Consider the following 144179-nt stretch of genomic DNA (forward strand, 5'->3'; position numbering starts at 1 on the left):
AATTCATTACTTGGAGACATTCTCTTGCCTCCAAACTGGGTGAATAAATTGCAAGATATGTTATGTGATATATTTCTCAGAGGCTGTTGTGTCCACTCAGACTGCATGGCCCGGATGGCACTAATGATTCCCCCAGCGCTGAAATCAGCCTTACTTTCGCAGTAAATATTCCTCTAGGGGTTACCAAATTGGGACGAATATCAGGTGCTACAAGTGTCAGTCGGTAGCAAAACTGTAATTATTTTCCCGATGTCGCACTTTACAGAAACTGTCTGACAGTTTCTGAATGTGGGCAGAATGCAACTTTGCTGCACTTTTTCTGTTCACTGCTGCAACAAATTGCAATCACTTGGCGTAAGTGTTTCACAAGACGCAACAGGAAGAAAAGGTGTTTCCATTCTGTTGATTTAAAGGTTGCTGCCAGAACATTGTCTTTATTTTTAACAGGATATTGAATATAATTTTTTTATTTTAAATTTAATACTTTTAATTCCTAAAAATGCCAAGATCATGTCAGTAAACTGTGCTCAGATTTACAGTGCATCTTAAAAAATAAAAAATCTAACTAACTGCCACCACATTACAGCAACACAGGACAGATGTTTCTGTAAAGCTGTTAATTCATCAAGTTAATAATATACAATAAAATACAAAGCAAGTGCTAAATCTCAGAGCGCAGAGTCGCCCTGTGTTTTATCTCAACTACACAGGCATGGTATATTGATTAGTATTCAGTCTGTAGGAAAGCATCATACAGAAAAAATGTAGATTAAAAGCGGCGACGGGCAAAAAAGTCGACATCCGAGCAAGAAGCAAAGAAGCTGGAAAAAACTAAGCCAGAAAAAAGCAAGAGGTTGAGAAAAAAATAAGAGTAAATTGCAGATGGAAAGGCAGAGAGAATCGGAAGAAGCAGCCCGCTGAGCTGAAAATAGCTTTATTGCCTCTGTGTGCGAGGTAACAACAAAATACGACTCCAGTGTAAATGTCAGAGTGTAGGTGTATGTAATTGGAGAGGAGCAGTCAGGTAAATGAGACACTTTAGCAAGCGAATGTCTGGAGATAGTGATGACAGCGGAGAGCCTTGAGGATCTGCAGAGAAATGAGAGCTTTAATTGTATAATTGAATGATGAGTTTTTTTTTTAAATGTCAGATTGTTCTTACTAATGCACCTCCCAGCAGCAAGCGTCGACACCGCTTTATTAGCAAAGCCCATGAAAATACAACAAAACAACAATGAAGTTATCTAACAAGTATTTGTCTTGATACAGCATGCACCTCATCGCCTTCTTGCAGCATAATTCCTCTACTAAGAAATGCATCAGAGTCAAACTGTTGCATTCGATATTTTTCCATCGGCAACATGAACAGCACAGGAAACTAGCACATCTATAGGAAAAAAAAGGTTGGATGTGACCCTCAGGAAAGGCCGTTCTCCAAACTCTAATCAAAATTGACTTTTGGTGCCAGAGAGTCGAGTTGAACAGATAAAAATGTGACTCTGCAGTTGCCGAGGAAGCTTCTAATGGTAAAGCTGTGAGATAAGAGGACAGACGGTGCTGTGAAAGCATCAAGATGCCTCAGAGGTTGTTTGTCTCTTGTTCGTGTGGTTGAAGGTTGCGTGTTGGTCCATTTTTGGAGCCCGTAACAAGAGCGAAAGCAGAGCAGAAGGAGCCTGATAGAAAGATGAGAGTCCTTCAGCTGTTTGAACGTCAGTAAACATGAGGTGTGATCACTTTATTTATGGAGCCTGAAGATGTAACAGAGCTTCAGCTCCAAATGATCTTTAGTCTCTATCAGATTTAAGTCTTTGCCTGCTTATCAGAGGGATTTAAAGCTGGCATGTTTTTATTTTTGGAGACAAAAGATCTTAATTAATAGTCGAGGTCGTCTGGATTCAGCCGCGTCGCCCTCTTCCTCTTCCTCTTCCTCACAGCTCTCCACCTGCCTGATAAGAGCAGGCAGAGGTGAGGCTGTTATTTGGAAAATCTATTTATTAGTGGATAGCGAGGCTGTGAGGTGGCTCGGCCGTGATAACTGATACGTATCAGGATGAACGCCGACTCCTCCTCGTGGAGGCAGACAGAAAGGAGAGGCTGGAAATGTTTTGGAGGGAGAAGACGAGGAGCGCGAGGATAATCCTTTAAAAGTGAGCGTCGTCTGCAGGCAGCCATGTTTAAAAAGTTGTCCTCCGCCGCTGTTATTTCTGTCACAGATTAGCTCCTTTTCTTCAGGGACTCTTATTTTTCCATTAGAGATTAGACCAGTTTTATCTCCCATTAAGAAGGAAAGGTGGGAAAAGTCAAGGTGCTCTTACACCGAACCTGTAAGACTGTAGAGCAATCTGATAAATATTCTCTGCAGACATACACAACATCAGCTCGATCTGCACCATGATAAACTTAAGTCTCACTGCCTGAGACCTCAGGTAACAGGTGACAGCCATCAGCCGTGGAGGTGTGAAGAAGTTCACCAACAATAAGGAGGATGGAAATAAACTTTTCTTGCCTCTCAGATATTGTCAGAAGCATCTTGGTAGAAACATGCTTCCTGTTTTGTTCAATACAACCCTGTAAGTGTACCATGCCCATTATGAATTCTTGAGTCTGATTGGCTGGCAAGTATACCTTAAACAAGAGAATCAGGGCATCCGATGCAATAGGATGAAGAGTCTTCTGACTTCTGCAATTGAGTTACAGAAAAGCTGGCTTCAGTGGTAGCTACAGTGGAAATGTGTCTATGATTAAGAGTTTGGTGAGCTTGCATTATTCCGAGCACGGTTCAAACCAACTTCAACCTGCAGAGGTCGAATCCAGCAACATATCTGAAAACATGTGAGGGTGCCCAGTTAACCTGAACAATCTACTTAATAGCTTGTTCCAGCTCGTCCAAGTTTGTTCTGCGGAATGGTTTTGTCTTCTGCCCCTTGTGGTCGATAGTGGAACAGTGTTCAGAAACACTGGATTAGGACTAAGGTGCTGGTTTGGCGAATGTACATCAAGTGTAGCCGTATCAGCCAATGCTACCATGAGGGATCGATGTTTTTCAGGTTCTGACTTTAATGTATTTTCTCATGCATTTTTTCTGAACTGAAAACACTCTTCTTCAAACCTGTAATTATTTGTTCATTCTTAATTATTATACCCAACCCCAACCGTCTTAATCCTGCGTGCATTTGGCTCTGACTTGCATGCATGCATGTAAACCTACATACAACGCCACAGGTCGATCAAAAGTTGGTTGTGTGTTTCAGGGTCACGGACATCTCATTCATCAACGTTAATAGATTTTAATGAGCTGGAACCAAATCCAGCAGATGTTCTGAATTAACCAGCCCACACATGAAGTGTTTGTTAGATCATTTGTCAGATAAGAGAAATGAGGAGTGAAGGGGAGTGATGGTGGACTCACTCTGCTCTCGCCTTCTGTGGGCGGGCTCACAATTAGCAGGACAAACACTGCCATCGAATTACTCTTCTGCTCGTGAGAGACATCTCCACATCCGCTCACATTATAAAACTGTAGGTGTGGTGGATAATTACCAACGGGGATCTTTTCTCTCAGAGTGTCGTGACAAAACACTGGGGGCTTCAAGTCGAAGGGGAGACAAACTCCTCTGTTACTCTGCAGCTGTGTAATGAGACAAGATTCTCCTTTAACCCGTCGCTGTCTCGCCATCTCCGTTGACAATGATGACACAGCAAGACAAATTTCCTGTAGCTTTTCCACTGTATCTCATAAAGCATATCATGAAGTGCATTCAGCCATCAGCAGTTGGTTTCTATCATCTCCAGTTGCCTGGCTTCCTCGTCCACCTCTTCAGCCGCGTCGCTTTTCCTCATCAGCACAGCACATACTTAACGGACCCATTCCCGCTCATATTCTGTCAGTTCGTCATGGTTACTCTTTGTTTGTTGCTCTGTGTTTTTCTGTTCATGCTTCGGCTTCCTCAGTGTTAACTCAAACTTGCACCTGCCTGCTAACCGTCAACCTGCCTGCATGTTGTTTTCCTAATTAAACCACAGGAATGATCCTACTGGCTCACCTGTCTGCATGTGGGTCCTTCCCCTGTTGCCATTGAAACATCCTGTTGTTAGTGGCAACGGCTACTGTTCCACAGTTTATTACAGCTGTTTTGTGATTGGTTGTTAATTTAAGTTTACTAATAGCTAGCTGTTGTATTAGCTTTCTGAGGCTATGTGCCAATACAACAAATTCATCCTAAACTGTAATTTACTGCTGGGCCGTTACATATTTTACTCTACTTGCCTGTATTTTTGTGATCCATTGTTTCTACCTATATTTTTGAGTGAGTTTTATTGTTACTTTACGAACTCGTATAACAGTACCTTTGGCCTAACTCTTATTGTAAGTGTGCTTAGGTTGCTGCAGAAAGTTTTATTACACCAGCTACGCTGACTTGACACATTATGAGTTGAACTTTCCAGATATTAAGTTGCAGACCGTATCGCCTGATCCGCCTATCAATCATCTCTAAGCCTAAAAATCCTTCCCCAACTCAACTGCCTCTGTGTGCATCTTCTTCTTTGTGGTCTTAGATTTGATAAGAGAAATCAATATGAGGAAATTTCTTTTACCCACATTCATCTTATCAGCGCATGTAATAAAAAGTATCCCTGGTAGTTTGTGCATCCAGAGTGCATCTCCAACTACTCTGATGCAGTCGGTGCTGGTAGGCTGTTTGGTGCCTGCACAAGGAGCAGTCACTCTAAAGTAGTTTGTAAGCTTTGGTAAATGTCACCATAACCTTCAAGATGACTGAAATAGATCCAGACCGACGGGACACTGGAGGTCTGAGGGCTTAGTTGTGCGTTAGTGAGTTCATCGAGCTGGTTTGCCAAATGTCATGACTCGCACAGCAGGAATCAGCTAATAATACAGCTTAATTACAGCGTGCAGCAAACATTGTGACACAGTCGTCCAGCCAAATCTACTAGCAGTTTTGTATGTTTTAATAATTCCAATTTTTGAGACATGATTTATTAATAAAGCTTGACTTATTTATGGACTTGGCAGCAGATTCAATTCAATTATTATTCTGGAGAGGAGCAATAGATGTGCACAATGTCCACACCTGTATGTCAGAAATAATATCATGTTATGAATGCAACTGTGTAAAAGCAGCAATTATCCTGAAATGGTAACAGGTAGGTCTGTTAATAATTGTAGAGGAACGACGACGAAGGTGAGGCTCTGAAGGGCTCACGAATCAAAACATTTCATTTCACTGGAGTCAACATGCGACGTCATTTTAACTGCCTATGTATCCGCCCTCTTTGTGGGCCATGTTGAGCTGCTGCAAACAGAGGATAGTGAGTTACACTCCAAAATGTTTGTGCGCTCCAAAGAAAAGAAAAGTTGCTGTGGATGGATTGAAAAATTAAAAGTGACAGCACCTGAATTTAAAGTGTTTGGAATCAATTATTTATTCTGTTCATTTATAATAATGCATTTTAAAAAGATGATCTTAATCTGTAAATTGCTTTTAAAGGGGACGTGAGTGATACACCACATCATTCATCAGAGTTATTACAGCACCAGCGGTAAATGTTGGCTATTTAAAATCACTGCAGTGTTAGTCTGCTATATTCATGTGACTCATTGAATTTTCTTCTCCTGCCTCAATGAATAAAGTAACACCAGATCTTAATCTTTAAATTACCTTCATTCTAAGCCTCGCAAATGAAGCCTGTGAATGTACAGCTGTGAATGGGCAGCAGGAGTCCTCTGAGTTCCTGTGTGCAGAGTTGCTGATGAGGGGACAACCTCCTCCAGCTGGACAACAGCATCTGCAGATGGGGGCTGGAGAAGAGTTGCTGATCAGGGTTAGTTGTGAATGCATGTGAAAGGAACAGAGAGAGGCAAAGGACTTCAGGTCTTTTTTACTCTGCTTCATTACCACCAAGCCATCAACACAACTGTTTACTGCATTATCGGCAGGCTGCAGTTAGAGATGCTCTTAAGGAAGAAATGATATCATGGAGTGAGTTAATCAGTTGGGGCCAGTGTTGTTTCTTTCCACTGAATTTCAGTGTATAAATTTAGCAGACACTCGCACCACTCGGCTTGAAAAGTGGCTCTAAAAAGTCTGCTACATCTCAAACCCTGGCTCAAATTACTTGGCTGTATGATGGATACAGAAGATGACACTTACGGCTGAAAATCAACATAGACACTTTCTATCTGCTTGTGAACTTAAACACAACACTCAATGCAATCAGTTGACGGAACTTCTACAATCTAGATAGCACAAATGTTGATGACTGAACCATCTCCATGACAACTGAGCAAGCTCCATTCGTAGAAGGCCATGGGGTTGTGACAAAAAGTTTAAGACATCTACGAGTGTTAAGTTCAGAATATCAAAAAAAACAAACAAACAAAAAAAAAACAAAGGCAGTGAAATTAACTGTTTCCATTTTTAATCACCTTCCTAATATAAGCTTTGAAGCACAACCAGATGTAACGTTTATATTTCTAGATATATATTCACAATATATCCATCCATCATCTATACACCGCTGAATCCTTTGCAGGGTCACGGGGGGGCTGGAGACAACCACTCACACCACTCATTCACACCTACGGGCAATTTAGAATTATCAATTAACCTCAGCATGTTTTCGGACTGTGGGAGGAAGCCGGAGATCCCGGTGAAAACCCACGCTGCACAGGGAGAACATGCAAACTCCACACAGAAAGATCCCAGGCGAGCCGGGGACCTTCGAGCTGTGAGGCGACGCTGCTAACCACCGAGCCACCGCGCAGCCCTTCACAATATATATAAGTAAACTTTCTGTGCTACTTTTACATCTCTGCAGGCAAAGCTGCTGACGTTATACAGCACACTTCAAACAGGCAACTCAAAGTGTTTTACACAGGCAGAGAAAAGCATTAGAATGACATTTAAAAACAATAAGCAATAAAAACCGTATGAAAAAAGAAATAGAAAAAATGAGAGAAATCCAACCAGAAATAAAGGTTGAGTGCAGTGCAGTTACTAAGATGTGAGATGCCCCAAATGAAAGGAAGGGAATAAAAGTGCAGCAGTGAAACCACTCAATCAAAAGCACAGGAGAACAGAGTTTTTTAATTTAGATTTAGAGATCATCAGGAAGTTGGTTCCATCTGCGTGCAGCATCGTAGCTAAAAGCAGTTCCACCCTTTTATATTCCTTCAAGGAGATCAGAGATGCATTTGGGACTGAGATTGAGAGATTTATAAAGCAGCAGCAACATTTCAAGAACTATCCTTTCAGTAACTGGAAGCCAGTTAAAAGTTAGAAGAACAGGAGCACTGTGGTTATTCTCTTGGTTCTCATCAGAACTCTGGCTGCACTGTTCTGGGTGAACTGAAGATGTCTGACAGTCTTTTTGGGGAGTCCAGACTAGATACCTTTATAATAATCCACCCTGCTGGAAATGAAGCCAGAATGAGTGACTGGATATGAGACCTCTAACTCTTGGTCTTTGTTTGAGGTGATAAAATGCTGATTTAGTGAATAAGAAGAAAATGTAATTAAGTTTGTTGATGTTTTACAACTCACTAACTGATATTTATCATCCCAATCAAAGATGAGATGACCTCTAGATGAGAGACAATATTTATCACTTTACGTTCGGCTTTGCAGCAGATTTGTTGATTCTGACCGTGCGTCACATATTGAGGAGTCACTGAAGGCAGCTCAGTCATCAGTTTCACAACTCGTCTTTGCTCAGAAATTATAAGAGGAGATTTGGACGAATCAAGCGGGGATCGCTGAGCTGAGGCAGCGGAATCATCTTGTAACCTCGGGCGTCCGAGTGTTTAAAGAGGCAAAGAGGCTAAGTGACTCTTCAGAGAATCATTTCGATATCCTCTGCTGGACGCATCGCAGCGTTCCCTCGTCCCTGCTCAACAGTGAGACTAATCTTAACAGCCATCAGAAATGTGATGTCATGTGCTCACGCCAAACTGGCGAGCCCTGTATTTTTCTGAAACAATCCAAGCCTATTTTCATTGTATAGCCCAAAATCACAAATCACAATTTGCCTCACAGGGTTTTACTGTACAGCGAATAATGAGCTCTATCCGTAGACTGTCGTTTTGAGCCAGGAAAACCTTCCCTAAAAAAACTTTTAAACCTCAGGGTGAGCAGCAGCGGAGGGATCCCCCTCTCAGGATGGATAGATGTGCAACAGATGTTGTGTGTACTGAACAGGTCAACCAAAAATCACAATTTCTGCAAATTCTGATGACAAAATGAAGCTACAGATACATGTAGTTTGGAAAACATGTGAAAAACATGGATCCAGGAGGGTGTTAAGCTACTGCAGGTGTTGCCAAATAAGCAAGACCTGAGCCACAAAACCTTTTTTTTTCTTTAAATTTTCTCTTTGAGGGCCACACCACCTTCCACTACACTACATTACCACTGGTCAGTAATTTGGTGCCCCCCCTGCTATCAGCCTCGTGCCCCCCTTGGATATTTGTTCTTGTGCTGACACTGCCAGAGCACATAATGAATAAACATTAATATCCCGTTTAAAGGTTAGGTTCGAAGCTGACTTAGTGCAAAACCCTCCCCCTGTGTAGTGGCCAGAAGAAGATGAGAGCTGGTATAGTTAAACCGGGAGACTCCATCAGTAAGGCTACTAGGAGTAATGAGGATCCTTGACTTCATGACGGGCAGACCCCAGGTGGTGAGGGTGGGTGGACACACCTCTTCCACCCTCATCCTTGACAGTGGAGCACCACAGGGCTGCATTTTAATTTGGAAGGTACATGTTGGAAGCCTCTGCTCCAAACTCCAACAGCGTCTCTACTTTCTACACAGACTAAGGCTCTATGGAGCGGAGCAGAGGATCACGTTGCTCTTCTACCGGGCTGCACTAAAGTATCATCAGATACGGCATTGCGGCCTGGTACGGCAACCTGACCGTGCAGTCGAGGTCACAGATTGCCAGTCTGGTGTGGACCGCTGTGAAGATTATAGGGGTCAGGAATCATCCTCCCCTCCAGCTGCTTTATGAGCAGTCCGTTACCAGACTGGCACAGAAAATTGTGTCTGACCCGACATGAGTTCCAGCTCCTACCTTCCGGCAGGAGACTCAGGGTCCCCAGAACCAGGCTGAACCACTAAAAAAACTCATTCCTGCCAACACCCATCAGATTACTAAACAACCAACAGTACCTCTTAGTGCAATAAGATATATGGTGCAATAAGCTCCTATCCGTGCAATATAATCTCTTTATACCTTTCTTGTATATAGGTGTGTATATGTATGTATGTATATACATAAGTGTGTGTATATATATATACGTATGTGTATTTATATATTTTTTGTATATTTTGTTTATATACATATATATATCTACTTCTGTGAAGTATGTCGCTGCTGTACTTTCTTGTTTGGTTCTCTCTTTTCTGTTTACACCTGTAAACTGCAGCTGTACGGAGTCCAGGAAAAATTTCCCCGCAGCGACAATAAAGGTATATCTTATCTTATCTAAAGCCACCTGCTTTCCTCCCTGCACACACACGATTGTGTAGTCACTTTCAACTCCAACACCATCTTCAAGCAGGACAGCTCTGGCTCTGGGAGGAAGCAGGGAAGGAAATACACCCCCCCTTAATATAAACAAGGGCGGCAGAGGGTGGGTGGTTCCTTGGTGTCCACATCACTGATGCCTGATCTGGGTGCTGCATACTGGCTAAGTGATGAGAAAGGCAAGGTAGAAACTGCTTCAAGGATACGCTTGTATCCCCTCAAATGATGAGGAACTTCTCTCCTGCACCGTTGATGGCGTCCTGACAGGGAACGCCACCGCCTGGTGCGGAAACAGCACCAAACAGGCCTGGAAGGCTCTGCAAAGGCTGGTTCATTCAGCTGAACACACCGTAGGCGCACTTTTCACACGTGTACACTTTTGGATTGGAATCCACCAAATAAAATGAAATTCATACTCTGTCTCTGGAAAAAAAATACATTTTATTTTCATCAAACAGGATTTTGTCTGTAACCAAACAACCAGAATGTGGTTAAAATGTTCGTTTTCTATGGCATGTCACTCAAACCCACTGACATCACTGTTATTCACCAATCAACAATACTAAGTACCATTACATTACTACAGTAACACTGAGAGCCGTTTAGCTCCACTACAAACCTTGCCAGAAAAGAAACCAAACAATATCAGCAAAACCTGATAGCTAAAATTTAATGCCAAACATGATTTTAGGTGTACAGGTGCACATATGCAAGTCTAAATTGACACCATTGACAGTTTGACAGATAGTGGGACTCACAGCAACAGCCCAGTTTTCCTCTTTCTTTTTCGTGAGACGCACATGTTCATGTCCTCCAAAGGTACCATTTTTCAACATGACTCAGCTTCAAAACAGAAAATACATGCTTTTAACCGACACTTTCATCACTCCTCTATCAAGCAGGAGATGACGAAGGTAAAGATAATGGGTGATTAGCTGAGTGTGTTGCCACTCGTCCTCCTTTATAGGGCAAAAATTTGCTGACCTACCTCACCATTACCTGCGTATGCATGATTACTTCTTCAGTTTTAAAGTTAGGAGTGATGCAGCAGAGATGCATCAGTTGTGACAGAGACATGGCAGCTAACAATGCCCGCCATCAGCTTTTCACTTGTGGGGTGAAAGAGCAAAAAAAAAAAAAAAAAAAAAAAAAAACACAAAGAAGTAAAAATTTAAAGACACATTTTGAAGTTTAAACAACTTGTCATTAAAAATCCCATCTGTGTTTTGGGGTCTTGCAGAGAGACAAACAGCTGCTGTCGATCCTCTTTCTGCTTCCCGCCTCCCTCAATCAGCAGCGCTCTGCACACATGGAGGGGTTTGCTTCATTTTCAGTGTTAATATCAGAATAGTGTCTGCTTGACTCAGTCTGTCGGATCATCTTCCCGTCTCATTCTGATCGTCTCCCTCCTTTCCACCGAGTCGCGGTCCACCTGTCAGACCGCAGCAGATCAGCATTTCAGAAACGCATTAACTGTCTCTGCGTGCAGTGAGCGATGTGACAGACAGCCACAGTGTTACAGAGTCCGTGCTGCTGTCAGCGTTAAAAGCTCCACTGTTCAGAGACATTTAGCGAGCAGGGAGAGGAAGCTCCCAGCAGGGGGCGTACAGCGGGGAGGAGAAAACTTAAAGTGGGTGTAGAAAGAAAAAAGCTCTGTGAACAAGCTGTGAAGTGATCAAAGTTCATGGATTAGACTGGGTTTCCTGCCAAAGGCTCCGTGTTTAGGAAAGAGAACGAGTAACCTGAAAGAATCAGTCCGCCATTACCCTGATTATGGCTCAGCTGTCTCAAACCTTCACTGAGGAGACATTCACACGATCATTCACATACAAAAGGCTTTAGAAATGAATCCAGACTACAGACCAGGAACCTTGTCTCGCTAGTTGTTTGAGAGTTTCTGTGGAGAAACTGCTCGACTTCCTTCTTCTGAAAATTTTCAGAAAGCACTTTCAGGCTTCATCACATAAGATAAGCCTCAGATAAACCTCTGCAGCTGCAGCTTTTAATGAAACTTTTAGTGGTGACGTGTGCAGCATAAAGGTTAATTAACACAGTCACAGCTTTCTTGTTGACCTTCTCTTGTATTTCTCTGAGATGCCACTGAGATTATTTTTGCTCGAGCAACATTTTAAAGTGTCTGTGGACACTGCTTGGCTTGTAAATTAGTTGATCCTGCCGTTCCCGCCCTGGATTCATATTGCCTCCATACAGTGTAAGTTCATCGTTAGTACGACAGACATCTGCAGCCAAAACAAAGCAGCTGCTCGAGGAGTGTTAACATGCAACAGCTGATTTTTTTGGCCACCCGATACGAGTTCTGATCGCTGTTTTAAGTCGATACAGCTGACTTGTTAGCGAATGATTGCTTATTTACACATCCAGCAGTTACAGAGCAACATTATAATGAATTTGTGTCCCATCCTTCACTGTCCACAAGTGTCTGATTTGGGTCTCGCTGAGGGAAACATCGTGGTGTGGAGCATCCAGCAGCTGGTCACTAACTGTGCAGCAGTGTGGTGCACAGTGGGTTATTAAAGCTGTTGATGCTATGAGAGTGCGGTTCATCCCTACGCGTGACCCCTTTCACATTGTTGTTAGAAAATATTAATTACGCTATAGCTGCTTTAAGGATTGTAATTATAAAGCTTAAGTAAGCTCATAATAATTTTTGGAATATGGTGAATGAAAAATTCTCGCTCACAGTTATTGTCACTTGCAAGATGCTTCAACGTGAAAAGCTCAAATCTTCATGGGTTAAAAACTGTGAGGAAGTGGAGGAATGGTGGAGGCAAAAAAAAAATCAGGGGGTGTGAAACAACATCCTGCCAATAAAGCTCTGTCCTGTCCCTGCATGCTGTATACTCGCTCCGACCACAAGCTTCACATTTTTCCCCAAACATCCACCATAAAAATACTAAAACCTGCATCATCTCCGACATTTCAATATGACAAAGTGACACTAGCCAGAGATTGTTACAAAGACATGAATTAAACATTTACATTTTTTGGAATATTTACAGTTGAAACAAGGATATCAACACCTCATAAGTCCAACACTGTTTGCCCGTTTGTATCGGCATACGCACAATTTACAGTAAAGCAACAAAAAGACAACACTGTGTGAATTGTTCTTTTTTGCCTCCACATGCTGTGAAGCTACTTCCGCCAGCGAAGTCTCTGAGTGGCTCTGAGTGCAGTTTAAAGTCCTGAGGCGTGACAGGACGCCCCCTGTCTGCGGCCTCCGCTACAAAACCCACCAGTTCATCAGGTCATCAGGCCTCCGCTTAAATGAAATACTCCTTTGGGTTTTCACCGGAGGCGTTCTGGGAGTCGGCCTGGTTGTTGAAAGGGAAGTCTTGGCTGTCCTCCTGCTTGACTCCCTTCACTTCCTGGTTTCGATACGTCTCTTTTCTCCGGTAGAGGAATCTGGCGGTTATCGCCAGGCCAGTCACAACCACAAAGATCACCACTGCTATGACACCTGCAAGGCAGACGAGGAACAAGATGTGAAAGGCTGAAATATTAGATAATCGTCTCCAAAATACTCCAAATTCAAACAAAAATATACGCCTATTTTTCCCACTGTGCTGCCAGTCTTGCTAATCTAACTTTTAAGTACATTAAACAGCATTTTAAACCTATTGAATCTTTTGGGATCTTCTGCTTATTGAATCTTTTGGGCTCTTCTGCTGTGCTGAGCACACTTGGGAAGATGAGGACAGGTTTCATTTGATTGGAATTCCAAAAAAACATTTGAAATCAATTCAACACCGCGTTACATTATGAAGAGACGACACTTTTCATAGATAACAGCAGAAAGTTTTCCCATCAGCAAGTCATTCCTGCATTGGTTTAATTAGGTGAGCCGCCCTTTGTGCACTGAGACGGAGTCAGGCCAGTTTAATGGACAGTTTTAAATGACTTTTCTGTCTCTCACCTTTCCTATCTACACGATTATGGATTGAACCTTTTCAGTCTTCACTTTGAATCAATCCGTGCTGGCAGAGCAACAAAGTTTTAAATGAGTTTTAAATGGACTCTTGTCTCTCACTTTACTCTCTCTGGGAGCTCAGCATCTGTACACAACTTTGTTTACTCCAGCAAAAGTGTTGCCCGACCTTTAAACCTGATCTTTGTCACTTTTGTTAAAAAATGCACCAATAAATACATTATTGATATTTGACAGATGAAAATCCTGATGTTAGACCAGTAAAACAAGGCGAGACAGGTTCCTGCTCCAGTACAGTTTAACATGGTGAAAACGTTCAGTACCTCCAATCAGAGCTGAGTCAGTCCTGATGGCATTGACTAAAGGTTGACCTGAACCCACTGAACCAGACTGGTCTACAGCAGAGAAAGAGAAGAGAATAGTGGTGGAGGAAAGGAGGAAGTCAGAGGGGGGGGGGGATAAAAAATGTAAAACCAAACGGTAGCAAAAAATAGACCAACAAGAAAAAGATAGAATAGCTGAATAATTAGCAAAAATAATAAACAGCTCAGGAAGAGACAGACAAGATCAGAGCATCATCATTCAGAGCAGAAAAAAATACATCAGCTCCCCAAATGACTCTAAACTGAGCTGAGAACGAGCCCAGAGGACAGAAATCCCAAAGGAGACTTTCCCCTCTGTGGTCCTAATTAATTAAAGCATTGATCACACTGTCATTAGTCTCCAAGAAACAAGGAGGAGAGTGGATGCGATTAATGGGCTGGAAAAGCAGCTTTCATGCAGTTTTCGACACACAGAAATGGAAAAACAACAGCAAAGGCCGAAAGCGAGCTGGAATATCATGTGTTAACCATTTGTAATTTAAAGCTATCAGGTATAATTAAGCAATGTCATCAGAAGAGAACAGCTTGTGCGGGAAAGTGGTGCAGAGCCACGAACCACAGTGGATTTCAACAAATATGCATTCTCGTTTCGTAATTTTTAGCTATTGTGGTTTCCATGACAACAATATTAGCTGTACCGCTATCCCCCGACCAATAGCACGGTCAGATCAACTCTTTTAGCTGTATGTATGCAAACTGAGGAAGGACACAAAGTGTTATCAGAAGAAAAAAAAGCATAGCAAGGCTGAATGAGTCGAGCAGCGCAGCTTGTCATGCTACATAATAAGGACTGCAGGCTTGATAAGTTAACCAAAGATGCTCTAATGACTCTCAATATGCCAAATAACAATGCACCATTGTTGTCACTGTCGCTGCACTGCCTGTGGCTTCTTCTTTTGTACTTAAAGATGTAGAATCTTTGTTATTGTCAGCAAATCCAACAAAAAGACCAAATACTTAACGCTTTCGGACGCAGCCCCATTCATTCATACTGGAGAAGCAAATCCTTAAAAACTGCTCGGATGCACAGGTTCATCTTTTCAAAAGGCTCACTGATTTTCTGTAGTTTTTCAGAAATGCTCGTGGTGAGTTAATGGAGATGAAGAACATGTCATCCAGGATCAATACACTTGTGGAGGTGGTCTGTTAATGCAATTTAACACAAGAACAACATTATGATCTGCCTTTATAACTGTCAGTTAATTTTCACTTCTAGGATTGACCACATCTGAAGGATCACAGCTGTTAAAAGTCTCGATGCTACAAATAAACACATAATGGGAAATTTCTAACGTCTAACTGACTCCTTCCCTCTCCTACCTGACAGGTGGTGTGTGTTCTCTGCTGCGTAGGGATTGGCTGAAGCCGAGGAGCCGCAGTTGGACTGAAGTAAAGGTCCGGTGATGACGACGGGGCTGGTGTGCGGGTGGAGCAGAGCAGCTTTCAGAGGGCTGATGGAGTTAAAGTGGACCACCGAGAGACAGCCGGTAAAACCGAGAGACGCCAGCCGGGCCAGGTCTGGATCCAGATCATCGGACCCTGACATGAAAGAGGGAGAGAGCTGAATATGTGTCATTGTTGTAAACTGCATAAAAGACCCAAATTACAAAAAGTAAAAAGCACATTTTAAACACTTTCATAATGTTTATCGCAGCATGTTCCAAACATTAAACCAGTCGGCGATTTACTTCTATTTTAATCTTGCCCGTCGTCTCTGTAAATAGCAGCAATTTCATGTAATTTCTTGTGCATTATCTGTAATTGATCTGTTTGGCCTGAGACGTGTTCACTGCATTTCCAAAGTACGAGAGCCTGACTAAACACCCACCTACAGCACGGGCACGCATTGGAAACACTGGCTCTTTTCCATTCATACAGATGAAGAGTGACTGATCAATTATGAGATAAAATAGGCAGAATTACATCATTTTTGTCAGCTGTGAGTTGAATCCTTCAATTCATTAGAGTAAAATACCTTATTTTTTTAATAAAGCATATGTTTTCCCAGATAGACACACATCCTCGGAGGAGAATCAACTTTTAATCTTAGCTCACAGATGAATATCGGTGCCATTAGTGGATCAGACTTAATAAACATATTAATTACATTCATTTAATAAATGCACAGTTAAAGGTAGCTGTAACTGATGGTCATCCGCCATCGTCACATGGGAATGAAGAGAGTGAGATTTTCACATTCACACATTCTAGCTGGACTTCCTGTGATTCTGCAAAGGGTTTTAATCTGGAAAGGTTTTAGTTTCTTGCTCTAAGAAGCTCAGAGTCAGTCGCCCTCTGGAAAACAGTCTGATCTTAAGTCAGGATCTATAATGCTCATTGCCATCCAATCAGAAGCCAAACACACAGACACTCAACAGACAGGCTGTCAATGACTCGGCCTCCAGTCTGCATCTATCACTCCTCAAGACAGATGTGCACTCTCACGCTCAGATCCCTCCATCATTCACCTGCGCTCCTTCACAGCAGCGTAAACAGCAGCTGTGAAAGGCGACATTACCGCTGTAAACAGCTGCATCAGTGTCTGTTCAGATGACTGAGAGGTGACTGCGGTTTCACCAGAACACATCTGCATGTCGATGAGAGCGGCAGGAAACATTGGCGCAGCCTGTAAGAGCCTCTCAGCCGAAGCACTCGTTACTCCATCACCTCCCTCTCCGGCTCTGACTCTCTGTATTCCTTCCAGGTCCATTAGTTAGGCTGATGGATGACAGGGTTGACGGGAAACGACAGAAAATCCACTTTCCTGCTGCTTTTCTGATCCCGATCTGACTCTCCGCCTCGTCCGGTTTGACAGAGGGGAGGTCCGGTCACATGCTGACATGACGGGGTTAAAGCACGCCGAGCTGAGTTACACCACACTGGAGCTTTACATCCAACAAGACAAAAGATCCTGAGAGAATCTGTGTTAGTTACTCCATGGCGTGTGAGTGTGTGCCTCTCATAAAATGTGATTTCTTTACATTAATTATGACATACAGTAGCTTTAAACAGTAAGTTAAATTAGGCAAAAACTGAAAACCACTATGTTTTGAAATTAACTGACAATTGTGCTTGAAATATTACTTAATTTTGATCAATTTCATGCCTAAAAATACAAGTAATTACAGTTTTTGAGCACTGAAAAACGCCTCTGAAACATCAATTACAGCCTGAGTGACCCAAAGTCTTCCTTGAATTTAATCAAAAGAAAAATAATGCTTGCTTGTGTGAGATCCAATGAAAACCACAGCCATGCTGAGCACTTACACAAGAAATATGTAAGTAAACAACCTGCATCAAATCCATGAAAATGGAAAAAAGAATTTGATCGATATGATCTTAACAAGGTTCAAATTTAGTACAAGGTGACATAACAAACTTCTGCATGTTTTCTTAAACTGCACTTTTTCACATGATTCTAGTGAAGGATTTTAAATTAAAAGAGACTCATCTTCTTGCTTGGGATAACTCGATAGTACTGATTTAAGCCATTTAAACAGCTGATTCATGTTTCACTACACGCCAGTGTGTTTCCGTTTCCGTGTCTGTCTTATCAGAGCGCTGTGACTGCAGCCTCCAGCCTCTCGGCCCCTCATGTTATTAACCGCTTATGTCTCAGTCCGTCTCTGATGGAGCCATGACGGAGCCGATTACTGTCTCCACCCAACTCTGTTACAGGTCCCTGTGCAGGACTACATGGATAAAGAATGGCTCTGAACCAACTCAGGTTGGTGACACTTTGCAATAAAGCATCCATTAAATGGACTCTTGTTCACTTTAGGGTCGATCGATTGGACGAGACTATCGATGAGTCCATTGCCGGTCGGTTTGTTGGGCGATTTTTGTCATTTTATTTTGCCATTTTAACCCAGCAGCACCAAGGGGTGGTGATTGTTGGAACAGCGGAACGACTAACCAAGTTGGTGAGCTTCATTTTGTTTCTGTGGTTTCTTCACTCTAAAACCACCCAATCAGCTCACAGTCTCGCCCAGATGTGCAGAACATTCAACTGGTCATACTGCAGTCAGTTTCATGAAAAGTGAACCATCACAAGTGAGGAAATATAATAACTGATGAACTGAAGAATTAGATCACTGTTGTCTGAGCAAATTATTTACAATATATTGTGATATGAAGTTTAGGTCATATCCTCCAGTCCTATCAGTGCCCATATATGTTTGAACGATAGTATTACATCAATCTGTATGTACTGTGTGTACATTTATTTAACCTGGTGATCTGGATGCTGGCGAGAACATAACAGGGTCTAAGATCTGGTTCCTGCAGTGAACGAGCAGGTGCCTGACAGTATTAGCATCAACTCTCCACCTGCTCGCAGCAACAGCTGCTGTTCAAGTCCAAGTGCTCTTTAACTGAAAAGGCCTTGTCTCTGCTTTTACAGCCTCCTCACTTACCGTGCATTTGGCCCAACACCAGCGACTTGATGGCGTTGAATTCTCCATCAGATGTCAGGTTGAAGTCTTCTCTGGCATTCTGGTCGACCTGAAACAACCAACATATTCCTCTAGTTAAATTTGGGTAAAACTTTTTATCATCTCTGTAGAATTAAATTCAAACAGTAACTTTAAACTTTGCACCATTTTTTTTCATTGTTTAGAAGTAAAAAACTGTGTGATATCCAAATTTGGAACGGTATTCGTTTATTGTTGAATTTTAGTAACAGTGTTTCGTTTTCCCATCATGTCTCATCTCAGCAGCTCAGTGGGAGACGTGAGTGACAGGGTCCACACTTTCAGTGAAAAACATTCAGTCATCCGGGGTGAAATTCTCCACTGGAGATTATTTTAATGAGGGCTTCCATACAGGCTCACCATGCGGCTGTGGAGAGGAAAGCCAGTCGGAGCCAAAACTGAAGCTTCACACTAAACTTCAAGCTTTGATGTTAAATGGCCTTTAAACGCTGAAGAGATACTTAATTTTAATCTAAATTTAAAGCCTGTGTTAAAGTCTATTTTTCTTTTAGCCTCATTGACTTTTTAAATATGAGGTTTAAATACTGATTAGTTCATTGAGGTATCAGTTCACTTATTCGCTAATTGTGTAATATTTAGTGCTTTAAAACACACCTGCATGTTTCAAGTACTCTTTACACCCATTTGTCTGTTGCTGAACCCAGCCATGCTTTGAGCTAAAATGCTAACACTGGCATGCTAATATGCTCGCAGTGCTAACAAGCTGGTGTTATGCAGGTGTCCTGTCGACCAGATATTTTAGTTTAACATGTTAGCATGCTAATAGTTGATAATTAGCATTATGTTACTAGCAGCGTGCTACACACAAAAACACAACGTACAGTTGAAGCTGATGAGAGTCATTAGCCTTGCAGGTATTTTATCATGAGTCAAAGTATTAGACAGATTAAAATAAAGATTTAATTGACCTGATGATGAATCACCAAAGTAACAATACAAATGTTAACATGAATTCATCCTGAAATAAATCCACAAATTTGAACCAAATTTCGTGGCAATCCATCCAACAACTGTTAAGACATTTCACTATGAACCATAAGAGTCGACCTGTTGGCAGTACGACAGGAAAAGTCAGAGAACACAGAAATCAGGAGGATTCATCTTCAAACTGTCCAGTCTGGACTTAATGAGTCCCCATATTGAGAGACATAAATATGATAGAGCTGGAGATCGTAAGTTTTCATGTTGAAATTAACTGTTTGCATGTCTGTACAGTAAACACAGACTCAAATTTATGTGTAAAAGGGAGATAAAAAGAAAAATAGTTTTGCATTACATCTGAACACACCTTAAAGAAAAGCTTAACACCACTGGAATATTTTGTTTTTGCTGACCTCCAGTGGTTTGAGTTCTCAGCTTGCTGCATTGATGCAGAAGTGTCCTCTGGGCAGTGAAACGCTGCGTTTCAGCCCAGTTACTCCTTAAGAGCGTGGTTGAAAGTGCTTTGAATGCACATTTGTTAGAACCAAAAAAAGTGTTTCATTTTAAACATTTCTACTTTTTAAAAAATCCTGACACATACACCTAGAAATGGTTCCAAGTAAAACTGAAGAACTACAACAGCACAAGTGAGAACAGGAAGTGGTTTCATTCCTGTGCTGCTCATATTGAAAGATGCGCTCCAGGTAAAGTTTGGTTTTACTTTTAATTGATATGATTTATTTTAGTTTCCACACATCATAACCGTGAGAGTGTCTGAACGGAGTGGACTAACTGGGGCATGCTGTGAGATCAACAGGAAACCCCTGGAGGACGAAGACTGGACACTCTGATAACAGTACGACCAACAGAGGACACAGTGTTTTGGTAGCCCAGAGTGATTTTAGGCTTCAGTGAGTCATTTTTCAACGGGACATCTGCTCAGGGGAGAGGGGACCATGCCGTCCACTTGTGAGACCAATATGGAGACTGCAGGCCGCCGGCCATCAGGAAACAGCCCGCTGAAACTCTCATCGAGGTTCGTCTGACGTCCCAGGAGTGTGTTGTTAACGATATAATGATTCAAGCTGATGGAAACTGGCAATATGAGATGCAGCTCATATTTCACTGGAGCCTCACAACATGGTGAATCGGGAAGCTGCACCCATGCAAGACGCGGTCACCTTGCATTTCATCTCAGATTGCTGATAATTATGAGACGCTCAGGCTGCTGGTTCCTGGTTAGACGAAGTTAACCTCATATATCATCCAATGGTGTTAACGAAATAAGACATTCAGCGGAGTCAGATGCGATTAAGATGCTTCATATTTCATCTGAAGCTCCTCTAATGTGAAGTTTGTCCCTGCTGCCCTGCCGTAGCTGACAGAAACAACACTACTGTAGAAAAATGGTTTGGCTCCTACTTTTTATTGATTAAAATATACCCACACATGTGATCTACCATGTGTATCTGGGTGATCATCAGTTCCAGTATTCTAACTTTTTAGTATCTTTCGCGACAGCAGATGACTCATTATCTCAAAAGTGGGAAAACAAATCATTTTGAACTCCATTTGTCCAAAATTGTAATTTTTTTGGAGGTGAATCAGTAAAATTCTGACAAATAGGACACTGTTAATTAATTCATCTATAAAGAACTAATGGAAGGAGATCATGTACGGCTACATGATTTAAGTTAGCATAAGTGAAAAAACGGGAATTTGACATCAGGTGGCGTCATTATAATATGAAAGTGTCTCAGGACATGGTATGATAACAGCTTTGGCAATTTTAGTACCAGCAGTCAACAGCTGTACACGTGGATGGTGGTTGCTAAAAGTTGGCTACAATCTTCTGAAAGACAGTTCAGCCTGGAGGGAAATCTATGTCAAAATATAGAATAGAGAGCTTTCATTTGTCACTGGTGTGGCTGTTAAAGCTTGTGACCATCGACCAGCCTTGTTTTCGACAGCTCACTGAGTGACAACAGGAAGATTTGCATTTGCAATATTTCGCAGTTGAGTCTTTGGAAAACGCTGAGCGGACGGATGGAGAACTGGATTATGCCGAAGGAGCCTTCATCTCGAAACTGGGTGGAAATCGTCGGAATCTACTGCAACTGACATCAAGTCAAGCTGACTGCTGCTCCATGAGGAGCGAGCCTTCATCATCAGCCTGTTAAAGCCGGATTTTACAGAGCACTTGTGCTCATGTGTTTCTCTGATCTCTCTGTTTTCTTCATGTGTTTTTCACCTGTTCTGAGCAGCTGACAGCATCTTTAACAAACAAGCTGGGACAGGACACATCTGGTCTTTTGGGTCTTTTTGCATGGTAAACGGCTAAATGTACAGTATGTAGTACACACACACGGCAGTAAGGTACCACACAGGGTGCTGGCCTGACCATCACTGACCCACTTTATCTCCTCAGCTGCCCAAAGGCAAGTTCTCCAAAGTTTGCACAGATGGAAACCCTGCAGACCACGTTGCTCTTTGTCTCAGTCCGGCTGCATAGTCATTGGACTGTGTGAGCCCACGGTGTACACGCTGGTGTGTGTGATTGTGTGTGTTGTTACCTGCACAGACACAGAGTCAGTCAGCCTCCTGATGGTAACAGTGTGCAGCTGTCCGTTGGCCAGGCTCCTCACTCTGCTTCTCAACACTTCAGCATCTCTGCTGCTGTCCAGCTTGTACCTCACCTCCAGCTTATCTTCACACATACACACACGCACACACGCACACACACACACACACACACAAACAAAGTTTTTCCAATTTAAACTTTTTTTCTTGATGTAAACATCTAGGTCTTCCTCTCTAATCTTGACTTATCTTCTTTAAGGATGTATTTTTCACTTCAGCGATGAATCTGAATGATGAGTATCTGAGTCAATAATGCTTTCCATATTAAGAGGATTAGCAGTTAATTCCCTATCAATACCACAACTCCAAATCTAATTAATTTTACTAATATTCGGAGGATTAAGAGCAGATTTAATTAAAGCCCTCTGATGTCTTTGGGCTTTTCAGATTGAAATTACACTTTGTCCTTCAAATGCACACATATTAACATTTATTGTACTTTTCAAGTATAGTAACTAATCCCATAAAGAACATTTCATGATTATGATTATGTCCTTTTTATTAGATAGCTGCGTTTTTTGGCGTCAGAGCCCATCCAGTTTGCTGTTGCTTCTGATAATAAATGTATGTTTTCTTGAAAACAGGCCTAAGTGATTGACAAGGATTTTCTGTGTTTCAGCTGAGGAGGTTTAACTGCAGCAGGGGGGGGGGGATAAGAAATGAGCCGAACAAGAGAAAGCTCTCAAGGATTTAATTGGACACTTCAGTATAAGTGCATTTACCTGACGACTCCACGGCCAGCGTGAAAACCTTAATGCCCTGCTGTCCATCAGCGCTCTCTGACTCATTAACACCAAAAACAAATCCATTTGCAGCTAATCTAGCAGCAAAGTGCTGTTATTAGACTCCTGCGTGCTGGAAATGTCATTTTAAATTCAAAGTACTACTCTTAAAAGCCAAACTCACAACATAATTATTTAACACAAAAGTTTCTAAACCACATCTGCAAGTTTTCTGCTGTTTTATTCAGCAGCAGGCTGACCTGCCACCCATTAGCAGCCCACCACACTTTTATTCCCTCAGCATCACTCATCAGGTCTCAGATAAGACCAGTGAACACTTATTTTTCAGCCTGAGACAAAACATAATAGCCGGCCCGGCTGGACGCATTACAAGGCAGTCGAGGCTGACGGGGAGAATCCAGAGAGAGGAAAGGTCTGACAGATCCTGATAGATCTGGTAAAGCTGCAGAGCGCTGCAGAGCACAGCAGAGGAGGAGGAGGAGAGAGGAAGAAGAGCGGAGGAGAGGTCGATATCAGGAGATGTTAGGAAGGAGGGAGGATGAGAGGAAGAGGGGAGAAGAGGTGAGATGAGAGGCCGGTGGAGGAGAGAGAAGTAATTGAAAAAAGTTGAGGGAGGGAGACGTCGAGAAGGAAAAGTCACGACAAGATTTTTGATTTGAGGTTTGAAAATGTGGACAGAATAATATCAAAGAAGGGAAAGACTGAGGGGATGTAATTGAGTAGAAGGGGAGGCAAGGGGAGAGTAAGACTAGGAAAAAGGTGTTAAAGAGGGTGAAATAAAACTGCAAGTGAGAATGAGGCAAACAGGAAAAGAAGCTTATGTGCTGCTTTTTAAAATAACATTCAACCTCAGGTCTGAAGACCTGGAGGAGACAGAAAAAGGGATGTAAAGGCATCAGACAGGAAGGAGGAGGTGAATAGGAGAGGTGTTTAAGAAGCTTTTTATTATAATACCTAATCAAACAAACTCCTTCAAAATAAAAGCCTCGTCCTCCTCACCGTGCTTGTTGATGAGCAGGGCCAGGTACTCTCTGTAGTAGGAGCTGACGTAGAACAGCACAGCCGGACTCTGGTTGGTCCTGAAGCTCAGGGAGACGTTCTCTCCTCTCAGCGTCATGTCGGAGTAGATGGAGGACGGCAGGGCGCTGCTGTTCCTGCTCAACTCGTACGGCTCCTTGAAGGTGTAGCTGACGGACGTCCCCGACTTGAAGCTGGCCGACACGGCTGGAGGCAGAGAAATGACGCAGAGAGGTTACAGTATTGACTTCTGTGTGACTCTCATCAGAAAAGGACAGAAAAATAGATGATTTTGCAAACAATATGCAGTGTTCTTTGAAAACAATGGGGCCAGACGGCAAAACAGGCATCAAATATATGCCCGGAAACCGGAAAAACAAACAGCGCCATGGAGCTTTGGCCAGTGATTCATGCAGATCCTTAAAAGATAAATGCAGGCTTTTTGATGTTTTCAGAGTCTCGCCATTGATTTTTCATCAAGGAGGTAGACTTAAGTACTTTCTCTTTGTTGTTTCTACATCATATTAACATTTTAAGGATTCTACAGCCTCTTATTCACAATGAAAACATAGCTCCACCAGAGTCCAAATGGACCTGGACCAAGACCTTTTCAGGCAGACTCCATCGTCAACAAACGGGTCAGGTATGAAAGCACCTTTAAGAACGTCGAGATAAGCAAAGAATCTTGCTTAGATGCTGAGCTGCTGATAAATAATGACTGAACGTGTGAACCTCTGTGATGGGCCAACCTGCCACTCAGATCAAACAACTTAAATATAACATATTAATTAGAAGAGTGGACTATTGGCCTTGGTGGACGTCTGCTTTCTTAGCCTTTCTATGAAAACTTCCTGGTCAATATCATTGCTTCGAACATTTTTTAATATCTCTGGTGGACTCTATTGCAGACAGTTCACATTAGGATGTGAGTAAGAGTATAATTCATTACATGATATGTGTATTTACATGTCCATAGCCACAAGTTTGAGAAAAAAAAGCAATGGACTGGATCTCCCATGAATCCACTGTCCCTGAGAAACGATTGTTCTGTCACTATTGAGCTTCATGACCATCTACTGGATTTTAACATGTGTGCCATTCTTCCACCAAAGCCAAATGTTCTACAAATGTGCTACACCCTGGCAAGTTTTATGAAAATCAGGCCAGTAGCTTTTCCATAATCATGCTGACAAACGAAGCAACAAACAAACCGAGTTGAACACACAACCTTGTTGCTGGAGGTAATTGGTAGCTGACTTCCACAGCCTCGAAGAGTGGAATCAATGTTTTCATTTGGCTCTCAACAAGAAAACAAATGAGTGTTTTTCCAAAAATTTAGAGCTATTCCCTTAAAAGGACCTGGCTACAAAACAGTCGAGACTAATTAGTGAGCAAGAACACAACAGGTTTTGTGAATGTGTGTGTGGCTCAGTGAGAGAAAGACTCAGTGATTCTGTTGGTGCAGAGGCTTGAAGACCTTTTTGGTAGATGCATGTGTCTGCAGGTGAGCAGCCTTCTCTGGAATGAGTGGGGCATCGACTGTTGCTAATACAGACGGAAAAAAAAACACCACCAGACAACTATCGTGCAAAACAAAGGCTTTGAAATCCGAAGCATTTGAAATCAACACCTCTCTCATATAATCGCGACAAAACCTGAACGGTGAAAGCTTCAGCGAGACTTTTTATTGAAAGGTTGTTGCATTGTTTTGCATATTTGGGATAAATGTTCATAATATTGTGTTCGACCCTTGTAATCCTAAATTGAAGGAATCATTTCTGAACAAAAACCGAAGCTCTGCAGGATTAAAACGCTGCTGTGTTTCGCTGCTGCTTTATTGATAGATTTCTTGGAGGTGGAATGCATTGACTTTTTATCCTGCATGAGCACCATTTATTTTAATTTGCAGCATCTCTTTTGTTTTTCCTCTAGTCAAATAATTATTCAATATCACCAGGAAGAGAATAACTATTTCCCTGGCAGAGCAGAATTCATATATTTAGAGTAACTTTTCACATTCAATAATATAATTAATCGCTCAGGGTTACAGGGCTCAATAAGAGATTTAAAGCTTCTAAACAGCTCTGAGGTTGCAGCAGAGGACTGTTCTCAAAAGACACACACAAAAGTAAAAAAAAAAAACACATTTATGCTGATTACAGAAAACAATATTTAACAAGTTCAGCTCAATTTCCTGACAGCTTTAAACATACAGTTATATGCACGCAGTATTTCACCAGTGCATCAAGTCAATTAAAATTCACTTTCCGTGCCTCAGCCTGCTGACGTAAATGCAGATGAGTACAGTAGATACCGGGAGCTGTTGGGGAGGAGGACAAAGAGGGTCCTCTTAGTTACTGAACATAAAGTTAAATGTGATGACGCACTGGCAGCGCACTGAATTTAACATCAAACAGGCGACTAAAATGGACACATCAAACGCACAGTATTTGCATGAAACCTTTGATGTCACATGGTGGGTAAGTACTTCTGGATGACTTAAGTGCAATGAAAGGTTCACCGGAATGATATAGAGTTTTAACCTTTAAACAGCAGCTGAAAAACACCCACACATGAGCGTTCTGAACAACCGTGTCTGTCTTTTCGTCTTATCTCGTTTTTGCTTGCGTTTGCATCCTTTGAGTTTTGTTGAGTGCATTATGAGAATATATCCCACAGAAATAACTGCCTACATGCACGAAATGACTTATCAGACACCGTCTTTATGGAGACGCAGACGTTCAGGGTTCATCTGCAGAGTGAAGGACTCCGGCTCTTTCATTCTCACTACATCACAACAACTTGAACTCGGGTGCTGAAATATATGAGTCAACTGTAGTAAATGTAAAGCAAGATGGAGAGAGAGGATGGAGGCTTGAAGTGACGCTGTGCATTATGTTGTAAAGTGGTTTGACACGTCTCATCGACGGAGGTCATGGTAGGTGGCACCATGTTGTTTGAGCGGAAGAGAAATGTATGATAAAAGAAAGAGCTGTGATGGCTTTAGCTTCATGAATCCTGCGACAACTTTGTCCTCAGAACTTAATCGCTATAATAATTGCTATAGAGCTTTGTTTTGTTTGTACCGTGAACGTGCACAAGGACACACGTTTATTGCTGTTCCACTTCTTCTACAACTGGTTGTGGTAAGATGCTAAAAAATATATATGTAAACTATATATATATATATATATATATATATATATATATATATATATATATATATATATATATATAGGTTTGCAAATGTAATGCAATGAGGAAGGAAATGCATTGACCACATTTGAACACACAACGCATTTTGGGAAGCGACACTGCAGGTAAACAGTACTTTTGTTTGTCTACAAGATGCCTTTTAAGCTTCTTTTATGGGTTTAACATGTGAGGATCTCAACATAAAAGGGATATTTTCAGCAACTTTTTCTTCAAAATGTATATTCACATATACTCAAAAACCTAAAACATGAACTCCAAATTGAGAAAATTCTCATCTCTCCAGTATGCACATATGTGTACCTGTGTGGCAGAAGACGCCGGTGTACGCTGACAGGCTGCAGTCGCAGTGGAAGCCGCTGGCTCTCTCCACACAGCGGCCCTGGTTCTGGCAGAACGAGCCGTAGCTGCTGCAGTGACCCGGGCAGCCGGGTCGAACCCCGGGCGTGATCCTCGCCCTCTCCTCCAGGTCCAGGGTGACGCCGTTCAGCTGCAGAGAGCGAATGCAGCCCTGGAAGCCCTTCTGCCTGGACGCCGTGCCTCCTGCAAAAGCATAAACGTTGCACGGCATTCAGTATTTTACAGCACAGGTTTGATTGCTTGCGATATGAGCGATGCAGCATACAGAGTCACAGCAAACGGCAGAACAAAGGAGGAGCAAACATTTCTGTGCGCGTCCTCTTTGTCCCGACCGTTCGGTTATTTCTTTGCGTGTCGACAAGTCTCTCTGTTTTCGTTCTCCTCCATATGTCATCTACAGCAGATCCACACGTCGCCTCTTGCTCTCTCAGAGGCCTCAAACTGTCAACACTTGTCTTGTTAAATGACACAACAATGAAACAGGAATGAGGCAACAAGCTGTGGGTAGAAAACAGAATCGGTGGGATAACTTTCATCAGCTGTCTTTAGGTCTGTCTCTATAGCATCATTCTAGCGGTTGACCGCCTTGCTGACTTGCTGTCTTGCCTGTGTGTCTGGTCATACGTCTGTCTGTGTGCAGCAGAGAGGTAGATTTCCCTCCCTTTCACGCAACATATGTCAGATCTTCTTTAAAAATAGCTGCAGACCCGAGGACAGTGAAACAACATGAAAAATACATGCCCGCTTTGCACACCCATACTGAGACCTCATATTAGGCGACACAGCGAGAGTTCAAACCTGACAACCTGCCATTTCTGCAAAGATCACAGGTTGAAATTGTTATTGTCATCAGAGTTCAGACATGCCAGCACTTTGCTCTCAGCCTTCAAAGCTGACAACGTCCTACTGTTCGGCGGCAGCAGCTTTTCACACCAATAAATCACTGAGCTCCGCTCGGTCCCCCTCTCCGCTGTGACGCGCTGTACAAGTCACACACTGTAGATCACTGGAAGCAGGGAGGCTTCAGCAAAGGCAACAACAGCGCAGAGGTAAACACAAAATGACACAATGAGAAAAGGACTTTAATTAAGCTGAGAGCTCAGAGTCACCGTTTCATAGAAAGAGCTGAGAAAACATACCGACTCAGTCAGAGATCACAGAGGGAGTTTTATTCAATGGGATCCCAAATCCTCATGCATTTTTAATAATCTCCAAACAGGTATAAATAAAAGGTGGTAAGCCAGAAGGTAAAATTGATGGGGGTTATGAAAAAAACAAGAAAAAAACAAGAATAGAATAGAATTTGCACATTTATACCTCATATATTTACAATATTTGGTACGTTTGTGCCTTCTGTAACACTGTTGACCAGTATCGCTAATGTATGCAAACTTTAAAAGAGAGTCAGAAAATGTCAATCGACTTCCGCTGTGCAAAGATGATTTAATGAACTACAACGTGCGAGTGACAGCAGTTTCCAGTACTGTGGCTAGTGTTGGCTGCTGCTTGTCTTTAAATACCAGACTCGTGACTACGAGCTACAATCCAAAGAACCAATGACTGACTGCGGCATAACGTAGTGTAGTGGTGAAGTGTTTTCATGTGGAAAAAAAGGTTTGTAATTAATAATTAATTCCACGTAATCCAAGGACACTTTACATACAGAAAACAAGCAAATAATTACGCTTGTGAAAAGTGTGGCTAGTTTGTCGCAAGAAGTTGGTTTCTGGGTTGACTGACGACAACCATTCAGAGTCTGGAAAGTTTGAAGAGCTACACAAGCTGTACAGCTCTACAACCTCACATCAAGCAGCACAGCTACAGCTAAGGCAAGTTCTTACAGGAGTCATGTCTAGGAAGGTAAGACCATGTATAAATTGCGTAATGATGCATCTGTGGATAAAGATTAAAGCAAAGATCAAAGAGTCCAAACGCAGACAAACTCCACCTCTGACCAAACGAGCAAAGCTATCAGTGAGACCTTCAAAATCAGTGGGAATTTCGACCTCCTACACAACCTCGGCCTTAACAAGACGATTACAGCCTCTCAACATGAGATCATACTGTTGAGAGCACACTGATGAAGCGTACAGTCTGAGAGGGAATGGAAAAACAATTAGCGAAATGGAGATCAAAGCAATCATCAAAGTGCGTGGCTCAAAATACAAAGAGCCTCGACCTGCAGCCCCAGAAAGTAAAGTGGAGAAAGACACAATAAAGTCAAATCAAAGAGCGTTTCAACCACTGCAGTGAGGCGAGAGGGGCAGTGCTGACATGAAAACAAGATGTCGTGCAATAAAACACACAGCCGACAGAATTAATCATCAAAGAGTACAACTGGGCTGCAATTAATCATCATTTTTAATTATCATTTAAGTTAAAACATGAAGCTCTAGAGACGGCAGCGACTGTCCATCAGCCCGTTCAAAACTTTTATCTGAACAGAAATATCTGAAATGCTGTTACAAGACATTCATGTTCCCGTAGGATGAATCATAGCGGCTTTAATGACCCCTGACCTTCTGTCTAACACCGTCATCATGTCATTCAGTAAAGCTTTGGTTTGAATACCTGCAGAACTAATCACATTCCCATCAGTCTCAGCTGGACTTTGCTCTATGCGCTAATTAGCATATGTTAGCATGCTACGACGCGAAACATGTTAAACATTGTACCTGCTTGACCTCAGCATGTTACCACTGTAGTTGCGTTAGGATGTTGGCATGCTGACATTAGCATTTAGCCGAAAGCATCGCTGTGCTTTACAGAGATGCTGCTGTGGCTGTAGACTAAGTTATCGACTAACTGACTAATCGTTCAGTCTACAAAATGGTGAAAAGTTGAAGAATCCAAGGCAACGTTATGACCAACAGTCCAGAAACAAAGTGTATTCAGTTTACAGTGATAAAAGCAAATCCTCTGAAACCAGAAAGCTTTGAATGACCCTCCTACTTGTGCACAGAGCACCAAACCACCACACAGACATGCAAAGGAGCTGTCAGAGCACAGCTTGTGCTGGCTGTCGCACCACCACCAGAATAAATAAAGCCCAATATGAAAATGTGATTTTGCCTCTGCATTAGCATTGAGGACTTGTGAAGCTGAAGTCAAACAATAGCTCAGAAACAGTCTAATAACAGCAGGTTTTCTTTTAAATTAAATGGAAATACAGCGTCTTATGGCACCACACGCGGGATGCAGAAAACAAATATCTCAGCGCACCGGGTGACGGGGAGGCCAATGAAGCACCAATAAACTCCAGCTTATCTTTCCAAACCAGGCAATACAGAAGAAGTAATGTGAAATGCTGCTTGCAATGAATGCAGAACTCTTAAATTCAAACTGCTGCGTGTGGATATTTTACACCTACAAATATCAGGCAATAAAGAAACTGGAAAAGCAATCCTATTGTTTATGAACCCATGCGAGGCAATAAAACGGGTTATTAATTGACACAATGCAATTCACTGCCTTATAAATCTGTACAAGGAATAATTAAGGCTCATAAATAGGCTGTTTATGGAATTCTGACTTATGAATTCACAAAACACAACACTGTTCCTTATTAAGGTCTCATAAATGCACCGCAAGCCATAATACATTTATTCAAAATGCATACATGGATTAGAAATCCAAACAAAAGTCAACATTTTTCCGTTTGAATTCATCCAAGGCAGGATTACGGCTCATGAATAAGACGCACACAGCTTGCACAGCAGTGTTGTGGCTTGCGATTGTGTACAAGCTGAGCTGATATCAATTCTTATTCGTACATACATATTGTGTGCGTTACATTTGCATTTCAGGAGTGCAGCCGATGCCCTAAATAGCTTTCTCAAGGACACTTTACAAGAAAATATACTGAACTTGTCGCTATTCTGTCTGAACAAGTGGACAAGTGGAAATTCTTTGTACCTGCACATCAAATTAAGACCAATAAGTTCAATATTTTATTGCAAACATCAAAAACCAAACCAATCTGGGAATAAAAACCAGCACTTTTTCATTAAAACACATAAATCCATTAGACTTATTCCAGTGAGCTGCCTGGATACTTCAGAGGTAAACATATACAGGCTGAGGCTGATGGTGGTGACCTCAGAGCGGATTATCGGCAAAACACCTTCAGCCAATCAATATTCACCTCGATTTCCCTCCAGCTGCCGCTGCCTTCGTCCAATCTCATCACTGTTGGCTGCTTTGTTTTCCCTCCACAGTTTGTGTTTACTGATATGAAGTGACATACATAATATTTGCAGAATGATGAAACCTGATGATAAATGATGGATTTTTTTTGTGCTGCAGGTCTGCAGATGGAGTGAGAGGTCAAACAGAGGGTTTGAATGGTTGATGAGGCTGAGAGTAACAGGGCTGCAGTATCGATGAGTACTAGAGATTTCCAGTGCACCGATGGTTAATTACATGACTGTCTCATGAATCAGGTTCAGCTTCACTTATAGATTACTTGAAGACTTTCTCTGCAAGGAATCGCGCCACACATTAGCGCTCCCTGATGCATGCTTTATTTATTAAGCATGATGATTGTTTAGTGGTCTGAAAGCATCGACTCAGCACTTTCATATTCAGTAGCACAGTGCATCTGATGGCATTTAGCCAATAGCTGTTTAGCACTTTGAAAGGAGTAGTGTTTTTATGAGTATGTAGGGCTGTGTAGGAAGAGCTCAGACTTGCTATTGTCTTGGGATTTGGATCTCAGTCTGTGAAGAGTTAATGCAGTAGGCTCGTGGATAAAGAAGTAGTAGAAGCCCTGCGGTGCAGACTCATCACTTTTGACTTCCAATACAGCTGAGCAGGCAACACGAGTCAGCCAATAGTAGACTAACATGTAAAAAAGAAAAAAAATTTACAGCAGCCCATTTCTGAGGATTTAATCCCAGTCTGATACACAACACTCTGTGGGATCACGTCCTGAACTCCCTGCTCAAGATCTCTAAACTTTTTCCATGAGGTCCGGCTGTCGAGGGAGAGCTGAACTACAGCAAATCTGTTTGCATGTATGAAACAGCCACAGAGATTAAACTGAGAAATATTACTATTTCAGTTAGTCTGCAGTCAATATTTTATCTATTACCCAAGGTTGTTGTGTGTTCCCAGCCTGATGCCTCATCCCAGGTGTGAATAGTTAGATGAAGACAGTTTTTGACCACTAGAAGCTCCATGGAGCATTGTTTTTAAGATTGGGTCCCCATTTTTATGGTATCACATGTGCGCAGGTGACTGGACGCTGTCCTGGTTGCGTGCTGTTCCTGTGATCGACAGTTGGTGGCAGTAATGTGCTAGAAAACACTGCAATGCCTCAATCACACATTGATGCAAACAATGTAGCTTTCAAATTCTTCCAAAAATTGGCTGTGAAACTGTTTTTTGAACTTGAGAAAGAAACAGATTTTCCTGCCAAGGGAGATTTAAAAAAAAAAAAAAAAAAGATCTGTGATCAGGCTGCTGAGCTTGAGGAGCTGCAGGGACAGAAACACTGAACTGCTGATTCTCCAGAGAGCAAAGAGGATATGAGAAACACGGCAAGTGTGAGTGGAAGTTAGTGCCTTGAGAGATGTGGAGACAGAAAGAGACTGTCAGTCCAGTCCCATAAGACTTGAGGAAGGGCATTGAACCCACCAGCACTGAGACTACTGATGCCAAAATTCACTCACATACATTTGTATTGTTATAAGAGGCTGTTTTACATTCATAACAGTCCCTTAAAGAAGCAACAAAATTACCAGATTATAAAGAATTTTGTCTCCTTGCTGAAACAAAAGGAGTGCATGACGCTCCTCACCTATGAACAGCTGGCTGTTGAGTTGCAGGTGGAAGTGTCCGTCAGCAGGGGCTTTCTGTGTGGCGGCAGGAAGTTCATCCAATCGAAGCGACGCCTCCTTGACGTTGCGCTCGGCTCGGACTCTGTGCCACCTGTTGTCGTTCAACGGGACGTTCGACTCCACGCGGACCTCCAGCGGCCCGTTACCCACATCGAAGGAGAAGACCACCTGAGTGGAGGCTGATAGAGGTTGGAGATAGGGGTGAAAGGGAAGGGTGATTGATGCAGTAATGGAAAAATGGATGATGATGGGAAAAGAAGGGGACATAGAAAAGTAGCAGAAGAGAAAAAAGGCATGAGTCATATTTAAATGAATATTCAATTGTCACACCACCCATTTCACTCCACCATGTTTGTCAAAAGTAACGCTACAAAATCTGTTGCCTGATGAAACATATTTTATTTTGTAGAGATATTTTTCAATAATTTCTTTCCAAATCAAAGTAAAGGTTCTGATAATACAGTGCTTTCATTAAAGTGTTTTTTTCCTCCACAGAACTAAATTTAATCAAGAAGAGAAATTCAGCTCTGTCTATCAACCACAATCGTTCTCTCCAAAAAGTGTTCTCTAGGACTAAGCAATTCCAGATCCTAAAAATAACAGCTGAACTTTAAACTTTGCAAAAACAAAACGTGATGGCTCCAAATGATATTGGTTTTGTTTGACTGCTGCTGAGGAGGAGCCCACAGAGCCGACGTATCCAGTGCAAACAGGACACATCTGCAGTGTTAGAATGAAAACTGCTGAAACCTCACTTTGTCATGTATGTTGAAGGAAGCGGCAGTATTTTTTTAACATAAAAAGCTGGTATGAATCTTCACTTTGGGCTGCATATTTTCCCACAGCTCCTGCAGTCTGCCTAAGACCTGCCAATGCCACACATGGGAATAGAAAAGAGGAGCTTTAACAAGCAGGTAGGTTGGACTCAAGTGCATGGAGACCAAACAAGCAGATGGGAGGAATGTAGGGCTCCCTGGAATGTGGATTAATTACTCTTCCACAGCAAAACAACAAACACCAATGCCAGCAGAGCTCCTAGCTAAGCAGTCTGGGTACAGTTCTCACAGGACAACAACAAACAAAAGACTAGAGAGTCTGGCAAGAAGTCATGTACTGATTCTGTGAAGGAACTTAAAGTGTGAAAGGAAAAATGTCAAGCAAGCAACCTCCCAGGTAGCTGCAGATACTATTCTGAGCCTCTCACTTTCAGACACTACATTTATTCCAGTAAATGTACTTCTACATTCTTTAAGTACATACAGTACATACTATACTACCATTACAGTTTCAGCGTCAGAGGGAAATATTGCACGGCCATGGTTACAGCATATAGTAGATGGAGCTTTTACATGTAAAACATGTACACTATGATCTTTAAAATATAATGTGCTGATACAGATTGTTGTCGTTAAAATTATCTGTGCAATTACCAGCCACAACAATAAAATGCAGCACACATGTGCAGGTGTAGTACACCAACCGTGTCTGAAAGGATGAATAATGTGTGCTTTAATACTTACATGCATTTGTAGAATATTTTAAGTGGATGGTGATTTGAACACAGCGTCTTAGTGGTCATGCAAAAATGTTTTATAACACTCTAAAGTGTCCTGATGTGCAAAATAGGTCTCTGCATGGGCATCATGCTGTTCTGGGTACATTACTTCAAATATCAGGCCAACTCTGTGAGTATTACTGCTTACATTAGTACTAGCACTAGCTAACTGTATAGATATATAATCACAACTACAACACTAAAATTCTACTCAAGCCTTTATGAACTGATTGTTTGGAACCTCGACCGAGGAAATAGCAGGTGCCAGGCACCGCCCACAGGTTTTGGCAGTGGAAAACCAAAAAAGCGTGAGCCAAGCCGAGCCGAGATGCAGTGGAGACACAGATTTAAGTTTCCCTCTGAGCTCCAGCAGCGTGAGTCAGGACCACGGCCAGCTCCCTGGCCCTGTTGGCGCTGCCCTGTCTCAGCACCGCGGACAGCACCTCAGTGCTGAATGTCTGCATTTACTCGTCTCACGCTGCTCAGCTCTCTGCTTTCCGTCATCAGCAAAACATGGAGGAGAGTGCAGGCAAGGCAAAGCATCATCCTTCATGCTGAGCCGATGGAAGGTGAGGATGTATTACTATGGGGCTACAGGATGAAACAATATCCCAGCATCCTATAGTAACTTCATTTTTGAAATTGTTCTCAGGCTCAGCCACAGAGTTACACAACGATCTGAGGACGCTGGCAGCAGAGCAGCGGTATTCAGAGCTGGAACAACCACACTGACGATGATTTCCCTGAGGAAAGACACTGTTGGTGCAGCAGTGTCCCTGTGTTTGGTTCTCTGTGTGTCCCTTCAAATCCCATTTCTAAAGCAGCTTCTTCTAAAATGCAACACAAGAAAAACAAAAAAACAGTAAATTAAACCAAACTAAGTAACCTAAAGTGAAAGAGCTTCTAATAACTGATCCAGGCCATTTATACAAACCGCTCTAAATGACCACTGCTGCCCATAAATGTGTACCTCATATCATCCACAATACTGTTATAACCACTTGAGCACAAGGACACCTTGTTGGGTATTACTGATATCTTTTAAATGGCACAATATACGGTAGGCTATAAACATACATCTCACACCCGGCCACATTTCCATGGCACCCATAAACTAAATCACACCCTGTTGGTTATTACTGTCATAATCTCGGTGACACTCTATGGTGACCATTAAACTGTGAATTACACAAGACACAGGAATTAACAGAGGGTCACGGCTAAAATGTCCCTGACACTCCATAAAACTGAAAAACAAGAGTGCAAAAAATAAAAGCTGTAATGGTTATGAGTTCCCTTTAGTATTGATTTCATCTTGGATACATGTTACTTGTGTTGTGAATGCAGTGCTGTCCCATGAAGCCCAGCAGCGTATTCAACTGAGGTCTGTGGGGGGAGAAAATTGATCGCAAAACAGCAAACAATGCAACCTGAAGCTGAACAAAATGTTGGAAACATGCAAGCAGCACAAGGAGAAAACATGAACTCCATGCAAACCAGTCTGTCAATACACAATTTAACTATAACAATTTAACATCCAGCATCAAAAGTTAAGGGGAGAATAGATGGAAAATGTTATCGTTCTCTGCTTGTATGGCAGTTAAAGTGTAAAAATATACAATAGTTACACACAAATAGGAATAAAAGTCTGTTAGTTTTGCTGCCATGCTATAAATAACACGCACACCATAAAGGCCTTAAAAGACCCTCATATTTCCTTCAGCTGTGTTTGATTCGGAGGAAGGATTCACCCTCCAGCTCCTACTCACAGCTCAGTTCGATCCGGATGAAGTCTTTGATGCCCAGGTTTTCCAGGAACACGCCAGAGGAGGCCGTGGTTTTGAACAGGAAGGAGATATCTGCGCTGAGCTCTCCGTGGAAGGTGGGAAAGTGGAGGTACGAGGTCTCCTTGTCGAAAAAGGCAGCGTTCCAGAAGTTCTCTGAGAAACACGATGAGTACTTTGAAAATCTTTACATGGGGATCACATCAGAAACAAATGAGCCAACCTCTTGTGTTAACTACCTGGAAGCTGTACAGCAAAATCTGGCTCTGTTTCCAGCATTTCTTTTATGCTAAGCTAACCAGCTGCTACCTGTAGCTTCAGATCAAGTGGACAAATATCAGAGTATCGATCTTGGCATCTAAGTCTGCACCAAAAGAGCAAATACGTGTATTTCCAAAAGGTTAAAATATTGTTTTAAAAGCGTTCCTTGGCCCAAAATCACTATCACTATCATCATTATAAAAAAAAAAAACTGATGAGGATCGAATGTTTGTTTTTCAAAACCTGCATTAGCTTGACCTGAGCTAAGAACATTTCTGTCATCTCAGCATCTCAGGTAACCAGGTAACTTGAAAACTGGGCGGGACTTACTGTCTCCACGACAACGGAGCGGCCCCACCCTGTAAGCCGCCTCTGACCCCGGCCTCTGGACGTCACCCAGCACCAGAGACCGGACAGGGAGGCTCTCCTTGTGGGTGAGCAGGCCCGAGTCTTCGGCCCTGCAGGCAAAGAACAGAAGAGGAGTGCAAAGAGAGAGGAAGCAAAAATAGGCAAATGAGAAGTCGGAGGAGGAGAGGGAAGGAAAGAAGGAAGTAAGAGAAAATAAGAAGAGGAGGAAGACAAAGTTGAAGAAGAAGTAGGAGGAAGATTAAAGCAATATTAATCCATGGGACATGGAGAGTCATCAAATCCACTCTAATCACAAATCACTTGCATGAATGCATAAATGTGACGGTGTGTTTGTTTTCATCACTCCTGTGGAAATATTACATGTTGTAACCGGCTGATGTAAACATTTCAGTGTGTAGGTGCATCTCATGGGAGCAGAGTGAATTCGAACCATGCTGACAGTCAACACCCATCCCTGTCAGTTTCTGTAGCAGCTACTCCCAAAACAAGACACCTCCTGTCCATCTACGCCCACATGCAGCTTGAGATAATCCGCCTGTTAGCCGTGTTGCTGAGGAAAGTTGTATATAAAAATATATCCAGGACTGGCAGGACAGGAAGCGAGGAGCGTAAACAGCACTTTGTGAATCTGATGAAATATTGAAGAGCAGCAGTGGCAGCTCCGGTCTGTAAAAATAGAGTCGTCATTGCACAAACAGTTTGAACCGGGAAAAGACGGAGCGAAGGAGGTGAAGTGCAGGCAGGACGGCTTACAACACCAGGAAAGGTTAAAGCAGTTCTGTTTTTTCCTCTGCTCAATTTATCCCAGCCGATTTGGTGTTTGCTTAACTGCCAGTTCAAGTCAAACGGGGGGACGGTTTGCTAAAAGTGTCTGCAGCCATCAGTCAGGTTTAGCATCCTAACAAAAGGTCAAAAAAAAAAAAAAGCTAAATATGGGAGAGCAGTTTTCTTTTCTTGTATTCTGTAGAAGAAGACCTCTCTTTATCAATTATCTTGCTGATTTAACCTCACAGAGCAGTTTCTTTCTTCTTTTCCGTCCAACGTCCATCAGGAGAAATTCTTACATTCATGATGAGGTTTAACTGCCACAAACGTCTCTTTGTGTACCTTGTAGTTACTTTCTCCTGGTTGAACTGCGATCCTGTCCTTATTTACACACACAAAAATACATTTTTAGGTCTCTTATTGCTTTTTTTTTTTTACCTCAAATCTCCCACAAAACTTGCAAGATCACTTTTTTGTCATTGTTCAAGAAGGCCATCAGTGTATTACAGAAAAAATTACTTATACATCACATTTTATTTCTACTGCCTGACATGCACTTCATTTTTAAAGTGCATGCTGTAGCAGTAATCACAGATAATACCACATCAGATTAAATGGTAAATGGCTGCATTTCTATACAAGTTACTGATTAAATTGTCCTCGATGTGCAAAAGGATAAATAAAATGCACATGGTAGAAATCTGAGGGTAGATGTTAAAACTCAAATGTGTAAAATGTAACTATAAATGCTGAGGAAAATATATATGCAGTATGTATTTATTCATTTCAGTACCACTCCATGCGGTCGGCGTCACAGTTGCAGTAGTGTTGTGGATCCACACAGTCGCCCTGCAGGCCGCAGGCGCACTGCTGGCTGCCCGGCTGAGCGCCACCCCAGTAAGTCTGGACACGCCCGGGACCGGGACCGCCGAGCCACCAGCTGAACGGAGAGCCCTCTAAGGAACACAACCAACACATGTGTCAAACAGATTCAGCCTTTTACACCAGAGTCTTACTATTCTGTTCAACAGTGTGAACTGTGGGTTTCCACTTGTTATTCTCACACACTATGATTTTTTGGTGGGCTCTGAGTTGTTTTGCTGCATAAAACCAAGGAGATATAGACTTCAGACTTCACTTCGCCACACATTAGACCAAAAGAGAAACATATTTATGTAGCAAATGACTATTTAACCAAGTCTGCAATTCATAATGGCCATAAATCAACTACATTACCCATGATGCACCATGGGATGCCCGGAGCAGCAAGCTAACGTTAGTGTCACTCCTAGCAGCTAAGAGCCTGTTAAGCTAATCTTAGCATCAGAAGCAACTCCAACAGCTCCCGCCATTGCAGCCAACTACGACGGTAACGAGCCGACACACGCGCCAACATGTGAATAAGGGGAGTGCTGGTGCTTATTTCTTTTCCACTTCAAGTGCTGCTTACAATCAAACTGAAAACAATTTTTGGAAAAAAACCCAAAAACATTGTGGAAATAAAAATGTCTCCTATTATCAGTTGTGAGCATGATTAATATTTGAACATTGTGAGTTAAGGTCAGGGAAGGTCGATTCATTCCCTCATCCCCCCCCCCAAAAAAAAAAAAATCAATAATATCCCTCCACATTGCTTTTATTTCATGTATATTGCTGGAACCACTGCTGCACCACAACACTACAATATGTCTATAAATACTGCTTTTACATTGTTGCTGTCAGCATGTGCTGCTCTTTTCTTGTCATTTTGATGTACAGACTGAAGATTTTTCAGCAATAACACTTTATTATAAGCCACTAAGGGCCAAGGGAATAAAACACTCCCACCGTCTGTCCATTTCTTTCTTCCCATTCTCTTGTTTTCCTGCTGACTGTCTTCACTGTAACCCAGCAGAGGGCGGAGAACGGATTCTAATGCATAAGATAAATGTTGATTTTGTAAAAAGCCAGTATAAACATTTGTTCTTGGTTGTTTAACTGACTCTCAGCATCATGGTCAATGAATGAGTTCTCCTTGGAGCCTGATTAAGTTTGAAGCAATGAGCGGAACAAGCATTTTGCTTTGTCTGCTGGAGCGAGAAAGTGTGCAGCCGCAGGGAGTTAGATTGTTTTCTCCAGAGCTTTTGTTTTTGTATATAAATGATACGTGCCTTGTAACTCACTCTGATAAAAATTAAAGTCAAAGACAGCACGAAATGTAAAACAGAGGTTTGTACCACTCAGTGCTTGCAACTTTTGTTGTAAGTCCCTGATAGAGAGAAAAACGGTGTATTTCACTGGGTTGAAGACGATCATTTCGTCTGAGTTAAAGCTTGTTTTCCCACCGGAGCTAAATGAAGCAGAGCAGATCGTTCACCTAAAATGCAGTCGAGACCACCAGGCTTCAGTTTTAAAGGAGACTTTTCCAGGTTTGAATCCCTGCAAAGACACACACTGAACAGGCACCCAACTAACAGGCTTCACCTGGAGTGTTGAGGAGGCGGGACTTCCTGCAGTGGTAGGACAGCTCCTGTTCGCAGTGTTCTGATTGGCTGATGGCGGTCAGTAGCTGCTCTTCATCGGTCGAGTAGTCAAAATGGACTGAATGCTGGTTTCCACCTAGAGACGGTCGGACTCTGGTGAGCTCTGTGTTGTTGTGCTGGATCACCATCCATGTTGTCTCCTCTGCAGACGGACAGACAGACACAAGAAACGAAAACACTGCAATCATGCAAATTACTCCATAAGGAAGCATTGGGGGTAGCTAGTTACAATTAATGGTGTTACGTAAATAAATTACAAAATAAATGAATGCAATCTGTTACAGTTGTCACAGGGACAGAATATATTACATTCCATGCAAATATATATTATTTGCTAACAGGGTAACAGGGAGCTGTCTCTACATCAGGCTCAGGCTCCACTCACTGGGCAGGATGCACACATGTTGAGCGTTGCTTTTGATTGGTTCCTTGAATATGCACCACCTCTCGTCAAATCAGTGCACACTGCTCTGTGCAAGCAGCCACAGCGCCTTTCAGTGCTGGACATTCATCAGCATTTTTCTTACGAAATCAGAAAAGGGCTCAAACATCACGCAGCGTAAAGCTCGTTTACCAGCAGTAAAAATACTCCTGAACCTGAGGAGACATCCACAGGTAAGGTAACGTAATCGCCATCAGTCACTCAAAATACAGCATCTCCTGCCCCACCGTGTTATTTCTGTGTCCGAGTCATCATTTAGCTGCCGCTGTTGTGAGGTTTATGCTGCCTGTTTCACATTGTTGTGCCCCAATGTAATAAGTTACATTACTTTGATGAAGTAATTAAAACAGTTACACTACTTATTACCTTTTTAACAGAGCAAATTAACCTCTGCAAGGTGCTATAAGGTCAAAGGTATTTTGACTTCTGCTTTCAACTTGGAGGGCTGGAGATGAAGAAGTTTTCTCTTATTTGTCAAAAGAGTAACTTTTCTGTCCTCTTTCTATTTCACTTTGGGTTTTTTTTTTTTTTTTTGCTTAAACGTTAAAAAACTCTTCCACAAGGTCTCGCTTACTGCTAATAATTTTTACAGTATTTATTTTTTTTAATATTTTGTGGTGCTTAACCTCCATCAGGTATGTGGGCAAACATCACCACAGGTCCATACTGTATATACACATGTATGTGAGCAAAAGTATCCGATCAGAGGACCAGATGTTCCACAATCATATGAGTCTCATGTTCTGGTGTACATTTAGTCATGTATTGTATGTGAGAAACAGACTGAGAGAAAAAAACTGCAGAAGTCAAAATAATAAAAGAAGCATCACTATTCAAATTTATACAATTATTTAAATAATGTAGAAAACTGATATAGATGGTGAGAAAGACGTATGTGATGAAAGCAAAGAAAAATAAAATCAACAAAGTTCTACATCATCATTATACGAATTATGTAAAGCACCAAGACATGTACAGACAGGCGGATGAATGTGGGAGAGAGACACTGAAGTAGAACAGGGAGCAGAGAGAGAGAGAGAGGGAGCTTTGTAGAAAAAAGAGGATGGAGGATAAAGTGGATCAGAGCGTGATGAGAGGAGCATCATCACTTACAATTATGTAAATGTTAATCTTACAAAACGTTGAGTGATGATAGGAGGATGGTTATGTGTGTGTGTGTGTGTGTGTGTGTGCGCGTGTCACCTGTCATGTTGCAGTAGACCAGCTGCGGTTTGATTGGCCCGCTGCCGTCCACGTCGATATAGAAATGTCCCGACGTGTTGCCGTTGTGTTTGTACGCCTCGCAGGACTGTTCGTACACAGCTGGGAGGAAAATAATGAGATCAGCTCCGGCGTGAATCACATCAACATCAACACATCAGCTGGCAGACGCACACGGGAGCTGTGAGGGGATGAAGATTACACACTGTGGAGGATTATGGGTAAGGCTTTGTTCGTACATATGGCCGCTGAATATCTCATCACCAGAGTGAAGTTAAGTGTTATTTCTGCAGCGGCGTCCCATAAAGTAAAGATTAATACTTTAACGGCCCTGCATCCACGAGTCTTCCTCTCCCTCCTCTCTCTGTCCCTCACACACCAAAGAATCAAACCCTTCAAGTCGAGTCATATGGAAAGGTTCCCACACTCTGCTCACCTGTTTGTCTTTCTCCTCTCTCTCTTTGATTCATCACATCCCCTCGGTGTGGTTAGAAAAAGGTTTTTCACAGAAACATGAGCAATAAAAACGAGACCAGAGATGAACCGTGTGGGAAACTCTCCTCTTCTGGTCTCGAGGATTTGACTCGAGAGAATCTGCACAGAACCCGTAAATCTCACCCGTTAGCTCACCTCACTGCTGCAGTCCCATTCATTCATTCAGCATTGGCTACAGTCTCATTAGCTTCCATCATATTGCTCTTCTGCAAACAGCTTTCATAAACATTTCACTAATAACGCACCAAATGAAGCCCACAAAAGGAGTCAGTTTATGGAAATCCAAACGCTCGCCATAGGGGGCGTAAACCTGTACAACTGTAATTACTGAACAATATGGCTGGTGAGTGCATCTATGATTTGCAACCCCAGAATTACAGGTTTTCTGTAATTCTTTCCCGCTTGCAGCTGCCAAAAGTCTCTTCAATACCTCTGACACGACAGAGCCCAACACAGAACATTTGCAGTCCCCCAGCTGCTTTCTTCATTTTTCATTGTTTGCTTGCACGCTCCACTGCTGTCACTTTTATACTGTAAGTCATATTGGTTGATATTTTCTTCCACCTTGCAGAAATTAGTAACTGTAGAGCTGTAAAAGGAAATTCATTATCTGCCTTCCTTGCACTGTTTCTCTCACACTTTGCCCCTCACTCGAATTCCTAATTTCGCTTTCATCCGTCGTAGCTCTCTAACTCGTGCTCTCTCTGTCTGAATCTGTATCCAACCATGTCTGCTACAGATTACATTCACATACCACAAATTTGCAATAGGAAACACATTCAGGAGGAAACATAATGCTGCCTGAATTACATTTCCCATCAACATAATTAAGAAACATTTTTGCACAATGAGCACAGACAGTGTATTTCATTTATCCACTCTTGCGTTACACCATCCCCTCATAGCAACTAAAGCATGATTCGCGTTCTTCATGGTTTTGTTTAGCACCAGGCTACAGTTAGGGAACGACTGTGGACACCACATGTTGACCGGAACCACAGTCTCTTCCTAATCTTAACCAAAGCTCGGTTGTTTCCTGAACTGAACTCAGGATGCAGACTCTGGCCTTCAGTGTCAGAGTCCTGCACTTTGCCACACTGTGTTCTGATGCGCCTGCCTCCTCCCCACCTCCCCATGTTTCCCTCTGTTTTTCCCTTTGTGTCTTATGATTCCTCTACTTGTGGTAATCCTTGTTTGACTGCACAGTTCTTCCAAACATGATTCACCTTCACCAGATCCTCGTGCCAATCAGCCACCACAGCTGCAGCCAATCCACAAATCACCAGCTACAGGATAAATAGCTGCTTCTCCTCACCTCTAGCCTGGTATCAAGTCTCAGCCATTGTATTTTTAAATTGTATTTGAAAAACCAAAATAGTTGTATATAACTTTTTTTGTTGTTACATCAAATGTTGATGCACTGCCTCGTGCCAAAACCTACTTTTATTGGCTTTATTATTTCATTTGACGTTAAAAACATTTAACAGCAAACCAGGACGCTAAATAATGTTTCAGCAGAGGAGTGCTGGTTCGTGGTTGTCCTTAAAGGCAACAGGACACGAAGCAAAGACAGTTGGAGGAACCGGTGGGTTCTTCAGGGGCTGACGGCGCTCTAATGGTTGAACCTGTGCTGCTGTTTGACTGACAGGTGACTTACAGCTGTGGCAGGTCGCGCCGCTGTAGCCGCTGTCGGAGCAGTTGCAGTGGAAGCCGGTCCAGGACTGACTGCACAGGCTGCCATGTTCACAGCGGCTGGGAGAACACCTGAGAGAGAGAGAGAGAGAGAGAGAACAAAGTTTAGCACAAAGTTTTCAAGGATTTCTTTTTCAGTCACCAGCAATATCCTGACAGACGTGTGTACCGAAGGAACTTCAAGGATTCATTTTTGCTGTCAAGACAAAAGAAAAAAAGAGAAAAATGTATTATTACATATTCGTCATATACAGTACGACAGCAGATTTGAAAAATCCATTTGCTTGTTTTGGCAGCTCAAACATTTGGAAACAGTTGTGCAGGTTTTACTGCCAAAAACCTCTCGAAGAGGACAAAAGCAGTCGACGCAACAAACACCTTTCATCCGTTATTGTCAAGAGAAGTAAACTTTTTTTTTGTTAGTTTGTTTGAAAAAAGCAGCAGAAGCATCTTTCATGTTGTAGCTGAGTCATTTATCTTACAGCGAGCGAGCACGCCCAGTCGTTTGTGGAGACTTGTGGCTGTGAGGGTCAAACACTGACCTTTCTGGTTACTTTATAGACGATATTAGTTCGTGATTGGCAGAAAATGCTGTTAAACTCTCGTTAGCATCACAAAAACAAAGTGCGCTTGAGCGTGCAAAATGAGCCTGTTACATAAAGCTTTTCCATTAGACGGGCAGTGGGCATTTCAAATTCTGTTTACTCAAGCTCGTTATTCATTTCATGGCCAAATGTGTGTAGGAGGGTCAGGAATAATGAAACAAACAGAGAGAAAATATTCATTTTTAATATTTGGAGAGGTCATGCTTTCCATTTAGGCAACATGTTGTGGGAGGTTGTTGAATTGAAAAAAAATCTCTGTGAAACATTTGATTTCTAATGTTGACTGGCGAGACGATTCAGCGGCGCTGCCTTCTTCAGGAACACTAGAAATCATTTCACTTCCTTGCAACTTTCTTTCAGTTGATGCTTTTAAGAGAAAACTTCCCTCCTGACAGGGAACATTAAAACTCATTTGGCGTTCTTGATTCCAGTTTATGAGACTTTTGATGTGCGCTCCTCCAGTGTTTGATCCACCAAGAGCTTATGAGGTGATAGAACATGTAGTTTAAGAACGCTGTGCCCTGTGGTTCCGTCAGTTTAACTGATTAAACATAGCTTAGCAGGAGGATAAATAAAGACATGAAGGAGCCTCAGCTGCTGAACTGCATATACATATACGTAGCAAGCAAAGAGCATGCAGCTGGTTAAGTGATGCTCTGCCTGAAACCTGTTACCTGTCTGCATGTTCCACTACAGCCACTCACTCTGTGTGCACCTCTGTTGACTCATGGGCACCAGGAGCTACATAAATATTGCATTATTTTGAAGGCAGTGTGCTTCAGACCGTCTTTATATCAATCCGGCTATTGCCTCTGTTGAAATCTTTATGATCTGACTCAGACAACATGGTCCTTCAGCAGGGTTCACTCCAATCCAGTGTATTTCTCAGTGAGTGAGTACGGTGCATTTGTGTGTTGGTATTTGGAGGGCTGGTAATCTGCATGTTTCTGTTTACATCGTGATAGTGAGAAATGCATGTTTTCAGCACCAAATGTAATCTTATGTGAGGCTGTTTGAGTGTGTGTTCGCAAACCACAGTGACAATATTGAAAAGGAAAAAGATGAGTGCACAGAATCTGCAGCTTTCCCCTTTATTTAGCAAAAGAGCCCTGAATCAGCAGCCTGTCAGCCTGCTACAGTCAGAGTTTTACCTCCATTTATCTCAATGCTGCTTTGATCTAAAGTGAGCTAGTTAGCATTCACATCAAATATTAACCTAAACCACCGCTGCCTGCTGCGAGTTTTAGTGACACCTTTCTGCTAGGAACATCAACAGATATGGTTCTTGGGGCGGGGTTCATTCGTTTGTTCAGCCTGACGATGATGATGACAAAGCTGAAAAAGGTCCATTTGAGGAAAAGGAAAAGGAGAGGAAGAATTGGACACTTGACATCTCCCTTTTTTAAAGAAAACACCAAGAATACAAGAAATGAAGACACCAACCCTCCACCCAAAACACTCCCACCCCACGCATACATCGTGAAAACATAACACTGATAGCTTCTGACAACCCGATTCTCCTGCAAAGACGAAACAATGCAGCGTCACAGATGGATAGCCAGTTGAGTCCCTGTCAGACTGCACACAGCCTTATCCAAACCACAGAAATGTCATTCACAGAAACACAGTTTTCATATTTAGCTCTAAGGCAGCCAGACACCAGCCTTTAAACACCGTTTGCAGCCTGCTTCCCCTGCTGCCTGTGTGTCGTGTTTGTTTCTCCCTGTCTGTGGTTTGGGTGTGTTTCCTGCAGGAAAAACTCGGCAGCTTGGTTCCTTCGACCCGTGTCTGCCCTTCAGCTCCCGATCACACCTGACGCTCATCTCCCAATCAAGACTCACCTGCTCAACAGTATTTAACCACCAGGTCTCCACCCGGTATTCGTCTGGTAATTGCCTGTTTTGCAATGTGGTAACACTCTGACTCCAATCGCTGAGTTGCTCTGTTTGTTCTGCTGCTCACCTGCCTTCCTGATACCTGTGTGTCAGGTTAATCTCCAGCCACCTGCTCCTGATTCTACCTGTTATTTGTCGGCCATGAGTGCAAAGCCTGGATTCTCCACCTGCCTCCCCACTCTCCTTTCAAGATGCTTGTTGGATCGTCTTTTTTCTTCTGTTGCACATTCAAAATTGAACTGTTCATTAAAGATATCGCTCTTCGCAACCTCCCTGTTTGAGTGCAGCCTTTTGGATCCGAAACGTAGTTCTGTCACTTACTCAGGGTCCACCAGCCCACGATCCTGCAGCACCTTATGAGCCACATGGTCAATTTAACCCGACCAAACCAAATATTCAACAGAACACTTGAGCTTCTGTCACAAAGAGTTGGTTCCAATACTAGAGAGAACCGCAGACTGTACATTTTGTTCACAGTCAATAATAACCCAGAGGCAGAAGATATAGCCAGATCCACACTGTGCTGTTAAATTCCAACAGTAAAAGCCCTGCATTTAAGACCTTACTCCAGTAAAAGTATGTAAGTTTTATAAGTTGCCTGTTACTGCTGTAGATGTTTAAGATTGTGCTCTTTTTAACTGCTTTATAAAAGTTGCATACTTTAATCGAAGAAACCTCCAAATCTCTAAAATAGTCAAAAGTCAACTTTTCACAAGCTCAGAAAAACAGTCTTCGGCTTTATGATGATGCATTTTCCAGCTAATCCAACAGACTTTTTAAAAAGTTTATTCAGAGAGAGAATTTTCTCAGCCGATGAAGGAACACGTCACCCTTCAGTTTATCAGAAACATTCACATTCAAAACCACAAAATTCAACATACGTGGTTTTCATTAGATGGGTATGAAAAATCTAAAACATAAGTAGCAACTAGCGCTGTCAGACAAATATAGAAGAGTAAAATATATAATTTTGCCTCTGAGATGTAGTGGAGCAGAAGTATAAAGTTGTGCAAAATGTAAATACTCTAAAGTACAAGTACCTCAAATTTGTACTTAAGTACAGTACTCGAAAAAATGTATTTAGGTGGTGTAAAAACCTGGTGCACAGATTCAGGTGTGTACAAAATACACACCGCTTCTCTACATCCAGATACAACCCGGAACAGAAAAACATGACAACCCTCGACTGCAGAGAAGAAGAGAAGAAAATTTCTTTTGAAAGTTCCCGAAGGCTCAGACACCAGAAGAAGAAAGAGAGGAAGGAGAAGTGGGAGGAGGAGGACGAGCAGGAGCAGATGGAGGAGGAGGAGGTGGCGACGATGACGACTGCCGCACACATGGAACAACAAATGCAAAAACTCAATCAGTGAGAAGATTGAAAAGAGTATAAAAAATATGATGACTGTCATGATGCTAAAACACACACACACACACGCACGCACACACACACACACACACACACACACCCTGACATGCATCTTCACAGGGATTTTCTCATGTGCATGTGCACACACTTTCATCAGGTGACCTAAAAAAAAAGAACAGGCAGCTTTGATACAACACAAGGTGCTGAACTGATGTTATGGAGAGGCTCCCTGTGGGTTTGAGCTCCATTTGTGCTTTTAATGGAGTGTTTGCTTTGGGTTATAGTACTTTGCTACTGGCAACAATCATAAAACACACACACACACACACACAGCTGCAGCTATAATAACCTGCTCTGAAGTATGGCCACAACACTGAAGCTGTGTGGGTGAGTCCATTTTCCACCTGACTTTACAGTACAGTATATCCCATGGGCTCAAATTCAATCAGCAGGATTACTGTGAGAGCATGTGCTAGACTTTTTGCTCTTTTTCCTGGAAAACAGGATTTTTTTTTTTTTTTTTTTTTTTTGCAGGTTGGTTTCAGTCAGATCTGTGCAGGAACTGTACTCTGCTGAACATAATAATCTGATGAACACAGAAACACAGAGACTTTTAATTAAAGCCAGTCGAGCAGTTTCTCCTGATCTGGCAAAGATACATGGTCGGTTCAATATTTGTGTGTATGTGTGAGCAGTTTACTGCGTATGTGGTGTGTGTGTGTGTGGTATACCCTAGAGGGGGGTTTATAATTGCTGTAATTGTCTCATTAATTGTGCTCCTATTTGGTGTGACACCAAAGCAGCAAACGATTTGTTCTGCGCTCCCTCATCTTACTCTCTCTCTGTCTCGTTCATGTCCTGAGGATGAAGTTCTCTGATCCTGCATTGTCATCCATGATGTATTTATACTTTTGTTTATCATCTTACCATCAGTGACAAACATTAGAAATATTTATCACAGAGTCCTCTCAAAAGTGAGAGTCACTGCCAAAGTGGTGTCAAAGCAAGGGTTAGATAGCAAATGTTCTGTTGCTTCCATTGGAGCTTTCAGATTATCACCCATAAGAGTTAGTTTTTACCATTTTTGTCCTGCAAACTGCCCCTTTTTTCCTACAAAATTTTAATGTCTGTCTAAATGTTTCTGCAGTTGGAAAGAAAAAATGGAAAAGAAGTTCATCTCTGTTTCTGCCTCACATGCCAGACAACACACTCATTAACTCTCTTCTTTTTTATAGCCTGTTAATGGTCTTTGTCTCTTTCTCTCTGTGCCTGTCACACATCACTGTATCGCCAGTCGTTGACATGGTGATGGTTGTCTAAACCCACCATTTATTTACCTTCATCTCTGAAGGTATGTGGAGACTCCCAGCGAAAATGACATTTATATAATGTAACTTGTCATTTTTGCCACCCACGATTACTGTAATTGCATTTATTAATGATAAATGGCTCAGGTGCCAATCAGCGACACAAAAGAGCTACACATGGAAAAGACGCAGATAATAGCAGAGCTATACAACATAACCACATCTTACATTTCACTCACATGTGATTGCTGAACATTTCTTTTCAGAATTATGGTAATTATCTGCCGCTATCACAGCTTCCGCTGGAAAAAAAATTCGCTTGGTTTTGAGGGCTGGATTCTAGTAAAAGTCTAGAAAAGTCCAGCAGCTGTCTGGCAGATATCAGCAAGAATACAACTGTAACACCACCAATGAATTTCATTGTGGAGATACTGAGTGTGTGCGCAGGCTGGCGATTGTTTGCGAGCATCTGTGTGTGTCCTGGATGGTGCAGTCTCTCTCTAAAACGCCGCTCCGCTTCACCTCACAAATACATTACTCTGCCAGCAAACACAAAGACAAGAAACGATGTTTCAATATAAGAAAAGTTGCTTCTCAAAAAATGTTGCAGGATAAAACAATCAAGGACACAAGAAACATTTAAAAAAAAAACACACTCTCGTTTGACAGAACAGCAGTGCTGATATTAGTCTGTCAAATCACCGTGTTGTGTTTTGTTTTACCGCAGCACGTCTGGAAAGAACTGTTCATTAAATTCTGCTTAGCAGCTGCAGCAGAAAGAGTTTTCACCAGTTTTCTGTCGAAATGACAAACAGGTAAAAGACAAAAATGCTTTGTAGACGGATGACAACATAATGACACAAGGTCGTGCATAATGGTATGATTCTGTGCATAAGCAAATCATATCCTTCTTTCTTTACACCGCCACTCATGATGACAAGGACTCATGAATTATGACTAATTCCCAACAGACTGTATTTATCCTCAGATGACAGCAAAAGCGAAAGCATTGGAAATAACGCACCAACTTTTATAATAAGACACACATTATCAATGGGTCTGACCAGGAAGTGGCACAGCAGGATTCATCAGCTTCCTTGCAATGAGAATAGGGCCTGCTGGCAGCTTTGTGACACTGCTTCTTCTTCCTCTACTTTGGCAGAGTGGATGTCTATTAAATTGGATGGAGCAACCCGGCTAAAACAATAACTTCCTCCATGTTGGATTCTCAGAATGAGACAGAGCTCTGTGCGCATTTACTTCACCTCCACAAGCAAATGCATTGATCATGGTAACTGAACTCTGTCCAAAACTGATTTAACAGTTAAATGCTGTGATAAAGCTCTGCGCGCTGTGCAGAACATTAGCAAAGAGTTGCATTAGATGTAAAAGCAAAGCTACTAAAACGTCAGTGGAAACAGACCTGTCGATGATTCCACACATGTCGATCTGCAGGTTGCTGTAGACTCCCAGCTGCTGCTGTTGCACCAGGATCAGGTCCACGTTTTGGTCGTCCAGAGTTAGGAGACGCATGCAGCCCTGGAAGACATTAAAGGGGTTTCTGCATTCCTGTTTGTCGTCTTCAGCGGGACAACCTGAAAAGAAGAGAATCCTCATGAGACCTCATGAAAGATAGTTACACTGATTACGCTGCACTGTTTTAGGTCCTTACATGAGTCTGCTTCCACAAGGCTGTTAACATTTGACACGGCCTAATTTCTAAGAAAGATGCAGTTGATCTGTTCCGCTCTTACCACCAAAGAAGAGGTGACTTTCGATGGTGACTGGAAATGAGGGGCTGGCCTGAGCGCTGCCTCCTTCTTCTTTGTCCACAGTGACGCTCAGACGACCACGCCTGGCATTCAGCTCCACCGAATGCCACTGGCCATCATTTAGAGCAGAACCTGGTAATGAAATACCCATTAACATGCACTGCTGAAAATTGCATTTTATTTAATGCATGTTATGTGTTCATAGCTGCACATTGAGCCATTTGGACCTGCAGCAGATGTTGGCAAAGTGTGATTTTTTTCTAAGGCTGAAGCCAAGCCTGAGCACTTATCATGCAGTAATTACTAAATTAGGTATCATGTCACATCACAACCTGCCAAAATGCACTAAATTGGCTACCTGTAAACAGCTGAAACAGTATTTGCATGAATATCAGTCAGGACTAATAAATTATTTGGGGAATGCGTAAAGAATGAAGTAACACCCGCTGGTGGATAGACGTGGTACAAATGTACTGAAAAACCATCACGAGCAGGTGAGTGCAGATCACACAGCCATCTACTTTATTTCCTGCATCCTCTGTGTGACTGACCTGAAGCACCAGGTGGCTGCTGTGAATCTGTATGTTGTTAGGAGTCGAGGGGATAGATCAATATCTCATTATCTCCTCTATTTTTCCTACTGACAATACTTTGCTCAAGATCACGCCCAAGTCGTCTTGCAGTGCCACTGACTGAGCTGCCTTCTGCCAGAGTGATGGCGGTAAGGATAATACAGTGGACCGTAAGATCAACGCTGGACGTCTGAGTGCAATTGTTAGAGGCTTTGTTAGAGACAGTGCTTGTGTGTCCTTGTCGATTCAAACTTTAGCCCCAATTTATTAGAGAAACATTAGAAGTGATTAGTTACTGAACCCCTCCCTGACCTGCAATTGTCCAATCACAGCTCAGCAACTGGAACTAGTCACAGCAAGTCTATCAAGATTTCTACGTGGCGTGCATGCAGTTTATGAGAGTGATACTTTGCATTTAAATAGTTTTAAGAAGTTTATTACCTACAGTAGTAATGGAGAGCTGTATTTAAAGCTGAAGAGGAGTATCATTAACCTGACCGCTTTTATAAGATTCTTGCATTGACAGCTGGAAACAAGTCGTCCAGAGATGGCATTATCAACCAACTGGAGCTAATATTAGCTAGAGCTATCAGCTATAGCTGATAAAATCACCAGCTAGAAATGAGATGCCTGATTGCCTTCACCTGATTTATGCCAAAGTGAAGCAGTTCCAGCCACCGGATTAGAGGTTAGTGTGATATATGTGTTTAATAATTTAGCACAGCCCTCGAAGGATGTTATAAAAATTGAAAAGGCCCTTGAAAAGGTTCCCCACCTCTGGTGTTGTGGTTAAGGGTTTGGGCTTAGACTGACCTGCGCCGAGCTCCAGCAGCGCCCTGCCAGCTTTATGGATCTGCAGCCGCAGCCTGGCCTCACTCAGGTACAGCCAGACCACGCCCCCTTCCTGAGGCAGGTCAAAGGTGAGCAGAAGCCCCGCCTTGTTCCACGTCCTGAACTGGAACCCCAAGGACACGCCCCCCAGGGAGGACGCCGTCGCCCCCGGCAACTGGAGGAAACTCTGGGGGCCGGGGAACGTCACAGCGACGGAGACTGGCTCAGCACAAGAGAAGGTCACATTGCCCTGAGAGAGGAACATGCAGAGTGGAGAGGGAGGAGGCGGGACAGAGAAAGTGATTACTAGAGAGATAAAACAACATAAAACATGAATATTAATCAGTTGCAGAGGGCGTGTCGATGTGACCTCTGTCGCAGTGATCTCATCAGCAAGTCTCCTTAAAGAGGACGCCGATATTACCATAATGATAACAGCAAGCCTTAGAATAAGATCAGGAAGCAAACTGAAAATACCAAAGTCACCCAGCTTGAAGGTAAAAGAGATAAAGAATGAAAATGAAAGAGAGCATACAGTAAGCCCAGCACCCCAGTATCTTGACATCTCTGTTACAGTCCATTGTTTTGAGTAGTGGTAATGACACCAGGTCCATTGCTACGGCTGCAGCAGTAATATATTACAGTCCCCGCTCTCTGCTGGGAATATCAGTCTGCTATCTTTATAATGCTCCGGAAACACAGATGACATCTAAAAGCCCTTTGTGGTGCAGTTAAAGTGAAGTACAATAACTCATGTTGAAGCGCCTTAAAACCCTCAAAAATCTTAGGACTACAGCATCCATGCTCTTATTTTCTTTGTATCAGTGCCCCCTAACAGAACCACCATTTAGTCTTTGTGCTAAATTGGGACCATAATATGTGGCTAGTACCCCAAGAGCCAAAGTACCAATATAAAATTGCCTCTATTAGATCTTCAGCCATGCATGTGAAATCTCTGAATCTCTTTCCCAAGAATTCCTGTTTTTTTTTCTCTCTCTGTCGCCCGGGCCATTTATTACTCCCTCCAGAAACGCTTCACAGCCTCTCTCTGATAAGTTTGCTCCACTCAGCATGAATGTAGAAACATCTGAAGGTGCTAATGGCCACGACGAGGAGGAATTAGTGACTGTCTAACCACCACTGGCACTCCCGGCTTCATTTAGCATCAGCAGAAGCATCCAGAACAACAAGCCAATATTTCACCACTATGACTGAATCCCAGTGGACGAAGGGAATCAAACACACACACACACACACACACACACACACAACCAATAAAACACAGCTGGAAAAAACAAACAATCCTATTACTTAAAACAAAATAAAATATAACCCACAAGAACAATAAAAGATACACATGCCGCTCTGCACTTATATATGCACTGTGTTGAATTACTGATCACAATAACACACCAAGCAGAATATTTCATCAATGCATGAATGAACCAAAAGGAATTTTATGGAGGCAGCCTGGTAGATTTTGGGTTTCGGTGGCACGAGTCCAGTGATTGATGCTGTAACCTCCAAGATAAAAGCATAAAAGCACAAAAAGAGAGTTAAAAGAAACTGAACCTTAAAAGCACAAAGCTGCTGTTGTCTACATGACTGACTTCTCCTCAGTCACACCTCCATGTTGTGCCCCTCCTGTAAATTCTAAGGGTCAAAGAATCAATAAAGAACCATTGCAGCCTGTCATACGTTAGACAACGTGCTGGTTGATCAGGTCTTCTGGGTTAGCTTGATTTGATAGCTACGTGTAATTTTACATCTACCAGCAGGCCTAAGATAACCGAGCCATGTCTTAGCAGCGTGTCTGTTTTGATGTCTGCAAACACCCTTGTATCAATTGATTTTGCGCAATATTAACCAGGAAATTAGCTTAGCGCATTAAGGGAACGGATGGGCTCCACTGGATGGTCAATCAGTTTGCTGTATAAGGAGTATTTCCTTCATTTTACTGCTTTTTTCTTGTTTTTTAAGGCTGATTGTTGGTTAAACCAGCATCTTTATCTTAGTTTTAAGTGAGCTACCAGTAAGCTAATTTACTGTAACTGTTTCGTGTCTGCAGACACCGGAGCCTGCAGTTAACTAGGGTGAGTTATCAAAAACAAACCCAGCTTTGCGTTTTAACAAACTGATTGTTGAGAGGCATTATGCAACATCAGTCTTTTGGGTCGATGCTAGTTTAACTTTAGAGCTACCATAACGTAACTAATCTTCACAGTGCCGTGTAGAGTGTTTTCGTGTCTCCACACGCTGTAGCCCTCAGTTAATTGGGGCCAGTAGTCACCAGAAAGTTATCTTAGCTGTCTTTCTGTTAGTAATTGTTCTGTATTAATCAATAACACAGTGTGTTGGTGGGTGTTGTGTTTAACGAAGCTACATCATATAACCATCACAGTCACTTGGGAGGGATGTGTTTAACTCCAGGGCTTTGAACCCATTTTAATCACATTAATGTTCACTTTGATCAGTTTTTTAAGGTCTCGCTGGGGGAAATTTGGTTTGCTGCAGAGCACAGATATCAATTACAGTACACGCATGAGAGGATTTTTTTCATGGGACTGGATAAGATAAAGTGCTACGGTTTAAAGTGTGGGCAAAAAGTACATAGTTGCAAGGTACCAAGTACATTTTCTACAACTTAAGCATGCATATTGTACAATGGACAAAGGGAATTCGAAATCTACTGCACTTTGCCCTGAGAACCCTGTACTGCTTACTTGAAGGGGAGAAGATCAAATTCCTCACAGAGAGGAGGGGCTCCCTAAAATCAATCCTGCCTTCCTTAAGGCAGGGCAATAAAACATGCATGACAAGCAAGACTGCTGCTTGCTGATGATCTCGATGTCCACCTCAAAAGTGTTACCCAGTCTTTTTTATTTTGGACATTGAAGTTCACATACCAGGATCCTGGTGAGAATGATAAAACTTAGCCAGTAAAAGATCTATAAAATAGTTTATAGTCAACATCAAAGAGTTTCTGTAGTGAACTGTCTTTGCTGGTCTTTCTTCCAGATTACCACAGTGTTCAGATCACTAGATAAAGATTATCTAAAGCTAATTTAACAGGCTACACTTGTTAGCACAGTTTCATGACGACAGATTTGAACTCCCGTGCAGGTGGTTGTGTTTAGCTCAGTTAACTTACCATTACAGTTACTTGGTGGTCTTTGTGTTTTACTAGTTGTATCAGATTGAGGCCATTGTACAGCAGGTTTTCCAGGCAGCCATGGAAGTTCCTGTTGGAGACGACCGGTTTCTGAGATCTGAGGCTCTGGACTGCCCCCACAGTCAGCTGTATGTGGATCAAAGTACACACACACACATACAGAGGGTTGCACATTAAATATCAGAAATAAAAAATCTTAACTTCTTCTGGCTCTGTGGTAATTTTGAACATTCAGTGGTTGTACACTTGTTGTTATCCCACCTGTTCGATGCCCCAGCGGCTGAACTCTGCAGGGATCTGAACCCTCTCCGTGTGTTTGTCCACGGTGAGGTTGAGGTGAGAGCTGCGTCGCTCCACCGCTAAATGGTGCCAATGCTGATCGTCTAACAGGCTGCCGAGAGAAGCGAGACGCCGGGGTTCAGAGGATGAGGTCTTACCTGGAAGAAATTATGAGAAGGAGGAATTAGCAGGAAGGAGGTGACAAGAGGGAGTATAAAAGAGGGATTCTCTGATCTCAGGAGGATGATTGTTTTCCACGATCTGACCCAGTGCAATACAAGCTTCTTTATTGTAAATAATATCTCACTTTCCTCAGTATCCCACAGAGAGGAGCACGCCGAGGTCAGCCTCGCTCATCTCATTAGGGACTACAGGATATCTGCATATGTGCACCGAGAACCGAAGCCAAATATATGATCATCCCTAATTTGAAAAACTGCAGAGGAAACATGGAGAGACATCATTAATGATAGATGAGCGCCAGCCGGTCCAAATTAGTGGATCCATTTCTGCATCCCCCCAAAGTACTGAGAGAGAGTTTGCATTTCTGCTGAGAGAGGGAGCCGCAGAAAGAGCTGAATACAGTCGGCCATTAAAGATGTATTAGATATTCTTTAGGGAGAGACAAGTCCAACTTCAGAGAGAGAAACAGAGACAGTTTGGAGGATGATGGACAAATGTATTTTTGATTCGGCCCATTTTGTGAGATGATGTATTTGATTACAGCTTGGATGAGAAAAACAACTTGGTTTGAGGGAGAAAGTTAGGATGTGTTCGGAAGTCTGTCCTGTCCACAGTCATTGTGATGAGTTATTTGATTATAGTCTGGATGAGTGGAAAGAGACAGAGAAATCAATATGAGAGGCATCTTGACAAGACTTAAAAACAAATCAGATGCTGTTGAAGGTAGAGAAGAGACGCAGAGGACCTTATGATTGAGGGTTTCATTGAATGGATGATTTAATTACGGGCTGAATGACTGCAAAGAGAAAGCAGGAATCAATATGAGAGGTCCAAGGACAAACAAATAGAAAATTAATTGATATTATCATGTAGAAACCTCTCTTTCCTTTTCTATGTGGTTGTCATCAGGGAGAAGACATTTTTAATTGGGAAAAATCTTGTGTAATACAAAAAAAAAAACAATGCTGTATTCTGTGTGAAAACTACTGTCAGCGAGTCCTTCAGCAAGATTGTGATATGAATTGAGATCAGGGTCACCAAAAAATCAATAGGTTACTTCCTGATGGGAGCATGAATGTGCAGGGAAAATATTAACAAGCAACGGGTCAGCAGATATGAAAAATTTAAAGATCAGGGTGATGGCAGCGCAGAAGAAAGGTCACGAGGGCTGAAAAGTCAAAACACTTTTCATCTTGGAGCATGAATGTGCATAATAAATTTCAATGTGCTTCGTTTTCTGAGATGCATTATGTCGGTCATATATGCTACTAGTATTTGAAGCCCTACAAAAGCCCAGAAAATCAAACTGTAAATCTGGAGACTGTACAAGAAAGTCTGCTGCAAAAGACATTTCTATCATTCCCAACTCCTCACATCCAGACGTTTGGTCAGGGCGGCTTTACATTACGTTTTAAGACTCTGGGTCTCCGTTTTGCACCATTTTTTTAACGTGCAATAACAAATATACAACATCTGGTTAAAAAACATCCGGTTACACTTTCAAAATAAAGCTTGCTGAGAAGCTGTCGCACCAAAACTATTCGGTTAGGGTTAGGAAATGATCGTGGTTTGGCTTAAAATAAGTATGTTACTTATGTACATTACATTACGTGCGTTATTTCACTTTCACGCGAAAGAAATAAAACTCCACTTTTGGTTTCACATGGGACACAAACCCTGGTCTACTGCGTGGTGAAATGATGCTCAAAGGGTGTTCACTGCCTTAAAAGATGATATCTTAAAAAATGGCACCGAGGGGTCCTGACCAAGCGCCCATATGTGGCGAGCTGGGAGTGACAGCAGGTTGGAAGATGAGCCAGCATGGTTAGCAAAATCTTTGGATAAACACCACATAGGAAACTTCTAATAGCTACAGAAACGTCGACGAGGGTCAGACCGGATGTGTTTGCTTCACTCTTGCAGCGTCTGTTGAACATCCTGTCTGCAATATCATTACAGCTGTTCACCGTGAGTGGAAATCTGATTACACAGGACGACAACGACAGCCCTTATCAGGAACTGCTGCCACTGTAATCAGCTCCAAACATAATTTCTAAACTGTAAACGCACTTTGGGAAAGCAAATATTTCCACGCACTGATTGGCCATGAAGAATTACACACCTTTGTATCTTAAAAGGATGAGACGGGATAAGATGAGATGACTCGTCATTACAAGCTACATTAATTGTGTCTGCGTGTTCTAGTGTTTGCTGATGCCGGAGGCTCTGCAAAATGTCTCTAACATAAGGCCTTTAAAAATCTGCGCTCCGGTATCCCAGCATGCACTCTGCATGAAGGCAGAGGACATGAGCAAGACTGATACAAACTTTGTCCCACAACTGTTTTGGTGTCAGATATTTTTCTAGTGTAAAGCACTGGAGCAGGACCACAAACCCTCAGCATGCTTGTTTTCCTACAACGACAAAAGTAACAGGAAAGGACTCAGCTGAGTTATGAGGCAGCAAAGATACAATATACTAACCAGACATTTTGATGGATGTAAAACAGAGGGGAATGGTTTCGGAGAGCAGACTTATAATAAATCTTGTCAGACCACCGTGTTCATGTTGGCTGTTTGGACAGCAACCGTTCTGTACACTGGCTGACTGAATGTGAGCTGACCAACAACACTAAAATCACACTCTTCAACACTTTTCTTCATTTATAACAGCTTGTGGATGACAGATATCCACTGCGGTATTGCACATTTTCAACATCATATATGTGTGTGATCTGGCTCTGTCATGCCTGGCTCACGTTAAAATAAGAGACACCGCCTGTCAGTGGAGGCAGACCTGCAGGTTCTGCAGCAGCAGCAGGATCACACGTCCTATTAAAATGCCTGCAACCCTTTTTTTTTGCTTTGTTTGTTTGTCCTTGTACATCTTAAACATAAGCACATTTTAATTTCAACACATTTCATGATCCATTTATAATTACATTTTTATCTGTAAATCTTCAGAGCACCTGCTGGCTGTTGCTGCCGATTCTAATTCTAATTCGGATTATTTGGAGCGTGTTATGTTGGTGTTTGGGTGGTTCAGGATGCCATGACAAAAATTTCCTTTGAAGGGGTTTCTCTCACACAACAGTTTACATTATGTGACCATAAAAAAAGAGAAACAACTCTCCTAACTATGGCGTTTTGTTCCCTCTGCTATCCAGGACAGAGTTGCTGTTTCTGTGCAGGGCTGTTACTCAGAGTTGCCTCATAAAGCGAACTGCATCTGCTCCGGGGGGTCAGACCTGGATGTGTTAGTGTTGTTAGAGCAGAGCGGACCATGCACGAGCTCGGGGTCAACGCACACAGCAGATGACCTATATGACACAATCTGGAGCCGAAAAAGCCCGTGGGGAGACAAAGAGAGAGGGAGAGAGGATGGACAGGAAGCATAGGGGAAGAAAAGATTGAAAGGAAGCCAGGGACAGAAATAATGAGAGACAGAATGATGGAGAGCAGCAAAAAAGATCAAAAAGGCGGTGGAGAACTGAAACAGAATAGCAAAATGTCAAGAGAAGAATAGAAAACAGCTGACGACGGCAAATGGCTTCTTCTGAAATGTAAAAAAAAATAAAGGAATGGGAGATCTGTGGAAAACAGAAAGGAGTTGTAAGAGGGACAGAAACAGAGGAGGACGAGTAAAAAGAAGACACTGTTTGTTGTTTTCAGAGTTGGTGTGAAGCAGCAGATGCAGAGCTCGTCTATTTCGCTCTTCTATAATTTCAGTGGACGGCTTTAGTTTCCTCCTGCTGAGCTGCAGTCTCTCTTCACGGTGACAGTCTTTCTTTAAGATGGAACAGTCGTTCTGTAAAGTTTCAAAATGACACGAAGGTCACTTAGCCTTTAAAGTCACAGTGAAATATCAGTAAGAGCATCTTTAGCTTCCGTAACGTGACATATTTTTGTGTGAAATCATCAAAAAAGCATCAAAATAAGCTCAAAGTACCAACAGCTAAAGATGACACCAACAAACTAAGTACTAAGATGTACTTAAATACAGTATTTATTTGATGTACTTCCATTACTTTCCACCACTGTGGGCATGGTTATCTAGTCCCATTTGGTGTTTCTGTACAATGTTAGATAAGTAATCAAAAAAATATTTAACCCTTTAAGGACAAGAAAGGGGAAGGATTTCCATACAAAATACTCATAAAACATACATTTTGCATATATTTGTGATATAACCTGACCTAAGTAAACACCAACTTGGAAAATGTATTTTTTACTTCACTTCGTCTTTAATGTCACAGAACAGACAGAGGAAAGGACGGATGACAGATGGATGGATGAAGAAATATATGGATAGACACAAGGAGATAGAGGGGATGGATGGATGGATGGATGGATGAAGTATTTCAGCAGCCAGATGGGGCTCCTGATGAGAGGTGAGCCATATGGTGATGATTCAGCATGGCAGCCTGACAACCTCTGGTTTAACCCCGTTTACACACACACACACACACACACAGCCCTGGACTGTAAGCCATGCATCACGTCTTGCAGAGTGCGGCCCTAACACGTGCCACAGTGAACGGGAACCATCCATCATGGCTGTAACGAGACAGAGACGCAGCAGCGGAGCGTGAGCCAAGATTTAAACCAATCAGGCGAAAACCGTGCGTGTGTCGCCCATCTCACCCAACCACAACCAATCTAAAGTTGTTCCAGAGTATATTATATTATCCTCCACTTTATACAAATGTTCCACACCAATGCAACCACAAAGTACTCCACAAAGAACACAGTGTCTCTTTGCTGATCAAACTGTTTCGGCTGAGCGTTGTTTTTCTGACAGGAAACAGTTGTTTCTGTTTCTGTCGGATGGTGCAGATGGAAACGTTGTGTTCTTTGTCAGAAGAAATGTGTTTACTGCTGCATTTTCATTTTACTGGGGATGCCAACAAAATAAGCTTCTTAAGCCTCCCATTTCTAAAGGTAGATTTGGTTGTGGTACCTTTATCCGCTATCATTCTACAGCAGATTTTTGTAATATACTCCAGTGCACATATCAGTATGAATAGACGTTAGTATCTATCAGTAGATATCAGGATCTGGTGTGTTGTACCTTGTCTGAGCAGCAGCTGTAGCTTTCCTCTCTCCAGCTCCAGACTGAGGCTGAGTCCTCCCTCTCCCTCTGCGTGCAGCAGCGTCCCAGAATTCCTCAGGGTTTTAAACTTCAGGGAGACGACGTCTCCGGACGTCCGCCTCAGTCCAGGACTCAACCTGTACACCAGACTGCTGCTGCCGTCCAGACTGACAACATCAGAGGCTGGAAGACAAAGCCGAGATGCAGCAGTCAGGACTTTATGGTCATGTTAGTATGTTACACCACTATCACTTAATGTTATAATAGAAATACAAAATAATGTTTGGTCAATTTTCTCCTGTTTTCTTGCGATGAGAAAGGTTCAGCCAATCATAACGAGCAATGTCCCACATGGCAGCAGCTAAACAGCACTGTGCTGAAGCACCTTATTGTTTACATGCCACCCACTCCTATGCTTGGTGCTTTGGCCACGTTAGCAGTCAGCATAACGACACAATTTCTTGCTTACAAGACGACGGAGGTGGCCTTTGATGATGAGCTGTTTAACTAGCGTGATTTTCATGATTATTTGTTTGTCCAACTGCGTCTCCTTGTAATTAGGTTTGTATAAAACTCATTTGCAACAGCAAATACAATGTAATGTAATGTATTATAATTAACACAGGTGTACTGCAGGCATGACTGCAATTAACTTTACATAAAGACGAACTGTTGTTCATTAGCCATAAACATGTTTACATTCTAATACATATCATTTGTTTTCCATTCAAATATCCAGTCATCTACTCGTAGCGACAACAGCATTATCAGACTTTTTATGGTTATGTTTAGGTGCTTGATTAAGTTTAAAACCAACCAAAGTTCATCTGCTGCCCAAACTGAACAACAGACAGGACTTGGGACGCAAACCACGTCCCTGTGGTTAATGGTTGATGTAACCATTCATTCACTCAGAAAAACGCCTCTGAACATAATCCAGGCAGCAATTCCATTTGCCAGCACAGAGTAATTGGAAAACCATTTAGTGATATATAAACCTATTTCCTCGGAGACGGGGCTGGTTTGACTCAACCTATGTCTCTATAGATTTTATGACATTAGACTACAACGACCAGCGCAGGTCAGCGGGTCTGGGCTTGTTTCTGCCGTGTCCCCTGACCTGCCATAACAGGCATGAGGGTACATGAACGGCTCTAACACACACTCAGCAGCATCTTGTCCTGTCATGTAGCAACACTGCTGCATTTAATACTTTTGTGCAGTTAATTTGTGGCGTTCTCTACAGAAAAAGGCTTTAATCTACGAACAGCAAATTAAACTGACAGTGTGTTTTCATTGCTAAAGTGAGTGACGGGAGATGTGTTAATTTTCCCTTTAGCATTACACACTGTGAAATAAGTGAAAAATTCTGAAATAAGACTATAAAGAGCAAACTATACATAATAAAACATCAAAATAAAAATCTGTTGTGAAACATGGAAAACAGCAGGTGAAGGAGTAAGATCTTGTTTTTTTTTTGTCTGTACAAACACTTTGTGATGTTTTTATTGTGCTGATGGCAGAGTTAATACAGCAAATCTGCTGCGAAATACAGACAATGCAAATGAAACCAGTGAAACTGTGAACACAATATGTTTTCCTGCTTTCTCAGAGAAGAGTGTGAAACATGATGATCATCAGTGTTGAGGTGAGAATCAAAAGAGGGAGACAACAGCTGGGAGGAAGCCTTTGTCTTTCTTGGTGTTTGAAATATGAAAAACACGAGGTGTGATGGTGATGTGTTAACAACAGGTAAAGAATTAACACAACAGGTGTACATAAAATAATAAGTGTGAAAAATATAAAAATAACGTCACTTTATGATGATTAGAAAGTATTCAGAGGATACGGTACATCGCTTTATACTTAGAGTGGGAGTGAAAACAATCTGGAAACCAATTAAAAGTCCACCAGATAAAGAAGAAAGCGCCTGCTCACAAACAAGTTCCCATAGGTCGGCCTTAAAGCTTGAACATTATAATGGTATTTTTAGATTAGTAGCTCCTTCCCTGCCCTCCTGTTTTACTCCCATCACCTGAGCTTCTCCACCAGTATCTCCACCTGCAGCTCCTCCCCTCGTCAGGTTAGTTTGCTCTCTTTGAGGCAATATCAGTGTGTACGCGAGGAGGATTTTCACCCTCTAAGCTGCAGATAGCTGGTGAAACAGACTTACTGTAAGGACATCCGTAGGTCTCCAGCCGGAGTCCAATCCTCCCACTGGGGTTCCAGTCCAGAGGAATGAGGCGGAGGAAGCGAGCGATCGCCGGCTGCTGCAGTTTGTACTGAACCACACTGTCTGCATTACTGTTACCTGGAAAAGACTGAAAACACACAGACACAATGAAAACACGCCAGCTGACCACACTTCACTTTTACCAGCAAAAACGAAATCGAAGTTTATTAATGGTGTTTGTGCAGAGTTTCCAGAAAATCAGCAAATGAAAGTGTGTTTCCTCCCATTTGTGTGACTATTAGGAGTTGATCAAGACAAACAGTTGGTGGCGCTAATTCTCCAGTCAGTTCTTCTAAACCACCACAGATGCACACTTAAAAAACTGGTTCATGTTCAAATGTGATGTTTTTGTCTCTTTTTGTCTCTGCAGTGGACATTAAAGTCACATGTTTCATGTACATCATGATTTATTGTTTAAGTTGTGCTTTGGTTTTATCAATCCACCGTTTCCACCTCAGCCAAGCTTTCTGTGATCTTTCCAATTTTTTTATTATAAATTTCCAACATTTTTAATGCACAATTGGAAAATGTGTATCAAAAGAAGTAAAATTGAATATTTGCATCTGCCACCACCATATAGCTAAACAGGTGAACTGTACAAATACTCTTCTTGTTGGTATTTTGTATAAATCATATATGTTCAAACTACCTTATTTCCTCTGGATTAACAAACATTTACAGCAAAACGTGAAATATGAAGAGTGAACGGCTCAGTCTGTCTACTTCCTGACTCATGGCTGAACGCCTGATGGATAGCTCTTTTCATCTCTTTCCATCTCTCCCATCTGGACATCTATCCTAATTACATCCTCCCTTCAAGTTGACATGCCGGTTAACTGGCTCTCCCACTGCTGAATAAAAGCTTAGACACATAATTAACTTATTAATTCCTCTGTAATCATGAGAGAGCGGACTCGGATCTCCTCATAAGATGAAGAGAGACGTGTTGTAGTATAATAGTCTTGGCATAGTGTATGTTATGTCCTGTGTGTGTGGCCATGTAGTACTCATGTTGTGGGGACAGAATGAAAGTCCTCATAATGTAAATCATTAAATTTTAGGATGAAGACTTAAGGTTAAGGTTAGGTGTGTGTGTGTGTGTGTGTGTGTGTGTTTTGTATTTCAATTTGCATTAAAAACTTAAGTTCCTCTTTCAGTCACAAGGAACAAATACACAAATAACACACACAGAGCAGCAGACACACGGCAGCATATTAAAATCACAGAACCAGCAAATATTTGGTTGGTGTGTGTGTGTGTGTGTGTACTGTACATATGTGAATGTACTGTACAGCTGTGAGTCAATTACACTCACGTGCCAGCTTTTTTTTTTAGACCAAGCAGCTGAACGCAGCTTTTCCTCAAAGCTGATGAACCAGAAGAGCCGTCGGCTCAGCAAACTGGCGAGAAAACAGCATCCCATTAACTTGTGGAAAAATGACCTGAGTCTCTCGAAGAGTTTGAAAGACAGGGAGCTGGAGAAACAGGAAGGAGGGAGCTGAATGTCTCCCACAGAGCTCAGCGTCCTGTCTTCACACCTGCGTTAACTGCCATACATAATGTTTCAGAGTGGTGAATTCACACAGCAGATGCATTAATGAGCTAAATGTCTTGTTTGTCTCATGTTGATATTAATGTGCATCTCATCCTTCACTCAGTTCGCAAGCATTTTTTCCTCTCAAAACATTAAAAAAGTAATATTATCATTGTATTACTCCTCTCATCATTATTTGCCCCTCAAACTTAACAAAAAGAAAAAAAAAAACGCTTCAGGTCTTGTTCCTCTCTTCTCTTCTTCCAGAAGCTTAGTAGGTTGATCCAACAACTTCCTCCTCTGACAGACTCCGTAAGCTCGGCTGTCTGATGCACAGAGGTTGAGAAACGCTTTGAAATGCGACCGGGATTGTGCTCAGTTTATGTAGAGCGTCGGATCAACCTGTTTTTAAGCTGCGAGAAGCCTCTCTGCTCTTTCAGAGAAGATCCTCAGCGCTGAGATTAGCTGGATTCTCTCCATACGAGGAAACTGTCTCTACTTCGAATCAAAACCTCCTCTCTGCACCGCGGTAACAAAGGTGGTTTCGCCCTCCATGAGCGTCCATGCTCACAGTGGGTTTAGTGGGTGTTTTTCTATATTTGTTGCACTGCTTGATTTGGTATAAACTCACTACCAGCATGCAGGTGAGAAACTGTTAAAATCTGGATCTTTGTGCTGACACAATTCATCACTGTGTTTGCTTCAAACACAAAGCGGGACAAATACAGGTTCAACACAACACATGCGATGGCAAAACACTGAAGGGGAGTGTGTGTCTGCCAGGAGGTGGGAGGTGAAGCCCCCTCTGTTGTCCATCCGACTGACTTCTTCATTAACCAGCTCCACACAGATGAGCTTCTGACTGTACAGTTTACAGTCAAAATAGCCTACGTGATGTATGAAACCATGAACATTATTCCATTTGTGACTTCTATTTATGATAATGTAATGCTGCTTTGGTAGGCTAGGTTTATATTCTTTCTATGAGGTTCTTTGAACTATGTATGTAAGTATGTATGTTGTTAGCTGTTGAGCTAGCTCAGGGGTCGGCAACCCGCGGCTCCGGAGCCACATGCGGCTCTTTCATCCCTCTGATGCGGCTCCAGAAAATAATTAATGAGCATTTAATTAAAATGTATTTTATTTAGTTCGTTCGTTTTGAACCAAACACTGCGCGCGCTCACAGATGACAGCTTACGATCCTGCGTAAAGATGCAGGTGACGGCGCACAGCGCTGAGGTTCAAGAGCAGAAATCACATGAACCACGTTTGATTAATATTTTAATTGCCTATTATTTAGCACATATTCATATGTTTTCATTGTTCAGTGAAATAGTCCTTTTATTATTCAGGTAGACAGCTGACTGCACGCGCCAGTAAAAGACTGACGGCACGCTGAGGGTGGATGTATTTTTGGTGGAGAACTTTTTTCATAAATACAAGAAGGACTCAAATAGACACTGAGTATTTTACTTCAAAGTAAATTTCAACCCAACGAGTTCAAAATGTTTTTATTGCACGCAGAAATGTCATTTCGTTTTCTCTGCAGTCGTTCATTGATTTCAGAAATGCAGCACATTAGAGTTTGTTTGCATAAAGGGGAAAAAACTTTATATGCAGCGTTGTTTTATTTTAAACGTCAAAAGGGTTTGCGGCTCCCAGTGCTTTCTTTACTGTGGGAAACTGGTCCAAATGGCTCTTTGACTGGTAAAGGTTGGAGACCCCTGAGCTAGCTGAATCAGTTCAGTTGTCCTTGACTCTTTGTGCAAAAAAAGACTAGAAAAGAAGTAAATTGAATAAAATGAATTACATTTGCATCTTTTTGTGTGCATCACCTCTATTTTGAATAGACTTTGTTGGGATCGGTGATTAGGAAGCTAGCAAAATGATGCAGTGCAGCCTAAAAATAGAGGCAGTCTTGAAGGAAAAATGTGATATTTCGGGGAATATGTTTTGCTTTTATTGCTGAGAGTGAATGAGAGGATAGATCGCTCTCATCACTGTACGACAAGTATGAAGTCAGACCTTCTTCCAGCAGCTGGCTAACTTAGCTTAGCATAAAGGCTGAGGCAATACAGGTAGCCTTTGTTCAAAGGTAACAAGATCTGTGCACCAGCACCTCTAAGTTACATCTCAATTATTTAGCACAAAACCCTAGAAATATTTCTACACATAACAACCTTAAAAAAGCAAATTGTTGTCTCTACACTTTGTTTTTCAGATACAGCTGTTCTTCAAAGTAAAAATATAAAGGGATTGAACATGATTTTAAAAGCACCACAGCTTTGGCTCAGGAATTTTTCCTCATTGATTTCAGTGCTCCAGGCTTCAATGCATGCTCTCAGCCAGGAAAAGTGTCTCTCTGCTGCCTCTCTGCTGCCTCTCTGCCCTGCTCTGTGTCCGTCAACAGCAGCTTAAGTGTTTTGGCAACAGGTCCGCACAGTCAGCAGAGCCCTTTCATTGGTTCATCCATTATTAATGATGAGTCAAAGGCTCCTGATGACTGTGATTATCTCCTCAGGATGGACTGATCCCTGCAGACCAGTGCTGCTAAACACCATGTTCACTGTAAACATGACTGTGGTATTCCAGGAAAATTAGCTGTAATGAACCTGACAGGTGTTCACATTGATTACCTGGTGCTGTACGGTACTGTTTGTGGACTGCTGTAAGATGGTGCCGTTTCATACCACTGTAGCCTTTTTTCTCGTTGTTTTTAATGGGTTAATTGTCTTCTGTTTGGCCCCATCTATAGAGTCCTGTGAAAATGTATTGCCTTAAAGGGAATTACACATAAGTCATACCTATAATGTCTTTCTGCCAGTGTGACAAGCTAAAAGACAATGCATGCAGTTTAGAGGTTATTAAATCCATGGTCTGTCAAGGGATTATTGTGATAATATATTAATTAATTTACATGTCAGAGTGGCTGAGAAAACCATATTTTGTTTAAATACAGTGACAATTATGACAAATTATGTATAAAATGCGTATAAGATGCAAATGAGTTTGTATGTTTTGTATTTGGTTAGTTTGAGAGAGTTTCACTGAGCTACAGCTAATGGCTGGAACCTGTTCTGAATGCCAGCAATAATTTAAAAGCCTTCACAAATTTGTGATTTACTGCTATATAATGAAACATTACTTGATTTCATTAATTTGGGACTTTCTATGGTAGTTGAATTGCCCTTGTATTAGATTATTTTAGACAACAGCGCTAAACAAAAAAAGCAGCCTGTTCATCCATTTCCAGAAAATGACTGCTTTAGCACATTCTGGCCCTCAAGCAGATGCCTTCAACAACAAAAAATGCAGCATTGTTCAGTTTTGTCACTGGACTGTGCTGTTTTCAGTTTAAGGGCCCCCCGATGTCCTACAACAACACTGGCTGCAATAATCAGACTTACTTTACAGACTCACAGATGTACTTCAGTATGGACTCACCCCGATACTGTCCTCCTGTCTGTACTGCTTCCAGTTGTGTCCCGTGTCGCTGAACATCAGCAGGTACGACGTCAGCCAATCGGAGCTGCCGTAGCGACCCTGAGTAGCGACGGCAGTGATCTTGGTCCGCTCGCCCAGGTCGACCTCCAACCACTGATACCTGTCCGAGGTGAGAGGAGACCAACCTCCAGCTCCTGCAGGGAGAGAAAATTAAAGAAAAGATTGATTTATTACAGTCCACTGTGTTATATATTTTCATGTGTTTTGCTAGTTTTGCTGGAAGAGATGATTTGTTTCATTCCTAGACACTGCAGGAGTTTTCTAATAAAGGCAATTGAATCTAACAAGTGTAATACACTTTGATTGCTGATGTGTAAAACACAAAATGTTTCCCTCACCTTTGTGTAAAACACAAAATGTTTCCCTCACCAACACTCCCCCTCCTTGCGCCACAAACAGAAAATGTATAAATAAGACAAAGATAATAAATGATATTAGGTCATTAAATAAACATTTTCTTTCATTAGTTGGGATGGATGCATTGAAAAGCACGTGAATGGCTAATATAAAAATAAAAGACAACGAACTAGAGAGTTCACAGTCACGCTAGCGGCTCTGTGAGGCTCAACTGAGGCACAACAATTCTTTAACCTTCATGCTAACCCTGCCACACGAACACGGCCGTAAAGATAATGCTATAATGCTGATCTTTAGGCAATAAAACACCTACCTTGTTGACCGTAATTATTTTAGCGTGCTAGCATGCTCAAATTCTCTAATTAGCCCTGAACCCAAAGTACAAGTGAGGCTAATGGAAATGTCCTTATTTTGCATTTGTATTTGAATCTGCATTACTTGCATTTATCTGGTCATGAATAAAATTCAAATAGTCAGAGGATCACCAGAGTCAGTGTAATTCATCCTGAGGTGGATGTTAATGTCTGTGGAAAATTTCACTGCAATCCATCCAGTAGTTGATGAGATATGTCAGTCTGGACCAAAAGACCAAAAGAAGCATGTTTTTGGTCACTTCGATCACTGAAACATTTCCTTCCTCATGGTGAGATCCCTCACTTATATCTTCTTTGACCTCAGGGCTGAGAGGTTTTACTCGATCTAGTTCATGACAAACACCACACATCACTGTGTAGCCCCTGATTACATCATCAATGAGAAGCTGCATTGATTTGCCTCACAGAACAGCAGACCATTTGCATCCTTTCCCAAGAAGCTGTGGCATGATCTATTGATTAGATGAACAGTTTGTTTTCATGTCTGGATCTTTTGCTATATTGAATATCATCAATAGGAGCTGGTGGTGCCAAGCATTGATTAGTTTTACAGTACCCCTGCAGGTCTGTATCCTTTCCCGTATTACATTTCACGAATAAAGAGCAGAGTTGTGACATATTGATCGGTTGCACTCTAGGTCAATAGGCTGAGAAAATGGAAAGGGGGTTTGATGAAACATGCAGATAATTTATTTTAAAAGTGTAGTTTTTTTTTCTATAGTATTGTCTAGCTGCTAATTATACTAGTAACAATGTGTCTTTCAATAAACACTGTGGTGTTATTGATTGTCATTAAATTTGTTTGTATTTTTAAATAGAGACAACAGCTACAAGAGAAAGAATATGAGTGTGTGTGTGTGTGTGTGTGTGTGTGTGTGTGTGTGTGTGTGTGTGTGTGTGTATGTCATGGTATTCTGTCAGGCCTTTGATGCATCATCAACACTCTAGAGCCCTTCCAGGCCTGATACTACACGCTGCATTGAGTGAACACACAGTCAGATACAGCTCCAGGAGCGAAATGCAAAAGACTGGACGGGATGTGGTTTTAATTTCGGAGAGAAAACAATGACTTGCTATCGTTAATGTCAGACACCTGCATGCCTTGGAAGAGGGGCCTTCTTGTGCAGTTCTTCCCAAGGGAACTTTCAATTTTAAACCCTTAATGGGGGTTTTGGAGGTTTTTCTTTGCCCCATTGGAGGTTGGTGTCATTAACTGTTTTACATTATTTGCTTTTTTAAATTGTTTTTCTTTACTTTTTTCTTTTGTTTTGTCATTGTTAATGTCGGACACCTGGATGCCTTTAACGAGGGTCCTTCTTGGCCAGTTTTTAGTTACTTGAGACCTCACTAAAGGCCCATTGGAGGTTGATGTTGTGTTGTGATGTTTAATTTTTATTGTTTTTTTTTAATCTGTTTTTCTGCATTTATTTGTTATTGTGAATGTCGAGACCTGTGCAAGCCTAGGAAGAGGGCCCTTCTTGTGGAAATCTCCCCAAAGGAACACACAAATTCATCTCACTAATGTGGTTTTGGGGTGTATTTTTCCTTGCCCACTGGAGGGTGGTGTTGTGACACATGCATTTTTGTTTCATTTATTTTTTGTGAAACTTTCTGTCATTGTTTATGTCATGACACCTGCAAGTTTACCTCACTACTGGGATTTTTACATGTTTTCCCTTGTCCACCCAGAGGGTGGTGTCATTACAAGCATTCTTGTTTCATTGATCCTTTCCATTATTATTAATGTCAAGACACGTGCAAACCGTGGAAGAGGGTCTCTCTTGTTGAATTCTTCCCGAGGGAACTTCAAAACTTTACATCAGTAATGGGGGTTTTGGAGGTTTTTCCTTGCCCACTGGAGGACGGTTGGTTTTGTGACATGTTTCTGTTGTTGTTTTTTTTACTTTTTTAACTTTTACATGTCTCGTTATTGTTAATGTCTGATACCTGTAAGCCTTGGAAGAAGGTCTGTCATGTGTAATTCTTCCCAAGGGCTCTTCCTACTTTACCTCACCCATGGGGGTTTTGGAGGTTTTTCCTTGCCCACTGGAGGGTGGTGTCATGACACGCATTTTTTTGTTTCATGATTTTACTCTGATTCATTCTATTTTTGATAATGTCAAGACAACTGCAAGCCTTGGAAGAAGGTCCTTCTTGTGCAATTCTTCCCAAGGGAACCTCCTATTTTACCTCACCCATGTGGTTTCTTTGGAGGTTTAGTGGAGTTTAGTTTGTTAATTTTTTAATTGCTTTACTTATACATGTCTCGTTATTGTTAACGTCTGACACCATATGTATGGCTTGGAAGAGGGTCCTTCTTGTGTAGGTCTTCCCAAGGGTTTTTGGAGGTTTTTCCTTGCCTGCTGGAGGGTGGTGTTGTGACGCGTTAATTTTTTTCGTACTCTATCATTTGTTATTGTTAATGTCAGTCACCTGAGGGACTTGGGAGAGAGTACTTCTTCTTTCTCACTGAGTCTATGTAATGTCCCGTCAAGTAATGTAAACAGGCTGAAGTGTGTGTGTGTGTGTGTGTGTGTGTGTGTGTGTGTGTGTGTGTGGGTGGGTGTAGATGTAGGTGTTTGTGTGTGTGTGTAGGTGTTTGTGTGTAGGTGTTTGTGTGTGTGTGTGTGCTCAGTGGGACACTGGTCAGCAGCCTCCTCCTTCAGAATCGTCCATCTGGCGTTTGAGCTCCGAGGCGTTGCTTTGGCCTGACAAAGCACTTTCCAACAAACACACACACACACACACACACAGAGGCACACACACACACACAAATAAAGATAAACATACACAACCACTAATACAGAGGATAGAGCAAGGAGTCGAGAGCACACACACGCCATCGCTGGGAGTCTATGCGTTCTTAGAAAGCATTAAATGCTTTCCAAGACAACAAACAGTATAAATGTCAGTTGTCCTCATGATACCCCTCTGTTGTCTGCTTTGTGTCGTAGCAGCAGCAAGCGTTTTGAAACAAAGCTACCAACAGAATTTATCCTACGCCTCCAGAGGACAGTGCTGATCTGTTCAATAGAGCTGAAGTCAAAACTGATGCCTGTGAGCCTGTAGAGCCTCTTTGCCACACAAATCCATAGAAAAGAGTCAGCTGTAACACTTTCATGTTATTTGTTTGGTCAAGCAGTCAGCCATACTGCTGATGTCATAGATATTTTCCAGAGGATGCACTGAACATCATATAGCTGGTAAATTAGAGCGTTTCCCCTTCTAGCTCAGCTTCCTCTTCACCATGATTCTCAATGCCTCAATCAGTACATATTCCAGTAGAGCACTGTAGCCTCAGGTGCTGGCACCCATCCCAACTGATTCACATGGAAGCCAAAAAACAATATACTGGCAAAAAGCAGAGATACAGTCCTGAGGTCACCAAATTCCCCAACAGAATAGATGACAAGCCACATCTTTGATGAGGCCCGACACCTTCCACGGACTGAATGATGAGAAAAAAGCAAACAGCTCTTTTTCCTTCCAAGCGTTCCCACACCACTGAGGAGTGTCGACCACTGTTCAGACTTCACAGCTGGGTCTATACATAGTCCAATCAGGAATCTGTCTAAGAAGACACGTTTCACACATGCACGCTAGAAAACAAGATGGTGACCTCCCGACTGCAAACCGAAGAAATCCTTTGTTGTATTTGTCAAGAAAAAGTTTTTTTAAAAGTAAATATTGTGTGGGATCACTTAATGAGGACATGAGCAGAGATGGAGAGTACATTATATAAAGCACAGCCACAGGTTCAGGTTCACTTCGTTTGCTTCTTTTCTTCTATGTTTCCTGAGGTTTTGAGGTGTCCAATCAAGACAGGGGCAACAAATCAAATAAAAATCACATTTAAAAAAAATGAAGAGGAGGCAGTTTACATCTCAGGGTTTGGTGGTTTACTACATCTAAGGTACTGGCATCTAATGGTGGCAAAAGGCTGAATTTTAGTTTGGTTTTCTGATTAAGGTTAAATCACTCTTCTTCTTATGATTCTGAAATAACTCTTAACAGCATGCGGCGGCAGGTCGAAAAAAAAAGCTCCGCAGTGAAAATGAATCTGGGTCGCTCTGGTGGCTGGTGGAGCCTGATCTTTAACGAGCTAAAGGCCAAAGCTAATAAGCATTGACTAACAGATGTGCCCAGCGACGGAAGAAGAGAAAAGAGCAGACACTCTGACCTTTACTCATGAAGATTATACTGCAGAAGAAGAGAGAAAGAGATCAGAGGGAAACGACGAAGAGAGCGAGGGGCCTTACAAAGATTTACTGTGTCCACCCCGTCAGATATAATTGAAACAGCAGCAGACTGATGGCTAATGGTCCGAACACTTCCTGTCACGGCTGTCACTTTAAATCAAAGAGATCTCCCTGGTTTCTTTCTCCCCTGGTGTCAAGGAACCGACTCTAACCATCCGCTGAGAAATGAAGCTACCGTCCAATCCGAACGCCTAACTCTCCTCTGCTTTGACTTTACCGGTCAGGGAGCGGGTTCTCACTCAGCGATTAAACAGCTTTTTATTTGTATTGAAGTTTTTTAATTTGTGGATTTAGTCATACAGGCTACTGTTGTGTAAAGGCTTAGTCACATCTGATTTCACCAACAATAATGTCACTACTGTACGATTGATACCAAGCAGCTTTGTTAAGCCACCAGACAAAAACTTGCGAGCAACTGTCAAACCATTACTTCTCTGACTGCACAGCTGTTCTAGAGCCATCTCTTCCATTTTGAATTTGTTTTTATTTAGACGTTAACATGGTTTGACGTCACCTTTCAAAACAACATAAAAACTCTGCTTTATATTTCTAGGAAGAAAGGAAGCAGATCTATACTTTAGTGCCTCACGCTATAGCAACATATGCAGTCCCAACATATGTCTCTCTGTCATTTCCCTGCATCTATTATGGCTCTCTCAAGATCTTATCATTCCACACCAGATGCCCTCAGAGTTTCTTTTCCAGTCACCTGCACACCTGTCCCTCATTTCCACATTGAGCCACACCTGTGCCCTGTTACCTTATTAAGTCTTGGTACAAATACCAGGTTCTCTTGATGTCACTGTTGCCGTGCCGCCATCATATTGAGCCATTTCTGCGTGTTCTCCTGCCTTCATGTGTGTTCAAAGGCCTTCTGCCTATCTTTGACCAGCCTTCCAGCTTAAACCTGCTGACAGCCTGAAATTCCTTTAATTCACCCAGTGTGTCTGCATTTGGGTCCTTTTCCCTGTCTGCATCTTGAACTGTGACAGCAGTAGGTTATGCAGCCAATAGCAGAGACAGAAATCTGGAGACTTGCACTGCTTGTGTTCTTCCCAACAAGTTTCTGATGCCAGTGGAGATAACTGATGGCATCAAGTGCTCAGTAATGATGACTTCAACGAATGAAAGACTATAAATGTACTTTTGGGGCGTATACATGCACAATCATGCAACACAATCATGTACAACACATCTATCTAGTGTTGCATTGGTGAGATCCAACGCCGAACTACAAATCACTTCCTACGCTGAAGGCACAGCCACACAAGAATACAAATCACCCTTCAAGTCCAACATCCTTACAACTTTAGAACATTCAATACACGTTTTTCTGGAAAGTGGATGTGTGGAAATGAGACAGCATCGCTGACAAGCTGTTACCAGCATGCAGGAAAAAGAATGGATGATTCAATGAGCGTCATTTGCCACCAATATTCTAAATTTTTGTTAAATTATATGCGTTTCTAGAACAAATTTCACATTATTGCATGTTCACAGGCTAAAACATCCTTCTAGGTTCAAAGTAATTTATTGGAATTCATTCATTTGAAGTGTATTTATTGAATATTCTCTCTATTCTCCCTATAATTTTATGCCAAATCAGATTTCTGTCCAGATAATTTCCCGCAAATGATCAAACTATTATTGGGAAATAATGAGCAAGCTTTATTGCTCCCCCCTAATAAGTCCCATCAGCACATAGTTGATGTTCATCTGATAACATAATAAAAATTGATTCAGTTGATTCCTGAATCATGTGCTCAGTCCATTAGCTTGATGGTAACACAAAATGGGAATTACCATAAACGCGCTATGGAAATTACTATCGCAATCACAATAATATTATCTTCACAAATTATCCATTTTACTTTACATGCTACCCATAAAACAACATGAGTGCTCATACTTAGAGTCATGTATTTCCTCACAGCTGCTGACTTCACATTGCTAAAAAGTCATAATAGCAAATCGCAATTCATGTAGAATCCATTCTCGGATGCCAAATATTCTTGGGTTAAACCCATCAATCAGGAGATAAGCATATCATCCCAGCCATAATAATACAGTAGGGTATACTTTTAATTGATTTTGGAAGATTAAGGCAAATTCTGTCTCATAAAACAGCGAAGCAAAATTGTATAAAACAGCATAACCCAACTTGAGGCGGGTTAATCACCTTTCTCATCCCTGATACTTCAGTACTGCAGTTCACCTTTAAGGACTCTGATACCTGAAACCAACTCAATTTGTCCCTCTCTCCGTTGTCTCTGGTTATTAGAGCAGTGCGGGTACAGTAGCGTCTGTAACAGGTGAGAATGAGAGCCGGTCAGGCTGCACAGCTCTCCTTCTGCTTTCCTGCTGAAGGGAGACCAAGCTTGACACGAGTCCACTCTGGACAGCGGCTTCACTATAACAAACAGATGGACGGATGAGTAAAGAAAGGACTGCTCAATCATTAATAATGCACCGAAATTCCACCTAACAGCTACGGAGGACTGGCATGAACGAACAGAGACTGAGGAGTGAAATGAAGAGTCAAGCAGAACTGAAAAGGCCGGGCAGGCAGAGGAAGAGGTGAGCCCTTGCAGCGAGAGGCAGGTAGGAAAGTGACCAGGCGGGATAGAGACAGGTAACAGGCAGACTATTTAAAGCAGGCCTGGAGCGAGAGCTCATAATTTGCATGAGAATAGCAGGCCCGGATGGAAATATCAGCAGCATGATAACATGTCAGACGGACAGAGAGCCTAATGGGCCCGAGGCAGCAGGAGGCTGGAAAACACCGGACGTCTCCTGTCGGCAAAGTGAAGCATGTTTCCACTCGACTTTCAAGCGTAACATTGGAGCTCTACAATAAAGCACACGCTGAACACACACATGTAAATCCATACAGACAACCAGAACAGCTTCCAGTTAAAGTTTAGGTCCACTTTTAAGTGTCACTCATTAAAAAGTGGTTACTGTGGCACAATATGTCTTTTAAAAGTCCATTCCAGCACAATCACAGCAGCGCCACTGATATGCAATTGTCAACATTGCCTGAGAAACGATAACGTTTCAACATGAAGACTGCTATTAACATTTGGCAAGAAGACAGAGTTGGTTAATTAGTTCTCACCAAGAAAATGTGACTGTGGATGGAGTGAAAGTTATAATTACAACAGAACACTGTGCAGACGAGCAGACGATCATTTAAACGATGATAATTGAAAGGAAGGAAGACAAATGGAAAGAGAGAGGAGAAGCAGAACTGGGGGAGAAATGACAGATAAAAAGTGAAGAAGGGAAATCAAAATGAAGAATAAGACAGACTGAGGATCAAAACAGAGCTATGAGCCCAAAACAGTGAATCATCCATCCTGCAGGTTCTCGCTGAATGAGACATTCATCTCCAATCAGCCGGCTGACAGCCTTTCAGCCAATTCTGGCTTCCAGATGTAAAAATGATGTGCATGCACAAAATATTGAGTGTGTAGCCTTTCAAAAGAATCTGCCATGTATACAAAAAGAGTGTGTGCGTGTCTCCGCAAACGCCACACACAAACACATTCATCACTGCTGAGCTGCATGTCATGAAACAATGTGGCAAAAAGCAACAACAAAGAGGGAATTTGTGGACGTCTCAACGGTAGCAGACACTGTATCAACCTGCTGCAATTACACAAAGGCCAGTGTCAGATGGAGAAAACAGCAGCTCTGCTCTACATTTAAGCAAGATTAAGTGGGAGTGAGTTAACGTGGGCATTGGCTGGACTCCATATGTTTATTTGTGGTGTCCTGACCTTGTGTGCTAGAAAATGGTACAATAAGTAGAAACTACTCTGGTTTTTGTTTTCCAGGGCAATGATAATAATAGTAATAATAATAAATCTAGAAGAAAATGATCTGTTCTTTTGACAGATACACCTGGACGTGTTTTCTTGAAAATATCTGCCAGTATGGTTGCAATTAGAAAGTCAACCTTTGAGCACTGCAAATCAGGTATTATTCTGACTTCTCTTTCTTGATTCTTGTGCAGCCACCTGCATTATTGTGTACTTCTTTCAGCATACACACACATATTTCATGATGATTTCAGTTTGAAACAGGTTGAAATACTGTTGCTGCACTGGCTGCTTTTTGTTTTGTCAGAGTTTTAAGCTGCTGATGAAATTATCCCATTAGCGCCAGGCCTCCTAAGGACATGCTACCGTCACTGCTGCTGTGCCTCATGTGAGCATGTTATGAATATTACACCAGCATTTGACTAATGCGCCGCTGCCAGTGGCTGATATGAAACCTGACTAACCTCCAACACACAATATGTCTGTAACCACGTGACACAGTCCCATTATTTGCTTAAATCAGCAACACCTTTTCAGTATGTTAGCATCAGCAGTACCAATTTATGTCAAACCTGGAATACAGTCTGGTGCTGCAGATAATGGGAAAGTTTAGCATAATCTAATTCAAGGTGTTTGTCTCAGTCTGCACATAGTGTTACTGTACACATCCGGCTCTTTATACAGTCTATGGTCAGACTACACAAGTTCCAGAAGAGATCCATCACCTGGTTGCACATAAACTGAATGAAAATGAAGTAGATGACTCAATTCTGGTCACGGTCCAATGTTAAAAATCAAGCCCATGTATGAAATACCTGCATTTATCCTGTGCTGGTATTCTAGGGCTCTGATAATCTGCTCATTTAGTGAGTAAATGAACTGAAAGCAAAGCTGCTCCTCTGAGAACAACTGGAGGAGGCAGAGAGTTAGTGGCAGCAGCAGGAGATGGAAATGAGACGGAGACGTTCATTTATTCATCGATTTCCTCAGCAAACAGCTGGAATCGTGTCGGCTTTGCACCCTGAATGCAGCCAGGGAGGAAAATGTGACACAAACAGCTCTGCTAATCTGCCAACAACTAGAGCTGGATTTGAAAAATGCTGATGCTAATCCCTGCATTTCCTCATATTGACATGATTACTATTAATGAGAGGAAGCCTGCTCTTTGCACAGGCATTCTGAGGACGAACAGCACGTCTACCACCTACCGCAGATTGGAAAACTACGCAGGACAGATATGGTTATCAAGGGTAAAGCTGTTATGGTGGAAATGACATGACTGGAAACTCACGATTCTGAATTTATATTGAATTACTTCTCTTTTTTTTTGGCCACTTGGGGCAACGCAATTCCCTGTTAACATGCAAACTATTACATTATACAGCTGATACGGTGAATGTGTTAGCAAACAAATGCTTATCTACACATCCAGCAGGGCAAAATTAGCATTTATGTGAAGGCGTGTGTGGATCCACCTGATGAATGCACGTCTAATACTCGGTTTTTAGCTCTGTTCTTGGTCTGTGCTGCACTTTTTCTGTGGACGCTCCGAGTGCTTCTACTTGAAAATATCTGAGCTTTTCAGCAACGCGCCGCTGTCCTTACTGCCGCTCCTTTTCAAGCAACCAATGGGGGTCGACTTATCATACGTCACCATGGTAACCAAAAAAATGGTAGAGAAGGTTGTTCTGTCTGCACTGAGCTTTATGATCATAACAGAGACAGAAAAACCCATTTGTGGAAGCAGATCATCTGGACGCTAAGCGTTGCTGGTGAGTGCTGCGTCTTTGTCACCATACGCGTTGTAACCCTCTGTTAACGTAGCTAATGTCAATCAAAACCCAGGTGCAACTTTGTTTTCTCTCACCGCGCAAGCAACACATTCTCATTGTCAACTTGTCACATTCAGACATTTAGTGAGGACGTCTTCTTGTCACTTTTGAAGGCACTGGGACCCCCTTTAGTGTCATTTTTTATGTGCAGGGCTCAAAACAGTAATTGTCCGGTTAGCATCGTCTGCTTGTACTTTCAAAATAAAGCTTGCTGAGAGCAATAATAAACATGTGGTTAACGTTGAGAAATGATCGCACTTTGGTTCGGTTCAGGCACCCAAACTGCTGAGCTTTACAAAAAAAATCATAGTTTTGCTTAAAAATAAGCACTTGGGATACCCAGTGCCTTAAAAAGTGACACCAAGGAGTCCTGACCAAGCGAGTCGGGAGTGAGAACTGGTTGCTTTACAAACTTAAAGAGACATCTTCTGTTATTGTGGAATATTTGGGCTGTTTTATAGTCGCACTTATAGTTGCCTGACTGTGGATCCATCTCTCACATCAGTATGTTACAACAGGAACAGTGATGCTTTTAAAGAGAGTGGAAGAAGTCAAAATGTTTCATCATGACTGTGAAACCACTGATAACCCAACAAAAATACAAAAATGCCAAAAATACAAAAGTCAGTAATGTCACTCCATCAGAAAGTGTTGATAATGTTAAATTGAATTTTAAATTTTATTCACTCTAGTAATCCCAAACTGGGAAATTAGTCTCTGCATTTCACCCATCGCTGATTTACTGAAACACACACATGCACATGCAACATGCAGTGAGACACACAGGAGCAGTGGGCTGCCACATCAGGCGCCCGGGGAGCATATTGGGGGGTTAAGTGCCTTGCTCAAGGGCACATCAGCGGGAGGGGGGGAGTGAATACTCCACCACATCCAAGTTTCTCTGCCAGTCCGGTGGGGGGAATCGAACTGCGACCCTCCGGTCACAAGCCGCTTCTCCAACCTCTAGGCCACGGCTGACAATAAGTCCATGACATATGTTGAGCTTTTCAGAGCCTGGTTGTTCACAGGCAGCAGACTGGCAGCATTTAGCACCAAAGACATTGTTTGCCTAAAGTCTCAACCATCAGACTAGCTGAGGACTGAGCAGTGTTCTGCAGGCTCTGCTTCCTTTGCTCTCCCAGGTGGTGAAAATCATTCAGATCCAGATTAAACCTCGCCCCCCCCAGCTGATTCTGAGCTTTGATGTCGGGATAAAGCAGCGGAGCTCGTTCCCTGCAGAAAGCGCCACAACAAACCATGATCATTTTGTCAAAGCCTCACATCAGCATCCAGCATAGGACTCCCTGCTGGCTTTTCGTGTTGGATCAACAAACATTCACATTTATCCAACACATACAGCATCTATAGAGAATAATGACGGGACAAAGCAGCTTTCGCTTGTTCTCTCTTTTATTCTGTCGTGCCTCTTAGAAACTTTTCTGATCCTCTGTCTCCCTCTAAAGTAGTCACTGGTGAGTTGTCTGTGTGAAGCCAGTAAAAAGTTTCCTGTTTGTTAGCTTTCATGATGTGTGTCCTGAGCTTAAACCAAGTCTCACTGGCACTGAGCTGCATAGCAGCTCCTCGGTAACAGATGATCTGATTAAAAACATTTGATACAGACAAAGCAACATTTAGATAACCTTTAATCTGCATTTAGTTGCTGCATAATTCTCTGAAACAGCAGCAAGGATTCCTGCCAGCCTGCCACTCCCTGAATAATCACTGTTTCACATAAAAAGGGGATGTTATCAATATTTCAACTATCTTTCAAAGGCAAACAAGCTGAAAAGCGACAAAAAGGTTTCATATCAAAAGCTGACAAAGTTTCAGGGTGTCCTGCTAAACTAGGTTCATACTATATAATTGTCACCAGTTCAATTCCAGTCACAGACCTTTTTTCTTAATCTTGTTGCATGTCACATCCCTCTCTCTCTCTGTCCTCACTTTTCTCACCTGTCTCTGTCAGCTATTGAAAAAAATGCAAAGAAATGACCTATCATTGAAGCAATAGCATGAAAAATGGATTTGATGCACAGATAATAACAAATACTTCATCAAAATTAGCAATTATCCTCATATGAGTAGAGCCAAAACTAGACACACAGGCATACTGCAAATGACACTGAAGTTGGTAATTGTTTGAAACCCATAAACCAGCTTCACTTCAGCCATGTTGGCAACAAAATTCAGAAATTTCATACCAAGCAGATGATGTCAGTCATCAGTTATCTATAACCACTTATCCTTGAGAGGGTTGCAGGGGGGCTGGAACAGATTCCAGCGGGCGTAACCACTGCACCACCATCGTAATAAGCCATATCACTGCATCAATGTGTGTATTTCAAGTCAAATCCAGTGTTTAGGACCCAATCATCACCCTCAGCAGCACAAACCCTTCCTACCGTCTCTCCTGTTGAGTTTGGCGAAGACCGGCGCGTGACTGCTGGACAGCTGGGAGGAGCTTCTGAAGGACGATGGCGGCAGATTGGACACCAGCGTGTTGTCGCACAACTCTGTCAACCGATCACAAAGCAGAAAAAAAAAGCACAAGTTAGGGCTTCAGACTTCAAATTCACTTTGTTTGGTGTTTGTTGCCCAAAAAGCTTTGTTGTTTTGTTGTGGGTTTATATTCAAGAAAACAAGATGGAAATGAAACCTTTAGCTTGGCTGTTGATGATAATCAGTGCATGTCCTATAATATAATCTATGATTGTAACACACCAGTGTCTCTGACCTTTGACCTCTCTCTCACTGGCTCCTTTTAGTGTTGCTGCAAAAGGAATTGAATATTGTATTGCGGCTGATGCTGATGAGACACTACAGATGTTGATCTGTATGTAAATGACATGCAAATCTCCATAGCAAATTGTTCAATGATCTGTTTTCATCCAAAGCAATCAGCAAATATCAGCATATATTATGGGATCACACAGATGTTGTGTATGTGCACATGTTAGAAATGTGACTCAAATTTAGATGTCACCATTACAGCTGACAAATAACATGCAGCTCTGCAACATAAATCAACAACAAATCAGTGTTTCAAAGGCATGTTAGCGCCTAAAAAGCTCCAGTAAAGATGAAGTTTCGGGATTAAAAAGTTTTAATGAAAAAAGGTGCCGCCTGCACACTTCATTGAATCAAACTTCAAGCTTTTTTAATTAATTTTGTTCAACTTTAATTAAAGTTTAATTATTAAATTTATGTGGCATTGAGTAAGTTTGCAAGTGTTAGCTTTTTTCATTTACGCTATTTTCTGATAAAAGTAAATGACGTGCTTCAAACTGCTCCCCTTCAGCTCAATAATAAGTTTTCGCCCAGCATCCATTCATCTTTGCAGAGGCTCAGAATAGTGGGGGTGGTTGAACTGAAGCACCACAACACTTATCCTGAGCGATGCAGCACTTGGAGGTTCAGAGAAGCAGAATTACTGAAGGTAACGGGGCAGGAGCTTCACATTTTTTTAGCCTCGATAAACTCCATTGAGCAGCTGAAGAGGAGTGGAGTTTTATCACTGAGCTGCAGGTTTAATGTCGGCTAAGTGGAAATAGGCCTTTGACATTATGCTCCATTCTCTCAGTGAACAGAAAGTAGTTCATAACAGCAGGCTGATACAGGAATATCTCCTCTCAGCATGAGTATAAATAGTTTTGTGATTCAAAATCATAAAAGCAGTAGGAGGAAAGCGTCCTCAGAGCGATATCAGAATATCAGACGCAGTAGAAGACAGATCATTCTCCATCTTTTAGTCTGAACGAAAAATTGTATTTTTGTTTAAAAAACAGCTGGGCGGAGCTCGCTGATGCTGAGAGGTGAAATCCCTGCACCTCTCCTGATCAGAACTGAAGAGATGCAGAGCTGCTTATAACTTAACTTGACCATCATGCATTTCAGGGACACAACGAGAAGCAAATGTCTTTAGGTCAAAACACCAAACTCAGTTACGAGTTATTCGCATGACAAACAGCTTCATCATCATTCGTATTGAGTGTGTGGATATTAACACACGAGTGTCAGAGAGTCTCATCGCTGAGAAGCAGGTCTAATGTTCCTCAGGTGGAAACAGGTCTTCCGGCTCTAATGGCACCATATTAGATGAATGAACAGTGTAATAATGTCCAGTTGGATGAATGAATGGTGTAATTCTGCTAAGACGCATAAATGAACGCTGTAATCATGTCGTGTTGTGGAGATGAATGGCGTCCTGGCTGGCTCATTACAGGCCGGATGCTGATGGAGACGAATCAGCGTTGTCAGAAGCAAAATGTTTCACACTTTAATGCCTTATGGATGATCGCCCGCAATAAAAGACGTCATATACTTTACACAATGTGCAATAATTATCCTTTTAATTGGCTTATCTCTCCAGAGAGCACATCTTTTGTCACGATCCTACAGCTGCTCCAACCTTCACTTTATACGATGCTTTTTGTTTCTCTTTTTATTTTACTGCAGTTCTGTTTTGCGGTAAGATGCAGAATGAAGTGGCGGCTCTTGGTTAAAAAACAAAGAATGGGCACAACATTGTGTCAACAGGACACATTATTTTGCTTTGTTTGCCATAATTTTGGTAATTGCGATTCTGCGATTCATGTGAAAATTACTTGTCTGAATATCTCCTGCGTGTTCACAGCAGGAGATATTCTTTTTGAATGGAGAGATTATCAGCGTAGCGCCGGCTCATGCAAAGTATTGCAATGCAGGTTGTTTGTAGCAAGGCTACTGAGTGTCTCCAAGGCTTCTTATCGTGTTTCTTTTGGAGGAAATCCTTCCTAAAAGTGCGTCTTTAGCCCAGTTTAACTTGCAGGAGTTTCTGAGGGCTCACGTAACATGTTTTGCTGCCATGGAGGAATTAACAGGAGGATGAGGAGCTCAAGCAGACATTTAAAAAAGAAAAAAGAAAAAGAAAAATGCTAACAGGCTGAGAAAATAACATTAACCACTTTCAAGAGCCTGACAGGAGAGTGTGTGAGTTTATGTCTGATTCAGAAGCCACACAAATGTGGGATTTACGCGGGGCTTTAACGGTATTATGACAAGAGAAAAGGGCTTCAAAGATGAGGACTCTCTTCCTCTTCGGGGAACCTTTCCCAACAGGACTTGTGTGAAACTGTGAGTCTTCAAAAAGCCTTTTGCAAAAAACAAGTGTTTTAAAGGGGGGCTGTCTTATATGTAGCCTATATAGTACTATTAGCATATAAACAATTAAGGTTCAGCCGCCCTCCCCACCCAGATCATTTTTGTACAGTCCCTTAATTCTCTTAAATTAAATAAATAAATAAATAAAAAGCACAGCCTACAAGAAATTTTGGCAGGATTTCTTGTATAATGAGGCACTGCAGCTCTGTTTACAGAGCCACATATGTCACTTGTCATTATAAATGGTATACTAAAACAGTAGAAATGCAGCCTGTAGTGTAATTGTATCCCACATACACACACACACAGACTGGTGAACATCAGCTCAGTAAATATTCATAGCTTTCCTCTCGAGCGCCAAACTGTAAGCCAACGCCAAACTAACGCTGCCTCCATCTAAAGCCTCTCTGTTAATGGATGTTGTTCTCCACCTCTGAGACAAGAGCCAATTACTATGATTCACGCAGCAGTCCGATCCCGTCCCACAACTCTCACAACGAGGCTTTAGCTTTGATTACTCTGTCAACATCAGTGTGCTTCATCTCAACAGCACAAGGTCTTCATCAGCCTCCTGATATCCACCACGGCCTGATGATTTCACTTTTTAAAAGGGAGTAACTCTGCAGGATAAACTCTTTCGCATTAAGTGGAGAGAACTACATGTGTCAATCAGAAGGTCAACTGTGATATTTAGATTAGAATTAATAAATAAGACACTTGTTGACCTGCCTTTCTAACTTCAGTTCTGAAAAGATAAGATTACAACTCCCAAAATACCTTACAGGTCAAAGATTTGGCTGGCCTAAAGAGGATAAACACTGTGTATACATGTGTTTAGGTGATGTTGAAACCAGCATTGAGACATTTTGGCCATATGGGGGCCGTGCAAAAAGATATAAACACATTATCACCTCTGCTAATTGAAGTTTGTGTCCACCAGGCAAACTGTGGTTCATTCTCCTTCTATCTGCGGTCTCTGATATCTAAATCCCGACAAATCAATGTTTTGAAATGTTTTTGTCTTCTCCTCAAAACACCAAAAATCCATTTTAAACCACTTTCCATCAGAGCAAGAAATTGGGACACCTCAAGGTTTTCCAATCTTCTTGACTAGAGAGTCTGAACCTTCTCAAAGGATGTTAAAGTCAAAGGTCACGATGCCCCTTTGGGGATATTTTACAGGCGGTTTTACAGTAATTCAGCATTTTCCAAATACACATGAGGACTTTTCTACCACATTAAGATTCAGGGATGATCAACATAAATCCCACCTTCCAAGTTGTTGGAGAGTATCAGCAACAGGTGCACATGAGAACATTTGCCTTTTGTAGAACTGGAGTTACTTCCGGTAACTACTATTCAACGTTGTGCAATAGCAGCAGTTTTGTTCGGTTTAAGCACTAAAACTACTTGGCTCGGTTTAGGAAAAGATCATGGTTTGGGTTAAGTTTATTAAGTTATGTACATTAATTTAAGTTCCGTTCATAGTTATTACATTATGTAAGCTTGAATAAGACACTCTTGGTTTCACATGGGAATGACGGTCTCCTGAGCGAAAGTCTTCTGTTTGTTTGACCCGTCCATCCACCCCACCTCCTCCATATGTGATCTCTCTTTGTACTACATCACCTGACTTCATCCTTTGTTCCCACCATAATTACTATGGACACTCGAGGTCATCTACAGGTGTAAATTTAAAATCTCTGCATGCAGAGATTTTACCTATACGACCGTTTTTTTGGGGGAAGTGTATTTAAACACGTCATGTTGAGGAAAATTGCTTTAACATTTATGCTGTTGTTTTTATTGCAGGCACAATGTTGAATTGCTTTTGATAAAACCCTTTTTTTTTTTTTCAATGACATTTCTGGGCTTTGATTGACTTTGATAAAAAAAAAAAACACCACAGAGCTTTTCGCAAAGTGGATCTGCCTGCATTTTGAAGCCCAGCAACACCTGAAGCCATTACGCTGAGCATTTCCAACAGTAACCACAATGGCATCAGTACCAAGAAAAGGTCAGTTCCTGTCAATATTTTTCCAAATCTTCAGTTTTAGTTGGTAGTCATTACATAATTGCAATTTAAACAGCAATATCATTAAATTCAATTCCCAACTCTATTAATTATATCATGTCCCAGTGTAGTTGGTAATGATGTACTGATGTTAAATGTTGCACTTAGTTCCTTTAAAGGTTTCATACATGCATATACTGAGATTTAAAGTTGCTGACTATTTAGTCTAACAACATCAGAGCGCCTCCAGCTTCGCCTCAGTGACGCCGTGGTTCTCAGTAGTTTCTCTTTGATGATGAAATTATCTGATATTATATCATATTTATCTGAGTCTGAAGTCAATTTCGGACAGTTTGTTCCAGCAGTTATCACTGAGCATCCTTAAATACAGTCATATTACACTTAAGAGTAAATCTTTAATAATTCTGCAGTGAGTAACAGAGTGGCTTTGAGCTTCATGCATATTTAATTCCTCTGTTTTAAATGTGATCTGGCTATGCGGTCCTCCGGAGCTCCTCCTGATGGTCTTCATCCCTTGTTACTGCGGGTGGTGGGGGAGCCCTCAGCGTGAAAAGCAGCTGAATTACAGTAGTCTGAAGAGGTGAAACGAGAGGGACGGCTCTCCAATACCGAGTGCTGTAATCCCCGAGGAGATAATGTGTGGTGAGAGCACATCCTCGCTGAGGTAACACTCCACCGAGCGAGAGAGTTTAAAAACACGGGGGCCAGTTTTCCTCAGCGGAGCTTTGGCATTTAAGAGTGGACGTCCCTGACAGCGTGGCCAGCGGAGCACAAACACAGACGGCTCAGAGGAAAACGGAGCTAAATGTTGAATACCTGCTGGACTCTGCGGCCGCTGAACCTCGAAACTGACCCCGGCTGTGTAGAACAGAGAGCTCTCCTGAATATTAAACCGCCGCACCTTCCTCCTCGGCACAAAAACAAACGCACCGTATTTTGTCTTTCTGTCAGCCTCAACGTCTTATGGAGGGTAAATTTAGAAAAAAACTGTCTTCCTCTGCTTTTTATATTTTAGGCATCCAGGTTAACACAAGGAACAAAAAGTTGACATTTCTGAATCAGCAGCATCGCTTGCCATCGACAATAACGGGTCCAAGATGTTGGCGCTATAACACACTTAGAGCAGAACGTTTCCATGAAATTAGAAGGTCTGTTATGGGGAATAAAGCTTGGAAAATGAGAGCAGCTTTGTTTCAAGATATGTAAATTCAGGAGGAAAATATTCAAGAGGAGGTTACTGAGGACACAGACGCAACTGAGCTGAGATAAGGTGACTTCTCAGCCTATAACGGAAGATAGGAAATGATTCTGCTGTCTTAAATCTACTGTGGTAGAAAATAACAGCATTAACTGAACTAATACTTTGCCAAAATGTGACGCTGTTTCCTCCTCAAGTGAAAAAATGACAGAAGGGAAGTTCCAGGGTAATGCAGAACTTCAGCGACCATGATATTCACATTTGAGTGATGGGATATGGGTTTTCATCTCAATAAAATATCCTCCCATCAAATGAATGTTTAATCGTTTCTGGTTCCTGAGAAGGATTTAGAGGGAGAGAAAGAGTCAAACCTCTCTCCTACAGCCCATCCATCTACCCCCAGTGTCAGTTTTATCATTCGGGGTGAATAAACTGTGAATCTGATGGCAGTAAAGAGTCTCAAAAGATTTTTTTTTTTTTCTTTTTTAAATCTCTGGAGTGCCGAGGCCTTGGCACTGTCAAGCACAATTAATCACCGCTGACATGATAGGCAGACTAATACTTGGCACAGGAAAGACAGAGAGGGAGACCACGGCTCATTCACCTGCATTGTCCACTTCTTTACCGTTTTGTTGAATAGCAAAGCACCCACAGAGTCCATGACAGAGCTGGAGACCCTGAATACCGATGAGCTCCATCCATCACCTCAACAAACAGCAGTGAACAGAAGGTCCTGCACTACAGAGCTCTATAAGCCCCGCAAACCCAGAGTTCAGTGCTTCTCAGTATGAGCCGGCCCGACTTGTTTAGCTATTCAGAGCGCGTCGCTGTAAGCAGGATAATGAGGCTGCAGCGACGGTTGTTTTTGCTCCAGAGCACTAACAATCATCCTCGAGCAGAAAATGTCAATGTTCATTTTACTAATCCGCCCAACTTCTACCTCAAGTTTGACCCGAAGAGATCCGGCCTGAAAGTAGAGCGGGAATATAAATATGTGTTTGTGTGGCTTGATGTTGCACGATGGGGTATCTTAACAAGGCAACTTCAACTTTTGAGTTCAAGTTGCACGAGTCTGGATTACAATGAAAGGAAAGAATTGCATTAAATCAGAGAATGAGTCTGTGCAGAGAGCAGGAGCATCCATCACCATAACCAGGATGGCCGATTTCTAATTTTTATCTGTTTACCCCATTTCATTTCAGCTGTCAGATACAAACAGTGGCTGAATGTTTTCTCAGTACATGAATTTTTCATTACTAATTAATCTGTTGACTATTTTAGCAGTTAATCAATTAATTTAGTGTATAAAATGTTGTAGGATAGTGAAATATAGCTGTCAAATTTGCCAACCCAAGATGATGTCTTCAAATGTATTTGTCCAATGTACAGTCCAAAACCCAAAGACATTAAATTTACAATGATATCAAACTGAGAAAAGTTGCACCGGTGATATTCAACACTTTTTCTTGAAAATTGACTTAAACAATTAATCAGTTCTCAAAATGAATCTATTATTTTTATTATTTTATTAGAAAAGCGTCGAGTTAAAATGAGGAGGGCGATCAGCTTTGTGGAGTTCTCCTCTGTGAACTTTCACACCTTTACAGCTAACGTCGCAAACAGTTAGCCAAGAGACTGAGGTATTTGTCGAACAATCAAAACAGTCAATTTGAAATGAACTGTAAGTACTATAGTATGCACAAAGCTAACTTAACAAGGCTGAAAAAGCACCGAAAGGTGATCACTAAGGTTGGAAGCGAAGGTATCGTGACTGTAGACTTGACAGGAAGTAAAGAAACGTGCAGTGCGTAAAACAGATGTACCTCACGCTACACTGAAGAAGCCTCTTGGATGAGAGGAGAAACATCTTCTAGAACCTCAAACAGCCTTTTGGAAAAACTTAGAAATCTCACACTACATTGTGTAAGCAGAGAGCTGGTCAGTGGGTCTCATGATCACAGCGATTTCATTGAGGTGAAGTAATTTCACCCAAATTTTGCAGTTTTTTATTACTGGTGCAACTGAGCCTTAAAAGTGTTCTGTTTTGTTCACACTTGGCAAAAAAACAAAACAAACAAGTTCAAATGTCCCAAATCCACCTTTAATTATCTCCAATAGGAGCTTTCACCTAATTTTTCAACATATTCCGACAAAAATGATTGACACCGGACTAAATGAAAGGCTGTGCCCTCACGATGGTGGGTACTAGACTGAAAAAATGAGAAAAACAAAAATAATGATCTCATTAAAGAATGTGTGATGACAAGCATCAGCTGTGAAGATGAACAGTAAACCAAAAATAACACTTATACCATTTTTTAATGTAATTTATACACCATATTAGATTTATATTCTGGCCGTGACAGATAGAACAAGCTGATTAAAACTGCTGAATTATTCAACAGGAGCCAGTATCTGTTCTAAAGCTGCCTGTGGCCCGACTTGTTAATTGATTAATTGAAATGCAGAGCAGCGTACTGTGCTAACTAATACCCTGAAGGTAAGGACATGGCAGGAGCTCTCCTCTCCTAGTTTAATTAGCATTGCTTTGACACATAATTAATAGCACTGGATGAGAGAATCTGATCAGGCTTCACACCAGCATATGGCACAGCCACACCGCAACTACAAAGGCCGCACCGAGGCATTTAATGCAGTTTATTCTAACATGTATGCAGTTATGCTGCAATTTAAGGAGGAAAAGCAAAGAAACTGAGTGCAGCAAAGACTGTCACCTCTGCACTGAAACATAAAATAGCCTCAGTCATGACACAAAGCACTCTCACGTTTTGGTTCCCAGATTTTGACAGTTTTAAAAATATTCTAATATTATATTATGAGAATCCTGAAAGAAATATTTAATTTTGGTAAAATTACTTATTAATTCAAAAAGTGGATTTTGTATTATGTTGCACTCTGATTACATTTTTGTGGAAATGTGTCTGTTAGTTTTTTGCTGACAGATGAGATCGATAGCATTTTCACATCTGTATGGTAAATGTCAAGCTACAGTTAGCAGTCACTTAGCTTAGCTTAGCATAAGGAGTCGAAACAGGAGAAAACAGCTAGCCTGCCTATGTCCAAAGGTAATAAATCCACCTTCCAGCACCTCTAAAGCTCAATAATGAATACATCATATCTAATTTGTGTATATAACCAACACTGTGTTTTCTATGGGTTAAATTTATGTGTTAAGTTGTGAGTTTTAGAGTTTTAAGTTTTCAGGTTTCCACAAAAGGCAGGAGTAACATATGCATATATAGCATATTTATATAAAAACACAACACAAACACAAACATTGCTGTAGTCGGGGTTTTGAGAGTCAGTTTTCAACCCTTTGAGCTAAACTAAGAATTAAAAACTGACACTTCTCATAGGACAAAGAGACGTGGAGACGTGTGCTGCCATCTTGGATTTGCACTAAAGCCTGAAAAGAGAGAACTGAAGACTTGCTAAGCTAAGTTCAAGTTCATCTCTGAAATCGTGTGTGTGTGTGCGTGTGTGTGCATGTGTGTGTGTGTGTCAGGGCTTCAATGCATTTTTTGAATTTACAAAGTGGGTTTATTCAAGCTAAAAATTGGTGTCAAGCAGCTCTTTGAACACCACACACTGTATCATTTTAACACCAGCTCACCCAGACTGGAACAGGCTTGGTCCAGTCTGGTCCAGTCATAATGGCGTAGTAATAATAATCACAGCAACGGCTGTAATTTGTCCCCACCTTTAAGCAGTGCACTGAAGATGAAATCAGTTGATCAGGAGATCATTTTTCTGCAGCCTTCCAGAGAGAAAGTCCAATAAAAAATTTTCTCTTTGCTGTCTAAAGATCTGTCACTATCACATGGTTCATAAAGGCACAAACAGCATCCTAATGCATGCACCACTCTGCGTTACACTAATCTATAGCTGCCTCTGAAAGGATAGAACAATCATCCTCAGTGAGGCGCATCACACTGAGCAGCGGTGTGGGTGGCTGTGTGGGAGACAGACATCAACCAAATGAAGTGATCAAAATAGCGACGAGCCACATCACGGCAGCGTTTAAAATCTCTTCATCTTTAAACTGCCAGGTTCAACTCACATTAACGCAGACAGAGAGTCGAAACAAGCTGCTGAGAAACAAGGCTTCAGTTCATTCACTGTCAGCCTGAACGCCAGAATTATGCAGATTTAGAGGGAATGCTGCAGGCTACATCACTGGTACTAATTGCTCCAGGGGGAGATTTGTATCATAAAATATCTACTAATTTACCAGCTGCAGTAAGTAAGTGATTTGAATATATTTGCCTCTTAATGGAAAATATTAGCACATATCCAGAGAAAAAAAAAGTTAATTTGCTTCTGTCATTCAGGCAAAAAGCGCAAAGATATTCACATCGTCATAGCAAAATTAATTTCTTTCAAAAGTGAGACATTAAATTCAATGGGACACTGGGGACTCATAACATGGGGGGGAAAAAAAACAGCACTGCTTCAGCTGATGGAGTTATAATGCAGAAAATACTGATGCCAAAACAGCAAATTACAGACCTGCAATCCATTGATCTAAGGTTGAGGCTTTCTTTTTGACATAGAGTGAAGAGCACAGAGTGAGGGATTTATGCAAAGATTGTGCTCACGCTTAAAACAAAGCAGTGTTAACTGTTCAAACTAAGGCTGAGCGTGATGCAAAAAGAACCATACAGCAATTATTTTGAGAGTGTTGACAATATGAGTCACGATTGTAGTGGGAGTGGTCATTTTGCATTCCATTCTCCCCGTAGCATCACAATGTTTCCTCTTTAATTGTATGTTGTTTCACATTTTACCTTAATGGCCACATTACAATTAGGATAATATTTCGATTAATTGCTCAGCTTCAATACAAACCCTGGGTTCCAGTGTCTGAGTCTGTGTTTACACTCATCCCTCCACCTCAACCTCCACCCAGATGTTCTGAGCTCGTGCAACAACGATGTACAAGGTGAGATGATGCACATCAACTGTTGTGACCAATTACATATTGCATTTATTTACTAATTACACAACAGCAAAAGCGAACCGAACCGAAATCACAACCTTTTCCTGACTGTAACCAAACTGTACACTATTTGTTGCAGAAAAAAGTAATCACATTACTTCAGGAGATTAAAAATCCCTCCTACTGGTGCTATAGTGGAGTTTTATAAAAGGTTTTCGGTGTGTGTGTGTGTGTGTGTGTGTGCGTGTGTGTACAGCCTCTTTACACCTTCACTAAACCACAACAGGAGCTGCAGTCACAGCATCTGCTTAGTTTTACTTTACAGCCACCCTCCCTCCGGAGACATTAGAAGATAAGTGTTCTTTAAAGAAACCTCTCTGCAGATAATGTGATGTTCTCCATCGTCTCCTGCGTCTCAAACACTCGGAGCTCAGCTTTCCTGAGGCCGGAAACACAAAGGATGCTTAGATTTCTTTAACTAAGAGAAGAGTTTCTGTCCTTCTGCAGAAGATGTGGAGACAAAGCTTTGATGCAGAAGCTTCACTCTGAACTACTAAACCCTCACGCGACAGTGTAACTGGAGGAAGCTGCGGTCGAAACCCTGACAGACTCCAATTAGAGCACCAGTCAGAAATGTACGACATGGTGGTGAGTCTCTCCTGTCAGAGCGTGTGGGAATGGTCACATCCTTCTGAACAGATTGATCTTCAGAAAGTCTGATGGAACAGAAACTTCAGTCCAAAGAGATCAGAGCTGTCTGTTGCACGAGTTGTAAAAACTTTTGCAATTTGATCGTCTTGAATCGTTCAGGCTTTTTAAGAACAGAACATTTACACCAGATAACACATAAACGAACAGCCCACACTCTCCACAGCAAAGAGACGCTCTGCTTCCTGTTCAGGGTGATGCTGGTGATGGTGGTTAGGCAGCAGAGGACTCTTCCTCCAGACCATATTACACACATTTGTTCTCCGCCTACCTTTAATTTAATCTTTTGCTGAAGCTTGAGGTCAATTTTATCTCTGAGTTGATAATGTACTTCGGAGAAATTCAATTTTTTGCTGTTCGGTTCTCTGGGTTAGAATTTATCATACTGCCGCGATGTGACCGATCAAAACCTGAAAACCTCCAGCAGCTACACCCTGCTGCAGCAGCGTCAGACTGCTTTGAGAGTCCACTTACTAAACATCTGTTGGCATAAGTCGAGATTGCTTTTCCAGACTATGATAACTCATGCAGAATAAAATCCCTATGGGAACATTATCTTTCCTCTTGCCTCTACTACAGGAGCGTTTAGGATCAGGTACAGAATGTAGTTGGTGGGGATTTAGTGTCATTGTGGACCTCTTTAATCACTGCACTATTGCACCATGTAATAACATAATGTACTGTACTGAATGGGACATAATGTCATGCAAACCCCTTAAGCATCAAATGATATAACCATATAACTCTCTCTTCAGTCTGCTGCAAATTATTTTTTCATTAAACTAGAGGCATAGTTTAAAAGATATATGCTTGAGCAATGAATCAAACAATAGCCAAATCATGATATATCCTAGTTAGCAACAGTGTAGCCTGCAGCAGTTCTTTATGTAGCCTTGTAAGTGTTTCGTGAAAGACATTTCAACATGTCACAGTCGGGTAAACACACGTGTAAATAATAAAATTAATGGCGGCTGAATTCCATTAAGCTGCTTCAGCTTCAAGGTCCTGGTATTGTGCATGCTGACTCACTGTCACGCTGTCATGACTTACACTCATATAAAACAGAGCCATTGTTCATGTTAGTAGCACCTGTGCTTTTCCTGCTATGACGAGTAAAAATGTCTGCTGTGAAAAAAGCCCATTGTAGCTTTGCAACTTTAAAGATGGCCTTGCTTTAACCCTTAAAGGGTTATTTCAGAGTTGAAGTGCACAATGTATTTAGAATATGTTCAATACTTTGCCTTGCCGTCAGACAGGAAACTGAAGCAACCACACTCCTTTGACAAAAACACCAATTTTTACCTCGCAGAACAGTTGCTTGTCTTCCGTTGCCTTGATTGGTTGGTTTGCTTTTAATATTGGGTGACTTTTGTGTCTTAGCATGTTCAGAACAAACCCTTTAAAACACCGAAATCACACAATAACACAAACAAACCAATCGAGGCAGCAGCAGACCAGCAGCTCCTGTGTCCTGTGAGGTAAAATCACTGTTTTTGTTAAAGGAGTCCGGTACAAGAGAGCGATCCAACGGCTTCAGTTCCCCAATGGAGAGGGCTTGTTCTTAATGTGGTATACACTTAAACTGATATTGATTTTTCTAGGTGGGCCTTTTTCTAGGGGGCTACAATATGTTTTGCTGCTGCCCCCGACCACAGTGTGATTATAGAGAGCAGTGTAACTTCTTTTATGTACACTGGCATGGCGATGGAATTAGCAATGAGAAGTTGACTACAAGTTAAAGAAAGTCTAAATCTAAAATCTAATCTAAAATGTCACAATTACCACTACCTACATACCATGGCGGGTGCAAAGCCTCATCATCACTGCAAATATAGCTGGAAAGGACAAATATTGAAGTGCATTGTATCCTTTACAGAGAGCAGAGTGTGAGGAACACAGAGGGGCAGAGGAAATCCCAGTCTGAAAGAGCCTCTTTCTTCGAATTTCAGATATCACCAATCCCTTTTTTTTTTTTGGCTCGACATTAATATTTATACCAGTGCAGCCTTGCAAAAAGCCATGACTTGCAGGCCTCTGCAAAACTGAGAGCTGAGCATGAAAACACAGATACACATAAATGCATACACACACACGCTCAAAAGCCAGCGGGGGGTGAAATTGTAGAGGCGGTTGAGAGTGTCACTGCAGGGAAACAGCCTGGAGGAAACCGCTATATTCTCCAAGCAGAACTATCTGCTCATCCCTCCAATATCTTCTGTTTCCTCACTTCACCTCTATTGACCCGTCTACTCTCCCTCTCTCACCTCACACCTATCCTCCACCTTCATCTCCTTTTACTGTCCTAATTCCTCTTTCATTCTCTCCTCACTTTCCTTCATACCTGCCGTCCTTCCTGTCATCCTCCTCCCTGTCCTCCCTGTCTGCCTGCTGCTTCGTCTTATGAAGTCAAATCATCTCAGAGATGCGATGTGGTGCATCCAGAACGCAGATGGTGGCTCGTAAACACACACACACACACACACACACACACACAGGTAAGTCATTGAGGGATAAAATGGGAAAGGCAAGTAGAAAATGTCACTGCAGTTGTGAGAAACACAGAGGGAATACTCCTACCAGACAGCCTGCAGACTCCGACCCCTAAAGTTTATCCTCTCATTCTTTATATCGCTCCTCTTATCATCATTCCTTCCTCCCCTTAGCCCCCTTCAGTCCTCCCACCCTCCTCCTCCTCCTGTTTCACCTCAGCGCATTAGCTCTGATGAAGCTCTGTCTTGTTGTGTTGAAATTCAGCCTTTAACGGCCACTGACTCAGCTCTGTCCTCCTCTCTAATACAAACTGACCGGCCCTGCTTCTTCTCATCAGCAGTCACTCCAGAGCAGCAGTCTGCAGAGCTGTGGTCACGCAGTCCTGACTTCATAAAAAATACACAGCAGTGACCGCGTTAGGCCGCAATCAGCTATTTCGGTGTGCAGCGAGGACACATTCGAGCCTGGATGAGCTATGATGAAGAGAGATATTAGCCTCACGAAAATTTAAAACAATGCAGAGTTTATAAGTAACACATTAAGGGGCCGCTTTTCAGATTTTTCAAGGTGAGACTTGTTATTCTAATGTAGCGAGGGCATATGAAAATGTGACATTAAAATGCACAGCGGTCTCCAGAGCTCGGCAACACCACCTGTCTCTCTCTGTGGCTTGATGTAGAGCCTGTATTTCATCATTTTTTAGTAGGTTCAAGTGAGAGTAAAGGCAATGTCAAACTCACAGCAGCAGCTTGCTAGTTGTGGAAGAAACGCGAAACAGAAACATACCAACAGCTGCCTTTCCTGTGATATAATGTACAAGCAATAACTTCTGGCTTTGATCCTGTTGCCAAATGTGTTTTGCATTGATTAGGACCACTGGTGTAGATGCAGTCAAGTGAAAAATAATCATTGTTTTATCAGTCACACTTCCCACAACATCCTGAGTGAGTGAGTGAACAACGTTAACGAACAGCTAAATGAATAATGACGAATCAATGGGAATACAACTGAAAATGATGAATTCAACAGGTCTGAAGTTTGAAGGCTGGATTGAGATAAAAGACAAATAATTTATTACTCCATCAGGGTGAAGCTGCGACAAATAACTGAAGAAATAAGATTCAGGGTGAATCAAGGCCGAAACAACAAACAAAAGAATCCGTCTCTTCGAACAGTGCTGACTGACCCAAGGTTGCCCAAACAGACACAAAGACATTTACTGAACTCCCTGAGATAAAATGTGACAGCAGGCGCATCAGTAATCCATTTACTAAATGTACACAGAACAACTACAGAACAACCCCAACAGGATCTCACACATCTAACATACAAAACAAAGAGAAAAGCTGCGTCAGATCTTTATTTAATGAAACGTTCTTAATTAACAGTCATGTTCATACTCGTATGTAACCAAAAAGTTGCTGTTACATCCTTATATACTTCAATTACCTTTGGTTTTTTAAACAGGCATTTCTGTACATATTCGTTACAGCTTCCTAATATTTTTGAATACATCATTAATTCATCATTACCGTCACTTGTCCCTTTAAGTAAATTAATAAACTAACAAACTGACAAGTTCTCACTGGGAGTTCACAATGAAATTACACAGATTACACAGAGGCCAGTGTTTGCATTCAGTCACAGACCTGCAGTCAACTTTAGAAGTTGGATTAACCATAATTGTACAGTCTCCTGTATGGCCTTTTTTCCTATGCAAGTACATTGATCTCTAAACCAGAGTATGTGCATGCATACTTAGCCAGTAAAGCCGGTTCAACACTTTTGAACAGTTTTTAAAAGCTCATACGTGAAAGTGAACCACAGAGGAGAGAATGGTGGGGAAGGTGCCGCTCAACATGACTGACAGAGTACCATGACCTCCGCAGGTGGAGCACATCCAGCGGCTGAAGCGACAACAAGTCATCTGAGGTTATGACAACCACACATGACGAATGGCTTCATTTTTTGGGAGCCAGACTTCTTCTGGGGACGGCCTTCAGAACAAATACAGCAGTGCAGCAGGTCCTAATATCAAATGGATGGACAGCAGTCCTCTGTCAGCTCCTCACTTAACTACCTGTTCCTGGGTTAGTAAATCCAGATTCATGACTGGTGGCCCCACATTCGTTCTGTAACCTTGACTTCATCAGATCTCATTCATGGCTCCACTATGCCTGCGCACATTTCCATAAATGACAGGAAAGAAGACATACGGCGGGGATTTATCCTCAGCTGCTTTCCTTTTTCCTCATCCTGGCTCTCGCTGATGCTGCCCCCTCATGAATCAAACAGGACCGGTAGGTTTAAATTTCATCGTATTCACCCCCAGTAGTTTATTTTTTTATTCACAGCTTTATGTTCTCCTCCACACAAACAACCGGCTCGCTGAAAAGCAATAAATTCATACGAGACAGGGCTGTACCACACCTGAGCTCGGCTGCTGAATTTGCACCAACCTCAGTGTTTCCTTTACCAGATTAATCCTGGAGAAGACGAGGGACACTCAGAGATTTAGTCAAGCACCCCTAATATTCCCCCGGAGTCTCCACAGCTTAAATAACCAGCTCTTTCTGAAGAGCCCAATAGCCTTCACACATCCGAGTTTGCCACTCAGCCACCGGCATCTCGATAACTCCCTTCAGCTTCAAATATGTGAATAACGGAGCCTCTCTGTCTTTAATTTGATTAAATTCGCAGGAACACTCGTGATAAGATCAAGGCGAAAGAATTCATGATCGGCTGCCTTTCACGTCCGCCTCTCAGAGGCGTGATCTCAGCTGAAAGTCAGGGAGCAAAAGAAGTTAGAGCCCGTCTGGATGTGACTGAATTCACCTCGACTTTCACCTGACAAAACCTCAACAGCAACGGGACGCCTTTCTTTCTCTCTGCAGGCACAAAATAAACAGACTAAGAAAACCAGCATTAGGATCAAAACATGTCCCCTTGAGGACGACCGGGTCTCCTGCGACCCCAGTGGGCTGCCGTCATCTTAACACCCAGCAAATCAGCATACACACACACACGCAGTGGGAGTGTAGTGGAATTATCTGTCATTAGGCTCAGATTAAAGTCATTTAGTGTTCTTGAGATTATCTGTCATTAGGCTATGATTATAGCACACACTCCAGTGGCTCTAAATCAGCTCAGAGGGGAGATAAAAACCTCAGGGAAGGCTGATGAGACCAAGAGAGAGAGAGAGAGAGAGAGGAAGACGGACAGCATTCCTGAAGACTTCAGTTTGGAAAGTGAGTGCAGCTGTCCATCCGTCATGTGTGGATGATGAGCAACATGATTAATGACTTCAGAGCCAAAAAACACTTCATTTCTGCCACTGCAGAGCCCGCTGCAGAAGATAGTAGCATTATATGAATAAATGACAGGCCGTGTGGGTGGATCATAGCTCATCGTGTATTGAATGTAACGTGACCCCGTTTTTACACACAATTTGGCGCAGAACATGATCTGAAGATGAAGAGGAAGGAGTCATCTCTGTCCGTAATTTTAAACTACAGCATACAGGTGTTTTCATTTATAAGTGATATCCAAGTTACTGATATTACAGTAACAGCCTCAGGGGAGTTTAAAGGGAGCAACCACAGCACCAGATCACAGGATGGTTTAGCTCCAACTGATAATATAGACTAATAATTGATTGAGTATTTGTGTGGCAATTGGTTTATGTGACTGACTCACCTTATTGCAGTCTTGTATATATGTCATTTGCTCTCAGGTCTCTTTTGAAAAAGAGATCTTGAACTCAATGAGACTTCCTGGATTATCAGATGGAGACTAAAGAACTGCCAGGTCCTCTAAACGCAGGGTGAGACTCATGTGACTGATGGAGGACACATTTTCTTTTTTCTGTGCCTTTGAAAACCGTCATAAATCTGTTGAAATCTAAATCGGTTTGATGATGTGATGTGGGTTTTGCTCTGGTTCAGGTACGAAAAAGGATTTTAGTTCAGGAAAAGATCGTGGTTTGGGTCACAATAAGTACTTTTGTCCCCCTACTTTTGTAACCATCACTTTTTGTTGTCATGGTTACAATAATAAACACATGGTTAAGGTTATGGAACAGTCTTGGTCATGCTAATAAAAAAAAAAAAAACAACGGTATTGACCATTAACGTCATCTAGTCTTCCTGCTTTGCTCCCGTCATAATTACTACAGCCACTAGAGGGCAACATAAGGTGCGACGGGGTACCTGCTGACTTTCTGTGCTTCTTCTTGTGAGGACTGGCTCCACTTTGGACACAATTGCAAGTTTCGTATGACTACAGTACCACCTCGAAATAAAATCCTAAAATCAAAATACAGTATAACTGTAAGAACCTAAACAAATGAATACTAGTTGGGATTTTGCTGAGTTTTTACTTCAAGCACAGTAACAATGGTCCGCTTCTCTGCTTTTCAGTGCGGCTAGCTGGGCTAGCTTTGATGCTGGCTACCAAAAAACAACCTGGCTGCCTCTGTCAGTCACATAACTGCACCTTGCACATGAGCGATGACGAGTCCCAGCAACCACAGGTTTACTTTTGGTGTTTATAAAAATGCACACCTGAAATAGCTTTATTTACAGGACAAGATGTTCCCCTGCACAACTGATCTGCAGAGATTTGGAATAAAACTGTCCAAGTGCTTCCCTCACAGATAAGTCATCATCTAGTTTCGCCGCACAGATGCTGAATTACTCTGAAGGAAGAAACGCAAACATCATAATCTCTCAGGACGGATTTCAGCTCCTGCCGTTCGCTCTGATAAACGGCTTCGGACAGACCTTGCCCCAGGCGCTGGCAGCGCACTGAAGTAAATGACGTGTGGAGAGAAGTCAAGAGGATTATTAAGTGAATGATGAACAATAGGTGGGCTCTCTCAGGAATAAACGACTGAAGGACAACATATTGGTCTGAGCGAGCTCGTTTTTCTTTTGGCTGTGGCTCTTAAATGCCAGACTCCTCCCACTTACCAAAGGAATTTCCTGTGAGGCAGTAAATTCTTTAATCCAGCCGTTGTCTGTCGATGCTAACGTCATGGTGGCCTGTACCGTGTTTTCTGTCCATCGTGCTTTTCCTTCATTTGTCCATCCAGCTCTTTTGATTGGATCCCTCAGTAGTAATTTGCTGTCTGAAATATTATAACACGCATGGCTTCCTTACTTTTATAGCATTGATCCATCCTTGTGCCAGATAACTACGTGATCACATCCTGATTTCTAACCCTTATATAATCACTTGACGTGATTAAAAATGTGCTTAAATTACGTGTCATCATCCTAAAATTTGCATTTGTATAAATTTGGATGTATAAGTAATAACATACACACATTAATTCGGTTTTGTTATACTTCTGTTGTAGTCCATATTTTTTATTATCTCTTTCATCAATTTCATTGTAACTGAATTGTTCTGTGTAAGCTCACACTGAGGAGCGTTAATGTACATTATGTCCTCTGCTCTCTGACCACTGCCGCACTGAAGCAAGCGTCTCCACTGCGACTTTCTGATTCACAGCCTCAGCCTGAGGAAGCAGTGGAGAGGCAGGGACAGTCTTCTCCACGGGGACGGATTAGTTACTGTGTTCAGCAGCGGGTCAGATGCGCCTCTTTCACTCAAGGCGGCTACGCCTTCATGTAAGTTCGCTTGCATAACTTTAACCTCATGTTTGCTTTAAACACCCAGGGCCAATCCAATTAATGTAAACCCACAGCGGGGAGAGTGTCATACATGAATGTCTCACACCGACACAGCAGTCCAGCTCATATACACAGGGGATGACGGCTTTCTATGGTCTTATGTTGCTGATGTTTTGAACAAACGTCCTGTGTTCAGGTGGGGAGTTTGAAAGGTGTTGGTGTTTCCAAGGCAGCGATGGCCAAACCAAAGACAGTCTGAGCTGCATGGTGGGAAATGTAGTGGTTTTGGAGAATTAAGGTATCTTGGTCTCTGCCACTTTGATTTTTTATTCTTTTTGTCTTCTTCTTGTGCCTCCCTCAGCTTCACGAAAGTGCAATGCTAAATTCCTGGAGTACCCCTTTAAAAAAAAATTATATTTTTTTTCTATGAAAACACCAATAAGTAGGAATAGGAAGCCTTTCGTTGTTTTTTTAATTTACAGTCCATTTCATTGGTGAGCCTGAGTGTCCTCGTCAAACTGTCCCTGTGTGCCAAACCTATGCTTTTATAGTGGTAACAGCTTGTTTTATGGTTTAACTAAACACTGACATGACACATCACAGCATAGTTATAGCAAAAATAATGATGTTGAAATATAGCAAGAAAAAACTGAAATTGAAATTAAAATAGCTAATTTACTAAATAAAGAAATTAATTTTCTTATATTAGAAAGTGAAAAGCACAGAGTAAATGATTAAAAAACTCACCATCTGCTTCAATCAAATCCACTGTTGCATAATGAAGGCCTTTGTGTTTTTCACTGTAAGGGCACAACAGTCACGAAGAACTCAAGCTCTGTCAATCAATAATAGAGTTTGCCCCCCCCCCCAAGCTGGTATTAACGGTTGCATATGAGCACAACGCAGGCCTTCATGTATAATTACAGTTAACATTTAACAAGAGGATTCACATGTCTTCAGTGCTTTGAGAAACAGTTGAATTACCCAGAAAAAGAACGAGTGCAAGAATCCGGAGAATTTCTGAAGGCAACTGAGGAAACGCAGCCTAACAACACAGCAAAACTAATTAAATAATCCACTAATTAATGTAGAAATACATCCAAGGCAGTGTTGTACTGCTTGAAGAAACAGTAAAAAGAACCAGAACGAAATAACTCATGAGAGATCAAAACTTTCTGAGGGCACAATTAGAGACATGGCAGTCTGTACTCGTGTCCCTCTGCTCTGGAAGAATAATCGAGCAGACTTTATTGTTGTTGACGTCAATGTTATTCGGACAAGGTCAGCAAAAAAAAAAAAAAAAAAAAAAAAAGTTGTGCTGTTTTTCAGCTGTATTTTTGCATCAATGGCACGCGTTCACATTTTTTGTCATGCTGGCTCTATTGAAGGCAACACTGGACGGATGAAGAGGAGATGAATCCTGCTGACTTCAGTGATCACCTGACTTCTCCTATGAAACCACTATGAGCAGGACCAACTTTTAATTTGTGCAATACCTTGCTTTATTGCACCAAAGTCCAATTGTCCTTTGTGTTTAGTGCTAATTTACAAATGTGAGCATGCAGGCTATGTTTCAACCAACACTTGCCATAAGTATTGCATTTGTATGTGTATTTCCTCCCGAATATTAACAATTCTATACTAAAAAGTACTATTTTTATATTGAAATTGTGCAAAATTAACCAGAAATTATCCACATATTTACCATCTCTTTGCAACCCTATAGACTTACCTTCATCAGACAGCCAGAAACACAACTCTAAATGTACCAAATGGTTCCTAACAATTTTACGAAGCAATGATATGTTAACGATGCTTACCGTTTGTTCTGCTGCCCCCAAGTGGCCAGAAAAATATCTTAATACTCCTTTAACGTCGACACCTGAACTAACAGTTCTCTTCATATCCCCGTGAGAAACAGTGGCTCCTGTCTGATCACACCTTTTGGTTAAATTACATTCTCTGCAAGCCCGACCTAACCTATTCTACAACCTTCATGTGAGAAGCTATTACAAAACACACAGTGACTTTATCCTGCTGTTAATATCAGAAGGCGATTAAACGCACAGTGACTTTACTGCCCTGCGGGTAGCTGTTTCACACGCTGACTTCCTTGAATCTCATCACATAAACCCCAGCACTTCACTCCTCCGGCTAACAAGTCATCTGAGTGCCATCTGCGGCTGTTAAAATATGTATTTCTACTTTGTTGTCATTTAGTACCGCCTCCATAATGAACAGTGAACTGTCTGCAGGGGGGAAGGAGATGTCAGGCTGAGTCTGAAACCTGCGGCTGGGATCCCTCCACCTCTGCAGTCTTAACTTATTATGCTGCTGTGGTTTATGGTCCGTGCATGATGAGTGTGCTGCTGGGTCAGGCCGGGAGAGATAAACAGAGAGATAGACAGAGGAGGGGAGGGCGGGGTGAATGGCTAAGACAGGAAAACCAAAACCGAAGAGGAAGAATTACAGATAGAACCACTTATAGTGAACATAACTGCATGAGAACAAACTGTAAAACATGCAATGAATGAATCAATGTCATCACTCTGAGCCTCTGTGGAGGGTTTTAGTGTCTCGCTGTGGTCTTAATGCTGTTTCAGAGGTTTTTACACCCTGACAGGAATCAAACTGAGGGGAAAAACTGAAGCATTCGCACTGGTTTTGGTGTTAAATCCCCTTATGAGTGAAGCTCAACTCATAGCTGTACAGAAGGAGTTGGTGACAGAAAGATTAAATCACCTGCAGAAGAAGAGGGGAAAAAAGAGTACAGAGTACAGAGAGAGAAATCGGGAGATTTAGCCAAGAAACAGGTGGAAGACATGCAGCAGGGGGGAAGGTACAGAGGAGGGATTAGGGAGGAAGGATCCAGCGACACAGCAGCAGGGCAGAGATCTGGGTGGAGGAGGGACAAAAAAGACGAAGCAAGCGTGGAGAGAGAAAGAGAAAGAGGAGAAGAGGGAGACGGGAAGCAGCAAGGAGAGTGAGATTTGTTGACACGAGAGAGAAAGAGGAGCTGACAGAAAACAGCAGGGGGAGGACACAGAGAGAAAAGAACAACGAGCAGAGGAAGAGGAGAAGACGGAGAGTCAGCACCAGAGTCCGAAAACAGCCAGAAAAAGAGCAGGAACAGCAGGAGGTGAAGAGACAGAAAGGAAAGGGCAGAGGGAAAGGACTGAGAAACTTTTGGTTACGCTGTAGATGTTTCTTTCAGGCAGGAGGAACTGCAGATCTGTTCTAACAGCATACTCCTCCTCATATCATCTCTTCTCCCATCTGTCCCCCTGTAGAAGGAGCGATCAGTCTTACGTCGCTCTTCGACCGTCTCACAGCCCACTGGCTTTCCATTAAACTGCAGCAGACCTCAGTCATCACTGTGCACGGTGCTTCATGTGACATTTTCATGATGATGTGTGAGAGACGGTCTGTCGTACAGAGGATTAAAACTCAAAAGGGAGCCGGGAAGGGAGAAGTATAAAGGCAAGGAAGCAAGTAAAAGCACAAAAAAGAGATCAAATATAACACAGAAAAGAAGAATGAAAGAGAGGATCTGATGGCATATCAATGATATGTGAAAGAGAAGCACAAAACTGTGAAGAGATGGAGGAATTTTACAGCCATCTGCTTCATTTTTTTTTCAAGCATGTCTCATTACACACCGAGATTCATCTCAATTCACCTCTATCCTCCCTCCATCTGGATTCCCTCCATCTCTTCTCTTGGATTTCTTTGTTTCACCTGCCCTCCTCATGCTAAGGAGCAGACACACCTGCACATTAACTGCTGAGCTAAACTGCCTATTAACAGGGTAATGCAGTCACCTGAAATAACTTAACACACATTTCCTCCTTCATTTCTCCACCGCAGAGGTCAGATCATCCAACCTGCAGCCTCCCAGTCCCACTCTAACCTCTCCAACCTGCAGAGGCTGCTACCTTTACCTCTCTCACGCACACCTTCACACCCCGGCTGCTCTCTGGAGTGTGTGAGCACAGACGTGGCTCAGTTCCAGGCTGCACATCACGCTGCGCCGAGCGCCAAATTAACCAGAGAACAAAGCGACAGCGTTGTTTTTGCGCGCACGGTGGATGAACTGGCTCCTAACACGTTGGGGTGAGAGTCACATGTTTCTATTGGCTCTGAACGCGTCTTTGAACATTTCTCTCCAGAGCAACAGCATCCTCGGATTACGCAAAGCTTCCCATGAAGGAACATAACAATTCTAACCCTCGAAGTAAAACCGCTAAACAAAATGCGACAAAACAGCCTGAATAAAGGAAACTATTAACTATATATAACTAGGACAGCTGTCAACTTTTAAAACCATTCCAGTCCTTATAAATATCAGAACATTTAATCATCATCATTCACAACAAACCACTTAAACTCTTCTTATTTCTCCTTTACAATCGAGCGCTGACGCGTAACTGAGACGCGCAGAATCCCAGTTTAAAGAAAGAAAAACCTGCACTTTATCCAAGTCAACAGAACAAGTAAACGTGACAAATTGCTGAATATCACTGAATCCAGAAATCAGTAGCCTTATATTTTCCCATGCGGTTTGACAGAAGAGTGAAGCCCCGTTTCAAACCGCCTCTCCGGGTCTGCGCTGCCCGGACTCGCTGCGTCTCCTCCGGGAAAAGTGTAAAAAGCGCACAGCCTGCTCACCTTCTCCGGTTGTCCCGTACGAGCTGCAGAGAAGCAGGGCGACCTGAGCGATAATCCCAGCGACTCTTTTAGTCCACAGATCCATGATGAAGCGGCGGGAGGCTGCAGAGAAGCCCGGCGGCTGCTGGAGGAGAGAGACGGCCAACCTCTCCTCTCCAGCTCCAAGAGAGATCTCCTCAAACCCGACTGAAGGAGGAGGGAGGGAGAGAGAGAGAGAGAGAGAGAGAGAGAGAGGTGCACTGTTCAGTCTGTTGTTTCCTCATGAATTCAGCAGCTCTGTGGTTGGAGGCAGGCTCTCACACTCACAAGCAGCACTAAGTGATGAATAAGTTGTCATTGATGGGGTTCAGATGGGAACTTCAGTTTCACCACATGGTATTAATTAAAAGAAAACAATTAGCCACTACTGGGACAGACCACACATCAACAAACAGCAGGACTTTACATGACAGAGATGGAGTTATAAACAAAATAAAGCCAAACAGTTTATTGTTATATTAGCTGAATGTTAATATCAGTGTGCTAACCGGCTCACAATGCCAAACAGCAGTGTGCCTCACTGACAGGCCCTGATCATTCATGGGAGCTGATGAGTCAGAAAAACAGTTTAAGTCAGTGAATTGTAACTTGTAATTTGCTTTTACCTTTACTGCACTCTATTTCACAGGGACATATTGTACGTTTTACCTCACTGCATTTGTTGGCACTTAGCTACTGGTTACCTTTTTCATACAATTATAATAATAATAATAATACGAAGGTACTGTGGAAGGAGCCATTCTTTTGATATTGAAGCACATTTTGCTGTTAATACTCCTGCACTTTTACTTTTGAATTCAGAACTTTTACATTTAATGGAGTATTTTCATATTATGGTATTTATAGTTTTACTGAAGTAGAGAGTCTGAGTACTATGATATCTTCCACATGGAGAGAAATGGCATTAAAACTACAAAATGGCTGCAAAGCCACTATTGCTGGCATCTATCTACTTAATGTGAACAATATAAACACTAATGTCGTTTATATATATATAAACATAATATATATTTAGATTATATATATAATTTTATGCCAATCCATCACATAGATGTTGAGATATTTCACTTAATCATTGAAAACTGACCTGTTGGTGCATTATGAAAAGTCTTCAGGGTCATTATGATTCATCCTCTGTGGACCTCTGCACAAAATTTCACGGTATCTATCCAATATTTTTGAAGATATTTCAGTCTGGACCAAAGTGGTGCACCGGCTGACCGACCAGCGTTGCCATCCTGATAGACTCACTAGTGTAGCTAAAAATCAATATTCTCATGAAAATGAAAGAGGGAGGCTGGGTGCAGATTTATGTCACTGAAGGAGAAATAAGGATGCTATGCGTTCAGGTTAAGACTTGCTACACCATTAAAATCATAAACCGCCCTGAAAACAGCTGGAGAGTAAATCATTGTATGATGTGAGATGGTCCACAGTTTCAGGGGACAAAGGTAACATGTAAAGGAATCATACCCAGCATGAAGCGATAGGAGGTGGATCAGAGCTGAGCAGACTCACAGCAACATCGTTAGGAAGTAGAAGTCTGTGGTGTTTCAGAACAGATAGCAGAGGGAGTGCATGCCTACGTTGCCCCGGGGGGTTCAGAAATCAGGTGCTGTACAGATTGTTAGCTGTGAACACAAATAAATGAGTCAGACGCAGACTGAAAGACGACAAACAAAGAACAGAAATAAGTAGGAGGCAGATCATGGAGACCCCACGGGAAATAACATGAGCCCATAGGTATGAGAAGAGCCACAAGAGAGTCAAGCTGTCTTATCATACATGACGATAAATCAGAATAAAACAGACCAGACTGGCCACCGACTTTGCAGTTAAACCGTATTTATGGCTGTTGGATTTTTATGGAAGTGTTTTCAGCAGCCAACCGGAACCAAACTTTCTATTCTCTTCTTCAGTCTCTCTTCAATTGACTTCTGATACTTCTTTACAGATTAAGAACAAGAGGGATCAATTCTTCACTGACATGAGTTGAATCACGGCTTCAGTGGCACTGACACCATCATAGATAATATGAGTGGCTGACAGGTGTCCATTCAAAGTGTATTAGCTCAAATATATGTTAAAGGACACTGGTTGATCCATGTTGTAAATTAGGTATTTTAAAAAGATGCTCCACACAAAATCCAAGTGCCTGTTGAAAGCTTTTTAGTTTCCACATAAACAGAGAAAACTGGTTGTGATTAGTTTGAATTGGTTTTATTCCAATTGTAAGCTATATAATAGTGGTTTCTTTCAATCAAAACATTGAAAGAAACCACTCCTGAAGCATAGCCCACTTCTCCGCTGTCATGTCCAAGAAATTGTGTTAAGTTAAGTTTTTGTCCTGTGCCCATGTTGTCTTGTGACTTCCTGTTTTATTGTGAAACCTAACTCTCCTCTCGTTTCAGGCCCTTGACTTCCTGGTGTCCTTCCCGCCTGTCTGATTGTCTACCCCGCCCTGATTGTTTCCACCTTTTCCCCATTACCTCATGTGTATATATAGTCTGCGTTTCCCTTTGTCCCGTGCCAGTTCGTCTTGTCTCGTGCAGTTTGAACATACGCCTATCCATGTCAAGTCTTGCTATCAGGTTTTGTATTTCTTTGTTACTTTGTCTAGTTAAACACCATTGTCTTGCCTTGCCTTATTTGATACTTTGCCTTGTCTTTTCCTGTCGCAGTTATTTTCCTCGCAAGAGTGAGTTTTGTTTTCCTCCTTGAGAGCGATCTTTAGTTCTTTGAATAGTTTGTGTCTTCCTCTGTAAAGAGCGATTAACTTTGTTACTTTGCCATTAAAGATTGTTTGTTTTGCACTTTGTCTCTGGAGTCATGCATTTGGGTTCACGTCCTAGTTCGGTTGTGACATCCGCCATCTATCTGTAAGATCTAAACTCTCAGTTTCAACATATTATGGCTGCATATGCTTCCGGCAGAGAAGTGGATCTGAAAAACATCTCATCTGTGTTTAGATCGAGAGTATTTTGGTGAAACTATGACAGCTTGGACCACTGGAATCCATTGTAACCCCTGTGAATTAACTCTTTCTGCTGCTTTTGTAGTAGAAAGAGAATTCAAGGTCAGCACAGCCTGCAGGAGGTGAGTGGATTTTTTTTCATGGATTGCAGGAAACTTTAGGAGCAATTGTTATACCCCGTACTTAAAAAATACTAACATTTAAAACATAATTTGCTTTGGTAAGTGGCTATTGTAGAAGCACATGAATGCACCATGAGGCTTTTCACTAGAAAATAATGGCCTCTATGGAAGAAACACTACTTTGCTTTGCATCAAGGCTTCCATCCCATCTATTATATTCTTACAAAGTGACACCATGTTTTGCATTTTTGCTTATATAACACATTCAAAAAAAAGGGTTTATATCCAATTCAGAATAAAAGAGAGGTGCAGTCTCCAACATTAAATTGAATACCAGTGGCCATTCAGTGCAGGGGGAAAAAGAATGGCATGCAAAACACAGCCTGTTTTTCATTCAACTCACGTAGCTGGCCATGAAAACCTGGCTAAGACTGCTCAGTGATAGCTCACATGCACATCGCTGTTAGTGGACAAGAGGGGTAACTGTGAACCCACATGGGAGGGGGAGCTCTGGTAGCATTCAGCAGGGGGGGGGTTACATTAAAAGGAAAAGCCCTGAAAACCGAGAGCAGAGAGTCAGCAGGGGAATCTGATAATGGAAACGTATTGAGAGTATAGACAGCAGGGGAATCGGATGATAAAAAACCTGTTGAGACCAAACACAATGGGGGAATCGAGATAACACTGAAGTCAGTGTTGGCCAGAAATAAGGGATCACACCGTGCACTGACACACACACTCTCGCTGTGAGCGTGGCACACCTCTGTGGCCCTCGGACACACCTCACGCAGAGAAAGCAGCTGGCTGTTTCATGTCCAAATCAGACGGGTGACAGATTCTAAAAATTAGCGAGCCTGAGATACGCAACAGGCGATTTGATGCTCGCAATGGAGATTTTTCTGCCGGCTTTGTTGTCTGAAGCTCAGAGCTTCCACTTCCCTCGCGAAGACCCTCCATTTCAGAAAAATGCCTCCTGATGGAGTGATGACACAGTGTGGCTTTTGTCAAGACTTCCATTGTTGGAAAAACCATCTTCAGCTTTGCCTCCTGCACAAAAGCAGATTTATACTTTTTTTTCTGTTTTGTTAAGGGAAGATTGCTTGTTGCTGGTCTCGAAGGTCTGATAAAATCTCCTGGCTGTCGTGAGCGAAACTGGGCCACAGTGGGAAATGTGAGGAAAGCAATTTGCTTGGTTTCAAAGAGAAATGTGCTTTACCGTGTGGCTAATCATGCTTCCACAGCAACGTGTGCAAAATCACATCGTGACCAGAAGACTTGAGTGTTTCTGCCACCATTAGGCCTTGGGATAACACCTTTATTAATTCATTCCCGGGAATTTGCTGAGATATTTGTCTCAACGGGACAACTTTTCTCTGCATCCTTAAGAGTGAGGCCACGACTCCCTAAAATTTAAATTAAATGATCCTGCGGTCCTACTCCCACGGCGTGAGTGTGACGGGTGGATCAGCGACACCAGTCTTGGTGGACCATTGAGGTCAAGAGGGAGCAGAGCCTGAGGGAGAAGCCTCGACTTTCAAAGTGCCAGTTTTAAGGTTGCGAGCTTTGAGTGGTGACAGAAACTATAAGGTCACAGATACAAGCAGTCGAAATAAATTTCCGTCACTGAGCTTCTGGGCACATCCCTCTGGACAGGGTGAAGAGATTGGATATCCAGAAGGAGTGAAAGGAGCCTGATGAGTCGGTTATTCAAGCATCTCATCAGCATGTCTCCTTGCAGCCCCATATCCTATAATAACAGTAACACATTTGTATTGGCTTTTACCCCCTTTTTGGAGGACATGCAGTTATCACCCAGATTATGCCAACCGGTACTTGGAATTCTTTCATGGAGCTGTTTTTTGTTATGGAGGACATTTTAATATGTGACAGTAGGAAAAGCACCAGAAGAAAGTGATTGATGGCTGAATTCCACTTAGTTGCATCAGTTTCTGGGTCCTGACATGGTGCATGCTGCCTCACTATCACACTGCTGTGGCTTGCTGGGACACTTCGATATTCCTACTATGACAAGTCAAAATGTCTGATGTGAAAAAGGCTAACTGTGCAACTTCCCAGTATGCAATTTACGTCCAATAGCTGCTCACTGGGCTCTTCTAAGCAGACACAGTGGGGCCAGACTTAAAAAAAAAGCGGGGAGAAATGCCTATTGTTGTTTATATTTTTATTTTCTTACAAATTAATATATTTAATTGGCCTATGTCAGTGTGCACAGACTCCTAAAAACACGTAAAATACTTAATAACAACTAGATTTTTTACTGGAAAATGTTCTCAGACCTCCACCAAAAAGCACCATCAGTGCTCAATACAAAACCCGCAGTTTAACTACCAATGAATGAGTCCAATCTCAACAAGAAACGCCTCTTCAGGATCCCAGGTGACAAACAAAAATACTCTGTTTGAGACTCAACACGACCAAAGTGACACCTCTTCCATCTTATAGACAAGCTTTGAGATTCTCCAAGCTGGAGAATAATCCGATTCTGTAGAACGGTGAACTATGAAATAGACTGTTTGTTCTGTTGCCAGGGGCGATCACTTTCAGTATAAACTGGACTTCTTCCACTGGTCGGTAACGTTAAAGGCATGCATTGTTGCTATGTGAAAAAGACGTGATTATGTGCACCAGATTTCATGGCGGTCCACCCAATAACTGTTGAGACATTTCACTCAAAACCACGAATGTCAAGTTCATGGTTGTAAAGCAAACATCAGAGGATTGTCAAAGTTATTTGTGTTCATCTTCTGTGGGATCACGCATGCATCATGCATGTCTGTACCAAATTTTGTGCTCATGCATTATGTAGATGTTATTAGGAGATATTTCACTTGATATGTGAACACATAAAACTCCACAAAAAACATGTTAAACATTTACATTTTGTTCCTGTTTGCAAGCTTTTTTACCTGCAGTTCACTTCACTCTGGTCAGATGTGGAAGCTGCTGGCTGGCAGGTATCCTCACCTGCCTCTGGATTTAGAGGCTCCTGACAAACCGTGCAGCAGTTCTCTCAGAAGAGGAAATTAACTTGGATTTTCAGGTGTTTCTGTTAATTAGTGCCCCCCGAGTCCAACAGCTTCACTCTCACTTTGCCGAATGAACCACACTAACTGAGGAAAGGACTCAGAGATTGAACACACTGTGCAAACAATTATGTGATTCAGCACTTACTCAGTAATTGACTCCTAACAGCTAAATAAACACACTGGATGGACGTTTGAAGAGGAGAAGGGACAGCAGCAGGCAGCAGGTTGCAGAGCCAGGTTTTGGTGTGATATAGTGAGAGTGTCATCTGGACAATGCATCATTCTGAAGTGATCCTGATCCTGATCCTCACTTTGTTCCTACAGTCTTTTACAGTGAACTTGTGAACACCTTTTGCACTCATAATGAGAAAGAGCTGAATATTCATGTGCAAACATTTGAGAAAACACTGGCTCGGGATTTATTAGTTCTTCTGTTTGATTCAGTGGATAAATATTGATTAAAAACAGAAGCTTTTCATTTGAGTCAGTTTGCTGCTGTGTCCTCTCTGATCTGAGTTATGTCAATAATCATATTTGTGTTTATGTTCGTGTCTAATAATGAAGATCAGAGATTTCCTTGAACATATACACAGCTTGGAGAAGGAATGTGTGTATTTTTACAGTCATCATTATTCTTTTCTACATAAACCATCAAATACCTTCGATTGAGCCGATACTCAAAGGTCAAAATCAGAGTTTAAAGTTTAAATTCTGTAACTGTAAGTGGTACTGATGTCCACCAGTATGTGCTGTGGGGAGTCAAAGCCAAAGTGAGCTCTCAGTGGACAGTTTTGAGTAAATAATGGAGTAAACTGAAGCATTTAAGGCTTAAAGTGGCTCTGAAACGATGAATGAGTTTGCTGCTGAATGATGCGAGCTGCTCCTGAGCCGCGGCCTCGTCTTTTTGTCCAGGCTCGTATTTATGTTGAATACCAGATGGAGCGAGCTGGTGATCGATGCACTCTGACTGTACTTTATATTCACAGCAGCAGCTGCAGGCTGTTGGAGGCCTGCTGCCCGACCGGCCGGCCAGTTGGCTGAAGCAGAAAAGACATTCAGAGTTTCTTTGAGAGCGGAGCAGAGATCAAGCTGCTGGAAGCCAGAAGAGAGCGGGAGAAATCAACGAGTTTCCGAGACAAGTCAGCTCCTCTGTGAACTGTACACTGATGTATTATAGCTCAGGTAGTGAGGGTTGACTCTGTCCACTGTAAATTTAGTACAATAGGATTCTGCCATGTGGTGGAAATGGAGGCCTTGTTGTAAGGTAGTTTGCTCCAGTGCTCTGTAGACGATGAGGTTTGAAGATAGCAACAGGTATTTCGGTCCCTCAGTCAGGCCTGGCAGGCACTGACCTTCTACCAAACTGCCAAGAGAGCTGACATCCTGGACTACATCTGCTCCACAAGCCTCCAACTCTTTCTGCTCTCACTGTTCAGCAGGGTAGACGCAAATTGGTAAATACTGAACAGTATTGGACAACAAAGTCAATTCTAATAACAGCAAATCAGCAAAAGATGAGATCATGTAAATATTTAGACCAAAGGTTGAAAAATAGATTTGTGCAGTAGCAGAAGAAAAGGATTCACAATCATATAACTGTCAGATTATATGATTCTCCTTCATTCCACGCACAACATGGAAAGCTATAGGCTAACACTTTATTTTAATGGTTGTGTGCACTGACATGACACCGTCATTACAATGACATGAACATGACAGTCTTATGAATGGTTATGACTGTCATTAAGTGTCATTTGACTTAATTATGTGATTTTTAATGCAAAGCTCACATCGTCAGAGATGTCTTTAGTATGATATTAACCACCATATCACCTCATAAACATGCCATAGCAGGCCTAATTATCAACCTTAGTGAAAAGCTAAATTGAATGGTTGGTTTTGACACTGGCTGTCATGAGACCATTGCAACTGTGTCATGAATAATTTCCTTGACCTCACCTACAGTGGTATAATTTTGACTTTTTTATGAAGATGTCTGAAAACCGAGGTGATTTATAGGTGGTTTCCTAATGGACAGGTAGCTTTACTTGCTGCTAAAGTAACTTCTAACTGCTGCTAACTCTAGCTGCTGCTAGCTAGTTAGCTCGGTTAGTTGTGCAGCTCATGGTCGCCTTAGCTGACTCAGTCCCAGGGTGCCAGGAGCCCCCATAGAAAACCATCTCGGTACTGTGCTCCATGTCATCAAACTGGCACCCATCGTTCTCTGAGGCTGTGCTCGGTGTTCTGTCCTAGTTCGAGCAGGATCAGCTAATGGGACCACGAGCAACGTGATGGGGGGACATAACACACATTCAGGGCTATCGTCTACTGTAAACACCAATCAATATCTGCAACAAGTCACTTAAATATGTGGCAAAGAGGGCTCTGGTTTCATCAGGAGGTTTCCATGAAATGAGGCTAATGGGCAGTTGGAACAATGGGCCGTAGCCGCTAAGGCTACATTAGCTGCTACTAGCATGATATCTGAACTGTTGTAGTTCCGTCTGTTGTAGACTGCAAGGTTTTACAGTAAAAAAGATGTCTGTGGCTGTGCTACATTAATTTTGATCCTTTTTTTCAAACTGAGTGATGGTGTTAAAGGAGTGCAATGCTAAATCTCTTTTAGAGTAGTTCTACAAGTCTGTTTTTTTGGAAAACCCTTTCAACTCAGTGCTCTAATATCAGGTTCCATCTTGTGACAAAACACATGAAAAAAGAAACCTTCCACATCAGTGAAAGTTAATGGTAATTATCCTAAAGTGGAAGTGATGGTTGATGTTTGAAGCTAATTCAACCTAAATTATAAACCATTCTTGTTTATAATAATATATTTAATCTAATATTAACTGTCAGAGGGGATCTCTGCATTTCACAATCCCTTAAAGGCAGCAGGAACAAAGTGATACGAACTACAGGCCGCCACACAGGCATCCTGAAGAGGGACAGAGAATGACACGTCTGACTGTATCTGAGGGAGAGCAAGCGGAGACTTAAATGTGATTTTAGCCACGGCAGTGAAAAGATGGCACAAAACTGTGCCTGCGTTATCTGATGTGCAGCCACAACCAGATTTCAGGAGTATCTTTGGGTAAATCCTCATATAATAGACACGTTTTTTTGCTTTACTGTACAATTATGAAGTAAATGTTGATTGCACAATCGAATGGCCGTAGAACAGTGACACTCATTATCCAATTCCGTCTGCCTCCGGGTGCGAACTCCCGGGAAAATGAAGGTGGTCTGGTGATCCGGTCCAGCTGGCACCGCTTCCATCTGCTTTCATGTCTCCATTTCAGACTAAATGAATGAATGCACTCACACTTTTTCTCCTAATGTTTTCCTTCCACTCTGCTTGTCCATTTCCGACCTCTGCTGTCTTGTTCGCACGAAGCAAAACTCAAACTATTATTACTCCATGTAAAATGATGACAATTTCACTTTAGCTTTCAGTGACTTTGCATCTTTCTTGTGTGGTGTTGATGTTTTCTTCATTTGGAAACAAATGCAGTGTAACCTGGTGCTGTTTTAGGTAGCAAGTGTGTGTGTTCATGCCATTATACATCATGTTGTGGGTACTCACCATCTGGTCCCCACAAGATAACCGCTCTTATAAGATTAAGGTTGAATTAGTCTTAAATTAAGATTCGGGCAAGAGTTGTGTTGATGTTATGGTTAAGGCTGAGGTAATCTGGGAGGGTCATTACATAATTAAAGAGATAATAAAATGAAAATATATTTATTGGATTATCGCATCTTTTCTGTAATCCTTGTTTTTTCTTGTTAAATATGGAATAATTGGATCAATCAATCCATCATATTCAATTTATTGTCATTGCAAGTACTGAGACATTATCACCGTGATGCAGAGTTTAGCATGGTGTTAGCTTGATGGAGAATCTGTTGGTCCTGGAACTGAGAGTCCTATAGCGCCCCCCAGAGGGGGGGAGGGCAAACACTCTGTCAGCAGGGTGAGAGGGATCGATGCGGCGAGCCCAAAAACCTCCAGCGGTGGAGAACCGGTGATGTGTTGGGCAGTTTTCACCACCCTCTGTCGTGCTTTCTGGTGTGAGACAGAGCAGCTGTCAGACCGAACCTGAAGGTCACCGCAGTCCGAGAGGACAGATGGAGACCAAGAAGCAATTTCACCTCTTGAGACTTGGAAAATAATCTTAAAGGTAAAAATCACTCCTTGGTTGATCTGCTTCCAACTCATGTCCACACTAAGGCCCCAGAGTGTGATGAGGGGCCACAGGGAGACGCTGCTCTGCTTTAAGGGGTCACAAGCCAAAAGGGTTGAGAGGTCACTGCTTTAAGGAATGTCAGTTCATCCAATGTCCTCACAACTATTGCAGTGCAAGTCTTTTGTGTTTAAACAGGTATGTTTGAGCATTTTATTGTTGCTGTGTGTGTTTTTGTGCCCCTGTCGTTGGTATTTGAACCTGAATTTAACTGCAATTTGAAACCATCTAGCTGATCCACAAAGTGCCCGCTGTTAAATTCTGGACATCACAAACAAACTACACAGCTGAATGACATGGTGCTAGTTTAATTCTACTAATGCAGTTCTGCGCTTTAAAATGCCACAAAGATGTATTTATCATACTATGGTACCCATACTGAGACTGAAAAGCAATGATGTTTGAATTTAATCTTCTAATAAAAGGGGAGATTATTCTCAGAATTGTTAATATTATTAATTAACTATCTTTCTAACATTTTCATTGTGTCAGCTGTGCTTTAAAAACAATTCATATATTCACGTCCATTTTATGCATTAAACAGCTGTTAGTGAGTGTGTTTCTGAAGCTTCAAACCCTCTTGTTTTTGTTTTATTTAGATTTAACTAATTTATTAATGTAGCAGGTTTTATTTTGGCACAGCAGTTCCCCTCTGGGCTTCATTGTCCCACAGTCATGTTGCCGGCTGCCAGCACACTTTGATAAAATCACATTCGGTTTAAAAGTATGGAAACATTTCAGCTTGTTTGCCAGAAATGAATTGCTTCATGCATGGAGGAGGTTTAGGTTCAAATGGGAGACCTGATAAGCACAAGCATTACCATTGGACCTGGCTGAGGTCGGCACTACACTCCAAACTACATCAAATCTGGCATGTTCACAGTTTAATTTCTCATTTGTGGTCTTCCATATGGGAGAAACGCCACCATGGTTTAATGAAGCAAGTTGGAAACTGCTTCAGGACAACGTGTGATTTGTAGCGCTTATTAGTTTCATAGCTCTTCTGCTTTTTAGGCAGAGGCTATGCATGACTGTCATGGGAAATTAAATTATGTTGACTTTAAAACCTCTGCCTGTTAAACCAAAAAGAGTCCAAATTAAATTCATGTGCTTTTATACCCTGATGGCAGCTAACAGGGAATACCATTAGGAAATAACGGACGGCAATAAAAGAGGTCAGAGGAAACACGAGATTTCAAATTTAAGTGAAATGTGGATAGAGGGACGAGAATTTACTCTTTGGTCCCAGTTGACCAACTGCATCAGTTGCTTGACAATGCAGGATCCACCTCAGTTGCTGCAGCACTTCTAGTAAATTGTGCAAATTCCCAAACAGATCTGCAGCAATTCAAATTTCCAAAACTCACAGTGAACTTCTGGGGCCCCTAGGGTTCTGGGGGCTTCATCTGGTCATTCCAATCTCCAGCTCCATTCTCTTCACCACCAGCAGTGTTCAGGCTCCGGGAGAGTTTCCTTCATATTGGAAGAACCTAATTCACAGAACCGCTTCCCATGGTGATCTACTTCCTGCTGGGGTCTAAGCGCCACGGTCTACTTCTAATGTTCACAATAAATTTAATCTTACTTCAAAATTTCTCATTCTGCTCTCATTGTTCCTCCAAGTCTCTCCTGATTGAAATAGCTTTAGGCTGGCAGTCACATGATGCAGGTGGACTACAGGTGAGCTGCTCTTCATCTGATCTCTGTCATCATCTGTCTTCATCATCTGTCATCATCATTGCTGGATCCTGAGAATACGCTGAACTGAACAGCATATGTAAAATGCAGGTTAACACTGTAAAGATACACATGTATAATACTACAAGTGAAGATTTGTTTTCTGTTTTTATTACAAAGCATGCATACAAAACAAGATTTAGGGACCACATTTTGTGCATCACTTAAAATTCATACTCTGATTATTGCACGATTCGTCTGCAGGTTCAAAAATAAGAACATGCATGAATGTTTGTAGCCCATTTCTATCCAATATATCTCGCTCTGACGATCTTATCAGAGGCACATGTTTACTCAACTGATCATATTTATTTCAGTCTCTTTCCACTTTCGCTGCTTTTCTTTCTCATCTCTTGCCGTGTGCTTGTATACTGCTTTCCTTTTGCTTTTCAAGAGTCTGCAAGAGCAACAAAAAAAAAAATCAAAAAGTTTCATCATATTTCTTGTTTTTCCAACAGGTTTTTATACTATATTTCGAAATAGAAGAAGGTGCTTCAGCAAAACATGGTGGATAGTGCCTCCCTCTGCCTGACTCACTGGCGATAGAAAACTTGGACCAGAGACCTCTTGCTCCAGACTTTGCCGTTAAATGTCAGATGCCTGCCAAGCCTTACATTTGGTTTATTTACTTTGCAGAGTAAATAGCAGAGCAATAATGGCATCAATGCTGCAGTGATTCTCACATATTACTCATTTATGTTTTGCCAACAATGGGATTATGTTCGCAACATTCAAGCTAAATGTCAGCTGTCAACATCAAAGGCTGAAGCAGTTTTATTACTGCCGTCCCTCGAAATGAATTGGGATTACATCACGTTTTCAAACCCGAGAGTCAACCATCTTTCAAAGCTACGCTGTGTGCTTTATTATTTTATTTGCTGCCCAGATTCCAGTCTATACCTCAAATGCCCTCCATGTGATCATCATTTTTAGCCATGCAAGTGGTGCAACCACATTGCTCAGATTTAAATAACTCAACATTTTTTAGATGGCTACCGACATTCATGAACACCAGAGCATGAATCCTGCTGACTTTGATGATCCCCTGAATTTTCCTCTAGCACCACAGTGAGGTTCACATTTGTGGATCCGGTCAAGGTGTGAGTAAGATCTCCACATTGACCGGATGGATCAGCATGAAATGTGCTACAGACATGTATACCTCTCTCAGGGTGAATTCTTATCCTTTAACTTTTCATTCTGCAACATCATCAGATCAAAGTTTAAATTATTCCAATATTGTGGTTTAAGAGTTAAGAGAAATTTTTACACCCATCAGCCTTTGTGTACTTTTTATTTAATGCTAATTAGCAAATGTTAGAATGCTGACAGACTAAACCAGGATGGTGGACAAGGCAAATATGCTGCACCTGTAAAACATCAGCATGTTCGTACATTTGGAATTGTGATTACATTAGAGCCCAAGGAATAAGTCACAGATTTCATCAAAGTTCCATCAAGTGTTTCTTCTCCTGCTGGCAGAAAAATATAACAAAGTAAAATGCTGCCCATTTGTTAAGGTGCGCGTCATTAGTTGAATAACTCAGGTGAGACCGTCATTGTGCTGGATGGGGGTGAAACTGGCTAAATCTCTGGGTGTGACTGAGCTATGTTGTCTAACCTTCCCTCACCTTGCAGTGACTCCTCCTGGCGGATGCTATAAATATAAATGCTGTTTTTACACAACACAACTGGCTCAATAACAGCTAAAACAACCTCAAGGTGTTTTATAAGCCTGGATTTATGAAAGAAGGTCAGAGAGGGAAGGACATGCAAATGGAAGTATAACTTTCCTGTTTTATCCTTGAAACATTTATGTTAGAAAACTACAGACAGCACCTTCACTAATCCTCTTGGTTTGTCTTTTGGAGCAACTCAAGTTTTTTGTTGTTTTGGAACAAAGCTGATCAGACTGGCGGCAGCCTCCTGGAAGCTGCAGAGAGTCGAGCTGTTGGTCGGCTCATCTCTTCCAGGCATTAACACGCTTACTGCTGGATTAAACAGCAGCAGAAAGCATCTCTACATCCACATCGTTGAGTAAAAACTTTCCAACAAGCCTCATAAAAGAAAGATGTTGCAGTGTAATCCTCACACTCTTCACAATCCTATAACAATCAAACATTAAAATATCAAAGCAGAAAGAACAAGCCAAGCGGAAACAAATCTCTTTATTCACGACATTTAACAACATTCATCTACATAACAAAGATGATATAGCTAATCCATCTGAACTCAATAATTAGCAGAATAAAGAATTCTGCTCATTTGCTTACTTGTTTTTCTACAAAAAGCACAGGGAAATTTCAAGTACAATACATTTTAATCCACCAATATCTTTTTAAAGGGTTAATAATAAACCGTGGCTAAACATTTAGTGCTGTGAGATATCAACAAACAATACAGGAGGTCTATAACAATGACATTGTTTGTATTTACATTACTAATCCACAAAATCTAGCCTCCATAGAGATATGTTTATAATATATCATGATGTAACCACAGACTTTGACTGGGGTTTGCACCCAGAGTCCCTTTAGGATTCAAATCACTGTCTTAAACCAAGAGCACAATCTTTGTCTTGTCTGGGAGCATCTAAAACAACATAACCATAAAAAGCTGAACAACGCTGCAGTCACTACAGGCAGGTTAATTGCATTATTTCATTGCAAGATTGGATATTTTGATATATGTTTAAAACACATGAAATATGTTGTTGTCATCAGATACCAGTCCAGTAAAAATGAACCTAAAATGCCAATCTGAGGTATGCCCAAAGTAAACTGGAAGCTGTTCTTGAACCATTTGGAGTAGAATTTCATTGATTCATCTGAAGCGTCTGTTATCTTCAAACTCTATTGTGATTGGCTAGATCTTCACATGGAAGAAGAGAGGGAGGCTCCCCCTGATCAACTTAGACTGTTATTGGCTACTCTGGTTGCTAGGCTTCATATGGCAGATTGTGATTGGTCAAGTGAATTTATTTGAAACCTGAGAGTAACAGGAGATAAGGTAGAGCCTTTCTGTAGATGTTTCCGGAAGTTGTATCAGTGAAGACACGGAAGACAAACGCAACAGCTCATCACCTGCTAAACTGAAAGGAGAAAACATCTTTCTGTGGATTATTGTCATTTTTTGGACTACACATTTTTACTGCGGTGGATTGTCTGGATCTCTGTTGATGTTACCAGACTGTTTTTGTCAGAGTGTTGTCGATCTACGGATTACTGAGAGACATAATCGTGAGTTGCCTCAATGTTGATGTCAATTTCAAAATCAGTTGTTTGTCTGTTGTTGATATTTATTGTGCCTCCTCTTTGTGTATCTTGTTTGCATCAATAGATTCATGCAAAAGTTAGCTTTCTAATGGTGTCTTATATGAGAATAAACGTGAATGTAGCGTTTGAGCTAATAGATGGAAAGAGGAATAAACATGAAGAAATGTTCCGACGGCCCACCGGTGGGCCTTTGGAAAAGTTAGTTAAAGCAGGTAGGCTAACTTAGATGGATTTATCGGTATGTGTGTTTTATTGAATATGCCTGTAATTGGACAACATCATTAAGACTGAGTGGGAATAGTGTCCAGCTTTGCTACATTGCATTGTTTTGAGCCGTTGGCTAACTAATAGTTGCTTACAAAAGCTATGTGACTTAATGCTAGCAGAACTTGATGCAGAATGCTATGGCTAATTATGGTTACACAGACTTTCCAAATGAGAACATAATCGTTTTGTGTGTGTGTGTGTGTGTGTGTGTGTGTGTGTGTGTGTGTGTGTTTGTAATTGTAATTATTACTGTCGTGAGTGACATTGCCACAGAGCCCCTATTCTCCACTACAGATACAAGTCGTCACAATTGTATATTCAGTTGCAGCCCTGTTACAGAAAACGTCTCCCTGCACCTGAATGTTGATTTAACTGCTAAAATAATTTTGAGACTGTCATATTTGTAGTACTTGAGCACATTCTTATGGGATCCTCTGCCACACAGGAAGTCAGCTTTAGTTTTGGTGCCGAAAGACAGCAGTTTTTTAAGACCGCCAACAATACAATAACTGGATAAAATGACTTTAATGTACAAAGTTTCCTGATAGAATTGATGGATACATAGCTCAAAAGCAGATTTAATTTCATTCTTTTTGCAGTGTTAATTATAGATGTGCTCTCAGTGTCAGTGACTCATATAACACACATTTACTGCAGTGAGACAATATCCTTCCTGATAAGCCATCGATTATCTCTGTGCAGTTTACTGGAATACATATGGATTTACCTTGACTGAAAGTATACTATTTATCAAATGCTATGTTTTCACTTGAAAAAAACACAAAGTTTTCTATCCATTCTAGTACATAAATACTTCAACAATCAATATTTGAAGATATCTCTTGGAAATACTTTATAAAACAACTTAATCACATCATTGATCAGAGTAGATAACTGCAGTGTACATTTATCCCACCTGAGCTTCACTATTAATATCCATTAATGACCTCATTTGAGGAAAAGAGGGAACTAGGCTTTCATTAAACCTGAAAATAGCATTTCAATTCACCTCCTTCATTAAAAATGTTTTTGAAAGGCAATTCATCAGAGCCAAAATCATCCGTTATTGGAGAGCAGCTCAACTGGTGAGGGAATTAATCAAGCAGATCATAATTACCACCCTGAATATTGGCTGGATGTGTCTGTCTCTGCTTCTCCAACCTTCAGAGAAAGAAGTGAGTGAGTGATTATTTCTAATGAGGCACAACTTTAATATGGATTTACTTGGATTCATTTTGTTGTAACGTGATGTTGCTGAATGTGGATTGGTTTGCTCATTCTGCTGCCAGAGTGCAATTCTTCCTCACTATCAGTACAACTACGCTGCAGCGCAGAGAAGAAGGGGAGCTTTATCCAAAATAGCTCAATCACCCAGAATATTGGCTGGCGAACATGGTGTGCAGACAGGCGGGATGGATGGATGGTCAGCCAGCAGAGTCGGTGGAAGATGAAAATATTCTGGAGGAATTTATTTCAACAGTTTCACTTCCTGACAAGATCTTATCATTACACATACAGTGGAGTGTTACAAATAAAATACTGTGTTCAGACAGAAAGGCAGCCACCCACACAAATCCAGTCACACACTAGAGTCAGACTTATGTAGTGGTGGCTTCTGGATATCGGCCAGTCACGTATGCAGTTACGGGGTTTGGAATTTATTAATTTAGTTTATTGTGGATTAACTTTTCACGTAAATGTGCTAGTTTGGCACATTTAGCTCTGTGTGCAGCTATATGAACACCACATAAGCAGCAGGTACTTTTCAACCTCCCGCAAATTCACCACCGTACAAACATGTTTCTGACATGCATTTGAAAGCATCTGACCAGGATGCAATGGCACATTTATGCATGAAAGTTTTCAAAAATGGGCTCCGAACACACATAAATGCTTCAGGTCACAGTGACCTGATGTGCCGTAGACCGTGCATCGGTTAAAGTTATTTCATCAGTCCTGGTTTTAGTTGAAGGCTTTGTGGGTGATGATTGGACGTCGAGGCAGTTTGATCTTGGCGATGATACCTGAAAATGTCTCGTTAGTCACTTCATCTGATAAATTGCAGCTGAAAACACAGCGTGAAACATTTTAAATTGTTTTAAAATGTTAACTTTGGTGGTTTGTGAATGTATTAGTATGGGACAGTTAGTGTACTTTTGAAGTAAAAGAATTGAAGCGCATAGCAAACCAGAGCTACACGGATACAAGGGCCATATCAACTTAAAGGTGATAAAATGTCAGTTTTTGTGTTCACAGCCTGTTTTCAGAACAGTTATTTCTGGTTTAAATGAGTTAAAGTAGCAGTTAAAGGGACACAAACCATCTACTACAAACTAAGAAACACTACTACAAGACTGCAGGATGAAACCATTGGGGCAGCCAATCAGAAATCACTCATAATAACTGTTGGAACAATCATGTGGACAACCTGTTTAGACACCTGAGTGGTTGATATCTTATTTCCAGTTCATAAAATACCAACACACACACAGAAATGTATCTGATTTCGACCTCAGAAATGAAAATGTTCCTTCTTTCTTTTGTTGAAGTTGCACTTCAGATCTCTCTTCGCTTTACTCAGATGAGATTTATTGCACAATGTCGGGCAGGCGCAAAAAATATACATGAAAAAAGTGTGTTTGGTTTATCTCGCCTGACACACTAACAGCCTCAGAAGTGGAAACATCTCTTTCAAGATAAGAGACAGCAGAGCGCCAAAACCTTTCTCACACACATGAAGGATGGACAATTACTGCTTATCTGCGATCAGGCAGTGAGACGTTGTGACAGAGTGTCTGGTAAATACCTTTTGGTTGAAATGTCATGTTGATCTAAAAGCTTATCTCTGTGTTATTCATTGTATTTTTCCTGCTGTGGCAGGAAAGCATCTGGAATTGAGCTTTAACTGAGCAAACTCAAAATGTGCGTCTGCGAACGAAACAGGAAGTCCTGCTCGTTCTATCACTGACATTATTTCTCACAGAATTTACCTCTATGGACAGGAGAATACTTTATGAATGCTTTTGTTGATTAGATTTCTCTTTTGAGGTGATAACAGGATCAAACACACACATGAGAAACTCAGTGAGGTACTCTAGTGTTTACCTGCAGAAACTGTCCAACAAGATGTTTCAATAACTCCACAGAGCTTTTCAAAAGGACTCTGAGAACGTCAATAGAGAGATGTGTTTACCAACTGCTGAATCTTTGAGCATTGTTGGCTACTCCGGCAGAGGGGAGAGGTTTGATCTGAGGCAAGAAATGGCATTAATTAATGCGATGTAAATGGAAGTACTGTTATGCCCTGGTCTAGGGGAACCTTTGACAAAACATGATGAGGTGCTCCCCCAGTCTTCCCACTCCAAGAAAGCCAGCAACAACAAGGCAAGTTCAAATAATAGGAGCAGTTTTATTGGCTTCAGAGGGAGAAATAACAAACAAAAACACTCTAGATAGCCCTAACTTACCTAACCAAAAGAAAAGGGAAATAAATGACAACTGATAAGCCTACCTCCTATAAATGAGGAAACGGGAGAAAACTGGATTAAATCAAAAGGCTTCTCCCTCCTACTACTGCTCACTTTTACTTCTTAAAGGAATTTAACAGAGTTTGACAATCACCATGATTCATACTAAACACGCTACAAACGGATCGTAAGATGCTGCCGTTCACAATGATGGCCTGGCATTTCCTGGTGGTGGAAAGGCTGGAGAGGAGGGAGCCGCAGTCCGCAGTTCAAATAGTGCGGGGATCCGCCCCTTGACCAATCAGGCGAGGCAATAAGATCACCCAAGGGACACACCCGTTCCTCGTTCACACATCATTGAGGACACACACACACACACACACACACACACACCTAGGAGAGAGGGGAAAACTGAAACAAACAGACAAAACTAAAATATGAACCACAGGGTCATAACAAGTACACAGCAAAATAAAGTACAATTCTCTTTTCTTCTCCATGTGCATTTTAATGGATGTAAACGTGTTACTGCCCATTCCCCTCTAACAGATGACCAGGCACCAGGCATGTTTATTCAATATAGATTGGTTAGATTTCCAGGCAACATTTAGTCTTTATTATAGGCATAAATCTGCATGTAACAAATGGCATCCATCACCCAAACAGTACCCATCTTCATTAATCACTAACCAGAGTAACTGAATATAGATGTTCTGCAGCTACAGCAGTATATTTCTGATTACCATTGCTCGCCTCTGATCAAACCTCCTCTCCTCAGCCCGATTAGCCAGCAGTGCTCAAAGATTCAGCAGTCGGTAAACACTTCTCTATTGACTTTGTCAATGTCCTTTCGAAAAATTGTGTGAAATTATTGCAACACCTAGTCGGACGGTTTCTGCAGGTAAACACTACAGCACCTTGCTGACTCTGAGTGTCTCTCAGTAAACAAGATGTTTGTTTGATCCTGTCATGCCTTCAAAAGAGAGAGCTAATCAACAAAAACAACATGATTGATTCATAGTGAATTCTCTTGTACGGAAGGATATTAGCGCAGTGCAGGATTCACTCCTGCATGCCACGCTTTTCTCAGCATCACTGCTCTGTGCTTGCAAAGCATTGTCAGCCTGCATGCCATGCTAATATCACATATAATCAGCCCTATAGGATGAAGTAAGTTTTAGTTGACTAGCTTTAAAACACTGAGCAAATTGTCTTGAGCCTTGGAATGAGGTGATGCACTTAAGGTTGATAGCTTCAACACATGGGCTGACTGCATCAGTTACTGACTGATGAACTAACTGACTGTTTTCTGCTGGGCACTGAGAGTGTTGTGGAGCATGACATTAGCCCAGTGCTTCACTGCAGGACTGAAAGAATGACTGAGCGTGTGAGGGTCTGTTTGACTGACTGATTTTCGAGGTTAGTATCCAGCTGGGGATCCCTGAGGAGTGTTGTGAAGCGTGATATTAGACCCTGAGCTTCACAGTGGGAGGCGTCAGAGTCCTAACAACCTCTGAGCATCTCTGACCCGTCAGCTGTGACTGACGGCTGCTGTCATCTGGAACAAAACACTGCTAAACGAGAGAAACTGCTTCAATAGTGTGAAATGACAAGGAGAGGGTCAGCAGACCAAACCTGCTATTAGGACCGAGTCACTGTCCACAGATTACTGGACGCTTTAAGAACACTGACGGATTTGGACGAGACAAAGAAGTGAACCCACTTACATGAGAGCGAACCAGCCGCAGACAACTGGATAACATGATGACACTATTAAAAGTCCAGACTCACTGCCCAGTCACACCAGGAAGTGTCAAGAAAGTGAGAAATTCATCATTGCTGGCCTTGCAAAATAGGTGATGCTGGAAGCTTTGTGGGGCAGTGACAAAGGCTGCTGTTAGTTCTGCTGAAATTTGTTTGTGGCAAAATGGATATGAAGAGGAGGGAGAGCTTTGGGTGCAACACAGTCAACGATGCAAATTCTGCCTCATTCACCACCATTAAACTCTAGAATTTACTCTGCTTCCACGGCAAATCCTCGAATCACAGCAACTCCATTCAAATCTATTTATTTTGTTCTGAATTGTTGCAGCATGTTGGTCTGACTGAGCTCTTAGACAGAGAAGCTGTTCGGGCAATTTCCACCCTGTTCATTTGGAAGAGCGCGGGTTGAGATGTGCTTACTTCCTCTTACAACTCTCACAGAGCTCCACCTGCAGAAACTTTGACCTGCAATAAAAAGAGACTTTCACAGAGACTGCTAATAAAACCCAGCCAATGAAAGAGACCCTTTGGGGATCCTCTAATTCGAAAGGTATGGATTGTTGCTGTTGTAGAGCATCCTTGTTTGTGTATGTGAATACCAAAAGACTACAAGAAATGGTATAGAGCAAAGGGGGTGTTGCAGGATAAGGATACAAAGTGAAGACAATACAGCAGCTGATGTCAAAAATTGACAGAAAATGGATTATGGTCCAGGTGCACATGAGCAAACAATTACAACCATGATTTCAAAAAAGGTGAGGTGCTGTAAAACAGATAAAGCAGAATGTGATCATTTGCTGATCCCCTTTGACATAAACTCAACTGAAAACAGCACAAGACATTTTTATATGTTTTTTATAATGGAGAAAGAACACAGGACAAACAAATATAAGAGAGAGAAAAAAGGCCCTCCCCCGACGCCCGAAAGTTAACAAGTTGAACACAAACGGGATCAGCTCATCATATAGAAAAGTAGTGAAGACCACAGTCAAAACAACAAATTAGACATACATATTTTAAAGGAAAACTGTACAAAGTGAGTAGTGAAATAAGAAATATACACAGCAAGGCGTTTCAAAGTGGTGGACACATTAGTCCCACATCTTTTTAAACATGTCTCCCCTGTCTTCATTAAAAAATCTCAATCTCTCCAGGTGAAGCATATTTGCCATTTCTCCTAACCACAAATCGTATGTGGATGCAGTGTCCGACCTCCATGCCCGGAGGATTAACTTTTTTGCAATCATAGTTCCAATTCTCATATTTATTGGCAGAAGACAAAGGGGTATAGTTGCCCCAAGAATGGCTACAATCCGGTCAGGCTCCCAACATTTCCCGTAGGCCATCGAGAAGAAATGAAAAATACTGTTCCAATATTTATATAATTTGCTGCACAACCAAAAAGAATGTATTAAGTTACCAGTCGTAGACTTACTTCTGTTGCAAATGGGTGAAACATCTGGAAAGAAACTGTGCAGTCTTTCTCAAAAGACAACATATTTAACGTCTGACCTCATCAGCTACGTTGAGTTTTGCAAATATCTGCTTATTCTGAATTTGATACAGCAATGCATTTCAAACAAGTTGGGACAGGAGCACTTTGTGTGCGTAAATTCTCAAAAGTAGGTATCAGAGAGGACTGAATGCTGACTGGTCAGAGGGGTTTGTATCACATGTTGTATAAAATACTGCAGTGCTGCTGTTCTGGTTTCAGGGTGAAAACCTATAAAAATGAGATTGCCCACATATACATTTGGACAATTATTCATTTCTAATAACCTGGTTCACACTCCTCGGTAATCACATAATTTCCTGCTCTTCGCTAACTCTTAATGCATTTAGTGCTGCCTCAGGCTACGTTCTCCATTTAGATTAAGTTTCTCCTTCACGTATGTAATTTCCTACTCTTCCTCCCTGCCTGTCTTACTGAGTATATGTTGTCATCTTCCTCTCTGTCCCTCTCTGTTTGTCCATCTCTCATCAGCTCATTCTCTCTCTTCTGTCTCTCACTTCTCTGTCTTTCTTCCCGTCAACGTCGGCCATTTTTCTGTGCAGGGGCTTCTTCCTGTCACAGCTGACACTTGGATACCCACCACCAATCTCCTGCTGTCAGCAGCGTGGCTGATCGGAGCAAACTATTCCTCCTCCCATGTAAACATCCATTACTGACCACAGAGAGAGAGGGAGAGGGGATGTAAGATGCCACAAGGTGTTTGTGCACCCGCAGCTGATGTGTTTCAAATGTCTTGAGCAAAACAAACCTTGTGAAAGCTCTGACCTCAATTCCACAGCAGGTGAAAACATTTCCATGCAGCAGTCTGCTTCCATTACAAAAACTCTACTAGCATCGGATGTTTCCAGCAGCAGCTTGCTTCAGGAGAGGACATCAGCAAGTGAGGCGACAAGGAAACACTGATATGATCAGCACATATCACAGCTGAACTAATAATGTTTGTACCTAGAATTCAAAAGACAGACACAACTCTTTTTGCACGTCTGCACGTAGCTCCATCAGATGCATCAGCATTACTGATTGATTGACATAATCCTCATTGTGATTAACATAAACGTTCTCTTGCTCACACACACTCACACAGCCCTGACATATTTCACATTGTTAAAGGTCCAGTGTGTAGGACATTTGTCCAAGGGCCAGAATGTTTCCAAGCAGACACTGTCTTGGAATGGACTGCTAAAGAACGTTTAAAATCCAAAATGATAACTAGATAACAGCCCACAACGGACAAACCAAGCATAGACTCTGTAGAGGGCCCTTTTCGCATTTTTAGTGGTCATTGTAAGGGAGGGATGAGGCGAGGGGTATTCAGTTGGTTGCCCGATGCTATTAAATCCTACACACTCAACCTTTAAGGTAAATCTGCATTAATTGTTTTGTTTGGTTTTTTTTGGCCACTTGGGGGCAGTGTAACAAACCTTAAACACAACACTGACGTATAATCACCTTATAAAGTTAATATGGCAAATTTGTTAGCAAACAACATGGAGCAACATAAGCATTCATTTGGAATTGTGTTTCTGTCCGTTGTTCAATATGAAGTCAGATATTCCACTCTTTTTAGCTCTGGTTTGGTTTCCTTTAGCTGTAAAATGCTTCACTGTGTTCACAGCTAATTGCTAAGTTTTTCTGTTTTTCATGGTGCTTGTCGGGTGGCGTACTGTGGGTTTATCAGAACTTTTATTCTGCAGAAAACAGCAGCCTCCTTAGAGCTGTGTGAGTGAACCAAGTTAATAAAGTCATAAAGAGAGTCATAAACCAAAAAATAAGCTGAATGATGCTAAAACTCTCTGGAGAGCTGAGAAGATCTACAGACTCTACAATCATTTTTGGGGGGGGTTGTCACACCAAGAGACCTCATTCCAACCCAAGCTACACATTACATGTGTCATGTGACCCATTGGAGACAAAAAGAAAACATAGATTAGACCAGCTTTGTGTGATCAGACTCTGGTTAACTTCATTTCCTGTTTTATTGTGTAGTCACTTACCTTTATGCATTCCAGTATGTTTGACTTCCTGCCATTGTTCAGTTTCCCGCCACTTTTACTAATCACCTGTTCTCTATTATCCAATCAGTCCTCCTGGTACTTAAACTCCCAGCTCACTACCTGTTTGCCATATTGGGGGAGTTGTGTGTGTGATCTTTGCATTTGAGTCTTTTTGGGTTCTGGTCTTCACTCACACATATTTACATCTAACACACAGTAACATGAGATTAATTTGGCTGGAGTCAAATTTCTGGCCACCTCAGCCCAACATTCACTCTTCTTTTATCTCTGGTTTGGTGTCCACCATCTCTTTAAAGTGGCAAGACTGAACCAAGCAATGAACATGCCATAAAACTAAAGCAGTGAGTTAAAGACTAAATCTGATGATCTGCAGCACTGAGTTGGGTGGTGAATGTTTTCCGGTTCATCACAGTGAGCTACACCTTTCACATTACAAGTAATTTGGTTCATTGTTAATAGAACAAACATTGTTTTTAAAAAATGAATTTCAAGTGGTCCGAGTTGAACATTATATCCTGTGCAACAACAGAAAGAATCAAAGCTGGACATGTACAACCACAGGTAGCACAGTTGTGACTACAATTGACAGAATCTTGATAATCGTGACTGTTGTGATGATCTGGAGACAAAAAGTCTGTCGTTCCCTGCTTCATGTTCACCTTTAACAATTCCTGTCAAAAACCACATTTTACATCCTATGTATCATCCATCATTATGGCTGTAACATCAAACTGAACAAGGTTTAACGAGGCCTTGGATGATGAAACCTGGTGCGGCAGCTTCCTTTGAGAAGAACACCGTGCTCTTGAAACGTCAACACCTGAGCGTAAAACTGTCAGATCCTTTTTTATCTCCTGTCAGGTTCTTGCTCGGTCCTGTCAGAGGTCGGACTCGATCCACACTGACGCTCATGGTCAGGCTGACACAGAATAACTTAAACACCTCATTTCCCATCAGCAGTTTGCTGCAAAGGTCAAGCAATCATACGACAATTCAGCATTTTTATGGGCAAGCTGCACCGTTCCTCAGAGCTCAGGACCGTCCCAGCGCCCTCCGTCAAAATGTCACCAATCATCTGTTGATTCAGTGTCGAGGCTGTATTTGAATTTCCTCCAGTATTAGGAGGAACTGAGTCACTCCGCTGTAATGAGCTTCTTCTTCTCAGTGACTGAAGACATGCTTGTTTAGTCCACAGGCTGTGTGAATTGTTGTCTGCAGGAAATGAAGTGCTGAGTGTGGAATTAATGGAGACGCTAATGACTCTACTGAATCAGAGAGGAGCTGTTTGTGCTTCAGTGGCTGCAGGTTCAAACAGTTAATGGATTATTTCTCCTTGAGGGCCAGGAGGTCAAATAATGTGATGATATGGTAATCTGAGGAGAGGAAACCAGAGGAGAGGATGTTTGATTATTTCTGTTGGGTCTTTCTTTATAGCTTCCCTCTCTCCCTCTCTATCTTAAGGTGCAAACCTGCAAACACATTTTAATTCTCATCAGCAGTGTTAAATAGCAGCAGAGATTCAGCAGGTCATTTATTCATAGTTACACTCATTTATGTTCTGCCAAGACTAATTAGATGCTTAATATTCCCTTTTTGTCACAGTAGAATTAATTAATGCCCTGACCCGACCGGAGAGAGAAAAAACTCACACTTCATCGTCTGGGTTCTTTCTTTGTCTGTAATGAATAAACACTGAAATGAAAACCGACACTGTTGTGTTGACAATCATAATCTTAATTGTGATTAAATGAATGCTGGTGACAGTCATACAAAAAAAATCAAGGTGAATTTCAAATAAAGTGTACCCACTCGTAAACCAGGGTGACATGACAAAAAAAGCTTTAGCAGTCATTTACTCTGGATAATTAACGGAATATATAGAAGATAGAACTGTTTTAACTGGAACTAGTCCTTCATATTTGGATGAAATGACCCTTTAAATAGGTAATAGATGAACCAATTAATCAATGATGTCTTTAGTTTGAATTGATGATCCCATGATGTCTCAGGATTCGATTTCCACCTGTAAAAAGTGTTTTCTGCTGGACAGAATTAAAAAATAGTTCGACATTTTGGAAAATTAGTTCATTTGCTGTCTTGAGCTCGTGGTCATGGAATGGGAAGTCGTGAACATCATCTGCTTGGCGTGGTGGTTTAATCATGAGAACACTGCTGCCTGGCTACAGCAACATGGACGTTACTGTGGGCATCTAAAAGCCCCTGAAGCTAGCAATTTAGCAAGCTAGCAAGCAGGTGAAGTAATGTAAGAAATATAAAGGCATAATGACGGAGGGAAAAGATAAGGTTGTTGGGGAAATCAGCATTTTACTCAGACATGGAATAAAATTACAATGAAAAACTTCTATCCGCCTAAAATGACAGTATATTAACCTACCATCCACAAAAAAATGAGCTTCCATGGCCTCTGGCATTTTCTGAAAATGTCAGCAAACGCATCACAACTCATGAACTCTGAGCCTTCAGAGGATTTCCACTTCCGATGTTGTGAATACCACAAGAGACGGCGTTCATATGGATCCGTCTTGTAAACACAGGAAACACAACATGTCAAGACAATACATTTTATACTGATCAATAACTTGTTAGTGACTTTGAAAATAGCTGGACATCATTCACTTTGATCCAGCCTTCATATGCATGTGGTTTTAATGTGGCTTAAATCCCGTTGTTGTCATGGTGACGTCAACCGCTGGAAAGAGTGTTGTGAGTGTTTGCTGCACAGAACGTGCAGAACGGCCGCTGTTAGAATATATCTGGGTCAGAAATAAATATGGATTAAGCGTCTGAGCCTCGTCAGCCTCGGTTTTGTGGCTGGCCCAATCACAAGAGATGTGATGTTAATTAATTGATGAAATGTTGCCAATCGTTCCAGACCTCCGACCCTGAATAAAAATGAGATGCAGACCTTTGAGTAATAAGTTTGAAAAACTCTGAACAATAGAGAAACCAGCCAGTGGCGGCAGTCTGTAACAGAGCAGGGGATTGTGGGCCGTGGCGTCTGACCGTTCTTCCCACCAGCAGAGCTGGACTGGGCTCAGTCACATCACATTGGCTGTATACGTGAGACTCTCTCAGCGCTGTGTAATTATCACCCATTTGACACAGTCTGAGCGTCTCGTCTGGAATATGAATGAGGAAGATAAAAACACTGAGATCACAGCGAACCAAAGCCACGTACCTGAAAGAATTATCAACGCCTCGACTCCCATCAATGTCCTCGCTGAGCCCTCGCTAACAGACAACAGTTATCTCGTTTGTGGCCACTTTGCCTCCTCGCATCTTCAGGCTGGTAATTTACTTTCTTTGGGAGGTGAATTCTGCTGTAAATCTTGAATATCAGCCAGTGTGTCGCAGGTTTGTGGAGGCTGCATGGCTCGAAGCCCAGACCTGCTATTGATGTGTTCAGCTTTTAGTGATGCAGCTAATAAGAGTTGAATGACTTGTGTGTGCGTTTGTGTTTTTAATGCCTAATCTCGTGGGAATCCTCTTCCCTGATACCAGAGGTCGGGTCCAGGCAGTTTGTCATCACATCCTGTTTACTGAGCTCTGATAAAGCAAAGTAGAAATCAGGCCTTTCAAACGTCCTCTTTAGCCTTGACCTCCCTAAAATATGTTAATCCAAAACACACAAAGACGTCCTTGTAAATTAAATCCACTCCTTTCGTTTCAGCTCCATGCAAAGGCTGATATGTGACAAAAGGAGCTAAATCCTTTTAAAGTAACTGACGGGAAGCGTGTTAATTGCTGAGGCTGTTTTGGCACTGAAGGATGAAAGACGTGTTTGAGAAAAATGTCTTGTATCCTCAGAAAGGTGTTGATTTAATTTCCACTTCAGATGGAGAGGTCTTTTCAAATGAAGACCTTTAAAAGACCACTGAAAGAAGAGGAAAATACCGCCTGTCGCATCATCATCATCAAGATCTGTCAGCTCTGACTGTGGCTTCAATAAAATAAATCGTGTGGTTTTCCTCGTCAGCTGAGCTGCCCTTGGCTCTGACAAGCCTCATTAGGCCCTGTGGTGAAGAAACAGCCCGAAGGCTCCCGCTGACTCGCCTCGTCAAGGCCTGACTGGCAGACTAATGGCCCCGCTGGCTAATTATACCTCATAAGATTCTAATTCAGAGACGGAAAATCATAAGTTCATAATGTCACGCATTCAAGCGCACTTGGCCGGCAATAAAAACAAAATGGATGGTGTTAAAAACAGGCATTTCGTAGCTGTTTTCAGGGATCAAAGTGTGCTGTGGAGATAGAAAGAAGTATGAAATACGCAGATAAACTTCCATTTGAGACAAGAAAAGAAATTCTTTGCATTAAATTGCCATCAAATAGTCAAGGAAGGAGAATTAAAACAAACTTTTAATCAAAAAAGAAATTAAAATTAAGAAAAAAGGACATACTGTATAGACTAAATAACACATTGTGTAAAAAAACAAACCCTTTTCCCTTTTTTAATCAGTTATATAAAAATATAAAATACATGTGCTTCATGTGAAGATTTTTAATGAGCACAAAGAACAAACGCACCCACAAACATGAGCTCATGCAGCAGAGACGTGCAGATATAAAAGAATCTCGACTAAAGGTCCTCTTACTAGCTTTTTTCAGAGCTGTCGTCTCGTTTCATCAGCAGGCGGACTTTGCTCAGTCGTCATGGAGATGACTGAAGTTCTCCATGCCGATAACTGAGCAAATTCCAGCCTCTGATGAGGGCTGTGAGATGTGGACCTTCAGTAGGGACACATAGTTCAAATGTTTTTCCTCATGCTGGGATACGGAGTGCTTCACACCACAGCTCACACTGTTGATCACACACTGTGGTCTCCAACGGCAACATCACGGTTCCAGTTTGTGTAAAACCGTCGAGCTGCTGCTTATCGTTCACACCGACGGTCCTGTGGGTTCGGTGCAGGCGCACAGAGGCAGGCTTTAACTGAATTACACTGAGCTGACAGGAATTATACAGAATTTGATACACAGTGAACGCATCCAGCTGAAGGACATAAATACAACACAGGCCTGACATAAACACATTAAGCTGCATCGGGAATAAGCGCGTTGTGCTGAGCTGACAAGAATAAACATGTGACTATGCAACAGTTTGGATGTCGAGCATCTGAAATTCAAAGAAGAAAACACGATTAATGAATTTTACATAAATTTAACGGACCAACAGAACAGACTCATTCAGCCGATGTAAACGCATTATGCCGATATGCACGTATTGAGTGAGATTACTCCAGGAGACAGAAGGATGTTTGTGTCTCTGTGATTAAGAGTTTGCAGCACCAACTCCGTCTGTGGGAGGAATTAAAATAAGTAATTCTCAGACGAGCCGAATGTGGTGCAGAAGCAAAGCAAAATCATTAATTCTTCATCTCAGTCATGACCTTTACCCACCACCTCCGGCCGGCGCGGCGCCGACTGTCTGTCTGCTGTGTGTGTGGAAGGAGAAGAGATTAAACCAGACACCAGAAGTTTTCCACGTGGCAGAAGGAAGAGCAGAACACGACCAGAGCAAAGAGCAGAGAGTCATTTTGAAGCCAGATTTAAAGATGGCTTCCTTGGTTCGCTGTTTTCTGTTCAGGACGTCGGGTTCATACCAACAGAAGGTTTTAAAATATGCATATTATGTTGAAAACAAGGCTCTTTTTAGGCTGTAATCTAAAGGATGTAATCATTCACTGAGCTCAGTATGTCTGTGACTGAAGTCTGTTTCACATCCGACCAGCTGCCTCTTTTACGTGTCTCACCAGACAAACAACAGCACTGCTCATTTGGTCAAACACTCATAACGACCTGCGTGTTTATGTCTTCATCTAACGGGTTGTGCCAATAATAACTGTCATTCTCAGAGAGTTTATTGAAATGGTGTGTTTATGTTCATATATCATTACAGTAGATGACCATTATAATGCACACACACATTTTTCTGCACTTAAACAAAGTAGTTTCACACTCAGCAGTGAAACAGGATGTGATGTCATGAATCTCATGTACTTTAGGCAGTGGTGGAAAGTAACTACGGTTCATTTACTCAAGGACTGCACAAATTCTGAGCTACTTTTTACTTTACTATTACCATTTTCAGCTACATTCATCTGAGAATTTGGATGCACGTTAATAACACAATATATAATCAACACATAAATGTATTAGTTTAGGTTAAGATAAGATAAAAAGTTATTAAAATTAGCTCCACCTTTCCAGATGTACACATCAATTCATTAAACAACAGAATGTACATTATTCTGAAATGGGCCGTTTTTGGTACTTTAATTAAAGTTTGATGCTTATAGTTTTGTACTTTTGCATAGGTAAAAACGCAGGACTTTTACTTTTTGGAAGGTATTTTTCACTGTGGTAATATTGAGCAATCATTGACTGTTGTGAGCGCCCATGTGAGTTGAAAATGTTTCAACTTGAGCAGAATGTTCATGCAGGTCCTCGGTTTTCTGAATCTGCTTCATAATGAAACATAAAACAACACAATCACACACAGTCACTTCACATGTGTGGTTAGTGTGTCTGTTTTTAGCCAGTTTGCAGCTGCACAGTCCAGTGGTGACATGCGTGTAGAGTGGAAACGTCCTTCGCTGTTTGCCTGAAGAACAACGCTGCAGTTTTGCGACCTGGCAGTGTGATATTAAAGAAAAATGTTAAAAATTGTGTCACTCTACTAATAACGCCTCCATTTTCAGATGATGCAACAAGACAATTCTGTTTCTATTTCAGACCGCATGAGTTTGCTGGTCATATTAAATTAATTTGACCACTGAATAACAGAGCCCATTCTTGAATTGAAAGTGCACGATGGTCCGAGAAAATATATGTACAGCTTAATGAATACAGGAAGTCATTTGTTTCAGTGGAGGGTGAATGGAGGAGGATGAGGGAAGCGTATTTGGTGTATTTGTGTGTGTGTGTCACGGTGCATCCTGTCTCCTCCAGGTGAGGTTACTACAGCCTAACCAGGGCTGTCAGAGAGACAACATTCAAACTGCTGTCAGGGCCTGTCATGTGTTTCAACCAAGAGGGAATGAGAGAGGCTGAGAAAGAAGAGGATAAAGGAAACAGTAATTAGAGAAGGCAAAGATATGAGATGCTTAGAACAATCAGCCAACTTTCACGTCATTTATTCCAACATGGACCGAATGAAAGAGCAGCAGAGACAGAGAGGAGGTAGAAGGAGAGAGATAAAGGCAGTTTTTGTCCGACACATCAGCCTTCCAGGTGTCTGCGTGGAAATAAAAGAGCGAGCAGGTTCCATCGGCTGGCAGGAGGTCAATAAACTGGGACGGGACACTGGAGCTGTGTGTTCAGCTGCTGAATGGAGCTCCGCTGGGAGACCACACAAACTTACTCTCTCTCACGTTTATCAAGGTCATCTAATCCTTTGATGAGCCGCTAATGAACCCGGGAGCGGAGCAGTCATTGTGTCGGCGTGACAACACCTGAGAAACAGTCAGAAACACTCTTTTGGAGTGAAATCACATTCGCATTTAGGGTTAGCTAGGGCACAAAAGAATTTACATGGACGTAAAGGAGAACAATAGTCTAATGTGTCCTGTGATCCACTGTGAGTTATCAGAAAGAAAGTGAGGAAAAAAGAAAATATAATAGATAAAATACACCTGTTACCAGTTGGAATGGAGTCTCAGAGGTATTCAGATCTGTCAATACAAGTACCAATACCACATTCTTAAAATACTCAAATACAAGTCCTGCATTCAAAATCTTACTTAAGTAAAAGTAGCAGACAGGTTTGCAAAGTGGCACCTTCACAATGTTCATCTTGTCCAAACCTCAAAATGCTTAAGAATAACTTAAAAGGTGAACGTGAAGGTGAACTTCTGCGCTCAGTTCGCTGGTTGGAGCCCATGTGATTGACTTTCCTTCAGACATCAGGCTGGTTTGTGAATCCCAGCATGCAACACTCAAAGAGAGTCTTTGTATTCGGTGTGTTCAGTCTCTGCCATATGTTCAGAAAGTCGTGGTAAATCATACACATTTCGAAACTTTAGAAATTTCCAAATGATAAGCATGATTAAGGTCTTAAAATGTCATTGCCCTGATTATTGCAGCCTTACCTGGCTCTGTTGAAGACACTGGAATGAGAATATCTGTCCCACAGTTCAACGTTACAAACAGAATTCATATAGACATGACAGGAAGTGTGTAAGAAAGAAAACACTTTTTTGTGGCTATGAATCTGATTCAGATCTGTATATGTGTTTCTGTGCTTTGAAAACAAGTTAAACTTCCAAGCAACAATATTAAAAATGAAGCTGTTTGTGTCATTGTCATTAGTTCTATGTTCTAATAATGTTCTTTAGATAATGCACTTTAATGTAAAGCACTTTTACTCTAAATGCTGCTCCAGATGCACTCTGACATTTTGTTCACAGACATTCAAGCGCTAAATCCCCCACAAAGAGCTCTAATTGGACTATTTATGTTCATTTCCTCACTATTAGCATGTGGTGACAAAGCCCTACAGATTAAAGAGGAACGTTTTGTCACAGTCACACTGATAAAGGGCTGGTTAATGTGTTCCTTCTTTGTGGATTTTCATCCTGTTGTATCTCAGATGGTCACTTTCATATGATGATAAGGAAACTGAAAGAGCGATGCTTGAATCTGTGCCCGCTTGTTTTTGAGGTTATTTCCGTCTCTCTCTCTTCATCTTCCCCCTTGTTAAATAGTTTCTGCTGGTTTTTTTTAGTTTAACGTCGAGTTTCTGCCTTCAGAGAACGAGGAAGCTTCAAATAGAGCTTTGATTGTGGTTTGGAGACAAAAAGCTGCAGTTTGTCTGACTGGAAGAAAAGATGGTTTTATTGTGTACTTAACTTTTTCAGGCTCTAAACTTTTCGAGTCTCTGGTTATGAAAAGCCTTTCTCATCATCTTCGTCACCTCCTGGCTGGTTAAAGGGGCAATTTTCAGCATGATGTTAAGCTTGCTCATAATTGTAGCCTGATGCAAGAGGTTTAATGTTGTCTGTGGCTTTGAAAGGAGTTAAAGAAAATAACCTCGAAACTAGGCGGTGTATTTCAGATGCACTTTTGTTAAATTTGTTGAAATTCTCTATCTGAAATGATTGGACGTCCTATCTGCCTGTCTACCCATGCACCTGTCTACCCACGTGCACTCATTGCTCTTGACCGGAGTCTTCCACAAGGCTCTGCAGATATGTTGCGTATGTGTTTTGAAGAGCGGCTTTGGAGGCAAACCTGAATGGAGGGACCTGAAAATGAATCTCAGTCTTGTTGGTTTCTGTTTTACCAACTCCAGCTTTAATGATGTCATCTGACGACACATCTGTAACAGAAAGCTGTATTATTAACAGGGTCATGGAGTTCTGGAGACATGGACTTCTACTTCCCGTGGGTAGTTTAAGAAAAGACACTTTTAGTTGTATTTGGGTTTTTCAGTGGGGGAGAAGAAGCAGATTTCATTTTTAGAAACAATAACTTCAACGTATCTGTCCTGTAGCGTGCACACCCGGGAAAGATTTCTTGACATTGTTCGATTTTGGAATATTTTCACCATTATCACATAAATTTCTGCGTGCACTTAAATGAGACAATCTCGTGTCCCGTTACTGCATCTCAGCTTGTGTATTTTGTTGCAGGCCTGGATTCAGGTGCACATAAAAACACATTTAAAGGATTGTGTACATTTGAAAAAAGGCATGATTTCTTTCTGGCATTGTTTCTGTTATTTTGTCCGCCTCTTGAAGTTTGAGATGCATTCAGCACAATATCGCTGTCCTGGAAGAAACGTGGTTACATACAGAACATACTAAGTGCGGTTATTTCCTGTACAATCCTGAAATGAAGAGCAACATTACAGTTTAATCACATGCAGTTGGTCATTTTTCCCAGGTGGACATCACACAGCAACCCAGTCACCACCTTCTTATGTTTCTGTTATTGTTTATTTCTGTTTCTTTACGTTCATTATGTTTCAGTTTTTAATTTTGTGTTGTGAGAACGCTGTGTTTAAGGTCTGTCTGGGTTTAGGCACAAAAACCAGTTGGTCAGGGTTTGGAAAAGCGTTTTGGCTTAAAATAACCGGTTAAGTCGCCACAAACAGTCTCCAACAGCAGTCAGCTGTTTGGGCACCACCCCCCCTCCTGATGAGAAAACACGCAGCTCGTGGGCACGTTGATATGATGCGTATGACAAATTTAGCGCACCGTGGTTTGCAGAAACAGACAATACCATCTGATCCAGGCGACTGGGCTGGATACAGCATATCCTCCTTCTTACCAGTTGGGATGGTGTGCAAGAGGACAACAGCAGCTGTAGATTTTATGTATTCATTATTACACCAAAGCTCGTAATTATCTCCTATTGTGGCTTTTGCTCTGCACGTTATCCACTCAGAGATGACAGTGAAACAGGCTGGAGGGGAGGGAAAGGGAGTTTGTGTACTGCTGTGTTGACAGATGTTGTCAGTTTGAGCTCTGCTTCACTGTCATGTTGACAGAACGTGTGTGTGTGGTCTGTTGAAGGGCAGCGCTATCTGCATGCTGCCAGTCAACGCAGCATCAAGGCTGTGAGGAGCAGACGAACCGCTCCTCATCCCAGCGGAGCGCATTTCTGATTCGGCTCTGGCGGCGCGCTGTAATGCTGTCAAACGTTCACATTAACACGTGTCCTGCTTCTTCCTCTCCTGTTAATTATCATGCAGACAGGTGACGGCTCGCGGTATTTGGAAATGTGAAGCTTTCTAAATTAAGCCTACTTAGTGTCAGTGCTTGGTTAGCAAGGAAACACAAGTTGGTAAAAGTTTGCTTAACAATCAGCTGCACAAAGACCATTTCTTTCAGGATGACATCTGATGTGTGGGTGCACCTCTTTCCCTTCTGTTTCCCACATTGACTTCTGTCAACTCCCTGGACTATGCATGGACAAAACACACAAGTTACTAATAACATTAGAAATGGCTTCAATCACTTTAAGTGTCTCTGTGAGCCATATCAGTGAGCCGGCATGCACAGTAGCAGGGCACTCGTGTGGTTAAGACATCCATTGTTAATGTTATTAATTAAACCTGTTGTTGTCCTGAATGAACTGCCAAAATGCCTGCTGTGAAAAAGACCTGCTGAGCTCTATTATTCTATTATAAGCACCAGGCCACTGGCATTTATAATCAGGCTGAAGTCTTTATTTTCTGCCTGATATCTGAGGAACCAGCACCTTTATCGTCTACAGAATACTTATACATATACAGATCTGAATTCATAATACATATGAATGTTGACATAGAACAGAATATACTTTGATTGCATATAAAGATGCATAAGGATATAAATAAAACAAATGGTGTAATAAATTAAAATATATTGTGTTTCCAAAGTTCTTTGTTGCCATGTCAGGTTTACCATATACCTGTTCCGATTTAAATTATTCCGCTATGGCTACTGAAGCGATTTTACACAAGCAGTATAATTCTACTTAAAGTTTGTCAGGATGACATTTTTCCTGCAGGTCTGAGCACAAAACGCAGATCAAAATTGGACGGAGACAAACAGAATTTTCTTCTCTACTATTAGACGTCTAACGTATCTTAATTTGCTCACTGGGTGACTTGTTTAAACAGGAACCTGCGTGGTCAAACATCATCGCCTATTTTAATGTCTTGTACTTGCTGTCAAGGATTGTGAGCGTCAAAACAATATATAAAGTGAAATGTAAAATAGTTTCTTACATGCATACTCAAGTAAAACAAATTTTAAATGTGGCAACGTGAAGCCATAATGAAGAACAACATGTCATCTGTAAAGAGTCAGACGCCAGGAGGGAAAGTGGAGCAATTCCAGTGCAAAATGTGACAATCTTTCAATAATTGAGTGGTTTTGAACACATCCTGTAGGTCATGAATTGCCACCAGCACGACGGTTCGGTGCCATAGCGTCATGAATCCTAATTTTCAGCGTAGCCAAGCCGCTGTCGTTGATGTTGCTGTTGTTATGTATTCCAAAACGGGAACCCTGTCATGTTTAATTCAGCGTTCACTGTAAAATCATTCGACATCGTTTCCCCTGCGGAGAAGTCAAGCTTTCCTTCAGTGAGCTTTGAACACCAGAGCTCAACATGGAGACCTTTTTGTATGTTTAGAGCTGCAGGGTAGAGCGTGCGCACACACACACACACTCACTCACACACACACACACACAGGGCTCTGTGGGAGTAGATTTGATGCAGGCTTGATTAATGATTTGATAGCTGTTGAGGCGTTAAACAGAGCACAGGGAAAGGCGAGAATCCCAGATGAGGAGTGAAAGCAGAGCTGAACTGGCTGCTAATATGTGATGATGTTCCTCTCCACCTGCTGCAACACATGCTGTCTGTCTGTCTGTCTGTCTGTCTGTCTTTTAAATTTCAGGCCAAGTTTAATAGTCTGTGTGTTCAGCCATTAAACGCTGTTCCAGTTTTACGGTTTCTGAACACCCAACCATTGAAACAGCAAGTCAAAACTACTGAATTACTGAACTCCAGAAAAACAACAAACTGGAGGAAACCATAGAAAAAGTAAGTAGAGATGGAATAGTTTGGTGTGCAGTGGCGTCTGAGACTGGATTGATGAATTGATGAATTTTGATGGCAGCCTGCTCGTAACTGTCATGCCGTCCACCTCTGGCTCGATCTGGTGGAGCATTCGTAACCTTGTTCCTGTGTATTCTGGCGGACCGGAGGCGCACCTGTTCCTGAATCAACTGATGATTGCAGCTGCGTGAGGAGTGGCCTTTAATCATTCACACTGCAGTCTATTATACAAGAAGCCAGCTGACCACAACGACGCCAGATCGTAAAAGCATCTACTGGCTCCAGTCCACTTTCATCCACCTTCACCCTCCGCCATCCAGGAGCCTTCCTGCCCTCCATCCAGTCCGTCATTCAGCTCTCTTTACTAGTCCCATGTGTTTGCGCTTTTTTTGTTCGTCCATGCAATAAACTTAGGTAAGGTATTTTCTGTTAGTTATTCAAGTGTCTCAGTTCTGGTTTGATAAAGTATTTCATCAGGAAGTTCGCCCTTGTAGTTTCTCCATCAGGCCGCAAGAGGACTGTGTTGGTTTTCAGTTGGTATTAATTCGGTTTTGTAGTAGTCTTCCTCCCATCCATTAGAGGGCGCTATTAGTTTATTTCTAATTTGTTTTTTTTCCTATGCCCTGTGTGCATAGCGTCTTTTGTTGTAAATAACCTTGTATATATTGCCCAACCTGTGTCTGCCGTGTCTGTGTCTGCACCTGAGCCTCTGAGACCCGCAGTGTGACCGTAACGCTAAAGATCCACAACAAATGAAAGCATTCCACGACTCTGCTTTGGGCAAACCAGACAAAGCTCCTCAACTCACGACTCAACGTCGCAGAGGATCCGGGAAAATTCCCTCTTGACTCAGCTTTCAAACCACCCATTTTCCCTTTGCAGTGATCAATCCTGCACTGCGAATGGAAACAATAACACCTTAAACCCAAAACCCCTGGATTTGGCCCCTGACAAAAGCAGAATTTTTTTCTGTTTTATAATTTGCATTATTTTACATACTGAAAGTAACAATGTGCTTACGAGGATAATATGAACCCCAATAAATATGACATTGTAACATCTAACGTGGTCGAAGAGAAATCGTGTGCAGATAACCTGCCCGTGAAA

The 144179-nt window shown here is 41.8% G+C and overlaps 1 protein-coding gene across 1 annotated transcript; it reads right to left on the reverse strand.

Moving 5' to 3' along the window:
- Positions 1–12833: 12833 nt before the first annotated feature.
- LOC121614460 (contactin-associated protein-like 4) lies at positions 12834–106138 on the reverse strand. Its single transcript, XM_041948322.1, has 24 exons — positions 106039–106138; positions 81607–81717; positions 68499–68692; positions 63461–63608; positions 61267–61470; positions 55996–56171; positions 55714–55860; positions 52545–52812; positions 51142–51291; positions 50811–50982; positions 44180–44286; positions 42010–42129; positions 40306–40506; positions 38636–38798; positions 37039–37166; positions 36433–36603; positions 33069–33287; positions 27212–27451; positions 23678–23902; positions 21869–22002; positions 18297–18384; positions 15202–15420; positions 13822–13893; positions 12834–13030 (listed from the first exon to the last, which is right to left on the reverse strand). The coding sequence occupies exons 1-24, from the start codon at positions 106121–106123 to the stop codon at positions 12834–12836; spliced, it is 3939 nt and encodes a 1312-aa protein (XP_041804256.1). The 5' UTR covers positions 106124–106138.
- Between the last annotated feature and the right edge of the window lie 38041 nt (positions 106139–144179).

This window comes from Chelmon rostratus, chromosome 12 (assembly GCF_017976325.1).
Source record: "Chelmon rostratus isolate fCheRos1 chromosome 12, fCheRos1.pri, whole genome shotgun sequence".
Lineage (NCBI taxonomy): Eukaryota > Metazoa > Chordata > Actinopteri > Chaetodontiformes > Chaetodontidae > Chelmon > Chelmon rostratus.

What these genes read in the sequence shown, in the direction of transcription:
- LOC121614460 (XM_041948322.1), bottom strand. Translation starts at nt 106,123, where the DNA reads ATGGATCTGTGGACTAAAAGAGTCGCTGGGATTATCGCTCAGGTCGCC. An exon ending in CGGCGCGACCTGCCACAGCT is followed by an intron (nt 42,130 to 44,179) that starts GTAAGTCACCTG and finishes TTTTCCTCCCAG; the next exon opens with CTGTGTACGAACAGTCCTGC. An exon ending in GACGCCGACCGCATGGAGTG is followed by an intron (nt 37,167 to 38,635) that starts GTACTGAAATGA and finishes CTTTGCCTGCAG; the next exon opens with GGCCGAAGACTCGGGCCTGC.